Here is a 144179-nt window from a genome sequence, read left to right as displayed (position 1 = left end):
ATTTATCCTATTCTACCCTTTCTCCCAGTGCAATCCTCTATCTCATCCTAATATCTTTTGAATATCATGCCATCATAGTCAATTTATACACCATGCCTCCTACCTATATATATTCCTTTTAATTGTCCTAATAATGAAAAAATTCCTAGGATTTACAAATATCATCTTCATGGAGGAAAATAAAGAGTTAACTTCATTGAATACCTTATGATTTCTTTTTCCTGTTTATTGTTTTATGCTTCTCTTGAGTCATGTATTTGAAAATTACATTTTCCATTCATCTCTGATTTTTCATCAAAACTTCTTGAAAGTCTTCTATTTCATTAAATAGGATCATACTCAATTTTACTGGGTAAATTATTCTTGGTTGTAATACTAGCTCCTTTGCACTGTGGAATATCATACTTCAAGCCCTCCAATCCTTAATCATAGAAGCTGCTAAATCTTGTGTGATCCTGGCTATGGCTCTGTTTGTGGCAAATATTGTGGTAATATTTGAATTCTTTCTGGCAGCTTGTAATATTTTCTTCTTGACTTGAGAGCTTTGAAATTTGACTATAATATTCCAGGAAGTGTTCATTTGGGGATCTCTTTCAGTAGGTAATGGGTGGATTCTTTTAATTTGGATCTTATCTCTGGTTTTAGAATACCAGGGCAATTTTCCTGGATAATTTCTTGAAAAAAAATGATGCCTGGACTATTATTTTAAATTATGACTTTCAGGTCATGCAATCATTATTAAATTATCTCTCCTCTAACTATTTTCAAGGTCAGTTATTTTTTTATGAGATATTTTACATTTTCTTCTATTTTTTTTTCATTCTTTTAATTTTGTTTTATTGTTTCTTGCTGTCTTATGGAGCCATTGGCTTTTGCTTGCCCAATTTTATTTTTAAGTAATCATTTTCTTCAAGGAGTTTTTGTGTCTCTCTTTTCATTTGGCCAATTATAAATTTTATGGAGTTTTTTTTGGCAAAGACACTGAAGTGGTTTGCCCTTTCCTTTTTCAACACATAAAGAACCAAGGCAAACAGGGTCCAGTGGTTTGCTCAAGATTACACATTTAGTAGGTGTTTGAGGCTAGATTTTAACACAGGAAGATGACTTTGCTGATTCCCAGCTTAGCACTCTATTTTTAGTTGTCCCTTACAGGATCTTTACCATTTCATAAATGATTTAACAATGTAGAGAATATAAGATTACATTGGATTTATTGTTTATTGGGGGAAAAAACCATTTTACTTACTCAAATGAATGATCTCCTTCCTTTTATTGCAAAGTGTATCCCATCCAAATACCCAAAACTTTCAGAATTCATTAGAAGACTTTAACAATAGAAATATTTTCATTCAATGAACCCTTTGATCAAAAATATCAGATGAGACATAAAATCAGGAGATATATGGGGTCAAAACTGTCACCACTATAGTGGGGATCCAGTATATAGTTCATGTTGAAGAGGTCTCCCCATTAGACTAGAAGCTTTTTAAGGAACTGTTTTTAGCACAATGTTTGGCACACAAAAGCTTTTTAACTGAACTGCTGATGTGGAGGTCCACCAGATGCTTCTGTTTGCAGATGCTGTAGAATATAAACTGTTCTCTGACTGGCAGATCAATTTGCTAAAAGTTGTTAAACAGGTAGGATATGGTCTCTGTTTTCAGAAGATGTCTCAAAATGGTTCAGAGTAAGAGCAAGTGAGTTTCCATGAGCAGGAACAGAGTGATGTGAAAATATCATTGCACATGGAGAATTGAAACAACTTGTGGTTATTAAGAAAGGGAAGAAAAACAGACTTGTGATTTTGCCTTCAAAACAGTGTATAAAGATGGAGCTGTTTATGATGTTTGTTTCTATAATCTCCCTCTTACCTGTAAAAGACAAAAGATGCTTTGCAGTTATGGCAAAGAAGCCAAACTGATCTTCTCCGAAGAATTTCTGGACCAAGACTATCTTTAAGAATTTCTCCCCTCACTCTAAGGCTTCCCTCCCAAGATGATCCAGTATCATGGGTCCCCAAAAAATAAGCCATCCTTAAAGATTTTATTAAATATGCATGGAGAAACATAATTTTAAAGATCTGATCAATGCTATTCTCTTTTAAAATATTTTGAATTAATTAATTTTTAAAAACATAAATAAAATAGAAAAAACAAACATTGCTATGTGCATCACAGAACATAAGAAAAAAATTCAAAATATAAAACAATAAATTTCCATTTCAGAAAGTCTACATAACAAAGCTACACATTGTGTTCAGAGTTGACCATTTTTGGTTGATTTTTTGTAAGTTTTCTTTTATTCTCTGCTGTGTACTTTTTACTTTGTTCTTCCCTTCCCCCTCTTTATTCTCCCTCATCACTTCCTTTAAGTAGGTCACAATTAAACATGGACATATTTAGATATACATATATACATACACATACATATATGAAGATTTCTATACTCATACTGTTGAGTTCCCTCTACTCACCAAGAGGGTCTCAACTGTTGAACTCCCCTACTCACCAAGGGGAACTATAACTGGGTTCCTTACCATCCTCCAGGTACTTAGACATCTCCAAAGCAGCTCCTTCCAGCTGCTTTCTTTCCCCACAGGGCACCCGACACACCAGATGTTACTAAGTACTGCAAGCATTTATTAAGCACCTACATCTTCTCTAATGGCGTCTGCCGCTTCTCACAGTTACATTCCTTCTTATATACCATCTCATTACATCATCTCATACCCAGCTCTCTTTGTCTTTACCCTGTCACGGTACAGGCTACTCAATAACAAAATCATTAATCTTGGGGTAAACAACCTTTCACTACTGCCTTCCTGTTTTCCTCTTCTGCACACCTTGTTCCCCCTCCTCAGGTTATTTCCTGCTATACAGCTCCTTTTGCCACGTATACCTAAAATCATCTAACACATACACACGCATCTACCAACTCTTCATTTCTTATACCATAGCAGTAATTCAACCTTATACTGTTTTTTAAATATTCTAAAACAATATTGATTAATATGACTTGACATAGTATAGTTTCCCTAATTTTCTTTTTTATTAAACCTATTTTAGCTTTAATTTTTTCTAAAATCAATAATTACTACCCCTGTTTTTTTCCTAGTAAATTCTTGATTATTATTATTATGTTTGTGTGTGTCTCTTATTTCCTATCCCTGCTGACTCCTCTGCTTTACTTCTGTCCACTGCCTTGTCTTGCTATTATCTAACCTTCTCATCAAGAATCCTTCCCTTATTCTCTTCCATCACCCTTTTCCTCCCCTTTTTTCCTATTTCTGTTAATCTACACACTTTTCTGTTTCCCATTATTCTATTCTCTTCCCTTCTTATCTCTTTATAAATTTAAGAGTTTATACCCTTCTAATTAAATATGTATTGTTCCCTCTTTAATCCATTTCCAATGAGAATAGGGTTCCAGAACTACCAATTTTCTTCTCCCATCTAATTCTTCTGTGTCTGTTCTTTCTCTGGCACCTCATTTTTATGTCTTAATTATTCTTTTTACCATTTCCTGTATGCTTTTGCCTTTTAGAATCATGTCATACTGAGCTCTACCCCAATCTTTCTTTTGAACCACCCAATTACTAATGATAATCTAAATCATATGATTTACATCTCCATGTATAAAACATAAACAGTTTGTCCTTAATATAGTCTTTGATGTTTACCATATATAAACATATATCTTATATGACAAATTTTCTATCAAATTCTGGTCTTTTTGCAACAAAATCTAAAAAGATAGGCAATTCATTAAATATTCATTGGTTGTTATTTTTATTCAGGATTATGCCTCACTCTTCATTGATCATTAGATCAATGTTATTCTCAATGAGAACAGGTCAGCTGACACAGGTATTGTCATCAAAAGTATCTGTGACTTCATGACTCTTCCTTGATCTGCTCTGGGTCCTGAAGACTTACCCTCTAGAGCAGTTGAGTCATTTTTTAGGGCTTTGAAGAGGATGAGTTAGAGGAAAGCAATTGGAGGAGGAAATACAGTTGCATGATGGGTAGAACTGGTAAGAAGGAATAGAAAAGACACCTTTTCAGTCACAACATAAATTGGCCCACACCGGCTGTTCTCCAGAAAATAGCAGCTCTTAGAAACACAAGGGCTATTAGATAGGTAGAAGGGTATTTATCCTGTAACTATATGAGCAATGGCCAGTCTCCTCACTACTGGGTATAATAATTCATCCACTAGTTTGTGTACCTAAATGGATCTTGCATCCCCAAGAAGTCCCTCATGTTTTTGTAGATGTCTTCATTCAGTACTACATTACCAGCCTTATTGGAAGAGCCCAAGGGTCACAGTTGTTAACAGGTCAGAATTCAAACCCTGAGTATCAGAAAGTTTTTTAAAGTCAATATGTGACCTGCAGAGACCATTATGTATAATTTAGCGGTCCCCGTTTTGTATTTGAATTTGACCCCCCTGGCCTAGATTACATTACAACCTCACTCATCCACCTTTGCTTGCTTGTTGTCCTTCATTCTTGAAGAAGACCAAAATGACATCACTATGTTACAGTCCAGTTCCAGTGTGTTCAATTCTGACTAATTACACCAATGCAAGTTCAGAATGCCCTACCACAGATCAGGCACAAGTAGCCCATTGGAACGTTTGGGGCGGATTCTCTAAATTTCATTCACTTGGTGACTAATTAAATGCTTCCTTGAGGCAGTGTACATGCCATTGGGGATATAGATTTAGATGAAGTGAAAGGCTGGTGGAGGGATCAGACACAAACACCCATGTCTATACTACACAAATTATATGTTGAATCAATCAGATTCATACAAAAATGTCCTCTGAAACATAAGGGGAAATGTGTTCACTGATAAGAGTTCAAGGAAGGGCCAGGGAAGACTTCTTGGAGATGTTAACATCAAAATTGAGGATGAGATAGCAATTAACAGGCAAAAAAAGGGAGAGAGGACATGGCAATCATAGAGTATAAAGTAAGGAAATATTCAACGGAAGGAGAACTGTCTATTTCAAAGGTTATTTATGTGGCACAGAAAGTATGGGACGAAGAAAGTATAAGATGCTAGAAAGACAAGGTAATGCTAAACTATTAAGGGGCTTGAATGCCAAGATCAGAATTTTTATCTTTCTTGGTAGACAATGGGAACTTAGAACATTTTTGAGTAGAGGAGTGTCGTAGTCAGAATGATGTTTGAGGAAGATGACTTGGCTGGGGTCCTCTTAAAACCCACTGGAACTTAGCCAAAGCACCTAAAGTCAAAATTACTCTGAAGACAGCAGGCTAAAGCTGAAATGAGCTCCAGCCATCAGCAACCTTGAGCCAGATGGCAGCCATGTCTTGTCAGAACAAAAGGGGAGAGAGGACCAGCTAATACAGATGATTGTTCAGCAAGGTAGGACCCAGGACTTTATACTTTACTCTTTAGACCAGGGGTCCTCAAACTACGGCCCGGGCCAGATGCAGCAGCTGAGGACGTTTATTCCCCTCACCCAGGGCTATGAAGTTTCTTCATTTAAAGGCCCACAAAACAAAGTTTTTGTTTTTACTATAGCCCAGCCCTCCAACAGTCTGAGGGACAGTGAACTGGCCACCTATTTAAAAAGTTTGAGGACCCCTGCTAGACAATGGGAATCAGAAAATCTTTGAGTAAAGAAATATCCGTGTCAGAATGATGTGTTAGGAAGATGATTTGATCTATCATAAGAAGGATGCATCAGAGAGCTGAGGGACCAGGAACAATAAGAAAATCAGTTAGAAGGCTAGAAAGTCATAAGACAAGCCAACTCTGTACTTGGGTGGCAGTACAAAGATGTTCCTCCATATATTTCTTTGGTCTAAAGCCACTAATATCCCACTGGGCAATGGTTAGACCACAAAAGAGTATGGGAAAAAATCTGAAGTAGATTGTAGAAGAAAACAGAGCCTGACTGAGGGCAGAAATTTATAGGAGCTAGCCAAGAGATTGCATCAGAAGCCAAGAATGAGAGGCAGAGGATGAGCTATCATTCCAGCTACTCTATTATGATCAGCAACAGGTAAGTCATCCAGTCTACACAGAGGTTAGAACAAAATGAAGACAACTCAACCCATCTAAGAGAGTCAGAAGGAACTAGCCCCAGCGCCAATGTATTCGGGATTTTTTCTCTTCTCTCTCTGTCATCAGCGATGATGAATCCTTCCTCTCTAAAGATTCCATCACTGGCATTGGGAGTGGTAGGGCTGATTGATAATGACCTCATTCATTTCCTCTTCATTAGAAAGATATCCTCTAGCGGCTCTTTTCCCTTTTAGTCAGTCTCCCCAAGTGGGGCAAAGAACGTAGAACTGATCATAACCTACACTCACTCCTGGCCCTGGTTTTACTTCCTTCTCAAACTCTAGTTCTCACCACAAGTTCTGCCTTGGGTTTCCTTTTCCTTTTCATCCCTTTATTTTCTCTTAGAAATTGTTGTCTCACTTCCCCCACTGAATTGAGACAAGACATAGCTGTTTTCCCAGTCATGGAAAGCAAATCAATGAGATAAGGAGCAGGAACAAAAAATAAGTGGGATGAGAAACCAAGAGATAAAGGGAAGAGTGTATCTCTGGGAAATGGAAAGGGAAAGCCAGTCACCTAGGAATGGAAAGTCTAAAAGGGAAGAACAGAGCAGGAAGGCAGGTAAAGAGTGAAGCACTTGGGGAAAGGACACACAGAAATGAAAATAAGAAGGGCTAAAATGGGCTTCCTGAAAAATGTAGCATCTGAGTTTGGGTAGGATGAAGGAAAGAAAAAAGGAAGAAGGAAAGGAAATTGAGATTATAGGGGCATGGATTTAGAGCTTTGAAGATGGGAAAGAAGAAACACAAAGGAGAGATGGAAGACTGGAGGGAAGAAAAAATAAAAGGTGAGATACAGAGCAAAGGAAAATAATCCAGGGAAAAACATAGATGAATGTAAAACTTTCAACAAGTTCAAAAATCAACTTCATGAATACAAGATAAGGAGGGCATAGCTAAGGAGTTCATTTTTTTTAAATGGGAGTAGGTCTCAGTAAAATGCAAGTACAATATAAATCAATATGAACAGATGATAGTCAAAAAAAAGTTCAGAAATCAGAAGCTGCATGAAGGAAGCATGGTGTTGGGAAGAAGAGACTGAATATATTCCTAAACTCTGTATCAAACTGGGTCCAAATAGTGGAATAGAATGTCAATCTCTGGAGTTGGTATTTTAATATATAGACAATAAGATCATACTGAAGAACTCTGAGCAAGGCTAGTAGTATAATCAGATTGGGGCATTAGGAAGCTTACTTTATTGACCATGTGAAGAATAGGCAGGAAAGCAAAGATTAATGTAATGTAAGAGCTTCTTATAATAATCTAAGCAAGAATATTAATGAGGTCCTTAATCAAGATAATGACTATGTTCATCAAAAGGTGGTGTTGAAATAAGAGAGATGGCATGAACATGGAATCAGTGCATGATGGGTGGGTACAAAGAGAAGAGAATATGTCATCTTAGATTTGAAGAACGGTGTTGTCTTCAGCAGAAATAAGGATGTCAAAGACAGGCTTAGTAGAAGAAGATGATGTACTCTGCTTTGAATATGTGGAGTTTAAGGGGCCACTGGGACTTTAATATAGACATTAATGTCCAATGTGAAAAGCTGGACAGTCATCATTCAAGATGGCTGTTATCACTCCCTCTCTGTGGCTCTTGGACTCTGAATGTAAGGTGTTGAGAGACCTTCATTTTACTTGCCCTGAGGTCAGGTGACCCCAAAGGAGACCTATGTCTTTTGTCCTTTTTTAAAATAATATTTTATTCCCCCTCTCCATGACATGCAATAACAATTTAACATTCATTTTTAAAAATTTGGAGACTCCAAATTTTCTCCCCTCCCCCTCCCTGAGATAGTAAGCAATTTGATATAGGTTATAAATGTTCAATAACACAAAACATCACCATATTGGTCATATTGTGGAAAAAGACAGAGCCAAAGGGCAAAAAACTGTGAAAAATAGTATCCTTCAATCTGGATTCAGACTCCATCAATTCTTCCTCTGGACATAGATAGAATTTTTCATCATGAGTCCTTTGGAATCATCTTTCTTCTATCCTTCTTTAAAGTCTCATAAAGGACATTAGAGAGCCAGATTCATTTCAAGAGCACAGTGAGTATGACCATTGGGAAGCAGTCAACAAAGGGAACGTGGACCAGGTATCAAGAAAGCTGGGATCTGGCCTTGGTTCTGTCACCAATTGACTACAAGGCTTTGGGCTGGTCTTTTCCATTCTTTGGAGTTCAGTTTCCCTATCTGGAAAATTGGGTTGTTTGTTTAGTTTCCACCCTAGTATTCTAAGTATTGAGGTATCATGGAGACCAACATTATTAACCACAGCAGAGGGGAAATGTAGAGTGAAGAAACCTTCTTAGGCAAGACAATAACTAAGCCCTGCCCTTTACCCGTGCTTATCTCCTGGCTGGCGTAAGAGAAAAGAAGGAAGAGAGGCTGGCTGAGGGCTCTCCCTGCCTTGACAGCTGCTACTCTTCAAGGTAGCAAATCTAACCGATCCCATGCTTGACTGACATCCCATCCATCTCTCACTTCCCTCACTCTCCTCTTCACTCCAGACCAAGATTTCATGGCAGATCAGGCTACAATGATGGTGTCAGGTTTCCCTTTCCTGGAACCAGCCAAACAGTTCACTCACCTTGTTCAGTGATGATATGGCTACAGTGATGAGGGCAGAAATCCCTTAAATGCAACAAGACATCAAAGACAGCTTTTACATCAGAGGCTGGGGAGCATGTTCCCTGAGTCTCTCCCCATGGCATAGTGTTACCCCAGAGTTTTGACAGTGCCACCTGAGGATTGGTCCTCTTGGAAATAGGAGTCAAGGATTAAGTGAGAATATTTCTGCTCCACACCCCTGGCTGCTCCAGAAAGAGTTTTATCTGTCCATTTCCCAGCATTCCTCAGTTCCTATTGAGCCTGTATTTGAAAGACTCCAAGGCTTTAGGAAAGATGTTGGTTTGCGACTTCTGTGTGTGGCTGTTTCATTGTTTTATTAAGCTTTGGGGTATATTTTTAAATGCTGCTGTGCTTGTCTATTTCTGTCCATAGATTATCTTCACTGATTCTTTATCCTATGGCTCCATGTCTTGAGCTCACTGACAAATGATAAGCTGAAAACAAACTAATAATAATTAACATTTGTACACTATTTTAAGACTTCCCATGTGTTATACATAAACTATCCCATTGTATCCTCACAATGTCCTTGGAAATAGATGCTATTATTATCCACATTTTATAAATGAAGAAATTGAGGTGATTTCTCCCCGGTTATACAGCTAGCAAATGTCTCAGTCAGAATTCAAAGCCAAGTCTTCCTGATTCCAAGTCTAAGACCACTCTCTATAACGCCACCCAACTGACTCAAAAAAAGGTAGACTGAATTTGATACTACCTGGTGGCTAAATTTGTAATTTGCCAGCATCCAAGGTAGAGATTTTGAAAGCAAACTGCTTGAGAACAGAAACAAAGAAAGCAAGAATTAAATCTTACTGGGTGGCTCAGGGAGACCTAAGTTCAAATCCTGCGCCAAGCACCTAGTTAGCTATGTGACCCAAGTTCCTTAACCTGCTTTTGCCTCAGTCTTTTCATCTATAAAAGGGGAATAATAATAATACCCGGGTGGTTGTGAGAATCAAATGAGGTAACATGAAAAATGATTTGCAAACTTTAAAATGCCATGTAAATGTTAGTTATTAGTAGTACCTTTAGGAAGACCCACAGAATGAGAAGTCATTCAGTTTCTCCCTGAGCAAAAGGTTTAATGAGTGACATTTCTAAACTAAGGTCCCAGTCACCAGACTTACCAAAACTGTTAGAACATACCCAGTAGGGGCTCAAACTGATGACAGACAAATGAGACATCCCAAGCCCCTCAAGTATCAGAGAACTTTGAGAGGAAGACATAGCAAACGTGATCCAGAGAAGGTAGAGCCAGAGCAAGCCATGTTACAATATTATGGTGTTAGAATTCTTTGCTCTTTATGGTAGAATAGCATGTTGTAATACATCATTCTATACATGCATGTTATGTTTCTGTATATTTATCTGGTCGGTGTAAACCAAGATTCATCCGATGATTTGTGTTATGTGTGGTGCACACACCAGTGTTGGCTGCATGTGATTTTACTTTGAATGTTATGGATGTGTGTGTGTGCTCTTGTGTATATACCATGTACGTGATGCTTTGCAGTTGGATTGGTTGCTTGTGGCTATAGACTAAATTATGATGTTCATGACATATATTCAGTGATGCTCATGCATAATCATGCATTTGCAGGAGACCAAAAATATTTTACTGGGAGGAGATAGAAAGCATTCTGTTTTGTAATCTGGGTACTATTCCAAACTCCTTACTCTACTTCAAGCCACATCTCTGATCAGTTATCATGTCTTTTTCTACCTTCACAGCATCTTTGATATCATCCTCTTCTCTCTATTCATGTTGTTCCCACCTGAGATCAGCCCTTCATCATTTCTCACCTATCTTATTATAACAGCTTCCTAATTACCCTCTCTGTCTCAAGTTTCTCTCCATTCCAGTCCAACCTACCAACTATTGCCAAAAACTTTTCTCAAGCATAGATCTTAGCATGTGATACCCTTCCCAAACTGCCCTCCATTCAACCAACTCCAATAGTTTCCTATTGCTTCCAGAATAAGATATAAAGAGTTCTCTGCCTAGTTTTTTTAAATAGCTTTTTATCGACAAAACATATGCATGGTAATTTTTCAACATTGATCATTGCAAAAACTTCTGTTCCAATTTTTTGCCTCTTTCCTTCTACCCTCTCTCCTAGATGGCAGGTAGTCCCATACATGTTAAATATGTTAAAACATATGTTAAATCCAATATATGTATACATATTTGTACAGTTGTCTTCCTACACAAGAAAAATCAGATTTAGAAAGAAGATAAAAGTAACTTGGGAAGAAAAACAAAAATGCAAGCAAACAATAACAGAAAGAGTGTAAATTCTCTGCCTAGTTTTTAAAGCTCTATAAAACTTCTTTTCCCTCTTACTTCCTTTTCTCCTCTTGTATACAACCAGATGGAGAAATGATGGATTTGAAGTCAAGAAAAGCCAAGGTCCTATCTTTCTGTAAATCACTTCTCTCAGTCTCACTTTCCCCACTGGTAAAATGAAGATAATAGGACCTACCTCTTATAAAGTGCTTTGCAAACTTTAAAGTGCTATACAAATATTAGTTTTTATTATAGCTCTGAAGTCTAGCCAACCAGCCCTCTCTCCAACCACCCATAAGGCACTCCATCTCCTGCCTCCATGAATTTGCACTGGCCATTCCCCATGCCTGGGAGATACCTTTTTGTCTCTGTTTCATAGAAATCCTCTCTCCTTTTATGATGCAGTCCAGACACTATATTCTGCTAGTCCTCCTACATCTGCTAGTGTTCTCCCTTCTCAGCTACTTTGTATACACATCTACCCTTATATATGTATACAAAATCATTCAATATAAATCATCTATGTACACATTATCAACTTTAGATTTATACTATGTATGTTTTATATATACTTGTTATCCCCTTCTCCATTTAGAATCTCAGGTCCTTGAGGCTGAAATTGTTTTCTTTTTTACTTTTGTATCCCCATTATCTAGGCACTAGTGCCTGGTACACAATAGACATTTTAAGACTTATTGTCTGATTGATTTCCTGAGTGGTGGAGCTAAATAACTAACTTACTAGAGAGGGGAGATGACAAATTAGGAGAGAAATGCATCAATAATAGAAGGGTGTCAAGACAAGAAGGTAAGTAATGGTGGTGATAATATTCTCTTTGCAAAGATGTCCCTACGAAACCACTCAGCCTATTCACTGATTGGCTAGCAGTGAGCTGAGGATTTTTCCAGGTCTTTACCTGGAGGTCTTTACCAGAGACAAAACAGCTAGAATTGAATTTATGTCTCAGTGGAGCTCATTTAGCTGGAGGACCCCATTCCCAATGCTAACATGCTTAGATTCTGAGGTCTCCTAGAGTTTCAGTCTTGTCACTTGATTCTTGCTCCCACTGGAAGTGCAAGTCAAATAGGCTGTGGGAACCAGGCTGTTACAGTCCTTTACTAGCTCAAGGGTAGACTCAAACGATCTTTTCTAAGGATTCATGGGCTTACATGTGTCTAGGGGATTTCCCCTTGGCTAAGAAGAGAAGCAAGCTCAAAATGTTTGACTACTATCCCTTGATGTTGAATGTTGTTCATTAGCTCATGAGCCTTATGGGAATTTTTTAAATTAAAGCTTTTTATTTACAAAATATATGCATGGATAATTTTTCAACAATGACCCTTGCAAAACCTTCTGTTCCAAATTATCCCCTCCTTCCCCCCACCCCCTCCCCAAGATGGCAGATAGTCCTATGCATGTTAAATATGTTCAAATATATGTTAAATCCAATATATGTATACATAGTTATACAGTTATCTTGCTGCACAAGAAAAATCGGATCAAGAAGGGGAAAAAACTGGGAAAGAAAACAAAATGCAAGTAAACAACAACAGAAAGAGTAAGAATGCTATATTGTGGTCCACACTCAGCTCCCACAGTCCTCTCTGTGGGTGAAGATAACTCTCTTTGTCACTGCACAAGTGGAACTGGTTTGAATCCTTTCATTGTTGAAGAGGGCCATGTCCATCAGAACTGATCATCACATAGTCTTGTTGTGGTATATAATGATTTCCTGATTCTGCTCATTTCACTCAGCATCAATTCATGTAAGTCTCTCCAGGCCTTTCTGAAATCATCCTACTAGTCATTTCTTACAGGACTATAATATAATATAATATAATATAATATAATATAATATAATATATTCAGTCATTCTCCACCTGATGGGCATCCATCCAGTTTCCAGTTTCTTGCCACTACAAAAAGGACTGCCACAAATATTTTTGTACATGTGGGTCCCTTTCCCTCCTTTAAGATCTCTTTGGGACTAATACAGTCAAGATTATATGGGAAGCAATAAATTGGGAAAACATTTTTACAGTTAAAGGTTCTGATAAAGGCCTCATTTCCAAAATAAATAGAGAATTGGCTCTAATTTATAAGAAATCAAGCCATTCTCCAATTGATAAATAGTTAAAGGATATGAACAGACAATTCTCAGAAGATGAAATTGAAACTATTTCTAGCCATATGAAAAGATGCTCCAAGTCATTTTTAATCAGAGAAATGCAAATTAAGACAACTCTGAGATACAACTACCCACCTGTCAGACTGGCTAGAATGACAGGGAAAGATATTGCGGAATGTTAGAGGGGATATGGGAAAACTGGGACATTGATACATTGTTGGTGGAATTGTGAATACATCCAGCCATTCTGGAGAATGAACTATGCTCAAAAAGTTAGCAAACTGTGCATACCCTTTCACCCAGCAGTATTACTACTGGGCTTATTCCCCAAAGAGATACTAAAGAAGGGAAAGGGACCTGTATGTGCACGAATGTTTGTGGCAGCCCTCTTTGTAGTGGCTAGAAACTGGAAATTGAGTGGATGCCCATCAACTGGAGAATGGCTGAATAAATTGTGGTATATGAATATTATGGAATATTATTGTTCTGTAAGAAATGACCAGCAGGAGGATTTCAGAGAGGCCTGGAGGGACGTACATGAACTGATGCTGAGTAAAATGAGCAGGACCAGGAGGAGATCATTATATACTTCAACAACAATACTATATATTGATCAATTCTGATGGATATGGCCCTCTCCAGCAATGAGATGAACTAAATCAGTTCCAATAGAGCAGTAATGAATTGAACCAGCTACACCCAGAGAAAGAACTCTGGGAGATGACTATGAACCACTACATAGAATTCCCAATCTCTCTATTTCTGTCTGCCTGAATTTTTGATTTCCTTCACAGGCTAATAGTACACTATTTCAAAGTCCGACTCTTTTTGTACAGCAAAATAACTGTAAGGACACGTATACTCACGTTGTATTTAATTTACACTTTAACATATTTAACATGTATTGGTCTACCTGCCATCTTGGAGAGGAGGTGGGAGGAAGGAGGGGAAAAATTGGAACAAAAGGTTTTGCAATTGTCAATGATGAAAAATTACCCATGCATAAATCTTGTAAATAAAAAGCTATTTAAAAAAAAAAAAGTCAATGGTACCTTAAAAGGAAATGGAAAAGCCAAAAAACAAAAATCTCTTTGGGCTATAAGCCCAGGAGAAACACTGCTGGATCAAAGGATATGCACAGTTTGATAACCTTTTGAGCATAGTTCCAAGTTGCTCTCCAGAATGGTTGGATCCATTCACAGTTCCACCAACAATGTATCAGTGTGCCAGTTTTCCTATATCGTCTCCAACATTATGCTAATTTTAAAAATTTTACAGCATTGAATCGTGTCTACTTAAAAAAAAAGAAACCAACCTGTATTAAGTGAAACAAAGGTGGGGTCTGCAATTCATCCTGTATTCTCTGAGATCCCAAAATACAAAATTCACAATTATTTATAGATCTTTTGATTCATGTACAATGCAACAAAGTCCTCTGGAAACTGATGGATATGTGGCACAAGATTACATTTTGCAGATCTTCATATTCTGACTTTACGATGTCCTAACTTTCCACGGTGTTTAATTTAGCCCTTTATAGGGCTCTCTTTCTTCATCATTTTAATATAAAGATTAATATATAAGGATGATTATTATGGTCACACACTTAAGATCCACACTTTATAAGGATTTGATGACATTGCTTAAGTTAACTAACAGGTATTCACCTGGGATTATATCTTTGCTTCAATTCCCTTGGTTTTTAACCAGAACTATATATTTTTTTTCCTATCAAAATGATTGTAACTGGCAAATGATAGCAAAGCAAGGTGTAGCACTCAATGCATTGATTATTGATCTTTCCCTTTACACTACCTGATTCCATTCAGAGTAGATGCCATTAAAACAAGAACATATGAAACAGAAGTGTTTGCAAGGGTCAGTGTTGAAAATTTACCCATGCATATGTTCCGTATATAAAAGGCTATAATAAAAAAATAAAATTAAAAAAATAAGAACATATCACCAAAAAGATAATGGGGTTTCCCTGTGTCATAAAACAAGAGCATATCACCAGAAAAATAATAGGGTTTCCCTGTGCTTGAGCTAAGGCACAGGCTAAATTTGAATTGAGTAGATCAATAAATAACACACTCTTTGATAATAAGTCTGCTGTTTCCATGGAGAGTAATGTAGAGGACAGATAGGCAGTTGAAGACTCCCTGGAGACCATGGACAATATTGCACTCAGTTTCTCTGTTTAGTGGGGTGTGAACAGGTTTCCAAGGAGCTGGTTAAATCTTAAAGCACTATATAAATACTATTATTGTTATGTTTTGCACTCACTTCCAAATTTAGGATGGATCCCAAGGATGAAACTTATAGGTCAAGCATCCAGAGAAGCCCAAAGGCTTATGGGCATCCCTGTCTATTCTTTTTCCCTGGTGTTTTTCTTCGGGGGCCTTCCCTTTTCACCAGAGCAACCCCTCTTACACTCTAGGAAGGAGAATATACAACATCCCCCCCCCCATTATACATAAAGGCAGCCCTGTGTGGCACTCCGTAATATTCAGACAGTAATTTTAACCCATTTCTCCACCCTACTGGAATCTCAGCCAGACGTCACAGCCAAGTGCCTAAGGGAATGCCACGGTACCAAACATAGCCTGAGAGAGAGAAGGGAGGATCAACAGGCGGTTCCCCTCAGGCTCTGGGCTCCGTCAAGGCTTCAGCCCTTCCCTGTTCTAGAAGGGAAAGAAGTGACTGGAATAGGATTGGGGCAACAGGTATGACCAAAAGTGAGCCCCTGGGGGTAGCAAAACCCCTTCTTCATGCATAGTGGGTAGGATCGGAGCAGAAGAGGACTTCACTGGGGGTAACAGGAAGCCACAGCTACTGGCAGGGGAAGAGAAAGTCAGAGACCTAGTCCCTGCCCTATGCGACCCATGTGATCCCTGCAGAGCAGAGAGCTTCAGCCCCAAAGAGAGAGCAGGCTGAGTCTCTAGGGAAAGAGAGGGAGATAGGCAAAACAAGCAAGAGCAGATAAAGCCTGGAAACCATCAAGGCGTCCTCGGGATCTGTTCTGGGGCTCAGAACTGGGAGGCAGATTCCTGGGAGTGACAAGGGTAATTACCCAGAAGGAGTGACACAGACCTATGGATCATCACTCACAAGCTCCCCACAGGAGAAACAGCCCCTGTAAAGGACTCCTGCTCACAGGTGAGAGACCAGCTCTATGGGGATGGGGGATGGAGATAAGGGAGAGACAGACAGAGGTTGGGAGCCTCTGGCCACACAATCAGCCCAAGCCCCAGACCCTTTGGGGGTCTGTCCCAGAAACATCTCTCCATGAGCCAAAGGCAGAGGCCGAAGTAGCAGGGGGGGCCATGCCCTGAAATGAGGCCTAGGGCATTTACAGAGGCAAGGGAATACATGGAGAGTCTCAGGACATAGGGATTCAAATTCCAGCTCTGGTATATATATGCACAGGGTATTGATTTAGGAGCCAGAAGCTCTGGGTTCAAATGCTGCTGTTATTTGCTGTGGGACATTGGCCAGATCAGCTGATATCTCTGGATCTCAGTTTCCTAATCTGTAAAATGAAAATATTGGACTCTCTGTTATCTCTAGGGGCCAATCAGCTCCAGTTCCTGTGATTTATGAGTCCATTTGGCCGCACTCCTTGCAACGTTGTCTCTAATATTCTGTCTGTCACTTTCTGAATCACATCCCAATATGGCCAATGTGAAAGTTATTGTCACTTAGGTAAAACTTGGGGGTGGCTCACTTTGGGGAGGCTAGGAGGACCTTGCTGACCTCTGCCTCCTTCCTCTCCTCTCAGCCTCCATCTTCAGCTGCTGGATCCAGCCGACACCTGCTCCAGATGCTCCCATCAGTATTGTGACAACGCCACCCTATGGGGTGGTGGGCAGCAACGTCACCTTGTCCATCCAAGGCTTCTCAGGGAAAGTTTACAGATACAACTGGTACCGAAAATCAACAGATTTCTCCAACCAAATCCTTACGTACTACACCCAGACCTCCAAAAAGTCACCGGAAAACATCCGGGAAATAATATTTGACAATGGCTCTCTGCTCATCCCCAACCTTACTCTCAACGACAACGATGACTACATCGTCCAAGTTGTTGACCCAGAATATAAAGTCATAACAGTTCACACACATTTGGAGGTGTATGGTAAGTGCGGTCCTTCCGAGGCTACCACGGCTCTGGAATAGTCACACTCTATCTGGGACAAGAGACATCTTCAGGAACAAGGAAAAGCCAGGATCGAGGGAGAGGGTTTTCAGGGGTGGAGAACCCAAGATCGAGGTGTACCTGGGAAATGAGTCACAGGGGCCAGATAGTGTGGGGTGTCCCTTGGATAAGTTTCTGGAAGTATGAAGCAGACCTAAGGATTCTACTTTGGGACAGTGAGAAGTGACTCAGGAGCTGTCCCCCCACATGCCATCCAAAGTGAAATAAACTTCGACACTAACAAGTCGCTTCTGTTTTAGGGAGATAGGAGCCACCCAAACTGAACACAGGCTTCCCTGACCTTCTTGGTCCTCAGAGAAAACTTGGGACAGGCAGTCTGGGGATGCTTGAGTCCTGGCTGGATTATAGAGTCCAACAGAATCACTAAGTTAGAGGTAGGAGGGACCTTAGAGATAATAATAACTAACATTCATAGAGTGCCTAGGTTGTACCAGGTACTATATGCCATGTACTCTATAATTATTATTTCATTTGAACACTGGAAGGTAGGTACTGGTATGATCCCCTTTTTACAGATAAGGAAACTGAGGCAAGCAAGTGAAATGACTTGTAAAGGGTCACATAGCTAATAAGTGTCTAAGTCTAGATTTGAAATCAGGTCTTCTTGATCTCAGGCCCAGTGCTTTATCTACTTGAGTCACCCAGATAATTCTACAGAAGGGGAAACTGAGGCCCAGGGAGGGTGAGGAAATTGCCCTGAGGGATATAGGCAGTAAGTGACATAGCCAAGGGGCAGTCAGTACTTGGGAAGTAATCAATTGTCTTCCTCTTCCCAGCTCGCCTTGTCCAGGATGGGTCACTGAACTGACCCCTCCCATTCTGTTAGATCTGGGGCTCTATAAGTTGCCCTTTGTGGGCTATGTCATAGACCACAGAGAAGAAAAGTATTTCTTGGGGGATTCTCTCTTGCCATCCTAGCTTAGTGGGGTTTTGTCCCCCAGGGCTGCCTGGAACCTGGGATCAGCCAGATCCAGCCTCATCCCCAGTTTGTGGGGGAAGAGCCAGATCTCAGGACAAGGAGGGATGAAGACGTAGGTGTTTGGGGTGAGGAGGCGAGTTTGGGACCAGAGTTATGGATCGGGCTGACTCCAACTTTCAGGAAAGAAAACAGCCAGGAAGAGCCCAGGCTTATAAAAGAGGGGAGCAGCTGAGTCTCAGCGAGAGGAAGCAACAAATTTATAGCTTATTAAGTTATGCGGTTCCAGAGAAACTTATCTGGGCCTCAAATAAGAACCACAACAATGAACTCCATCTGTCAGGGAGTGGTGAGCTCCCCATTCCTGGAGATATTCAAGAAAATGCTAGCTGGTGATTTGTCAGGGAAAATGAAGAAGGGGAAAAAAAGAAAATGAAGAAGGGGTTACTATTGATGGGATTCAGACTAGATAATTTCTCAGACCCAGAGCCATGGAAACTTAGAAGCAGAAGATCCCACAGAAGCCACCTAAAGATAAGCTTACCGAGATTCTGAAATCTGCAATGTAGGGAGAAGGATTCCCCCAGTAGCTACAGGTGTCCCAACACTTGCTTCCTCATTTTGAGAAGCAGCTGTCGCCACAATTAACTGACTAGAAAGGTTCCAGAGCAAGCCCCAGCTAGGACATGGCATTGCGGGGTGTTCTAGGTTATCATTTACAAGCCCTGACTGGGCACCTCTTGAGCACTTGGCACAGTATGCAACATTGTAAGGAAGAACAGGAAAAAGGGGAGGGAAAGAAGCTTAGACTCCAGATTCCTTCCTGAGGCCCAGGAAAAGGGAGGACAATGAGAAAGCCCAAAAGAGAAGCTGAATTTGAGAAATAGCAATGGGGTTCTCATCAATCAATAAGCATTTGTTGAGTACCTACTGTGTGCCAGGCACCGTGCTAACCACTAGGGATACAAAAAGAGGCAAAAAATTGTCCCTGCCCTAAAAGAACTTACAGTTCTCCTATAATATAGGAGAGATGACATGCAAACAAATATGTACAGACAGCTCTAGTCAATAAATTGTAGATAATTAGCAGAGAAAAGACCAGAAGCAGCCAAATGACTGGGACCATTGCCAAGAAAAAGAGGAATGAGCTCACCCGGGTTCAAAGCCTAACTTCTTGCTAGATTAGCCTATATAATGTAGTGGGAAAGTTCCAGATCTGGAGCCAAATCCCAGCTTTAACATGCAACAAGCTAATGACATCATCCCCCTGCCCTTCACTTCACCCTCGGTAACGTGGGCTATTAGACCTGTCATTCTTCCTTTCACAGGATTGTTAGGAGAAAAGCTCTAGGAAGTCCAAGGGTCTCAGCTGATGAGTGGTTTCTGTTCCTCCAATAGCACCTTCAATTCAATTCAATGGGGGAGGGTTGGAGAGCCAAGAAAGACTTCCTAAAAGAGGTGTCCAGCAGAGTTCAGGCCTTTCAAGAAAGTGGAGGAAAGAGAGAGAACTATTTTAGGCATGGAAATGGATTAATCAGATTAAGCAAAACATAGAGACAAATTATATGATAATGAAATTGTAGAACAATTGAACCGATGGAACATGGAAAGGATCAGACGGATTGGTAGAAGTCAAATTGTGAAGGACCTTAAATGCCAAATTCTGGAGTTTTGTCATTTACTCTGTAGACATGGGAGCCATTGAAGGATTTGGAGACAGAGAAGTCAACTGGTCCCATAAAGGATTTGGGAAGATTATTTAGGAGATGATAGGAAGAAGGAATTGGAGAGAACCAAGAGCCAGAAGCAGGAAATCCTGCTCCTGAAGAAGAGATGAAGACCTATGGTAGAAGCAGAGAAAAGGCAACAGAATCCACACAAGTACTGATGAGACTAGCGGTAACATCCTAGACACTGATTGAATGTGGGAGTGGAGGGACAGGTCAGATACACTCAGAGAAAATTCTATTTCAAGAATTAGGGATAAAAAAAATAGAAGAGGAGGATAAGGAGAGAGACCAATTTGGGGGAAGCCAATGAGTTAGCATCAGGCATGTTTCATCTGATGTGCTGCCCAACACTCGGGTATCCCTGAATGGTCTCTAGATACTAACGATAAAACTCTACCAAGTGAGTCAGTATGTAAGGTGTGTGGATCAAATCTGCTTTGCAGAGGAAGTTTTTTTTTTTTTTTTTTGGGGGGGTGCTCTCCCAATTTCCCACACCCACACCTAAGAAAAGGTTTGAAGGCTCCTTTGTTCTTCTTTCTCAGTTGGAGAAGTAGATAGATCACTGGTCCTGGAGTCAAGTAGACCTGATGCTTACTAGCTATATGAGCCTGGACAAGTCACTTAAGCTTTCTGCCTCAGTTTCTTCACTTGTAAGGGTGATGGCATACCAGGGTTGCTATGATTAAATTTGCTCTTTGCAAAAGTATTTAGCACAATGTTTAATGCATAGTAGGTACTTAACAAATGTTTATTTACTTTCCCCACCCCTCTTCTCAGCAGCTTTTCGTTCCAGAGGAATTATTGAAGCTGGCATCTTTGTTGGAGTTGTGACTGAGGTGGCTCTGGTTGTAACTGCTGTCTATATCCTGTGCTTCAGGAAGGCTGGACGGTAAGATAAAATTTCCTCAGTTTCCCCTCTTTCCAAAATCTCCTCAAATTGGAGGAGATTACCCAGGACTAGCCCTCACCCAGGCTAGAAGTACTACCTCCACTCATGGCCTAATATGGAGAGCTTCAACTGATTCCTATTCCAACCTGGGTCAATCTACACTTCCTTAAGCAGCCTGCAGGCACTTATTCCCCAAGGGTTTTCCATATTGGTGCTGGACAGTGCTAAAAACCAACACAAAAAAAAGAGACAACAACAACAACAACAACAACAAAAAAAAAATTTCAGCCTCCCTAGTAAAAATTGGAGCCTACACCAGCACTTCCAGACCAATATAGCAGCTTCTATGTCCTGGCTTCATTTCTTTCCCAAAATTTTTGCTTCTCCCCTCTTCTATGTCTCTTTCTCCTCCTCTCTAGATTTTTCATTTCCCCTTTCCTCTTCCACACTTGAGCACCTTTTAAAAAGTCTCTAAATTCCTCAAAGGAGGGGACAGGAAAAGGAGACTCCACTATTTTCCCAGCTCCACCCTTTCCCTCAAAACAAAGGAATCAAGATTCACTAACATAGCAATGAGGCATGGGGGTGGAAAGAATGGTGTAAGTGACTGCAGGGGAAGGAAGGAAGGAAGGAAGGAAGGAAGGTAGGAAGGTAGGAAGGTAGGAAAGTAGGAAAAGGGAGAAAGGGAGAGAAGGAGGGAGGAAGGAAGGAAGGAAGGGGAAGGGAGGGAAAGCTAGGGAGGGAGGGAGGGAGGGAGGAAGGAAGGAAGGAAGGAAGGAAGGAGGAAATAATGAGTTTTAGCGTGACCTGTGGAGGCTCAGGGGCCATTGGGACCTTAATCCAAGAAGATATGGCCAGCAGATTGTTGAAGGCACAAATCAGAGTCTCAAGGAATGGCTGCTAACATCCTCTCCCCATAACTATTGGACCCTCCCAATGCCAGGTATCGAGGGACCTCCCTTTTACTTACCCCCAAACCAGGGGACTCCAGGGAAAATGACTAGTTATGACTCTCCTATCTTGCTGTTTCAGGGCCTCTCAAGACATGCTAGGAGATCTAAATCGAGGAGGGAAGATTTGTTCAGTCCAGAAAGAAGGTAAGTATGGCCCCCAACAGACAGCATAGTACCCCAGAACAAATAAGGAAATGGCACACTGCCACAGTGTGACTTTGGGCAAGTCAGCCTTCCTTAGGACTCAATTAGATCAAATGGAAAATTACATGATTAGACTAAACAATCTCTGAGGGTCTTTAGCATATTTTTTGACTGTAGGTCAACACAAGGAAAACTTACGTTCTCAACCTCACGCCACTAAAAATACCTCTCCCCCAAAACAGTTCTCATTTAGTGACTGTGTGACCTTTGACAAAACACTTCAGTTCTCTGGGCTTCAGTCTCATATGTACAATGAGTGCCTATACTGGCTAGAACAAGCAATATGGGTCAGAAACCCCTTCCAGGGAGCACAGTGAATTTAAGTCTCACACTTCCTGCCACCATCTTGAATCAAAAGAATCTGATTACACTAAATACTCTCATGGCCATGGAGGAGTCTTCCTTGGATCTCATCAACTGGTTTCTCTTTTCTTAGTTAGAATCCTTATAATCCATTCCAGGACTTCCTTACTTTTCTCTAACTTATATCTCTCTCAACAGTAAGATGTCCTCTGGGGAATTAAGTCACTGTTTCCAGGGATCACTCCCCTTTTTCTTGGTCTATATCTCTTCACATTCAACTAAATTCATTCAAAATAAAACATGGCAGAGACTGAGCAAGGGCCACAAATTTTACTTCCTCTGATGTCTCTTCCCAGAGAAGTTCCAGACCCAACTTCACTCTCAGGAAATAGGAGCCTAGCTGCCTATGTGTCATGGATGGTCTTCATCCTTTCCATGGATATCACCATGGCCATGCAAACTTACAAGATATGCATACTCAACAGGATGAAGTATTTTCACCTTCCTGGCTGATAGCACATATTGAACTCTTTGTTGATTAACACTACTACTCATCTCTGGCAATCAATATCCATCTGAGTTCTAACTGCAATATTCCCCTTTTCTTTTTTTTCCTTCCATTTTTTCTTTCTCTTGACAAAAGTTGTTTCTCTAACATTTCAGATCATTTTTTCATCGAACCCTACTTTTTTTCTGAGGACTTCATTGTCTTAACTTTCCATCTGGCAAGTGTTTGCTACCAAGGTTTCAAGGTTCCTTTAGCCTCTTCATTGTAGCAATTTCATTGTTTAAATTCCATCAGAAAATGGCAATGTTCTGTTGATATTGATATTAGGGTTATTTTAATCTATTTCCTGTATTTCAGTATTAACAGTTGATTAAAAAGGTAAGACCAGAGTTGCCTCCATTGCATACCGTGTCTTCCAATTTTTACTTTCTATTTTAACTTGCTTTTGATTTTTATCTCTAACATACTTAAAATCTGGCTGTTCACTGACCACACTGGTAACCAATAATTTCCTTTTCTGCTACCTTATAATCACTTTCCAATTTTGTAATATTTGGTGCTTGTCATATCTAGCACCTCACAATTCTCTTCTTGAAATGTAGGTAAAGTTTCTTTATTTCTTATTCCTGAACCATCTTTCCTTCCTCATCCTGCTTTTGGCATTGAAGTCTGAATTGAAAAAGTGGATATTGATTTAATACTAAGGTTTCATTAAGTTCTTAATAGAATTTCTTTATCTTCACATCTTCTGTAACTAACCAACAAAAATGGTCATTATCTCATTATAGTTTCTTTGGAAATGTTTAATGAACAAAAATCAGAAACAAAATTTTTTGGAACTGTATTGAAAAGCCTCTTCTAATAGACACAGCCATGGAGATCTTAGGATTCCTTCCATGCCATGATGAGACATTCGTTGGAATAGAACTTTATGATCAAATTGACCCACTTCTTGCCCTCAGGGAGTATATATATTTTTTTTTCTATATTTTCTCTTGAATGAGGACTTCGAGCTAAGAGGAGGTGCTCAGGAAGGGGCCATTATGGAATCTCAGACCACAGCCTCTAAAACTAGAGATTTCTAGAACTATGGACATAGGAACCTTGCTGGAGGACCACTCTGGAATCTTATAGATATTGTTATAGCTAGCTATGGGGAAGGGAGGGGAAGAAAGAAGAAAGAAAATTAAGTATTTCCTTTTTTTTACTTTTAGCTTTTTATTTTTCCCTAATTACATGTAAACACTTTTTAACATTTGTTTTTAAATTTTTGAGTTAAAATTCTCTCCCTTCTCTTCTGCCTCCCATCTTAATTGAAAAGACAGATGATTTTGTATGTGTTATACATGAAACAAGCATTTCTCAAGCACCAATGATATGCCGAACACCATACTAAGTATATTACAATTGTATCATTTGGTCTTCAGTCTGGGAGAGAGTGCCATTATTATCCCCATTTTACAGTTGAGGAAATTGAGGCAGAGGAAGGTTAAGGGACTTACTCAGGGTTAGACAGTCAGGAAGTGTCCAAGACTAGATTTGAACATAGATTTTCCTGACCCCAAGTCTAGTCCCCTATTCATTGCGCCACTAGTTAGTGCTGTGTAGTCATTCTTTCATAGCATTCTGGCTAAAACAATATACCAACAAGGTCTTCTGTCTGGTTTTCCCTCCCTCCAGGTGAAGATTGCACCCTGTATGTGAATAACATTCACTTCCCACAGGTAGGAACAGACAGTGTCCTTCAAATACTATATTCAGGGATTTCAGGGGTGGGGACAGCTAAATGGTATAATGGGAAGACTGTGAGGCCTTGAATCAGGAAAACCTGAGTTCAGATATAGCCTCAGACACTTCCTAATTGTGTGACCCTGGCCAAGTCACTGTTCCCTGTTTGTCTCAGCTTCCTTATCTGTAAAATGAGCTGGAGAAAGAAATGGCAAACCATTTCAATATGTTGCCAAGAAAACCCCAAAACAGGAGTTAGTTAGAGTCTGGCCTGAATAAAAATGACCAAACAACAACAACAATCAGGGGGTGGGAAGGGGGTCCTTCGTCCGGAACTGGAAGGCATTTTCAGGCTCTGAAAGCTTGAGTGGGATAATCATTGGAGAATGCTGATGAGCTATAAGGCATCCAATGATCATCAGATAGTTCATGGGACCCAAGTTCATGCCATTTGAATAGACCAATGAAAAGAGTTTGTGACAACCAGCCTGAAGAAGAAAAGACTTTGTTTGGGAGGAATAGATATGGGAACCATCTTTGAGTAACTGAAGGCCTAGAATATGGAAATGGAATTCATCTTAACCCATTTGGTCCCAAAGGTAAGAATATATCATGGCACATAAGTGGTAGTCATAGGGGAAGTTATAGAGAGGGAAATTTAGGCTTCATGTGAAGGATAAGTGGGATGAGATGCTTTGGCAAAACGGGAATTCCCACTCCTCCTTGGAGGTAAGTGATTTCTAAGACCCCATCTGGCCGTGACAATCTGTATTCTAAGCCCTTCCCAATTCTGACATTCTATGTCCTAATAATAGTCTGGTATCTTAAGGTCTCTCTCAGCTCTAAGCTTAATTATCATCTCAATGAAGATCTCCAGGGCCATCACCAGTATCTTGACCTTTGTCTTGCCACTGGATTCTGATGGCTCCAGAGGAGAGAATAAGGCTGACTTCTTTGTGTAGCTCTGCTTTTCTCATGCCCAATTCACACACAAATCAAGACATCACCTTCTTTTTGAAAAAGAAGAATGAACAACAAATTCTCCCTCTCTCTTTCTCTGTCTCTGTTTGTGTGTGTATGTGTGTGCGTGTGTGTGTGTGTGTCTTTGTATGTATGTCTATCTCTCTCTGTTTCTCTCTGCCTCTCTGTCTCTGTCTGTCTGTCTGTCTCTCTGTCTGTGTGTGTGTGTGTGTGTCTTTCTCTGTATGTATGTCTATCTCTCTCTGTTTCTCTCTGCCTCTGTGTCTCTCTCTCTCTCTCTCTCTCTCTCTCTCTCTCTCTCTCTCATTAACCCTACTCTTGAACATCTCAAACTGGATGCCCTGTACGAATCTCTACATAACCAAAACAGACTTCATTATCTTTCCTTCCAAACTCTCTGATTTTCCTAACTTTCTTATTACTTTCAAGGGCTCCACCATCCTCCCAGCTCTCACGTTCTCCGCCCCAATGTCTCTATCATCTCATTCTCAATTATCCAACATAATCAGTGACTAAATTTTGTCATTCCTGCCCCCACAAAATCCCTCCTATGTCTCTCCTCCCCAGCGGGCCAGCTACCACACTCATTCAGATTCTCATCCTCTCTGGCTCGGGTAGTTTACAACAGCCTTCTAATCGGCCTCCTTGCCTTGTCTCTTTTGTGTCTAATCAATCTTCCATACAGAGACCAAAACTGATTGTCCTTGACCACATAACCTCCTACTCAAGCAGTTTTGATGACTCACTATTATCTCAAGTAGCTGCAGGGTGCTGGTGGGAAGAGGCCCCAGAACGTCTTTCTGTAAAAGTTGATGCTAAAGCTGAGCTTAGAAGGGAGTCTTCTAAGATACCAAATTAAAACCAGAGATCAGTTTAAATACTGTTTTTCCTCTAAAACCCTTCACACAGACTCCAAGCGACTTTTTCTGCCCTATTCCATATTTCCCTCTTTCATACAACCGCCAGTTCCCCCACATGACTTTATTACTCTCCATTGGATATTCCATCTCCTGCCTCCAGACCTTTGTACTGACTGCCCCATCCTCCAAATGTACTTCCTCTCCTCACCCTTATTTCCCTTTCAGGCTCAGCTTGAATCGCAACATAACAACTTTGTTGATACCTTCTTCTCCTTAACTTCTCAATATCTAGACTGTAACTTTCTTGAGATCAGCGACTGTTAGTTTTTGTTCTTGTATCCATAATGCCTAGGACCGTGATTGGCACATAGAAAGTGATTCATGAATGCCTATGGCCTGGCCTGACTGAGGGATGGATTTAGTAAGACCCATTCCATCTCTGATAATCTGTGTTCTCATGTTCTAAGTTCTGACATTTCCTGTTTCAAATGCCCTCCCAGCTCTGCTATTGCATATTGTAAAGGCCCTCCCAGATATGACACTCTGCCCTAAGAACCTCCCCAGCTCTCATCTTCTGTATTCTAAGGTCCCTCCCAGCTCTGACATTCCCTGTTCTGAGGTCCCCTGGACTCTGACTTCCCTGGTCTAAGGCCTCTCCCAGCTCTGACCTTCCAGGTACTAAGGCCCTCTCTGGTCTGACCTTCTCCATTCTAAGGCCCCTCCCAATCCTGACATTCTCTGTTCTAAGGTCCCTCCTAGCTCTGACATACCCGGTTCTAAATTCCCTTCCAGCTCTGACTTTCCCTATTCTCCCTACTCTAAATTTTCCCTATTCTAAAGCCCTTCCCAGCTCTGACATTCTCTGTTCTAAGTTCCCTCCCAGCTCTTAAAGTTCCAGGTTCTAATATCCTTTCAACCTCTGATGTCCTTTTTGTCTCTGACCAGGCTATTCTTTCCCATCTACAGATCCAGAACTCCTCTTTCTCCTCTGCTGACACATCTGAGAATATCTATCAGGTACATAGACACGTAAGGGGCTAGACCTCCCCTGGGGACTGAAAGAGAAGAGGGAATGTGGTTAATTATGGGGCCCAAGAACAGGAGCAGGATGGAAGGAAGGAAATTCATGGGAAAAGAACCCCTTTCCATTTCCACCTTCCTCCTTGGAAGGAAAGAAATAAGCAATGATTTAGCACTTACTGTGCCAGGCCCTAAGCAGTAAGGATACAAATATGAGCTGCCCACCCTCCACTTTCTTACTCCCCCTTCCCATCATTCCTGCCCTCAAGAAACTTACACTCGGCTGAAAATAAGGAAGGGAGACAGGCAGGGAGAGAAGGATGAGGGGTGGGAAGGAGTGAAGGAGCCCAATAAGAGAACATGGTTTTTAAGTCCTGAAGGTCAGGAATAGAGTCAGGAGGGGAATGAAGGCAAGTTGTCCTGGGTCCTTTCACAAAATATAGGTTCTAGACAGGATTCATGGATGGGAGAAGAGGGATGGATCTTGTGAAGGGATGGTGAACAGACTTTAAGGATGGGAGGATGATCCAAGGCAAGGAGGCAGTAGTCACTGAGGGAATTTCCTCGGAGATACAGTAGGAAAGGCAGAATTTTGAAGTGCAAAAGGTCCAAAACAGGACTGAGAAGCCTTGGACACCCCTGACACCTCCTCTTTCCATCCTCAGGCTCTGGAAGTCACTGACGCAGATGTTTATGACAAGATCGTGCCCCAGAAGAAGCTTTATTCACAACCTTGGAAAGGGAAAATCACCAAGTCCTAGACAGTAGAGCAAAAAGGAACTTAGAGGTCACTGAGTCCTCATGTTACAAATGAGGAACCCAAGACACCCAGCTAGAAAGTCCAATTTGAATCCAGGTCTTCCTCCGGATCCAGTGCCCTATCTTCTGAACCTTGCTGCCTATCACAGGCCCTAAAGATGCTTTCAGTCTAACCAGTTTTAGTCATTAATGTAGGGTTCACAGGCAGCTTTCAAGGGGGAAAGCTGGGAGACCGGTCATTAGAAGAGTGAAAAGAGTAAGGGCTGATGGGAGAAGCATCTAGATCCCTTTGATGGGATGATGAGAAAGGAAAGGGACCAGGCTTTGTGTGCCTGGACTAGATGTAAGCCATATCATTGTGGCTGAATTTTAGACAAGGGATTCTTGCTCTTCGACCCAACAATATCAACACTTCTATATTTTCCTATCTTCTTTCCTTTCAAATGCCCATGCTCTCTGCTGCAAAAACTCCACTATTAGTCGTCTACATTCAGGAAGTCACAGAAAGCAGTTCCCACATACACCAAAATATTTATTTTAGCTCTTTTCTGTGATCATCAGTAACTGGGAACAAATTAGATCCTCCTAAATTGGACAGAGGATGAATAAATTGTGGAGGGTAAATGGAATGAAATATTACTGTCCCAAAGAAAATGATAAATATGAAGCAGAGAAATATGAGAAGAATTATGCAGATAGGAATACTTAAGGTCCGGGGAGGAGAGAACCATGAACAGTGACTGCATAGTGACCAAGCCTGTCCCTGGAGAAAATATGACAGAATGCATTACCCTCTCTTCTGTGTAAAGGTGGGAAATTATGGGTGCTGAACGTTGCATGTATTCTCAGATTCAATCTGACTCAGTTAGTTTCGTTGAATTGCTTGTTTTTTAACTCCTTCCTATTGTACTTTGTTACAAGCAGTGGCTTGTTGTATGGGAAATGGGGTGGGGGGAGGGTTGGAAATGTCAGTGATGTGAAAACAAAAAACAAAATATATAAATAATTTATTCAACTAAATCTATTATATTTCCTCTGCCACCTCCTCCCCCTGCCACCTGCCCTAAAATGGTACTTCCTACATTCTATCCTATTAGGCACCCAGAACCATCACCCAAATCACTACCAAGAGGATTAATTCCTGGGAAAGCTACCTGGAAGAGGTAGCATCGGAATTATTCCCTAAAGGATGGACACAAATTCCTGATAGTATTGATTGGTAATATTGATTCCTGATAGATTGAATGGTAAAAATTATCTCTACCACCCCCCCCAAAAAAAAAATTAGGACAAATCTGGGTATGATTTCCAAAGATCTGGATAATACTGTGTGATGACACAGGAGCCAGGTCTGGAGCTTCAAAATGAAAAGGAAAATTTCTAAGACATTGAAAAATGTCAGAAAAGGAGGAAAGGAGTAATCATCTGGTCTCTCTTTCTACAAAAGACATGAAAAATAGTCCCAAGCTGTGCCCTAATCTGACCATGTACCCCATAAAAATAAAATTGAGTGAAAAGAGTTCCAGTTTAATAAGAAGGGTTCTGGGTAGAAGCCCAAAGAGAGGCCTTTTAGCTCCAGCTCTAAACTTGCTTCCTGGGAATCCTTTCCAGCATCCTTTTTCACAGTCCCCTTTTCTCCTTCCCCCTACTCATCGAGTCAAGCTCTCCTTCCCCACACAACTGAGTATAGAGTTTGTATTTATTTTGACAACAACATACTTAAAAGTACACATATTGGAATGCAAGCTACTTAAAGGCAGTGGCAATTTTATTTTTCCCTTGGATTCTCCCTCCTCTTCAGTGTATTTGTGGGACACAAATGAACCATTCAATAAAATGTTATTTATTGGTTGGTTGATTTATTGTGAGACCTAGCACAAATCCCTCGCTCTTGATGTCTTGACCTAGAAGAATGGAACTAAATGATCCCTAAAAGTCCTTTACATCTACCAGTTCATGATTCAAGGGACTTGCTTAGCTCATGTGCTCTGTCATGGAACCATGAAAATGGGCTGTTCTGAGAAAGTCAGGGAATTGTCCTCCAGAGAGAGAGAGTGGGGCAGTGATTCTGTAGATTCCCTACTGACATAGAACCTGAGAATATGGGAGATGCCTTAGAACAAAGAATGTCAGGGTTGGAGTGGCCTTAGAACACGAAGTGTCAGAATAGGGAATGTCAGAACCAGGAGGGACTTTAGAACATGAAGTATAGAACTAGGAGAGAACCTTAGAATAGATAACCAGGCCTTGGGCCATTTCTCAGATTTTTCTTTCCTGCTTTCACAGCAGATTGATGGGACATCAGTGTGGAAAGGGACCCTAGAATATTTTAAATGGAGAGCAAAGAATGTTAGAATAGAGTCCCACATATGAGAATATAGAACACACAAGACTTCAGACCTAGAAGAAGCCTTAGAATATAAGAGCACAGAATGTGACAATTGAAAGAGAGAATACACAGTCAATAAATCTTTACTAAGTACCAGGAATTGTGCTATGTGGTGGAGGCCTTAAAGGTCATTTCATCTAGTCCTGTGTTTTAAAGATAAAGTAATAACCAGAAGAAGGGACTTGGCTTCAACATCAAGTAACGAATCAGTGACAGTTGTTACCCTAATACCCATGTCTCTGATTTCACATCCCAGTTTTCAGTCAATATGTATTTAAGTACATACTACGTGCTTACTAGTACTACCACAGTGTTAGGCCTTTACAATTCACTTCCAATTTACCCTATCTAGATCTTCTTTGTACACAGTGTTCCCCATCACACTATAAAATCCTTGAGGGGAGGAGCTTAATTTGCCTTTCTTGGTTACTCAAGAGTTTAGCACAGTGCCTAACACATAGTAGGTGTGGAATAAATATTTGTTGACTTGACAACTTGATCTGACTTGATTTGATGATTCAAATCCAAAAGTTGAACAGTTCCTACTATTATGGATAATTTGTAATAATTAAGGAGACCCTCAGAGTTAAATGATTTATTAGACAAAAAAAAAGGTAATAAATAGATCAGTGGATTCCAAGTTAATCCAAAGACCTTGAATACAGAGTGAGATACATTTTTTATGTAATGAAAGGATTCAAATAAAATTAATTAATTAAAAGAAAAGAACCAAAGTACAAAATAAGGTAATTTGATTTCTAATTGAAAGAAAGATTAGTCTCTTTCCAAGTTGGAAAGGGGGAGCAAAAAGGTGCAATTCTCTGAATTCAGGAAACAAGGAATCCCAGATTCTTCAAGTGTCTATAAACAGTCAAAGGAACATGGAAATAATAACTTTGTTGATATAAAATAGAGAAGTAAAATAGGCCTTGAGTAATGGTTTCCTTTAAATGTCTGTTAACATTATGTCATTGACCCAAGCTGATAAGTCCTGTTGTTTCCTTATTCTCCTCATCTAAAATAGATGATTGTTGTTGTTGTTGTTGTTGTTATTTTAAATTTCTTTTTATGGGCCACATTGCACTATTTTACTTTTCTATTTTCTATCAATGAAGATGATTTTTTTAATTAAAGAAGATCAAATAAACATGGGCAAAATGGCAACCTTGAGAGGAGAATTCTTTCTCAGATGTAGGTTGGACTAAATGGATTTAGAGCTCCCTTCCATCTGGGATTAAGTGAACAGAATCTCATTATGAGTAAGGAGGGAGAATTAAAATTATTCCAAGACTTAAGAACCTAAAAATGGAAATAAATGGTCTTGACACTGCCCATATGACTAGTCACCAAAAAGAACCAAGAAGCTGACCATGATCTAGGTGCTAAAAAAAAAAAAAAAAATAGAACTTGAAGGCATTTCAGAAGCCATGAGGCCAGTCTCCTCATATTGCAGAAGGGGAAAGTGAGTCGCAAAGATCAGAAAGTGACTTGCCCACAATAATTAGAGGAAGAAATAGCAGGACTAGACTGCAAACCCAAGTCCATTCATTCCAAATCCTCTGCTTGTGTGAGCTGAATGAAGAATAGAGAACAGTTAAGGAATCAAAAATTGGAGATTGCTGTTGCAATTTCTTTCTTCTTCCATGGTGAGGAAGTTAGATTTAGTTTGTCATCCATTCCCAACAAGATCATGGAGTGAGCCATTAAACAAATCGGGGGGGGGGGGGGGGGGGGGGGGGGGGGGGGGGAAGGTGATACTTGGAGGTGAAATTAGGAAGAACCAATGAGTTGACTGAATTGTTAGGCTTCAATACTAGAGTCAGAAATAAAATGATAATAATGATAATGATAAGGGCCAATATTTATAGAAAACTTCAAGTTTTTCAAAGAGTTTTACAAGTATTATCTCATACAATCTTTACAACAACCTTGGGAGAAGGATGGTACTGTTATCCCCATTTTATAGGTGAGGAAACTGAGGTAGATAAAAGTGAATGACTTATACAGTGTCACAGTATCTGTATCTGTATAGTAGATATCTGAGGCTGTCTTAACTATGGTAATAGGATGGTCTGGAGAACTAAATTCCCAAGATAAACCTTATAGCATTTCCTTTAAAAGTAGAGAGAATAAGCTAATTTCAGATTTCACATCGCTAGGGTCCCTCCAGGTCTGACATTCTCTGTTCTTAGGGTCCTTCCAGCTCTGACATTCCCTGTTTTAAAGGCCCCTCCCAACTCAAACATTTTAAATTCTACAAAACGTTTTTTTATTTTTACAGTGTGTGGAGCAGAAAGACTAACTGCCTGTGAATGACTTTCTCAGCCCTAATATTTTGTAACCATTATTCCTTCAGAAAGAGACCTCAACCTAGTTGGGGAGGGGGAAGAGGGTTCAAGGGGACAGCAGAAAGCCCAGCCCTGCACATTTCCTTGGATGTGTTACACAGCAGGGAACTGAGTTTCTGAGGGTCAAGGTTTCCTTCTAGTCTGTTTTCTTAGCTCTGCAGGATGCCTCACCCTGTCCATTCATCAGCCTCATCCTTATGAAACAAAACTTGTGTCTGTGGTACTAGCTTCCTCTTTACTTCTCCTGCATGTAAAATAAGAAGGATAAAAGAGAAGCAGATTTGCCCTATTTACCATGAAGGATCCAGTAAGAAATCATGGGAGCTAAAGTCTTGTATTAATTGGGTGAATTTGAGGAATTGTTTTCCTATAAAACTGACTTAGATAGGCTGGGTCCCAAGAGGAGAAGGAGAAAAGCAGGAAGGGGAGGAAAAAAGGAAGGAAGGGAAGAAGGCAGGGAGAAATGAAGGGGGGAAGAGGGAGGAAGGGAAGGAGAGAGGAAGATAGGGAAGGCAGGGTAGAGGAGAGGAGAAGAAGGAAAAGGAAGAATAGTGAGTGTTGGAATCCTTACAAAGTGTTAAGTCATTAGAATTGATAGAGACAATAGTTATCTAATTTAGCCTGGTTCAGTATGATTGATCTGATCCTACAAGGAGATGTTATGGGCCAGAACTTAAAACAAGGTACTAAGTGGAATTGATGGAAGCAATGCTTGTGTGCTTGGGTTTGCACCTTTAAGAGTTTACACATTAGAGGTCACACATTAGAGTTCACAAGTACTGGAGATACACAAAGTTAACTTTGTGAATTCACACCTCCCATAATCCCACTCTTGGAGGAGGAGTCAGCCTTTTACACCAAGCATAAAAAGAGCTTCAGTGAGTCAGTCAGAGTCAGTTCAGAAGATTGCCAGGAGTCGTGAGCTGGAGGTGACAAAGGACAAGCTGCAAGAGCTCTTGGAACCAAGCAGAGAGATAGGCCTCTAAGAAAACTACCTGGGCCCAAGGAAAGAGACAAGACTTAGAAAGAGAAAATAAACGTTTGGATTTTATCCAAACTGGATAAAGCTGGCTGTATTTGGAGTGATTATTAATTGGAACTGAAACTAAGGCTGCCTCCAGAAAACCTCCCCAAAAAACCTGCTCCCAGAGAGAACCATTATATTATACAAAAGAAGAGAACACCACAAGTGAGGAGGAAGAACATGGAGAGAAGGAAGGGGAAAGGGAGGAGGAGATCAAGCTGGATGAAACCTGGAAAGTTGTGGTACCCCCAAGGAGTCCAACCTGCTCCACACATTGCACTGTACATGGTTGACTCTGCCCGTATTAGTATAATGGGCTCTATGCCTGTGCCTTTCATAACAAGATCTTAGGCTCTACATTGCAATGGCAGCATTTTTAGGAGAGATAAGAGACCATATGTGATAGATGGTGTGGAAGTAAAACCAGCAGGCTTTGGTAACAGATTTGATTGGGAAGGAGAGAGTGACAGTGAGAAGTCGGAAATGACATCTAGGTTTCAAGATCAGGAAATGGGGGAAGAGCGGTGCCCTAGATGTTAATAAGGAAGTTTGGAAGACAGAGTAGTTTGGGGGCAAAGATAAGAAGTTCAATTTTGAATATGTTAAGTTTAAGATGTCTATTATCTGGTTTGAGATACCCAAGAAGCAGTTGAAGATGTGAGAATAGAAGTCAACAGAGAGGTGAGGGAAGTCTTAGGAAAGAGTTTTGTAGGACATCCACAAACACCTGACATCACATAGATGGAGATTCATCAAAAGAAACTTTTTATTGTTGATTCTCCTACATTCTCAAAAAAGACTAATGACATCAAGATGTGACATTTTGATTTGCTGCTTGGATTTAAGTGAGGCAGAACTGTGCAAAGTCATCAGCCTCACTCTTTTTTGCACTTATCTAAGTCAAGTGGCAAGACATAGATCAGGATGACTGGGGATAGCCCCAAATACAGTGGGAGACCTTGGCTTTTTTGAGTTAAGGCCTTTCCCAGGTTTCAGTTTGAATGAGGCAACACCCATTCAGTGGTTAAAGGCTAGGTAAGAATTGATGTAAAAAATACTTAGTTTGTGTTATAGGAACCACCTGCTAGTGGCTGCTGTTTTATGGAAACACGATTATTTTCCCCCCAACAGCAGTATGTGATAGATCATTAAGTCAATAAGTTTGTGCAGTGGCTGTTATCTGAGTCAGCATGCTAAGAAATGCAAACAGCACTATCAAAGTCTTTTCTGTCCTATTCCTCTGCATGGTTGCATGGTGAGGTGCTATAACAGCAAAATTTCTGACAAACGGAGAAGCAGGATTATAGTCGAAGAAGGCATTTTTAATAAGTCCCTCATCAGTCTCCTGGCTCGGCCCTTTGATGTGTTGGCCCATTTTAATTACCCCAACTGAAAAAGTTTTACTGGGTTTCTTCTCCCTTTCCTTCCTTAAAGGTTACTGAAAGAACTCTCCTGGGAGGATCCTACTCACAAACAGCTCTCAAGTACTGCTGCTTCTTTGTTTCTTGTGTTACTTGTGCCCCACATTGGGCGCCATTTGTTATGGGAGCCACCTGCTAGTGGCTGCTGGGGATCTAATTCTGATCAGCAGAATAGATCCCTTCATATGAGAGGATGATAACTATACAAGAAGACTGAGAGCTGCATTCTCTGACCTCTCTCTTCTTCCCTCTTGCCTTCAATTTATTTCATTCCCAATTAAGCAACATCTTCATCAGTAAAAGCTGATTTGCAATTTCTTCAAGTGTGTTATGGGATTTTTCAGAGAATCAAATGCCCCTTTACCTTAATGGCCCTTTAACCCTTTACAAGCTTTCTAGGTTTCGCACTTAGGCGTGCTTCTCAACAAGTTTGCCTTCACAGAAGAATCAGTCTGAGAGGGGGAAATGTTCAGAGTTTCTGGCCAGAACAAAAACTCTTGGGCTCAGGCTTATTATTGGCCAATCAATGAAAACTAGAATCATTTGGATTCAAAGGCAAAGTCAGGGAGTTCCATTTGAATCCCAGTGGGTTTTACAAAAACCTGATTTTTCAGAGCTATATTTTAAGAAATCATAAATGAAAATTGCATGATTCAAAAAAGTCCCAGTTTAAAAGAAAAATCTAGCCTCCAAACCCCAAAATACCTTAGAAGTATAAGCAACCAAAATTTATATTCCTTTGGACAGAGCATGTACATGTAAGAATATGACACCCCACATGAATGAGGAAGAGGAGTAAGAAATAGCAGCATTGCCCAACTGGAACTAGATATATAGTCCTATCGGAGACAACTACTATTGCTTCTTGTTGTTTATCATTCATTCTCAAATAGGATCAATGATATCAGGAAGATGATGTTTTGACTTGACAGAAGATTAAAAATGAGACTAAAGAGTGGTCAGATAAGAAGAAAGATAATCATCAGAAAGAAGAGGATGAGAAGAGAGTACCAAAGAGGAGAAAGTGATGGACAGTGTCCAAGGCTGTAGAGAGGTCAAGGAGAATGAAGACTGATAAAGGCTGGTGGATTTGACATCCTCAGCTGCGAATTTTGCAAAGCACCTTGCAGATATTCTCTGTTTGAGTCTCATTATAATCTTGTGAGGCAGGTACACAGCTATTGTGAAAAAACTGAAGATCATGCTATCTAAGTGATTTGCTATGGATCACATGTCAAAGGTAAAGTTAAAGGATGAGCAGAAAGGAGTGGACTCTTCTGTTGTTTGGTAACTTGTCCTTTCAATGTATTGGCCCATCTTTGGGTTTTCAACAATGTTGGTACAATCATAATCCTGAAACCAGTTCCCTAACTGTCAGACTCAGGTCCAAAGTCTTTGTCATTCACATATTATCTGCTGGTGTTTTTGTTATTGTTGTTTGTCTTCTCCATTTGACATAAAAGAGAACTTTTGTTGTGTTGGTAAAGGGGACAGTTGTTGGAGGAAGTGGGTAACTAGTGATAGTGATTCAAAGGAAAGGGAAGAAGAAAAGGGAAGAAGCAACCAATGAAACATGGGATAGGTAGGGGTGCAAAAGTCAGAAGGAAGTGGAGAAAGGCCCAAGCAGACAGCGCAGTGTGGGTGTGATCATGTTGTATTTAATATACATTTCAAAAACTGGACCTAAGAAAAGTTGACAATGGTATCCCCATTGCCTCTATTGGTTTTCTTTATATATCAAAATGTTCTTACGTATAGATGGCTATTAAGTCATAATTTAAAAGGAGAAAAAAAAATCAATACATGTTCTGCCTCTGAACCTTTGTCCCTCTCACTCCATTCCTGTCATCATTTCATAAAGGATTTCCCTTTTTTGGTGGAGGAGGAAATTTTGAATCGGTTACAATCTTTATTTTTTGTGTTACTTTCCAATAGCATTTTATTTTTCCAAATACATGTAAAAATATTTTTCATATTCATTTTCATAAATTTTTCTCCCTGTCTCCCTTATCTGCCATCTCCCCAAGATATTAAGTAATCTGAGATAGGTTAAATATGTGCAATTCTTTTAAACATATTTCCATACTTGTTCCCCTAAAGGTGAAAAACATGTGAAAGGAAAAACAAACAAAAAGGTGAAAATACTATGCTTCAATCCATATTCAGTCTCCATAGTTCTCTCTCTGGATGTGGATGGCATCTTCCAAAGGATTTCAGCACATTTGCAAGGAGTCAAAAATTTAATGTTTTTTTTTCCCCCAGCAGGTTTGTGTTGTTTTTTTTAATTTGGTGCCAAACGATGAAATAGTGATTTTTCCCCAAACAGAATTAATACTTAACATCTAATTACAATTAAAATTAACACCAAAATTAATACCTTTTGCAAAAATAGGTTCTTACTTGACTTGTATCTCCCCTTGTGCCAGGGTACTGGGCTTAAAGCCAGGAAGACTCATTTTTTTTAGTTTTGTCCAAATGACCTGCAGCTGGCCCCCACCCTGATTATGAGACTTCATATCTGCCTTCTTTTCAAAATCTTGGTTCTAATTTCTCCAGTCTCGGTAATTCTGGTTATCCAAATTTCATTCCCAATCTACTGCTACAAGAAACCATATATTCCCTGCCCCAAATTCACATTCATGTCCCACCTCAAGTGGTAGAAAAAGAAAAGCAGAAAGAGAACCACAAGAAAATTCATGGTCATCTTTTCCAATGCAAAGATTTCTCTCCACTTGACTGTCTTCCTCCAAGAGGCCCACTCCTATTCAGGTATTCAAACACTAGGTGATGAATGATATCTGCCATCTACTCAGGTCCTTTTTCATCCTGTTGTGGAACTGGCCCTAGGCTCTCTAAGGCTCTTCCAGCAAAGTTCAAACACTGGAAAAACTGAAAAGATTTTGAGATGGATTGTGACTGTCATCTCAGACATCAAGAATTAAAAGGGACTACAGGAGTCATCTAGTTCAACCCTTTCATTTTAGAGAGAAGGAAATAGCTCTAGTATAGTTGTGACTTCCATAAGTTCACATATGTAATAAGTGACAAAAGAGACCATTTTATCCATCTCTTTCATTTCTATCAAAGAATAAACTGAGACAGAATTTAAGTGACTATTTCAAAGTCACTCATACCAGGGGTGGCATTTGAAACTGGGTCTACTGACTCCAAATTCTATGCTCTGTCCACTTGATCACTTTGCCTCTAATCTAAGATTTCCAAAGATTATTTCTAAAGGGCTGGCCACTGGGCCATGACATTGTTTAGCCATGTAATTCATTGAGCAATTCACTAGATAGGGGTGTGGGGATGAAGGTGGGGAGGAGCTACAGCTATCATGAGAGAATAAGGATTCATGTGGATGCAATCAGAGGTCTCGGAAACGTGGAGATTAATACTAATAACAGCAACAACAATAATATAGCAATAGACATTTATTTAGTGGTTTATAGTGATAAAGTCCTTTATATTCTTCCAGAAAGCTTGAGATATAGGGTAATTTTATCTTCATTTTGAGAAGGGAAAAGAAATCCAGAGAGTAGAGATGGCCTGACCAGTATCACAAAGCAAGTAAATGGTGGAATTAGAACTCCAGTCCAAATCTTCTGAATCCAAGTAGGGGAAAGGCTAAGTAACTGGGTCAGTTATACAATAAATATTTTCATATGGTGATGACAGTGTCTGTTAAATGAAAAAAAAAAAAAAGAAGAGGTTTGTCCCTACACCCACCCCTATTAACCACTCTGGTGAAAAGGGCAAGAAACCTTGAAGCATTCACATGACAAGGTAGATCTAAGGTTTGATTCTCCAAATTGTCTCTATTTCCCTTTTACCAAATACCTTGAAATACAAAAAGATGTCTTACAGAAGTCACCCAAAGGCTATATAACCTCAAAGTCATAGATGAATAGAATAATGGAACTGGGAAGGTCCTTGAAACAGAAAATTTCAAAAATGGGAGAACCCTTAGTACAGGGAATGTCAGAGTTAGGAGGATTCTTAAAACAGAAAATATAAGAGATGAAAGGACCCTTAGAAGAGGGAAAGTAGTTGTTGCTGATGACGTTAGAATAGGGAATGTTACAACTAAAAAGGATCTTAGAATATCAGAATAAAGAAGGGCTATAGAGGGAGGACTCTAGAGGAGAGGATATAGAATGGCAAAATTGAAAAGAATCTAAGAACATAGAACATGAAAGGTCAGAGCTCTAGAAGACTTTATGACATAGAATATCAAAATTAGAAGAATTCTTAGAATACAAAATAATGTGGGCATGTAAGAGTCAGAAGGTTCTTTAGAGACCAATCAACACTATCCTTCCTCCCCCAAGATAGGAGTCCCCCTCAACAGAATGCTTGCCTTCCCTGCTTTTAACTCCCTACATGCCAAGGCAGCCCAACCTACTGTCTTTAAAATAATGCTGATGTCCCTGCTAGGTCTCCTCTCCTCCATGCTTAATACTCCCGGTTCCCCCAATCCAATTTTGCATGATCTTATTTTCAGTCCTTTCCCTGTCCAGTTGCCTCCTTTACTCCAGCATGTCAGTATCATTCCCAAAATGGGTCTGATGAACTAGATACAAGCCTTCAAATAGCTTCTGACTGGAATAAAGAATTTTAGCAGTCACACCTCCCGCCTTATGAACATCAGACTTTGGCAAAATGGTCAGTGGAGACCAGGGACAATGTTCCATCATCAGCTTCAAAGACTCCATTTCTACATACCCACGCACACGCACACACACACATACACACGTACCTCATAGACTGACTCCGTTTTGTGCAATTGGTCATTGGCAAGTGGTGAGAGAAATTCCTGATGATGAGATTGGTTATGATAGACAGGTGCTTTATTCTGTATAATAAAGAAGAAAGACTCAAGGGAACAATCTGTCTAAGAGTCCAAGTATCTTGGAATTAGGGAAATTCATATATACAAACTCAGAATGTTAAAATTAACAGCCTCAGGGAATCTCAAATTAATATATTTTAACATTATAAAACCTTAGCATCACAGAATTTTAGAATGAGGAAATGTTTTAGAATCACAAAATCTCAAACTTTTGAAGCAGAAACTCTTATTTAGTCATTGGGTCATAAATCAGCCCAATGCATAAATCATCCTCCTCTAAGCATTAGAGAAAGATGCGCAGACAAAGAATTGCATATAAATCCTAACTGCAGTATGCCAGCTATGTAGACCCTGGACAAATCACCTAATCTCCATTAACTTCAGTTACCTCAACTATAAATTAAGGAACTTGGACTGAAGGTTTTCATTGTTCTTTCTAGTTCTCTCTTCTTTGATTTCTGTAGTTCATTCCAACTTGAGTATCCTGAATTTTCATCTGTCTTCACACTCCTGCCCCAATACTTCTAGACCTTCCTTCTAAGTGGATAAATGGAAGTTGGAATGGAAGCTTGGAAGACCTCTTGTAGACCCCTTCCTTATGAGCCCTCTAAACATACCTCATAGATGAGGTCTTCTGGTGGGTCCTGGGGAAACAAACAAAAAGTATTCACATCAGAGGTTGAGGATGGGTGTACATAAAGTTCTCATCTAGACCAAGTACCAAAACAAGAGCTCTTGGTCCTATGCAGCGGAGAGAGTGAGGTTTGGGGGTTGAAAATAGCAGGGCAGGAGAGGTCTGGGGGCAGAGCCAAGATAGTGGAATGAGCCAGGAAGCTGCTTAAGATTTCCCAGCTTCTCTCAAAAACCACATGAAACCAAGCCTCTGAACAAAATCTGAAGGAATGAGACCACTCTCCTGTTCAAAATAGATTAGAACATCAAAAAGTGCTCATAAAGGATTTAAAAGGCAAATAAGAGAGGTAGAAGAAAAATTGGAGAAACAAACAAGAGGTATTCAAGAAAGAGTCAATAGCTTAGGAAAGGAAACACAAAAATTGACTGAAAAAACAATTCCTTTAAAAATACAATTGGCCAAATGAAAAAAAAAAATCCACCTAAAAAAACACCTTGAAAGTAAAATTAATCAAATGGAAAAAGAGACACAAAAACTAACTGAAAAAAAATCATACAATAAAAACTAGAATTAGCAAATGGAAGCTAATGAATCTATGAGACATCAAAAATCAGTCTAACAAACTTTTAAAAATGGCAGAAAATGTAATATAATTCATTGGAAAACCAGCTGACATAGAAAATAAATCCAGAAAAGACAATTTTAAAATTATTGATCTACCTGAAGGCCATGATGAAAAAAAAAAAAAAAGAGATCATCAAGGAAAACTGTCTTAATATACTAGAACCAGAGGACAAAATGTCATTGAAAGAATCCATCAATCCCCTCTGGAAAGAGATCCCACAAGGAAAACCAAAAGAAAAAAAAAAAAAAAACATTGTTGCAAAATTCAAGAACTATTATCTAAAAAAAAAAAAAAAAAATACTGCAAGCTCTCAAAAAAAAAGCAATTCACAGTATTGTTCTTTAAGAAATGACCAGCAGGACGAATACAGAGAAGATTGGCGAGACTTACATGAACTGATGGTAAATGAAATGAGCAGAACCAGGAGATCATTATATACCTCAACAACGATACTGTATGAGGATGTATTCTGATGGAAGTGGATTTCTTCAACAAAGAGATCTAACTCAGTTTCAATTGATCAAGGATGGAGAGAAGCAGCTACACCCAAAGAAAGAACACTGGGAAATGAATGTAAACTGCTTGCATTTTTGTTTTTCTTCCTGGGTTATTTATATCTTCTGAATCCAATTCTCCCTCTGCAATAAGAGAACTGTTCGGTTCTGCACACATATATTGTATCTAAGATATACTGTAACCTATTTAACATATATAGAACTGCTTGCCATCAGGGAGTGGAGGAAGGGAGGGGAAAAATCAGAACAGAAGTGAGTGCAAGGGATAACATTGTAAAAAATTACCCAGGCATGGGTTCTGTCAATAAAAAGTTATTAAAAAAAAAAAAAAGAAAGAAAAGAAAAAGAAAATGTTACAGAAGCATCTTAAAAGAAGCCACAGATTCTTAGAAGCTGAAGTGAAGAGAGAAAGCATTGCAGAAATGAAACCAAACAGTGAAAAAGCACAAAGGTAAGAAATGAGTCATTATGGGCGAGTCAAATCAAATCAATAAGCATATAAGAAACAATTACTACATGCCAGGGGTATGCCAGGCACTGTGTGAGAACTGTTTCTTTGTCATGTAGGGCTTATTCTAGAGAATTAATTCTGGGATGGGAAGAGCTTTCACTCTACCATCGATGGATATAAAAACAAAAGCTATCAATAAAATTTATTTAATGCACTTAAAAAAAAAAAAAAAAAGCAATTCAAGCATCAAGGAGCCATAGTCAGGATTACCCAGGAGAAGAGATGGATCTTCAATGAAGTGAGGGACTTTCAATCATTTCTATTGAAAAGATCAGAACTAAAAAGAAATTTTGATCTTCAAACACAGGACTCAAGAAAAACATAAAAAAGCAAAGATTAAATTGTTTTACATTCCTAGATGGGAACATGATACTTGTAACTCTTGAGAACTGTATCTTGTATTAGGACAGTTAGAGGGGTCAAACATAGACAGAGGATGCGAGTATAAATTGATTTTGATGTGATGATATTGAAGAAAAAATTATTAAAGGGTGGAGAAGGGATTATGATAGGAGAAAAGGAAAGGAAAGGTAAAATTGGATATTTTAGATCATGAAGAGGCACAAAATGCCTATCTTAATAGAGGGAAAGAAGAGAGGGAGATGAGCGTTATTAGAAGCTTAATCTCATCAATTTTGGCTCAAAGAGGGAATAACATATTCACTCAGTTGGAAATAGACATTTATCTTACTCTATAAGAAAATACGAAGAGAAAGGGGAAAGAAAAGAGAGGGGATGGATAGAAGAGAACAGAGACTTTAGGAAAAAGGGTAAAGGAAAAGAGGAGGAGTGAAAGAGGAGAGGGCAAGTTGAGAGTGGATGGGTCAGAAACAAAACACTATTAAGGGAGGGACATGGTGGTAAGAGAGAACAAAAGTATATACTGGGAAGAGAATAGGATGGAGAGAAATACACAGCTGGTAAACATAATTGTGAATGTGAATGAGATGAATTCTCATATAAAATGGAAGTAAATAGCATAGTGAACTAAAAACCAGAATCCTGCAGTTTGTTGCTTAGAAGAAACACATTTGAAAGAGATATACAGAGTCAAAAGCTGGAACAGAATTTATTATGCTTCAGCTGAAGCAAAAAAGCAGAGGCAGCCATTCTGATCTCAGATAAAGCAAAAGCAAACATAGACCTAATTAAAAGAAATAAGAATATCATAATTGACTATTCAATAACCAAACTAACAGAAATCATATGATATATCAATAGATGCAGAAAAAGCATTTGACAAAATCCAACACCCATTCTTATTTAAAATACTAGAGAACATAGCAATAAATGGAATTTTCCTTAAAATGTTAAGTAGCAGCTATGCAAAACCATCAGCAAGCATAGGTAATGGTAATAAACTAGAAGCATTCCCAATAAGTCAATGGTAAAACAAGGTTGTCCACTATGACCATTACTATTCAGTTCTAAACAACTGGGAAAATATCAATTACTCATGGGTAGGCCAAGTTAATATAATAAAATGACAATTCTACCTAATCTACCTAAATTTGTTTAGTGGCATTCGAATCAAACCACAAAAAAATTATTTTATAGAGCTAAAAAAAAAATAACAAAATTCATCTGAAAAACAAAAGGTCAAGAATAGCAAGGGAATTAATGAACAAAATGCAAAGGATGGTGGTCTAGCACTACCAGACTTAAAACTCTATTATAAAACAGCAATCATCAAAATTATCTGGTACTGGTAACCACTGGAATAGGTTAGATACATATAACACAATAATCAATGACTATTGTAATCTAGTGTTTGATAAACCCAAAAATTCCATCCCCCGGGATAAGAAGTCACTATTTGACAAAAATTGCTGGAAGAACTGGAAGATGATATCAGAAACTCGACATAGATGTACCTCTACACTCCATCCAAAATTAAATTTAAAATGGATACATAATTAGGTGTAAAGGGTGATACAATAAACAAATTAGGAGAACAAGGGATATTTTACGTATCAGATCTTTGGAAAAAGGAGGAATTTATGGCCAAAGAAAACCCAGAGAACATTATGAACATCAAATTAGATGACTTTGATTACATTAAATTTAAAAGATTTTGCACAAACAAAACCAATGCAGCCAAGATTAGAAGGGAAGCAGAAACTGGAGAAAAAATAATAGCCAATGTTTCTGATAAAGGCCTCATTTATAAGAATAAGTAATTTCCCAACTGATTATGGGCAAAGGATATGAAAATTTTCAGATGATGAAATTAAATCCATCTAAGCTTTGATGTTCTAAATCACTATTGATTAGAAAAATACAAATTAAAACAACTCTAAGGTACCACTTTACACCTCTCAGATTGGCTAAGAGAACAGGAAAAAATAATGATAAATCTTGGAGGGGTTGGGGTAAAACTGGAGCACTAATGCATAGTTGGTAGAGTTTGTGAAATGATCCAACTATTCTGGAGAGCAGTTTGGAATTATGCCCAAAGGACTACAAAACTGTGCATATCCTTTGATCCAGTAGTACCACTGCTGTGTCTGCATACCAAAGAAATCATGAAAGAGGGGAAAGGATCCACATGTGCAAAAATGTTTGTAGTAGCTTTTTTTGTGGTGGCAAAGAATTAGAAAAAGGGTAGATAGCCATCAATTGGGGAATAGCTAAATAAGTTATGGCATATGAAAGTAATGTATATTTTTTTATTAAAATGATGAACAGGCTGGTTTTAGAAAGGCCTAGAAAGATTTATGTGAACCGATACTGAATGAAACAAGCAGAAACAGGAAAAAACATTGTAACACAATACCAAGATTGTGTGACGATTGACTATTAATAACTTGATTCTTCTCAGCAGTTAAGTGATCAAGGCAATCCCAATAAGCTTTGGATGGAAAACACCATCCACATCCAGAGGGAGAAGTATGGAGATGGCATATAAATCAACACATGCTATATTCACTTTTTTTTCTTGTTTTTTTCTCATTTTTCCCTTTTGTTCTGATTTTTCTCTTCCAACATGATTCATAAGAAAATATAGAAAGAGAGAAAGAGGGAGAGAGGAAGAAAGGGAAAGAGGGAAGGAGAGAGGGAAGAAAGGAAGGAGGGAGAGAGGAAAGGAGAGAGAGAAAGAGAGAGGAGGGGAAGGGAGAGGGAGATGGGGAGAGAGAAGGAAAGGAAGAGGGAAAGGGAGAAGGAGAGGGGGAGGAGAGAGAGAGACACAAGGAGAGGGTGAGGGAAAGAGGGAAGGAGAGAGAGAGAGAAAAGGGGTGGGAGAGGGGGAGGGAGTATATATATAACCAAAAGATGTTGTGGTTTTTTACATGTAACTGGGGAAAATAATTGTTTTTAAAAAGAGAATAACAGTGTATTTCCCAGAGATATATGGGAGAGATAAACAGACTCCAAGAAAGTGAAGGAGTAAATGTAGAAAGGTTTCAAGTGCCATAGACAGAGAAGAAGCCCAGAGCAGGGGTTGTAAACCATCAGATATTGGCAGATCACTATGACAGAACCTCTGCAGGTGGGAAAGGGGCCCCCAGAGATTTTTCAGAACTTTGCAGATGGGGAGGGAACTACAGAAAGTTTGCCTAACCTGTGCAGATGTGTTTCTTGGTCTCTTGGATCCTAAGGCACCTATTGCCACAGATTCCGACTGCCCTGGAGGGAAAGAAAACTCAATATATGGAGAAGCAAGAAGTGATTCATGTGAGACCAGATCATGGCCTCTATATTTGGAAGAGTCCTTAGAGATTATCTTGTTCAGCCCCTCCCATTCTACAGATGAGGAAAGTGAGATTTGGAGAGGTAAAGGGACTTTAAGTCATACAGAGTAAATTAGTGACGGGAGATAGTACTAGAATGCAGGTGCCTGCAGGGTTTTTGTTGTTTTGTTTTGGGAAGAGAGGCAATAAAGTTATTTAATTAATCCAGGGTCATCTACCTAGTGTCTGAGGTCAAATTTGAACTCAGGTCTTTCCCACTCCAGAGCACTTGCTCTATCTACTACAGCACCACCCCATGCCTGGATAATAGAACTTCATTTGGAGGGGTGGGAGAGGAGTTTCTGGGAGATAGGGTTTTATGCTGCTCCATCAGTGGCTCTGCTTACCAAGATTGGGCTCCAGGTGAGTTTTTCTTGTCTTTCCTCCTTTCATTTGTCCCCCTGACTTCTTTTCTGGGTAGCTAAAATAAATGTTCTTGTTGTTTTCTTATAGTTATTCTGTCACCGCCCCCATGAGAATACTGAATGCTCATTCCCAGCACAAAAAAAGTAAGAAAACAGGGCCCGGATAGTCTGACTCCTCTATCCACAAGACAGTGACACAACAATATTGGGAGCAGATTAATCATCCTCCCTGTGCTCCAAAGCCACCTCTAATGCCATTTCTTTCCTGAAACCCAGACCATGGCTATAAACTCTCAAAGCACATTCCCAACATGCTCCTCCTTCCTTACTTTGCAAACATAGCCCAGAATTTATGTGAGGTCTTTCCCCACCCCTTAACCATATACCACACTATTCCCCCAGTATGCTTCCAGAGGCATCATCTTATGGTAAATAGAAAAGACCAGATTGTGGCTCTGTAATCCTAAAAAGATGATCTCTCCCTTTCTGAACCTCAGTTTCTCCATCTTCCCCAATGGAAGAGCATAAAATCCATATTATGTCACCCAGAGTGCACATTACTGACCCCAGTGAAGAAAAATCTTTATGAGCCTCAAAGAATAAGAACATCATTCACAGCCTCTCCCATAGCTCAGGAGGCTTCAAAGAATGAGAACTGAGTGGTACCATAGAGGTCCTTGGCATTCTGGGATGATACCTTTACAAATGAGGCTATTTCGTCCAGTCTCCTACTTTTACAAACAAAGCAAGTGAGGCACACAGGGAGAGGTTAGGGATCTTACCTAAAGTCACACAGGTAATACATGCAAAGCAAGATTTGAATCCAGGTCTTCAGATGCCACAAGCCGCCCCCATTTCACTGACCCTCCCTGCCTTGGAACAGAGCACAAAAGATTATGCTGAATAGATCCCCCCTATTCTCCCATTCCAAGGGGTACCTTTTCCTGATGACGAGGAAATACGCCAGCCCTGTGCTCAGGACAACAGCAGCCAGAACTCCAACCACAATGCCAGCAATGACCCCAGCAGATAAGGTGGAATCTGGCACACCCAGGAAAATGGGATTCAGGGCCAGAAATGGGGAGTAGGACCTCAGAGACATTCCTATAGCTGTGGAGGATCCAGAACATCCCCAAGAGGGGAAGGAGCCCAAGGCCACTATGGGAAGCCTATGGAGGGGGAGGGGAAGGGGAGGCAGGAGCATCTCCTAAAGGAGAAGCACTAAAGGATATATTTGTGGGGTTAAGGAACCTTGAGCTATTTCTGGGGCAGTGGGAGGGGCCTGAAGATGTTCTGAGGCAGGTAGGGACCCAGTTCTATTGCCAGAGCATGAGCGCCCAGAAGCATTTGTTGAGAGGGGAAGACAGTTACTCCTTCCTTTGGGGAGTGAAGGGAGTGCACTGATTGGTTAAATCACAGACTGTATCCCCCAAGTCATCAGCATCACAGGAACCCCAAAGTTTGGGGGCCAGGGGCAATTGCCCCACTTTGTCATGACTTCTGGCTTGGGGATGCGAGTAGGGACTACTTTTCCTTTGTTCTCAGTTCACGGACTAGAGGGGCTAGAGGCCGGTGAGCTCCCCAGGACCCCAGGAAGATGGAAGGGCTATCTCAGGGAGACAAGCCCGGGGACTCACCGACCACCCTGATGGTGACTGTAGCTGAGCGGATCACTTGGGTCAAGTTGTTCCACGCCAGGCACATGCAAGTTCCCTGATGATCCCAGGTCATACCCTCGATAGTGAGCAGAGATCCATCCTGTTCCAATGGGTTGGTGCTATTGAGGGACCAGTGATAATGGGCAGCCGGCTGAGAAGGAGCGCTGCACAGTAAGGCCAGAGTAGAACCAAGCTTAATCTCAATGCTGTTGACCCTGATGGACCCATATTCTGGAATGATATTGATAGGGTCAGGTCCATCTGTAAAGACAGGAAGAAATCAAGGGGAAGGGGAAATTTTGCTAGATTTGGAGTTATAAAACACAGGATTCATATTCTAGCCAGAAGAACCCTTACTAGAGGTATGATCCTGGGCAAGTCCTTTCCCTTCAGGCCTCATTTTCCTCATCTAAAATTGGATAGTTGGAGAAGATGATTTCCAAAGGTCTTCCCTGCTCTACCATCCTATGATTCTGTGGTTTTTAGTCTGATTTATTAGGTACTGGATACGAGAAATGGGAATGAGACCTATGTGCAATTACTCTGGTCAAGTCACTTAATCTCTTTGATCCTCAATTTCCTCAATTGCAAAATAGGGATTAAAAAGAAGACTTCTATGGTTGCTGAGAGAATCAAATGAAAAAGCATATATAAAGTGTTTTTTGAACCTTAAAATGATTTTATTATTATATTTTAATATATTATATCAGTACATATAATAAGATATTTATACATATATTATATTTTTATTATTAAATGCTTAAATCTTAAACTGCTTTTTATTACAAGGAGGTTGATTTTAGCTGAGCATAAAGAACTTCTTCATTCTGAAAGCACTCCTCCCAATGAACAATCAGTTGTCTCCAAAAGACAGGATGTTCTCCATTGTGAGGGGTCTTTAAAGCAGGGGAATGACTGGTAGTTAAATAATGGTGGGATATAATAGACTATAAGCTCCTTGAGGACAAAATGTTTTCTAACCTGTTGTTCTTATATACCCATCACCTAGATCAATACTTTGCATAATAAAATTTTATTGTCTTGGCTTTAAAAAAAAATTACTTTTGGTTTTTTTTTTTTTTTATCTGCATGATGTTAGACCCTCTGAGCCCCAGTTTCCTCATCTGTAAAATGGAAGAGCTGGTCCAGATGGCCTCTAGATTCCCTTTCAACTCTAGATCTAGGATGTCTCTGATCACCTCCCAGATAAATGTAAGATACTTGAGGATAAGAACAGCTTTGTTTTTCTCTGTTTGTTGGTCAAAATGCTGTTATCTTTTGACTCAAAGATCCCACAATTAGGGATAAACCCCAAGGAAGTCAATGATAAAAAGAAACACCAAATATTCCCAGCAGCATTGTTTATAGTAGGAGAGAACTGGAAACAAAGGAGAATTGATCGAGGCTAAAGAGTGTGGTCCATGAATGAGATGGAATCCCACTGTGCCAGAAATGACAAATGTGATAAAAACATAGAAATCTGAGAAGACTTCTATGAACTGATGCAAAGAGAAGTAAGCAGAGCCAGGGAATCCACGTCTGCATTGACAACCACAAAGTAAAATAGAAAGAATGACACCGCCAACAACACAAAACTGAATGACCACGCTTGACCCCTAGAAAAGAGACATGCAAATGTGTCTCCCTTCTTTCTGCCAAAGGTAGGAGAGTAGAATATTGCATCTAAATTCGGGTTGTCCTGATGTGTTGCTTAGGTTTGTTTTTTTTTTCTAAGCAGCCTTTTCATCCTCTTTCTTTTATATTTCTTGTCATAAAAGATCGAGAAGAGAGGAAAGATATAATGAGAAAGAAAGGAAGAAAAAGTTAGTATAGGATAGAGAATAGACTTCTCTAAATAGATTTCATTGATATAAGGACTTCCTCTATGAAAAAAGATTTCCTTTTCCAATTTAGGTCAGCACTTTTCCTTTCACTGATAATCTGAAAGTATCACCTCAAATACAGAAAGGATAAAAAATTTACCCAGGATCACATAGAAGGTACATACCAAAATGTGTGTGTGATATATATATTTATACATACATTTATATACATTAAAAGATATATTTGTTTAAAAAATATTAGCCATCAAAAGCAATAAATGCTTTCTGGGTCAAAGTACTGAATAGGGTCACTTACAATTTACAGTCAAAGACACTGGGTCACTGATGTTCCTGCTGATCAAGTTCCAGGTGGCACATTGATATTGCCCAGCATCCTCCCTGTGGGCCTGAGCTATGGTCAGTGTCCGGTTCCCCTGGGACAGCACCAGTCGGTCACTCAATGGGATAGTCTGGTTGTCCAAGAGCCACTGAACCTCGATCCCAGCATCTGGAGTATCACAGGTGAAGTTCACTGATCCCTCCTCCACAATGGAGGTGGTATTGGCCAACACACGGGGCTTGGTCACCTGTTCTGAAGGGAAGCAGAAGAGATAATGCCCCCAAGGTTCCAGGATCTTTCCCTGGCACCCAAGCTTGAGGGGCTTCAAGATCATCAGATCCAGGTCTCTCATTATATAAATGAGGAAACAGAGACCCAGAACCATGAAGTGACTTCTCAAAACCACATGAATCACCAAGAGCAGAGCAAGGTTTTAAACGCAGTCCTTGGGTTCCATGGTTAGTACTTTGCACCCAACACATTCCCTTGGTCCAACACTTTCACTCCCCCATTGCTCAAATCAGCCTCAGCTGCTCCCACTCCAATTCATCAAAAAAAAAAAAAAAAAAAAGGAAACCAGGAATTTTCTCCCCAACAAAACTGGGCAAAATGTCTCCAAGTAGGTCAAGATCCAGGGACAAGGCCTGGCTTCTAGTTTTGGTTTCACTAACTAGCAGTATGATCTTGTAAAGTCTCCCTCCCTTGTGGAGACCCACTCTCCTCATCTATAAAATGATATGTTAACAAATGATATGCTGACCTCCAACTGATAATTTGGGTTCTAAGCTATGACATTCTAGGATCTAAGGCTCTTCTCTGTTCTAAGGTCCCTCCCAGTCCCAACATTCTTGGTTCTAAGCTTCTTCCCAGGTCTGGTATCTTCTGTTTTAAAGACCCTTTCAATTCTGACACTCCCTGTTCTAAGGCCTTTCTCAGCTCTGACAATCCCTGTTCTTTCATTCCAGCTCTGACTTGGGTGATACTACGTCTGAGTAGAGAAGAAGGGAGCCGGCTGTGCTCCACGGTCTCCCAGGGACTCACCAGCCACCTTGACAGTGCCAAATGCTGAAGAAGACTTTCTAGTCAGTGGATTCTTCACTGTACATTTGAAATTCCCTTCATTATTCATGGAAGCCCTTGGGATATAGTAATTGCACTCAGAAATCCCCAGGTTAGATTCATTTAAATACCAGGCACAGGTAGGAACAGGGTTTGATTCAAACTGACACTTGAAGGTGAGGCTGGAATTAATTTCCACTCCAATGGTGCTGCCCCAAATGGAGTCAGTATCTGGCATGATCATGACCTTATCTGGTCCATCTACAAAGAAAGGATAGTGTTAAGGCTCTTCATTCTCTTCAATATGGGGATTAATTGTACAAGGTCCTTCCTTGTCTTAACTTTCTTCTGTCCTGTCCATGATTCCTCATGGGGACCTTCTCTCCTTTCAGGGCTCTGTGAAGCTACCAAAATCTAGTTGGCTGGCCCTGAGAATTCCTAGAGCTTCTAGTCCACATTTCCGGTGCTGGACAGCTCCACTTGGGCAGTATAGAAAAGAGCACTGAGTTAGGAAACAAGCAGTAGTCTTCCCTTCTCCTCCCCTAACATAAATGACAGGGTTCTCTTCCAGCTTCCTGTGGCTTAACACAGTTTGTAAAGCCTGCTCTCTTCTCTACTGTAACCCATTCTCCCTTTAAGGGCGTGTGTGTGTGTGTGTGTGTGTGTGTGTGTGTGTGTGTACACATCTCTTTCCCTGTATCTGACTGCAAACTCACCAAGAGCAGAGTTTGTGTCATGGCTATCTTTGTATTCTTGGCTCCAGAGAAGAGTCTGAATATAGTAGGTGATTAATAGATGCTTGTTAAAGTGAACCAAATAGAATAGATTAGAATTTAATGGATTAGAATTGAAGTTATTTAAATTAAAATCAAATGAATGGAAAAGATAAATATGAATTGAACTGAAGTAAAATCAATGGACTGAAATTAACTGAATGAATTTTAACTGAATTCATGATTTAAAAAAAAAAAAGTAAAGGAAAGATTATTATCATTGGATGTGCACCCTAGCTTTTGAGAGTCCAGATTCTAAAGGTTTAGAAGCTATACGGATAACATGTTATGACTTAGCAATGAATTTTCTTTAATTTTGTTATCCTTTATTTTCACATTATCTTTATTTCTAAATATCCCCCTCCCTCTTCTATCCAATGGATTATTCCTTATATCAAAGAATCAAAAATAAAGAGAGAAAATTAGCTTAGCTGAATTTATCTAGATCAATAAAACAAGCCAACACATAAACCAAGTATGACATCTTATGCAATATTCCTCTAGAAGTTGGCCTTTTCTCTCTAAAACACCTATTCTATATGTGTTTTGTATGTTGAACTTCTTTATAGTCATATTGTGTAGAGGGCTGGAATTCTGGAGAAGTATATTTGAAACAAGGTGTTAACTCAGTGGAATCGATGAGATAATGGTTCTCTAGTTCACATATATACTTAGTAAGGTGATGTGATAGTTCTCTAATTCATACATAATCATTTTGCCGTAATGATGTAACTACCGTAATGTATATAAGGGCTAAGAAGGACTGGAAAAGAGACATTCCATCTTTGACCAGCCTTGTGGTGGCCCTCTCCCACACTAAGATCAAGACTGGCCCAGAATAAAGAATCTAGACTCTATTCTTGTCCATTCTCATGGTGTCCATCCTGCTGAGACCAAGGCCCTTCTGGAAGACCTCCAGAAAGCTAGCCCGGACATTACAATACTGTCATAGACCAGTGGATAGAGCATTGGATCCACAATCAGGAAGACCTGAGTTCAAACTTCATATTTGTTTGCCTCAGTGTAAAATGTATCCCAGAATTATTATGAGAATACCTTAAATAAGGTGATCAGCAGGTAGTTTGTTATTGCTGAGTCATTTCAGTTATGTCTAACTCTTTGGGATACCATTTGGGATTTTCTTGCAAAAGATACTAGAACAGGTTACCATTTTCTTCTCCAATTCATTTTCCAGATGAGAAAATTAAAGCCAACAAGGATAGTTTACTTAAGGATCTGAGGTCAGATTTGAACTCACAAAAATGAATCTTCCTGATCCCAGGTCTGATACTCTGTGTACTACACCACCTACTTACCAAAATAAATAAATAAAAAGTTGAGGGACTTGCCCAGAGTCACTTAGCTAATAAGTATCTGAGGTTGGATTAAAACACATAAAGATGAGTTTTGGAGATTCAAGGACTGGCATGCCATCCACTGAGCCACCTAGCTGTCCTAGCACCTTGTAGGCTTTTTTTCTTTTCTACCTTTTCCATTAGTATATAAGTTCCTTGAGAGTTGGGGCTATTAGTTTGTTCCTTATGCTTACAGGTTTTACCACAATTAATTTAATAAGTTAAAGCTTCTTGGTATATTGAATTGAAGAATAATGAATCAAATTGACAAGAATTCAATATTGTTATGAATTGATTTGAAAACAACTTAGATGAATTTAATTAAAATGTATTTAACAGAAATGATCTAATTGAATTGAGATTTTGAAATGAATAAAATTGATATGAATCCAACTGCACTGAGATGAAATTAATTTAATTGAATCTCATTAAAAATCATAAAATGAAATTGAATTTAATCAAACAAATTAAACCGAACTGAAAAAAAGGCAAATAATATCGGTATGAATTGAAATAAAATAAATTGAAATGGCTTGAATTAGAATAAATGTAACTGAATTGAACTATCCGATTAGAAAAAATTAAGTACGACTGATGTGAATTCAATTGAACTATACTGAAATTAATTTAGTCTATTTAGATTTAATAGAAATAAACAGGATTGAATCTTCAAAGTGAGTTTAATTAAATTATTACACCAATCTAAGCCATTGGCCATAATCTGGTATGTCCTTCTTACTCAGCACTGGCCTTAGTCACACATTTTCATCCCCCTTCACTCAAAAGAGTGGAGGACAGTTGGCGTCTCAGCTTGCTTGGCTCAATGGGCTTAATCCTTTCCCATCATTCTGAGCATCCTCAGGTCCAGACACCTGCTCCTTCCCATGTGGATCCTGCCCTGTTGAGTCCCCTGTCTGCTGCTGCTTATGTCAGAGGGGATGGAGGAAAGTGTATAGATAGATGCCTTTCCTATCTCAGACTCACAGCATGTCTGTCACCCCCATCCCAGACAGAGCTCTCAGTTTCCTTTAAGGTCCATCAGCATTTCAGGATCTTCAAGTGGTACAAGCAGAATTCAAATTCACATCTCCTGACTCCAGAATGAGGAGGGTGGAGGCAGACAAGATGCAAACTAGGTAAGATAAATACAGGATAAATGAGAACTTGTCTCTGAAGGAACACCAGATAATTAGGGAGGACCGAGAAAGTCTTGCAGAATTTCTAGGGACACAAGCATTTGGGGAATGGGAGGCCAGAAAGGAAGTCCCAGGTAAAGGGGACATTTGAAGAGATTTAGGGATTGTAAGGTGAAAAAGAAGAGGCAAAGACATAGAGGTGGAAGACTGAAAGCCAGGTTTGGGGGACAGCACGGTGAGGTTGGAATGCAGGAAGGGGATAATAAGCGGGTGCTATGACCCATAAATCTGCAAGCACGTAAAAAGCATCTTATACATCAAACACCGTTGGGAGCTGGGGATAGACTTTTCATTGGTCAGTTGTTTCAGTCAGATCCAACTCCCTGTGACCCCATTTGAGGTCTTCTTCACAGAGACACTGGAGTGGTATGGCGTTTCCTTCCCCAGCTCATTTTACACATGAGGAAACTGAGACAATAGGGCAAAGTGTCTTGCCCAGGATCACACAGTTAGTAGGTGACTGAGACCAGATTTAAACTCAAGACAATAGCTATTCCTGATCCCAGTTTTTATGCACTATGGCGCCACCTAGTGGTCTTTTAGGGATAAATACAAAAACAAAAATCAGTCCCTGACCTCAAGGAGCTTCCTTCTATTCTATCAAGGGAGATATAAGTAGATAGATAGACAGATGGATGGACGGATGGACAGACAGATGGACGGACAGACGGAAGGATGGACGGACAGACGGACGGACAGATAAATAGACAGACAGACAGATAGATAGATGGATGGATGAGTAGATGGATGATAAAGAGGCAGACAGGATAGATAGATAGACAAACATATATAAACCACAGGGAAGGGGAGGCCAGTATATAGAGGGGAGAAGGAAGGAATTATGAAGAATTGTTTCAACCTGGAAGTCGTGTTTGAGTTTAGCTTGAAAGAAATCACACAATCTAATTTATACTTTAATATATTTAACATCTACTGGTCATCCTGCCATCTGGGGGAGGGGGTGGGGGGTAAGAGGTGAAAAATTGGAACAAGAGGTTTGGCAATTGTTAATGCTGTAAAGTTGCCCATGCATATAACCTGTAAATAAAAGGCTATTAAATTAAAAAAAAAAAACAAAAGAAAGAAAGAAAGAAATCACACATTCTAAGAGACCAACGTGAGCAAGGATTGTATTCTAGGTGAGGGGGTGGGGAAGAAAAGGAGTTGGGCTCACACAAAGGCATGAAAATAAGAGATGGAATGTTGCATATGAAGAAATAAAAATGCCCTTTGGCTAATATGTCCATGAACTCATTGACCCTGGATCGGGGATCTACATGACTACCCTGTTCTCTCCTGATTTGCCTCATCTTCTTGGATTCCACTGTACTCAAAATCCAGCGTGAGTCCATTCTCAGGGCACCCAATCTCTTCCTGTGGATCTCTGTGTCCCTAACAATTTGCCATCACTAACAATGTGAGTCATCTCAAAGGAGTGGCCACTCACAATCTTTCAGAATCTCAGAACCAAAAAGAATCTTAGTATCTTCCAGGGGAACTTGGAAAAAATCCCTGAGGGCATCCCTGAAAAGATAAAGGTCAGTAGAAATGTCTCTTGGAGTCAGACGCAAAAGATCTGGGATAAAATTCTGACTTATTACCTTCCAGTATGACCTTAGGAAAGTTACTTCTCCTTGACTTTTTTCTCTGAGGTAAGATCCTCATTTTACTGAATGGATAACTTTTAAACCCCATGTCATGATTCTATGGCCCCTCTGAGATCCTCTCTAGCTCTGAGATCCTGTGATCTGGGCCATCCTAATCCTGAACAAGAATTTCTTCTGTTACCTAATAAGTGATCAACCCTGTAAAAGAAGATCTCGATACCTACTCAGCCTATGCTGCTGAAGAAAGGTATAAGGTCCGGGTTCAGGTCTCTAAGAGATACTCACAGTAGACAATCAGATTAAAGTCATCACTGCTCTGGAAGCCCACCGGATTCCAGGCTTCGCAATGGTAGTATCCACTGTCCCTTCTGGTGATATTGTGAAAGATGACAGTCTTGTTATCTGAAGACAAGGAGAGTCGTGGACTGGATGGAAGTTCTGTATTATTCAGGAACCATCTGATGCTGACATCCACATCATTGGAAATACACATGAGCTTCACCATGCTCTTAAACTCAATGATGGAGTCTAGAGACTCCATGGTGATGTTGGGTTTTGATGGTTTCACTGGGACAAAAGAGAAGAAAGGTTAACCCAAGGTGTCAGAGGAGAGGGCATATCCATAGCCCACACAGTTAATCAATCAATAATTATTTGTTAAATTCATTCAATGTGCCCAGTCTTGGGGATAAAAAGAATAGCAAAAGACATTACCTGCCTTGCAGAGCTTACAATCTAATGGAGAAAGAATATGCAAAGAACTATGGACTTTTGTCCCAGGGGCCTGAAAGTAAAGAGTTTTAAATAGAATCTTTCCACAATGTAGAAATAACTTGGCTAAGCACCTGGTAAACAAGAGTAATTACTTAAAACTGAAGGCTATGATGTAATGAACTTCTCTTTCACCATAACTCTTCCCTAGTCTAACCCCACTTTGTTTTCTTCCCTGACTCCCCAACAGCAATCTTCTAGCATCCTGGGATCTCTGCTGACTCTCGCCTTCCCAAACATTGAATTGAGAGTGTTTTCATGCCACTTATCCCAAGTGCAGGGGCTGCTGATCCAGATTTGGCTAGAAGGAGCAAAGAAAAAGAGCCAACAGAGAAGAGAATAAGAGGGAACATCTAAGAGGGAGTCGCTGCAGCTAAACCAGCAACATGGTTGATCGTAGAGAAAATCCAAGGAAGTGATCTAGACAAAGACTAAAAGCAAAGGGACAAGTATTTATGAGAGAAGGAAAGCCTGCCCTGTGCATTAGAAAGCAAAGAAATCAATTCCACGGGATTCCCAGAAGTAATAAATAGCAAAAAATTCCAGAGTGGATCAGAAGCAGATTTTTAATGTTTAAGAAATAACTATGTTAATTTGCAAAGGGAGAACGCCATTAGCAAAAATTAGGCCAGTTGGAATATCAATATGGACTCAAATTAGAGACTCTTTACCTTTTCTATATCATGAACCCCATAGGAAATCTGATGAGGCTTCTAGATCCATTCTCAGAATCATGTTTTTAAATGCACAAGATGAATTAAATAGAATCACAAATTAAACCAATTCTTTTGAAATTAAGTTTTCAATTTCCTTCACAAGCTAATTGTACCCTATTTCAGAGTCCGAGTCTTTTTGTGCAGCAAAATCACTGTTTCTACATGTATACTTATTTTGTATTTAATCTATACTTTAACATATTTAATATGTATTGGTCAATGTGCCCTCTAGGGGAGGGGATGGGGGGAAGGAGGGGGAAAATTGGAACAAAAGGTTTGGCAATTGTCAATGCTGAAAAATTATCCATGCATATAACTTATAAAAAGCTATAATTAAAAAAAAGAAAGAAATTAAGTTTTCAAGTTATTTTTTAAAAAACAATTTCAAGGACTTCAAATTATGAACCCCAACTAGAGGAAGATGCTTTTCTTAAAATAAAAAGAGAGCATAACATACACAGGTGGTTATGATGAGCAGAAATTTCTTTATCTTGTATCTTTATTTTGTAATAAAGTGTGTATATTTATAAGACAGTTGTTCACTCAAGATGGCTAAGATCACATATGGCATCTATTATTAATTCTCAATTGTATTTCATTTTTTAAATCCTGGAATCATTTAAATAACTTTTTACAAATAATATGGAAATTCCAAAAATGATTGACTATCATTTCAAAAACTGTTGTTGTTCAGTCATTTTCAATCTTTCCTGACTCTCCATGACCCCTTGTGGGGTTTTCTTGACAAAAATACTAGAGTGGTTTGCCATTTCCTTCTCCAGGTCATTTTACAGATGAGGAAACTGAGGTAAACAGAATCTCGCCCAGGATTAGGCGAGTAGCTGAGGATAGGAAGTAGCTGAGAACAGATTTGAACTCAGGAAGATGAGTTTTCCTGGCTCCAGACCCAGCACTCTATGTACTGTGTCACCTAGCTGCCCCCATTTTAAAAATGAATGTTTTTTATTCCTTAATACTTATATTTTGCCATCAGGGTATATATTTTTCTGACTACAATAATCAATTCTTCTACCACTGATTTCATAAATGTGTCACTGACTCTCGAGTATTTTTAAAGAACTATAACTATGTATATATATAATGAATCTCCTGAAAAGGTCCTGTATATTTGAATTTTCACTGTGTGAAATTATAATTATATTTATTGTTTCCAGATCCATAACAATATATCATGCAATTTAAAATAAATCCTGTAGTGTTCACTACAGGAAGAATCTGTTGTTTGTATTCATTAGTGGACACTTAGGAAGTCACCAAAGAAAAGATGATCTCAGCTCTGCTACTTACTATCTATATGACTCTAAGTGAATCACTGAACATCCCGGGCCTCAGTTTCCTCATCTGTAAAAAAGAGGATAACTGATTCAATAACTTCTAAGGTTCCTTTCATATAGGAGCAAAGTCAGGATTTGAACCCTAATCCTCTGACTCCAAATCGAGTAGTCTTTCTACTCTCCCTTGATGAATTGCCATCAGACTTTACCTGGTCATCCTACCAGATTCTTTCTTTTAACCATCTTGTCTGTGAAATTCTGTTCCCTGGTTAAGGTCCTGATTTGGAAAAATTCACTTCCTTTGCAAAGGAGAATTTTAGCCCCTCAATCTGTGGCATCAATTGAGCACCCTACAGCTTTCCTTGAGCCTGCTTCCCCTACCACCCTGCACTTTTCTACATGTCCCCCCTCTCCTTCCTCCATCCATGGTTTGGGGACTGGACTTTTTGGAGGAGAAGGCACATCCCCACTTTTCCTATTCCACCCCTTGTATGACTATCCTCTTTCCTCCAGGGATACTCTTCCTACTACCCTGTGCAACTTTACTGAATCTAATCCCAGTATCAGTGATAACTATGGCAAAAGGGACAACTTGGCTTTTGAACACAAATGTCCTGACTGAGACTTTATCCCTTCTACAAAAGCAGGTCAATTCTCAAGGGACAGAAATAGATGTGAGGAGAGAAGGGTCTCCACCCCCCAAACTAAACACACATGCGTGCGCGTGCACACACACACACACACACAACCACAACCACAACCAAAACCCAAATCTCTTAGCTGTCATGGACTCCAGTTCCAACTATTGAGTGACTTACCATAGACTTGGAAACCTTCTGTTGCCCAAATCAACCCATTGACTCTGGTGTTTACAAGGATGGTGTAGTTTTCCGAGTCAGTCACTTCGACTCCCTTGATGATGAGGGAACCAGTAGACTGTAGGTACTCCCGCTTGGTGAATTCAGAGCCTATGGCCACTTTCTCTGTCTCAGTGTCATAAGACAGAATGCTTCTCAGAAAACCTATCCCTCGAAACCAAGTGATACTGACATAACTTCCCTCCTGGAGGCCGTGGAGGGAGAGAAGGACATCGTCACCCACAATAGCGATGGATGGCTGAGAGATGATGGTAAGCTGGGCAGCACCTAGCAGGCTCCATAATGTAAGAAGAGGGGCTGGGAGAGAGGAGAGAGAACATTGAGAACCACTGAACAAGGGCCACATCATCAACTTACAGTGGGAGCTTCCTTTAAGATAGAAAAGTGTGCCTAAGGAAGCTGAAGAAGGGAAGCAGGGTATGGCTTTTGGGGGAAATTCTATGTGGGAATGCACATGTAAGATTTCCCATGTGTGCTTGGCCAGTGTTGGTCTGGATGATGGGCCTGTCCTTGAATTAGAGTCCCAGTTCTGCCACTTACTCCCTTAAGGACTTCAGACATCTCACATCATCTCTCTGGGTCTTGGTTTCCTTAACTATAAAATAAAGAAGGGGAGGACCCCAAGATATTGTCTAGCTTTAATTGGATTCCCCATGAGCTGCTTCTAGCATCAGAATCTTCAGCAAGTTCCAAGATGCTCTCATTTTGCCATACTATGAAATGATGGAGTGTAGGGAGAGGAGGAAAAATAGATAATTTCCAAGGGCTCTCCCAGCTTTGACATTCCATGTTCTAAGATCCCTCTCACCTCTGATAGTCTCTGTTCTAAAAACCTTCCCAGTTCTCACATTCTATTTTCCAAGGGAGTTCTGACAATCCCCTCTTCTAAGGGTCTTCCCATCTCTGATATTCTATGTTCCATATTCTAAAGGATTTTTTGGCTGTTAGAATTTAAGGTTCTATGACTGTGCACAAACAGAATCAATAAATCCCAGAACATTGGATGTCAACAAGTCTCAGTGAACATCTATTAATCAAATGGCTAGACTGTTCAGGCCAACACATCCTACTGGCTTCCTGTGAGGTCATATCAGGACTCAGAGATGATAATGGATCTCAAAGGTTTTACAGTAGAACTCAAGCCATACCATGTCCAGCTGAGCTAGAGAGACTCTCTGTCTGGTCCCAGCAATTACCAGTGTGCTCAGTCTCCAAAAATGAGTCTGATTAAAGTGAAGGAAAAGTTCTGGATCAGGAGCACCATAGAATGATGGCACTTTAGACCACAATTGATCTCAAAAGCTATCTAAGCAATATAGCATGATGGTTAGGTCACTAGACCTAGAGTTTTATCCCCACTTTGGCCACTCTTTCCCCATAGCCTCAGTTTTCCTATCTATATAAAGAGCATAATAATACTTGAAATATTTATTCCTGTTTGGAGAAGAAATCTGCAGTCAGGCGATCTACCCTTGGACAGGAGGAAAGGAAAGAAACAAGTATTTATTAAAACCCTATTATATCAGGCACTATGTTAAATGTTTTATAAATATTATCTCATTCTATCTTCACAACAACTCTGAAAAGTAGATGATGTTTTTGTCCCTATTTTACAAGCGAGGAAACAAGACAAATGAGTTAAGTGATTTACCTAGAGTCACACATCTATTAAGTATCTGAGGATGGATTTGTATCAGGACTTTCTGACTCCTAGCCTGGCACACTCTGTCTTATGGTACCTCTGAGTTGCCTTTGAATGTGAAGGGTTAGGAGGATTGATCTGGATCTGAAGACAGATGGGCATCTATCAGGGCAATTCAAGAACTCAGAAAAGGAAAGAGGAGTGATGGTGATTTTCTGTGATCTTTGACTTGGCTCACAGATAATTAGCATCTAAATGATCCAATCATCCCTCCACCAAGAATACAGTGTCAGTTTGGGGCTATGGTTACTAGAGAATGACCCACCCCATTTAGAGGAGTGCAGAGCAAGAAGTTCCCAGAGAGTGATTTGCCTTGAGCCCAGACCCATCTCCCAAGTATGGCTCTTGTGACTAGTTCACAAAATAGATTGAAAATGAGAACAGAAATACTCTTCCATCTAGAGACCAGAGCCCACGACCCTACAGAGCATAAGGTGACCATATGTTCCATTCACCCATTTCCCTATCTATATCAGCCTTTTTCCTCCCCTGATCTCCATCTAAGTAGGTTCAGCAAGAGGCACAAATCCCAGCACATGCTCAAAGACAGGCAGAATCATAGAATCTTAGAGAATCAAAAATCACAAGATGTTAGGATCAAAGTCATAGAATTTTAGAGATAGAATCATAGAATCAAAATCATAAACTTAAACTCAAAGAATCTTTGAGCTGGAAAATCTTTAAACAATCATCTCCAATTTTAAATTCATTAAAATTAAAATATAATTTAATTTTATTTGTTAAATTTAAGTAAAATTAAGTTTAAAATTAGATGTATTTTATATTATAATTAAAATGTAATAAATCGAATTCGTATGATACAATATAATGGAAACTGAAGCCCAGAGCAGGGAATTGGTTAGCAATGAGTTGTATTATTATCAGAACCAAGAGTTGAACTCATGTCTCCTGCTTTTCAGATCTGGGCTCCTTCTTTTGACCTATAGTCAATCATTTCATCTTTTCTCCCAACTTAGCTTTCTTATAGCATGACCATTCTACCAAATCTAATTCTTTCTGTCTTCCTCTCCTAGGAGCTTCCTGTCTCAATGAGAATGAATGTCTCCCCATCTCCCACTTTCCCAAGATTTAGTCTCTTTCACCTGTGAGCAAAAATCTCTTCCAGGGCCTGAAACCCCTTTGGGCAATATCCAAGAGTTCTGACATCAAGTTCTGCCCCACTTTGATCTCTTGAAGTATCTGGTTAAAGATGCACAAAGATTGGAAGCTGGTCTTCACACCAATCTCAATGCTTTCTCTGTTCCAATCCACTAGGAAGTGTCTCCCAACTCATTACTTCTCTGTCTTTGGAGAGACTGAGATCAATTTTCCTCTATTTCAGGATCCCTCCCCTTTCACTTCCCATTGGACTTCCATTGGACTCACTTCCAGAGCAAGGAGGGGCACAGAGATGTGGCAAAGACTCTTGGGAAAATAGAGCTAATTGAATTTCTTTCAGAGCTTCCCCTGAGGTTAAAAAAAAAAAAAAGCAGAAGTTTTTGGCCATAGGACAGGTAGACCAAAGTTTATTATTTACTTTCTCTAATAATATATAATGCAATAAGTATTTTATGGATCTGTGATGTAAAGGTCCAATTGTCTATTATAACTTCTTCACGTCATCTCATCCTGAGTGATTCCTGACTACTCGAGAGAAGGGAGACAAGATTCATCATCAGTTTTCCCATATAACATCTCCTCTGGGGCCACTCCACCAATATTCATTAGCACTTAAACTTACTTCTTGGGTTCCTAGAGGGGTGACTATGACCTTGAATTCTAGAGAGAGTCCTATGGGAATATATATTACTAACACTTTAATTCATGAGTCCCCACTAGTGTGCTTACCACTAACAATCAGCTTTTGGCAAATTAGCTAAATTGCAATTATCTTTTAGCAAAGACATTTACTAAGATAGTGTCTAATAAGAGCAATTGTTTAAAAAATTACCCCCAGTGAGTCTAGGGCTCATTCACCCACAAATACACAGTGGCCATAAATTCAACACATTACATGTGAAATACAAACAGGAATGTACTGGTAAAGGTTTAAAAACCAACTCTGAAAAAAAAAGTACACACAATACCCTTTTAAGTTTAATTTGCATACTAACATTTTCTTCATCACTTTTTTTAAGTCTAAACAATAAATAAAACAATAAATCAAGCCTTGATTTGTAGCATTCATTAATTTCTAAGTTATAAATGCTCACATTGAAAATTTTTCAAACCAGTTCAAGATAGCTCCAGTATATCACTGGATACAAATATGATAAAGTATTCACAATTGCTAGAAGGCTAACATCAGTCCTGGACATTTATACCTTAGAAAAGAATACTCATCCACTTATTGACTTTGGGTTTTTTTTTTTGCCAGGCTACTGGGGTTATGTGACTAGCCCAGAATGATACAACTAGTAAGTGTTAAGTATATGAGGCCACATTTGAATTCAGGTTCTCCTGACTTCAGGGTCAGTGTTCTATCCAGTGTGCCATCTAGTTACCCTTTATTACTTATTAAATACTTATGTTACATCTTATATTAGAAAATAAAAGCCAAACAAACATAAAAAGTCAGAGGTAGCTATGATAGATTCACAGTCAAATGGAGACTGGGTGAAAGAAGGGATAGTCCCTCCACTACTTGATTCTTGGGACCAGCACAAAATAATCCAGAAAGAAAGGTAGTGATATGGTCATGTGGTGTAGAAACCAATAAAGGATCTCATAATTTCTCCATACCAGTCTTGGTTCCAGATGCAATGTGAGCAAACTGGTCTTTAGAGGTTATTCCTTAGTACGTGTAAAAATATTCACTCTTGGGTTTCAATCTAAGAGATTACTTTCAAGGTTGGTCCTTGAAGGATGTCTAAAGACCAGTTTGCCCACATTACATCTGGAACCAAGACTGGTCAAGGCAATTAAATTTGATCTGAATTTCCATTTCACAAAATGGTTTCATTTGCATGATTGCCATATTTGCATTGATTTTGCTTTTGTACTGGAGGGATTTTTTTTTTTCAATTAACCATTCCAAGAATCAGGGGGAATAGAAAATAAGGTGCTATTAGATCTGCCTGGTTTGCTCCTCAAGACAATAAATATATAGATGTACTCAGTGCTAGGCATTGACAAAACTGTAGGATACAGGAGAGTTGAGGGGGTGGGGAGGAGAACAACAGAGCCACACAAGGATAGTAGTTAGCAAAACTTTATTACTATTCATAAGGGGAGGGGGAGAACAGATGTCAACAGAGGGAAGTGCCAGTGTGTGGCCCCCATTGCACCAGCTCCCCACTGAGGACAATCCATAGTAAGGGCTTCTAGACACAGAATTGTGCAAGGGCGATTCTAGTTGAAGGTCTAATGTCCTACAGATTTATATAGAGTTTTAGACAAAAAAAAAAAAATCTGCAAGCATCAATAGGATACTTCCCCAAAGGGGAAGATAAAAGTACAGCCAGAACCAATGACATGAGTATTTTCTAAATTGTCTAAAAAGTAGTGAAGAATGAGAAATGTAGGGATGCAGGATGTAGGGAACTTAGGACTAGTTGTGCCAATCCAGTGAGAGACTGAGAAGACACAAGGGAGATAAGGCCCAGTGTCTGGATTTCTTAAACTTGACATATACAACTCTAAGTATATGGAGTCAGATGAATTAAATGGCCATCAAAAGGAAAATAGTTCCTGTCTTCAAGAAGTTTGCATTCTATTGTTGTGGTACCTGCCACTGGCAGGTGTCTGCTGGATGTCTAACACAGACCTGGAATGGATCTCTTCATGTGAGAGGATGATGATGATGACACAAGGAGACTGAGAGATAATTGGTGTTCTCTGACATATCCACTTAGAGGCTGTTGCATTCTCTGAACTCTCTCCTCTTCCCTCTGCCTCCAATTTATTTCATTCCCAATCCACAAGCAACACCTGTATCAGCAAAGGTTACTTTGTAACTCCTTCAAGTTTATGATTCACAGCTGTGGAGGCTCTCGGAGAACTGACCTGCCTCTTCACCTAGGCATGTTCCTTAACATTCTAGTAGGTGAAAATAACTTGTATAGACCAAAATAAAAATGAAACACACCCAAAGTAATTTCAGGAAACATCATTAGCACCTGGGAAAGGAGAAAGGACTTTTATGGGAATTTGGTATGCCATGGCATGCCAAGCAGAAGGAACTGACTACAAAAAGCCAGAGATAAGACATGGATAAGACATATGGAAAAATGAAACTGGTCAGCTTGGTCTAAATTCTATCTTGGCTTGCCTTGATAATAATTTCATCCTTCAAACAAGGAACAAAGAATCAGGGCTGCTATGCTTCAGGGCCTAATTCTTGCCAAGGAGGAACTGGATCCTAATGTAAAAATGTGGACCCATTGGGGACAGATGGGAACTCAATTACAGAGTTTGAGATAAAAGGAAGAAAGCTGTTCATATTCTGACTCATACCTTAGATTTGGGAAGGTTAAGGAGATTTAAAAGAGTTTGTGGAAAGAGTAGACACAGGTGTGAGCTGGTAAATGTTTAACATCCAACTATAGAAGTTGTGAAGGAGATGAGAATGTATTCATGATATACTTTTAAATTCAATTTACATTATTAACATTTTCTCTATCACTTAAAGAGAGCAATTAAGCACACCCTGATTTTTTGCTTTTATCCATTTCTGAGGTATAAATGCTCACACTGAAGATTTATGAATCAACTCATAAGTCAGTTTGAGCTGGCTCCAGCACATCCCAAGGGCAGAATTAGGTACTGGACCAAATTTCTTCAGAAGAAATCAGTTCAACAGAGATGAACTTCCCATAGTGAAACATCTTTTTTTTTCAGTCACCACTCCCTCTTATCTGTAGTATCTCCTATATTAGAAGTTTAATTACTTGAAGAGTCTTGTTTGCATCTCCAGAGCTCAGCAATGTACTTGGTTTCTAGGAAATGCTTGATAATTTATTTATTGATTCTTCATTTATTAATTTATCATAAATTCTCAAAAGCCTAATCATGGAAACACAAGTAGAAATGATTCTAATGAAGAAAAGGTGAACCAGCTTGAAGAGAGTGTTGAGTCTATAAAAGGAACTCACTGACCAACTCGGACTTTTTTAAAAAACAAATGTAGAAATTATCTGCAAAGATGGATCATATAAAAGAAGAAAATCAGATTCTCCACTTCTTAATTTAATGTCCTCTTTTTTGTCCTATGCTACCTCTCATTTGATCCTTATCCCAATCCTATGATTTTTGGAGAGAAGTAATCATCCATATTTTATAGATGGGGGAAATGAGGCAGAAAATGGGAAAGAGGGTACCTATGACACATTTGTTTACATAAGCCCAACCTCTCCTTTCCCAGCTGGACTTTTCCCCCTTCATCATGGAGGCCTTCTTGCCTCCACTTTCTCCTCAACCAATTTCCCACTTCATACTGTCAATTCCTCTTCTTATACCTAAATCTGATCACCCTCTCATCTTTCTCTACTCAAGAAACATTCAATGGCTCCCCATGACTCATAGGTCCAAGTTGGGACTCCATAGCCTGGTACTCAAAGCCTCATGTACATTCCACTCCAACCATGTCAGTCTCTTCCTCACCGTTCCATCTACCAGCCCTCCTAGTTCTAACATGTCATGCTCTTAGGGCCTTCTCAGCCATTATATCCTAAAACTTTCATCTGTTCACCCCAGGTAATCCAGACTTCAGAATGAGATTTTTCCTCCTAGAGAAGGACAAAGGGCTTTATGTCCCTGGAATTCCCCTATACGCCAGCCCTACTGAAAGATATTATTCCCTATTTCTTTTGCTTTGAGGAACTGGTAAGCCCAACCCTGCCTTTACAAAAGCTTACAGGAAGTTCCCAGCAAACTATCTCTTCCCCTCCAAACCACAGAATTGACTTTTTATGATTAGAAACTGCTGTTTAATCTAAGAATCTGGGGCACTGTATCCTATCCCTTTCCATTAAGAAATCTATCTAATATAGCTCTGAGAATGAAATATGGACCAAGTTCAGTCCTAATGGACCCCAGCTTCTACTGAAAGGGGTTAAGAGTTCCTTTTCTCCTACCTAATTTAACTCATCTCATCCCCACCCCACACCTAGGAATATTTTATTTAAAGCTTGTATTTAAACTCCTATCCAGGATTCCTCCAAAGAGGAGAATAGAAAGGTACTCAATACATACGATGAATTAAGTGAGAAATGGGTATTATTTCCTATTTTAAAAAAGGAACATGAACCACAAGTGCAAGCTACATAAAACTTTACAACAGTATTGAATTACTTATCCTGTAACCCTCTTGAGTTCTCATCAAAATATGGAGCACTCCGGGGTGTTGCTGAATTGATATTGTTATATTTCACCTTAGCTCTGCACTGTCTTCTCAAAGCCCATGCCTTGTGGATGGTCAGGCCAGTGTTTGGACTCCTTTTATTTCCTATGGGATCTTCTCTGTCCCCATTTAGCTATGTTGTAACTCATATTACAATCTATAGTCTCTTCTAATTATGTTTCAGAATTCCTCTTTTCTTTCTTTGCCACCACTGGCCTTTCTTTTGGGGAAGCTATTTGGGCCATTATAGTGGGTTTACAGTGGGCCTTGTGAGATTACTTTTATTTGGCTTTCTCCAATTATTGAAGAATTGTCACTTCCTTATAAGATTATAAACAATTTATATTCTCTCCTCTATAAATTGTCATTCCTTCTTCCTTTGAAGGATGTTTATTATTAGTTTTATTGGTATGTATCAGTTTCTTATAGATCCATTGTTTCCTTCATGTATTTCTTCTTGAAAAGTCATGAGATTGTTCTTTATTAATTTTGCCACAGACTAACTTATTATATGTATTGTGAATGTATAATGTATTCTTCGCCAAGAAAACCTTAAATAATGTCACAAAGAATCAGATATGATTGAAACAACTTCCTGAGTCCTGATTCAATGCTATATCTACTGAGCCCCCAGTTCTATAACTATATAGAGTCTTATTCTGACTCCTTGATTGCTGATCCATTTCCTAACTTTTATAAAGAAACAGTGCTTAACAATTAGAGTGATCCAAAAGTAAAAGGAAACACCTCAGGAGATAGTGAGCCTCTCATCACAACCCACAACATGGAGTTAATGATCATTTCTATGGAGTGGCTATGTTGCATGTGATAATGCAGATTCTTTTCATGTGTGGGTTGAGCTAACTGTTCTCTGATGTCTCTTTTCCTACTCTCAACTTAGTTGATGCTGTGACTCCCAAATCAACCCGATTCCTACCCAGAATTCCAGTGCTTTATCTTCATTTGCTCATTGGACATCTCCATATGGATGTCCAATCAGCAACTCAATGTGGCTAAGGGAGAGCTACCAAATGTGTTCCCTAAACTCATCCAGAGGGGATGTTAAGGAAAGAGAATGTCAGAGATGTGAGAAAACTTAAAAACAGGGAAGGTCAGAACTGGGAGGGATCTTAGAACAAAGAAGGTCAGAGCTGGGAAGAGCCTTAGAACAGGGAATGTCCTAGCTGAGAAGGTCCTTAGAACAGGAAATGTCAGGATTAGGAGGGACCTAAAAGTTCTTGCTGATTTTTTTTAGCTTTATCTTACCTATTAGACTAATAATTATATGATCATTAGTCTGAATCTAACCCTCAGTACTAGTACTCTGAACTTTGGTATGCCCTTGGAGTCAGTATGATGTGATGGAAAAAATAATTGACTAGACAAAAAGAAAGTTATGTATTCCAAATCTAACTTTGCCCCCTTCATCATGAAGGCCTCCTTGCCTCCCCTTTCTCCTCAACTAATTCCCCCATCTCAGCTGTCAATTCCTCTTCTTATACCCAAGCTCTGACCATTCTCTCTCATCTTCTTCTATTCAAGGAACATTCAATGGCTCCCCATGACTTAGAGGTCCAAGTTCAGACTTCACAGCCTGGTATTCAAAGCCTCTATGCAACCTTCTTCTTCTGCAACTTCATGTACTTTCCACTCCAACCAGGTTAGTCTCTGAAAGATTACAGGGTTGGATTTTTGAAGATGACAGGGTTGGACATCTAAAAGCCCTTCCACTCTGACATTCTCTGGTTCTTTGTGAATATACAAAGGACCTATGATTTTAGCAGCCTTTTCATAGGCACAAGTCTCAATCCTACTAAACCTTATAGTTCCAAAAAATTGCCGCAGGGTCAGAGAAGTTTGCTTTCCCAGGGTCACACAACATATAAATATCTGAGGTGGTATCTGCACTCAAGTCGGCCTGACTCCAGTCTGATGTTCTCTCCACCATGGTAGGTTGGTTCAAAATCGATCAAAATCTATTTGGTGTACTCGAGTCAATTTCTCTTCAAATTCACCCACAAAGGACGATGAATAGCAATAAAACCTAATTGCTCTCATGATATGCTAAACATCTGGCACATATGAGAGTAAAAGCAATCCCTGTGTGACTCCAGATTCTTTCCAGAAGTCACAGGGCATCTGACACTGATCTAAGAAACTGTAAGGTGCCCACAGAGGACAGGAGAATCTGCTATCTCATGATATGAGCTGGCAATCAACTCCAATCATCCTTACAGCAGACTTCAAGAAAGAATCTTCTCTCAGCCTACCTTCTGGTCAGATTTTCACCCTCTAGTTCTTTTCTATGCTGTCAAATGCCTCTCCTCACAGGCAGCTTCAAATCTCATTCATCTCCCATGGCTTCCTCTTCTGTCAGGATACCATGTCATCCCCATAATTTAACTCAACATTTTGAGAGTTCAGCCCCAGACTCTTCAGGTTGTGCCTGTGACTTTCTCTTCTTCCCTTCCTGTATCCTACTCACAGCCTCTGCTTGGGTGGTCGTTGTGATACAGGAGCCACCTACCAATGGCTGCTGGAGATCTAACTCAGACCTGTAGAATGGATCTCTTCATGTGAGAGGATGATGATGATACAAGGAGACTGAGGCAGTTGTGTTGTCTGACCTCTCTCCTCTTGCCTCCAACTTATTTCATAAGAAACATCTGCGAAGGCTGCTTTGCAATTCCTTCAAGTTTATAATCCACAGCTGTGGAGGATCTTGGAGAATTGACCTGCCCCTTCACCTAGGCATGGTCCTTAACAGGTGATATATAAGATCCCAGATCCAGAGCTAGAAGGGCCTTAGAGGACATCTACCCATTCCTCTCATTTTATAGTGGAGTAAACAGGGGCCCAGAAAAGCTAAGCCACTTGTGCCAAATCACTCAGAAAGTAAGAGGCAAAGTCAGGATTTGATTTTTTCTGATTCTAATCTTTTCATTGCCCTACACTGCCATCACCATCATCATCTCTGCATAGGAACGTCCTTCAAGGCTCAGCACTTATCTCCCCAGCTCTGCCAGGAAGCCATCTCTGATAGCTAACCCAGCCACCAGCCCCTCTCCTTCCTCAGAGAAATCCCTGTCCTGACCAGCTGAGGCTTTCTTTACCAAGGCACAAAAAGCCCCCAGAGCCAAGGTCAAGGAGCAAATGTGAAAGGTACACCTTCCTGTAACTCCCTGTTTTGTTTTTCAAGTAATCTGTTGGCTCCTTGAAGGCTGAGATAAGGTCTTGGGGGATGCCAGGACCTGGGATCCTTCCCCTTTTCTGGATCCTGGACCTCTCGGGCAGCCAGTCCTTCTTTGAATCATGCTATTAGAGCATGAACTAAAATCCATAGGATTGACAGAAAATCAATTCCATTGACATAAGTACCAAAACAAGATTTTTTTAAAAATCTGATTTCCTGGACCCCAGGTTGTTCTAAGAGAAGCTTTTGTGGACTTCAGCAACACTCTTGGTAACCTTTCATCCTCTTCTTGCATTGGAGATGAATGCCAAACCATAACATAATTAGATGAATTCTTTGACAACAGCCCAAGGATCAGTGATGTCATCAGCTGCCTCTTCTACAAGCACAAATCATCATCCCACTAAACTTATAATTTTCAGAGTTATCACAATGCAGGGAGGTTAAATGACTTCCTTAGGATCACCCATCAACTAAACAGTTAAAGAAGTTATTTGAACTTAGGTTGGCTAATTGGACTCAAAAAAAGGTCAAGAGATCTCTGTGTGTGTGTGTGTGTGTGTGTGTGTGTGTGTGTGTGTGTGTTGGGATGAGGGGTAGTTCCTGGATCTGTCCTAGTCCTGACCTCTTTGTTTTATCAGTCAGTTGGACACAGCATACTTATCTAATTTGCAGACAACACAAAACTAGGAGGAACAGTGAACCTTCAGGATGGATGAAGGGGAACAGACCTGAGATTTCATCAGCAAAGAAGGTCCAATGGAAGGAAAGTCACTCTACCAAAGCAAGTCAGTACTCCCTTGGCAATACTAGCCTCTGAGGGTTACTTAGAACCCTGAGACTCAGCCAGAGTCATCCCCAGTTGCCATGCATTTCCCTGACTTCAAAGTCAACTCTGCCTACACCTTGCAGGGTTCTAATCCAATCAGATAAAATTTGGTGATAAATGGAAAGTCAGAGGTATGAGAAGCAAAGTCTTAAAGGATTCCACAGTTCTAGAGTTGGAAGGAGCAGCTAGGGGGCATCATAGTGCACAAATAGCACCAGGCCAGAAGTTAGAAAGTCTCATCTCCCTGAGTTCAAATCTGGCTTCAGACACTTACCAGCTGTATGACTCTAAGCAAATCACTTGATTCTTTTTGCCTCAGTTTCTTCATCTGTTAAAAAAGTCTGAAGAAGGAAATGATAAAAAAAAAACCAATATCTATCAAGAAAACTGCTCAAAAGGGTCACAAAAGGGTCATGACTGAACAACAGCAGAGCTGGAAGGGATCTTCAAGGCCAATGCCATTATTTATAGATGAGAAAACGGAGGCCCAGAGAAGTTCAGGAGTTTCCTCAGGGTCATATAGTGAGGTATCTGAGACTGGACCCTCCAGCTCTAACATTCTTGGTTCTAATGTTCCTTCCAGCTCTAAATTCTTTGATTTTTCTTTGAGTTTGAATTTCTCTATTCCATTGTAATCTCTCTTCTGTTCTTTTTTGCTTTGAAAACCCAACCTCTAATTTGGTTTACTGATTGAAAGAAAATGATGAGTAGGCATGAGTAGAAATGAGAGGGAAGTCCCTTCCTTCCTTCTCTTCCCCTCTCACTTCTACATACCATTCTTTTCTGGCTTCATGTATTGTCTACACCTCCCATTAAGAGCTAGGTTTGTTTTTAATTTTGTCTCCTGGACTCAGTAAATTGACCTAAAGTTCAACCAGACTCTTGTCCTATTATCCTTCATTTTCTTCTCTTGTTTCCTTTCTGACTCATTCACAGGACCAAGCTGAACTTCTTATAAAGTGCACCAAGCATGGCTTTATCCTTTATAATGCTTCTTTAAAGACATTTAAAGAAATTAATACCTCTTTGTTGTTCTTTTTCTGTTATTAGGTCCTGAGCATTCTAGAACCACTTCACATAATGTAATCCTTAGGGGATAAAGAGAAAGAGACAGAGAGAGAGAGAGAGAGAGAGAGAGAGAGAGAGAGAGAGAGAGAGAGAGAGAGAGAGAGAGAGAGAGAGAGAGAGAGAGAGAGAGAGAGAGAGAGAGAGAGAGAGAGAGAGAGAAAGAGAAATGGAATGAGAGATAAAAACAGAGACCCAACTTATTCATCCATTCTCCAACTGAGGGGCATTCACTCAGTTTCCAGTTTCATACCACTACAAAAAGGGCTGCCACAAACATTTTCGCACATATAGTTCCCTTTCCTTCCTTTATGATTTCTTTAGGATACAAGCCCAGTAAAAACACTGTTAGATCAAAGGATATATACAGTTTGATAGCCCTTTGGACAAAGTTCCAAATTGCTCTCCAGAATGGTTGAGTCGGTTCACAACTCCACCAACAAGGTGTTAGTGTTTCAGTTTTCCCACATCCCCTCCAACATTCGACATTATCTTTTCTAGTCATTTTAGCCAATCTGAGAGATATATAGTGGTATCTCAAAATTGTCTTAATTTGCATTTCTCTGATCAATAGTGATTTAGAGCATCTTTTCATATAATTAGAAATGATTTTAATTTCTTCATCTGAAAATTGCCTGTTCATATCTTTTGCTCATTTATCACCTGGAGAATAGCTTGAATCTCATAAATTTGAATCAAGTTTCTATATATTTTAGAAATGAGGCCTTTATCAGAATCCTTGAATGTAAAAAATTTTTTCTTAGTCTATTGCTTCCTTTCTAACCCTATCTACATTGGTTTTGCCTGTACAAAACCCTTTTAATTTAATCAAAATTATTCATTTTGCATTCATTCATTGCATTCATTTGCATTCATTAATGTACTCGAGTTCTTCTTTGGTCACAAATTCCTTCTTTCTCTACAGATCTGAGGGTAAACTATCCTTTGTTCTTCTAATTTCCTTATAATATCACTCTTCATGTCTCAATCCTGAACCTATTTTGATCTTATCTTAGTATAGGGTGTTAGATGTGGGCCAATGCCTAGTTTCTGTCTTAATAGTTTCCCATTTTCTCAACAGTTTTTGTCAAATAGTGAATTCTTATCCCAAAAGTTGGGGTCTTTGGGTTTGTCAAATACTAAATTACTAAAGTCATTGACTATTGTGTTTTATGAATCTAACCTATTCCATTGATTAACCACTCTATTTTTTTAACCAGTACCAAACAGTTATTATTTTTTCTAGCTCTGTGAAGTAATTTCTTGGGAATTTGATTGGCACTGAATAAGTAACTTAATTTAGATAGTATTGTCATTTTTATTATATTTGCTCCCATGAGCACTTGACATTTTCCCAAGAGATTAGATCTGACTTCGTTTGTGTGAAAAGTGTTTTGTAATTGTGTTCATATAGTTCCTGACTTTGTCTTGGCAGGTAGACTCCCAAATATTTTATATTATCTACAGTTATTTTAAATGAAATTTCTCTTTGTATATCTTGCTGCCAGACTTTGTTGGTAATATATAAAAATGCTGATGATTTATGTGGATTTATTTTGCATCTGGCAACTTTGCTAAAGATGTGAATTGTTTCTACAATTCTAGCATTCTCTAAGTATATCATATCATCTGCAAAGAGTAATAATTTGGTTTTCTTATTACCTACTCTAATTCTTTTAATCTCTTTTTCTTCTTTTATTGCCAAAATTAACATTTCTAATACAATATTGAATAGTAATGGTGATAGTGAGCAATCTTGTTTCACTCCAATCTTATTGGGAATAGTTCTAGTTTGTCCCCATTACATATGTTACTTGTTGATGGTTTTAAATAGATGCTACTGATCATTTTAAGGAAAACTCTATTTATTTCTATACTCTCTAGTGTTTTTAGTGGAAATAGCATTTTATCAAATGCTTTTTTGGCATCTATTGAGATAATCATATGATTTTTGTTAATTTGGTAGTTAATTATGCTAATAGTTTTCCCAATATTGAACCAGCCCTGCATTCCTGGTATAAATTGTTATTTGATTTCCTTCTTTCCTTTTTTCTGATCCAATTAACTAAAGGTTTGTCCTTTTTGTTGATTTTTTTCATAAAACCAGCTCTTAGTTTTGTTTATTAGTTCAATAGTTTTATACTTTCAATTTTATTAATCTCTCCTTTTATTTTCAGAATTTCAAATTTTGCATTTACTTGGGGGTTAGATGAGATTTCAATGCAAGTTTTTAGGGAATAAGAGAAAAGTTCTTTCTATTATTTCCCAATTTCCTCTCTTCTACCATTCATCAAGGGATCAATTTTGATCTTATTTTTTCTCTTGCAACATTTTAACTTCTCCAAATTGTAAACTTCCTACCCCTGTAATCACTGTGTATTTAATAATTAGTTTACCTCTGTTCTTGTTCCCCAACACACACCCCAACTAGAATGTATGTTTCTTGAGGGTAGGAACAATTACATTTTTTAAATATCTGCAGCAACTAGCACAATGTCTGATCCAGGGGATAGGAATAAGGATTGAATGTGTGATTTCACTGGTAAAGAAAACTCCTATAGGGGAAATTTCCTCCACCAACAATATCTATGATGACTCAGTAATTCACTTCTGAGAGCAGGGATTAGCACACCATGGCCTTTTGAACAAACAGCCCCTGACGAACATTTGTAGCTTGAGAGCTGAGCAAAAACAGACAGATAACTGTATTGGGCTGTTGGGCCATAGTTTGTCCAGAATGAGATTTAAATGAGTTTCCCAGGATCACAGTCAGTGTGTCAGGGGCAGGATATGGCCCCTAGGTCTTAGCTATCTCCAAGGACAGCTCCTTATCCATGATGTCATATTGTTCCTTGCCTGTTACATAGTAGGCCCTTCATAAATAATGGATGGATGATTGAATGAAAAAGTAAATGAACAGTTGGTTTGATGGAAGAATAGACAGATAATTGATGAATGTGTAGCTTGATGGATGCATAGATGGATGGATGGATGGATGATTGGATGATTGGATTTCAACTGTGATGAAAAGGTCAGAAAAGAAGACATAATTGGATTTGCCAACAACCAATGATTGCAATAAGTAGAGTAGTCTGGGATAAGATTATCTTCTCCCTTCTTTCTAGGTTTTACTGTGCCTGATTCAATTCAGTCACATGCAACTCTTCTAGTAAGTGATTTAAAAGCATTTCTTTTTCAGTCATTTTGTTCAGTAGTTTTTCAGTGGTGTTCAACTCTTCACAACCCCATTAAGGGTTTTCTTGGCAAAGATGCTAAAGTGGTTTTGCCATTTCATTCTCCAGCTCATTTATCAGTTAAAGAAATTGAAGCAATTTGCCCAAGCCCTCATAGCTAGCAAGTTCTAGATTTGAACTCAGGTCCTCCTGATATATAGTAACATATAGATAGTAATATATATCCATTCCCTCTGCCTTCCAGCCAAACTAGCCAATTTGCTGTTCTCTATGCAGAACTCTCCATTCCTCATCTCCATCCCTAGATGAGCCATCATCTTTAATTCCTGGAATCACTAACACTTTTCATAGTTCAGCTCAAACACTAACATCTACATGTGACCTCCCACACACACCTAAATTGCTTTGTGGTTTTTGTGGGTATATTTTGTACTTGCTTTTGGGTATATGTGGTTTCTAACCATTAAAATGTAATCTCCTTGAGAGGAGCAGCTGGGTTTTTTTGTGTGTTTGTATTTCCTAATGCCTTCCACAGTGACTGGCAAATGTGCTTGTTGATTGCTGGATGGGTGGACTACTCTAAGGGAATTGCCCAATTAACCTGACCTTCCCTCCTCATCCCGCTATGACTCACAGGTCACGTTGACTACAATGGGGTTACTGAGGCTGAAGGTGATGTCATTCCAGGCCTCACATTGTGAAGTACCTGAATCATTCCTGATTACCCTGGGGAAGATTAGAATCTCTCTTGGGGACCAATTCATTATCTAAAAACTAGCAAAGGGTCACACCGTTATTCAGAGGGTTAGATTTATTGAGTCCAGGTGTTCCGTTGATCTGTCATCCTGGATCTGTGATGTTGGGTGGGGACAAATACTCTAAAGGGCAAAATGCAGACAGATAAATGACAGATTCATAGAATTTAGCATTGGGAAGTCCTTAAGAGATCATCTGGGACAGTGATTCTCCAAATATGGGCCAGCAACTTCCAAGGATCCTGAAATCCTTTCAGAAGGCCATAAAGTCAAAATTATTTTCATAATAATACTAAGATGTTTTAATATCTAGTATGATAAAAATCAATAGATATCACCAGGGGCATAGTAGAATCAGTGGATTGGAACCAGAGAGCCAATTGTTAAATTTTCAGTATGATTATTTAAATCTCAAAATTTGGCAAATGTGATTAAACAGGGCATGTTTTATTATTTTGATTTCCTGACTTAAGAAAGTGATGGAAATTACTAATATCAAAAATGAAAAAGATGAACTTTCCACCAATGAATTGGAAATTACAGCAATAATGAGGAGCTATTTTGCCAATAATGCCATTAAGTGAAATGAATGAATACTTACAAAAATATAGATGGTCTAGATTAACACAGGAGGAAATAAATAAGAAAATGTCAATAATTCAGATTATACTTAAAAGAACATCTTGTGTACATGTTTCTCCCAACCCAAAGCCAGTTGTTAAACATTTACTAGCACATCCTGATACTAAGCTACATAAACAAAAGCCCTGTAGAATTCTCAGTGCTTAATAGTATCATGGAGTCCTGAGACCAACAAGTTTGAGAACCACTAATTCAGACTAAAGATTCTTAGCCTTTTTTCCATGTAAGGTGGGCTTTGTCAGTTTGGGGGCACCTAAGGATCCTTCTCCGACTTTATTCATCTTTGAAGAAAATGCTAGATTTTACTTATAGACTAATAAAAATAGGTAATAGCTAGCATTTGTTGTTCAGTCCCACCTGATTCTTCATGACCCTGTGTACCATGGGTTGTTATTTGGTTTTGTTTTGTTTTGTTTTGTTTTGTTTTTGCAGAGATATTGGGGTAGTTTTCCATTTCTTTCTCCAGTGGATTTAGGCAAACAAAAATGAAATGACTGTCAAGGATCACAGTTAGTCACAAGATTTGAACTAAGGTTTTCCTGACTCCAGGTCCAGTGCTCTATCACAGAGTCACCCAACCGCCTCCACTTAACCCTCATCAAACCTCACCTCAAAACTCACCAATTCAGTTCAACCAAAAGTCAGCCAGTCAGTAAGCATTTATTAAGTGCCTCATGTGAAGGTGGAGTGCTAGGCACTGGGTTTATAAAAACCAAAATAAAAGAAACCCTGCTACATTCTATTAAAGGGAAGGGGTAATACCATTTGTAAACTGATAAGTATGGTGTAGGATAAGTGACAAGGGACAGCTAATATTTGAGTGCAGAGAAGGCTTCCTGCATAGGGCCTGTCTCCCTCTATGACTGTCTCTGTCTTTCTGTCTCTCTGTCTCTTTCTCTATTCCTGTCTCTATGTTTCTGTTTCTGTGTCTGTTCTGTTTTGGTTTCTGCCTCCATCTTTCTATGTGTCTCTATGTCTCTGCCTCTCCCTGAACTCCAATTCACTTGCATGTCATGGTATCACCTCCCTGAGGTCATGGTTCTCCTTGAGAGCTAAGGACAAATAACAACAACCCTGAACAAGTCACTTTGTGGCATCTGAGGCTCATACATCCAGGGTCACACAGCTAAGGTATATCCTGTACAATTCCATCACTCCAGGTTCCAAATCATCCACCTGATCTCTCCACAAGAGGGCGCCAAGCTTTAATCAGTCTCCTGCTGTGGCCTTGTAACTTTCTGGACCAAAGGAAGAAGGGACTCATTTAGGGACATTCTCATCCACAAAGGAATGGGAGGGAATAGAATGATGGTTATCTCAGAAGACATTCCATGCTGGCTGCAAATGCTCAGTGTGAGGGAGAACAAGAAGAGCAGGCAGTTAAAGAGCCTTGAGTACTTACCTTGTAGCAAACGATAAATCAGTCAATCAACAAACTCTGAGCAAAAGCCTGCTGTATCCTAGGGTCACTAATACAAAGACAAAAGCTAAACAGACTTTGTCCTCTAGGAATTTCCACTCTACTGGGGGTGGGGATATAATATGTTTGCAGAGGAGGATATGCCAGACCTCTGATTTCACTGATACAGGGAATTTCCAGAAGAAAAAACAAGTCAGCACATCTTCTCTGAGTATCATAGCCTTAGAATTGCCCAGAGTGTGGAGAAGTTAAAAGGCTCATCCAGGATCATCCAGCCAAGATATATCAAAGAGGTGAGATTTGAAGTCTTCTTGGTTCCCAAGTCTGCCCTCTCTCCACTAACCAGGCAGCCTCTTGCACAAATAAGCATTAATTAAGAACCTATGATGTGCCAGACATGTTAAGCACTTCACAAATATTATATTATTTGGAAGGAACCTCAGGAACTGTCCAATGTTGCTCCTACTCAAAAAAGAACCCTTGAGATAACCTCAGCAAGTGGTCATCTAGTGTGAAGCTTCCAAGGAAGGGGAAGTTGCCCACTCCCATTCTGACCATCTGTCAGTTAAGAAGTCTGCCCCTCAAAAACTGGGACACTAAAACTGAATGGATCCAGCCATTCCAGAGAGCAATTTGGAACTATGTTCTAAAAGTTATCAAACTGTGCATACCCTTTGATCCAGCAGTGTTTCTACTGGGCTTATAGCCCAAAGAGATCTTAAAGGAGAGAAAGAGACCCACATTGCAAAAGTATTTGTGGCAGCCCTTTCTGTAGTGGCAAGAGACTGGAAACTGAGTGGATGCCCAATAGTTGGAGAATGGCTGAATACATTATGGTATATGGATGTTATGGAATATTATTGTTCTGTAAGAAACCATTAGCAGGATGATTCCAGAGAGGCTTGGAGAGACTTACATGAACTGATGCTAATGAGTTCAGGAGATCATTGTACACAGCAACAACAAAATTATACGATGCTCAATTCTGATGGACATGGCTCTCTGCAACAATGAGATGAGTCAAACCAGTTCCAATGGGCTTGAGATGGAAAGAGCCATCTGCACCCAGAGAGAGGACGGTGGGAACTGAATGTTGTTCACAATATAGCATTCTCACTCTTTTTATTGTTGTTTGTTCTGCAGTTTATTTTGCTTCTCTTTTTTTACTTTGATTTGCTTTTTTGATGCAGCACAATAATTGTATAAATCTGTATGCATATATTGGATTTAGCATATTTCTACCATATTTAACATATATTGGACTACTAACCATCTAGAGGAGGGCGTGGGGGAGGAGGGAAATTGAAACACAAAGTTTTCCAAGGGCTAATGTTGAAGAATTGTCCATGCATATGTTTTGAAAAATAAAAAGTTTTAATTAAAAAAAAGAAAGAAAGAAATCTGCCCTTCCCTCAATCAAGTCTAAATGGACTTCTTTGCATCTTTCATGCATTGCTTCTAGGTTTGCCTTCTAGGGCCAATATAACAATCCTAATCTCACTTCCACAATTAGCACTCAAAATATTCAAACATCCTGTCTGATCCCATACTGCCCTGAGTCTTCTCCATTCTACATAGAAAATGATACTCATGACTTTGCTCTATTTTGCCTCATTTAAGTCCAATTCACTTTCAAGTTAAGACATCAATTGTCTTCCAAAAGGAAGGATGAACAACTTGACAAACAGCCTCAGTCACTTCATTGGATCCTTACATGCCATGGACCTTTACTTTGCAAGTTGTTCAGAAAAGAATGAATGGATATTTAATAGGCAGAGAAGGGGAAGGGAGAACATTTCAAGCACTGGAAGCAAAATGAGAAAAGGCCAGAGAGCACAGGGTGTGCTAATGGGGGAACAAAGGGATAGGGAAAGTGGCAAATTTGCCTAAATACAGAGAGGAGTAATAAAAGATGAGAGAGAAGGCTAGAAGGGGAGAGTTTACCACATTATCTCCAGTCTTAAAACCAGGCAAAAGAGCTTGACCTTTATTAAAAGGGCAAAGGGAAAGCAACAGGGGACCCCTGGAGATTTCTGATCAGCAGAATGACATGTCCTAATCAGTAACAAAGAAGAATAATCCTGGGGGAGGGGGGAGGGTGAAAGCTAGATTGGGGATAGGATTAAATCATATATGGGGGGAAATCTCCTTTCCCTGATATTCTTTTTTCCTAGATGATAAATAAATATCAAAATTTCATTTTGTTGTTCTTCTTCACTCATTTCGGTTGTGTATGACTCTTCATAAGAGAGTTTTCTTGATTTTCTTGGGAGAGATACTGGAGTGGCTTGCCATTCCCTTCTCCAGTTTATTTTACAGACAAAGGAACCAAAGGAAACAAGATTCAGTGGCTTGCAATTTATTAATAAATGAAAGCAATAATAAATATACATATATCTTTATGCTTATTATTGCCTTAATATTTTTATTAAATTAAACATTATCATTTATAATATTTTATCTTTTACGAATATTATGTCGAATATATCCTGTCTATATCCTGTTTTTACATGGTGATTTGTGTATTCTTTCCCACATTAAACTGTAAGCTCATTTAGATCAAAGGCTCTTTTTGTCTTTCTTTGTACCCCCAAATTGTGCATGGTGCCTAACACACCATATCATGTCATATATACACACATATACACATACATATATATACATATGTACATGCATATAAATATGTGTGTGTATATATATATATATATGTATATATATATATATATATATAATGTTTGTAGACCAAATACCTTAATAAATGACTTACATCAGCCCTTCAATTTTAGCATAGATGACTTCCCTCCACTTTTCTGGAAACTCAGTGTCATGCCATTCAGCTCATTCTAGCTTCTAATTAAAATGTCTTTAAAAACTTCACATTTCCCCCTCAAGAGTTAAATGCAGTTTCTTTGGAAATAAACTAGATTAGTCCTTTCTCTTTGTCCTCTCTTCAGTAACTACAGGAAACAGTCTTTCCAGAAGACACTATACCTGCTGCTCACAAAAAGCCCCCCCCAGATCACTCTACATCACAGCATTTTCTCCTGCCTTGAAATTGTCATAGTTGATTGCCCGAGTTCCCTAGCCGATGGACATGCTGGTCAGCAACTACAGGGAGATACTTTGGGGCTAATATATATTGAGGAACCCCTATGTGCCTAGTTCAGGATTGGACAAACAGTAGATGTTCAATAAAGCCTATGAATGAATGAGTAAAAAAAGCATGGATAATTCAAGTTTCAAATATTTGTAGAATGGAACAAAATAGAATTATAAGCTTATAGTGGATGTCTTAGTGACAGAGAGCTTTGGAGTTTTAGAATTAGAACCATAGATCATTCAAGTTAAGTAGCTTTGATGGCTCCCTATCACCTTCATTATCAAGAAGCTTTGATAGCTCCCTATCACTTTCCTTATCAAACACAAACTCCTGGATGTGATGACCGAATTAGCACCCTGGATACCTTAGAATCAGCAGGGGTCAGGATAAGCAAAAGTCCTTGATCTTTATTCTTTGTTTTTAGAGACAGGACTGAATTGGATGGAAGTGAACTTCCTTCTTGGTCTCCTGCCCAGAAGTGACCCTGACTAGTCTTACTCCACCCCCTAGTCCCTCCTACAATTCTGTGTATACACCAATTATCGAGCCAACACAGGATAGTGGGAAGGGAAGCATATGCTTATAGAGTATTGTCCAATCTGTAATTAGCTTTAAGTGCTCGGTTGTCTGACCTGTTTCATCCCTAGGTGGCCATTAAATCCATTCAAACCTGATGTCCTGCATGCTCAGTATCATTGCAACATATGAACTGCCTGGATCTGAAAGATAAAATAAAAGATTAGAGGCAGTCATTCCAGAAGCGATAGTGATGGGCTTAAAAAAAAAAAAAAAAAAAGCTGGGATCCTGGCCACTGATTTGGGAAGGTGGCTCAGAGGGAGCAGCCAAAGGCAGCCTAGCAGGGATGGTGAAGGGTCAGCAGGGTAAGAGTGCCAAGAAAGGCACCAAGGCTTGGGTTCTGGCTCCATACAACTTCTGGGCAAGTCCCTTACCTTCTGTGGAACTACTACCCACCTTCTTCTCTAAAATGGGTTGAGGAGATGTGATGTAGAGTGGTCTGGGAGGGCTTTTTGTGATGATCGCGGGTGCCAGTTGAATGTGGGAAATCAGAATAAATAGTGAGGAATTAGGAAGAAGTGTGGGAGGGAGGAGATGGTTAGAGTTGGGACACGGGATAAACACTATCTGCATCCTCTCTGTCCTCTGCTCAAGAATCTTCCATGGCTTCTGCCACCAGATTAACACCACTCCACCTCTGTCAGACATTGGAGATCCTTAATTTGGAAAAATAAAATTGAAAAGGTTCCTGTTTGGAGAACCTTTCCAATTTTATTTTTCCAAATTTATTACTCATTTATTCTTTTATATTCAGGCAGGCTTCCCTCATTTCCCCTTCTTACCTCCAAGCTTTTGCTGACATCATGTGCCATTTCCGCTACTCCCATATTCCCTCCCTGTTCCTATAGCAGTCATTCATATGGATACAATGTGCAAATATTTAGAAAGTTATTTCCTTCCTAAGGTCCCTTGAAGTCAGTAGTACAAAGGCAAGTAGTTTCAATTTACAAATAAAGGAAATTGAGGTTCAAAATAAAGTCAGGGACTTTCTAATTAGTAGATTGTCATGATTCCAAATTCTGTGAATTCATGGTACAGTGGAAAGGGCTCTCTGGCTTTGGATTTAGGGAACTGGCCTGCTGCTCTACATACATAATTCTGCACAAGTCACTTCACCACTGCAGCTCCAACTTCCCCCTCTGCAACATGAAATCCCTTTCAGTTCTGTTATCTGTGATCCTTCATGCTTCCCCCATTGGGTCCCTCCCGAAGGCCTCATCTCCCCAGGCTGCTTTCTTCCCTTTGAGCCTCCAGCACACTCAACATCAACCACACACACTCTCCTTTGTCCTTGACCTTTGAAGGATCCCCTTGAAGGAAGCTTCAGGGAATCCAGGCTGTTTCCAGGCACCCCCACCTTTAGAGAGGGCTGCCCCTTCTCTCTTATTCAATCCTGATTCCTAGAGTGAAACTAAAGGATTGTGGGAAATGAAAGATGGAAAAGAGCTCTAGAATCACTGAGTCCTCTTTTTCACAGGTGGAAACTGAGGCCCAGAAAAAGTGAGTCATCACAGATCCCGAAACAATTGCATGGAAAAGTGGGGATTTGCACTGTCTTCTGGCTCCAAACCAGTCCCCACTCCACTCTCAGTTATCCAACATGAAGGGAATAGGAATCCATGATATGAGGGAGAATTTGGGCAGCTATGGGGCTCCTAGACTCATTGACTTAGAGCTACAAGGGACCTCGGAGACCATCTAATCCAATCTCTTTATTTTATAGATGTAAAAACTGAGGCACAGTGACTTATTTAAGGTCATACAGCTAAAACACATAAAAGGTGACATCAAATCTAGTTCTTGACTTCAAGCTTAGTGCTCTATATGCTAGCTCTCCAGACTACACAGGATCTCGGCAGCTGTTAATCCTGAATGGATCCCTCTGTCGCATCACCCACCCACCTCAAGCCCTGATCTCCAGTGTTCCAGGGCTGTGAGCTCTCTCACCTGTGAGCAGAAGCCCGTTCATCTGGGGGTCTCCCAAAGAAAGGTCCATTTATGCATTCATGCTGGTTCTACTGGCTCCTGAGATCCATCTTTCTTTCCTGCTCAAAGCCTCATCTGAAGAAAGAAATAGGATCATAAAGGATGCTGCTGGCTCTGAGCCCAGAGCCCTCTCTCTCTCAAGGCCCCAGAGCCTCAGAAAGAGGGGCTGAGCTGTGTCTCTGACAGGCACCCCCTCCCTGGGTGCCCTCATCAGACCCCCAAGGGATGGTTAATCCTAGCATCAGAACAGGGTAAAGAAAAGGTGACTGACTGTCACTCAGCTGCAACTCAGCTCATCAGCTGCTCTTGTCCTTATCATCTCAGTTCCAGACAAGTGCCCTTTGGTCTTCCAAGCTCATCCTATATTCTCTATATCCCTTCTGCCTAGGAGGATGCTCACCCACCATTCTCAGGACTAGAAAGTCAGACTTAGCTTATTCTCCCATTTTATAAATGGGAAACTTAAGGTTTGGGAGAGCTCTACTGCAGAAAATGCAGATAGCATTCTCCATACCAAGTCTGACTTTGTTTCCAAGAATTAAAAGCAAGATGGACAAGTTTTAAGGAAAGAGAAAAGCTGATATTTAAAAGTTACTGGGGAAAAAATTAATATTTCGACATGAGCTGTCTTAATTGAGGAGAAAATTAGTAAGGATATAAAAGAAACTGTTTTCCGCTCCTGAGGCATTGTTCTTGCACACATGCTACTTAACAAAAATAGAAAATACTATGTAACGCTTCTGCCTAAGTCCCCCACAAATTTATATTACACAACCTTAGCGGGATCCTCACTGCTACAAGGCAATCCTTCTACACTTTTCATATCAAGTCTCTTTCCTGCCCTTCAGAGTGACTCTTCTAAACTTTCTCATTCCCTCCTCAAATTTCCCCATGGCTCCCACTTGCCTCAGTCTCTCAGCTGCTAACTTTGTCTCATATTTTACAGAAAAAATTAAGGCCATTAACCAACAGTTCCCTCTTCTTCATCTCTTAACACTTATATTCTTTCCCCTCTCTCCTCTCTCACCCCCCTCTCACAGGATGAAGTGGTCGTCTTACTCCTTACCAAGTGATCCCATTGGATCCTATCTCTTCCAACACATTGCCCCCTCTATCATTCCCACTCTCACTTTTTTCAATCTCTCCCTCTCTACTGGCTCATTTCCACCAGCCAAAAACATGTCCACATTCTCCATCCTGGAAAAAAATCCTCCCCATGATTCTTCCACTCCTGTTAACTATCATATATCTCTTCTGATTTTGGTAAATAAACTCCTCCAAAATAAACTATCTCCAATAGCTGCCTCCACTTCCTTTCTTGTCATTCTCTTCTTATCTCCCTGTGATGCAGTTTCTCACCTCATCATCCCACTGAAACTTCTCTCTTCAAAGTGAATAATGCTCTTCTAATTGCCAGATGCAATGGCCTTTTCTCAGTTCTCATTTTCCTTCACTACTCTATAGCCTTTGACACTGTTGATCATGCTTTGTTTTTTTTGTTTGTTTGTTTGTTTGTTTAAATGATAGCTTTTCAACATTCACCCTTGAAAAACCTTGTGTTCCAAATTTTTTCTCCCTCCCTTCCTCCCACCTTCTGTCCTAGACAGCAAGTAATCATCTATGTTAAACGTGCAATTCTTTTAGACATACTTCCACAATTATCATCATGCTTCTTGCTTGATACTGTCTTCTCTCCACATTTTCAGAGCATCCTCTTTCCCTCACGGTCCTCTTCCTATCTCTGTGACCACTTCTTTGTCTCTTTGCTGGATCCTCCTCCATAGCATTTCCCTCTAACCATAGGTGTCCCTCTAGGTTCCATCCTGGGCCACCACCTCTTCTTCCTCTATAACACTTCATTTGTGGATCTCATTAGCTCCCTGGGCTTTAATCATCATCTCTATGATTTTCAAATCTACCTGTCCTGCCCCAGCCTTTCTCTTGACTTCTAGTCTCACAGTAGACATTTTATTTTGCTTATCTGGTAATGTTTGATGATGGGAGGTAGAGTGTGTCCAGGGAAGACTAATACCTCAGGTATAAGAGCTTCCAAGCTTCTTACAGGACTGTTTTCCACTTCTGGTGTCCGCCTGATCCATCTCTCATCTGTGGCTCCAAGAAGCTGCAGCATACACAGCAGCCCCACCTTAGAAAACCATTTTGGCACATGGGCTAAACGAGGTTCAAGAGAACTGAAGAGTCTCGAAGCTTTGATGAGTTAGGAGGACATCAGCCTTAAGCATGAGAAGACTTCCCCTGGTGGAATGGGTAGATAAGAGTAATTTGGTCCAAAGGCCATGAAGGCAGTTGGAGCAGGTACTGGGAAGCACTTAGAGCTTGGTAAGACATGGAAGACACCAAGGTCATCCACTGCATCCCATGGGGATGTTCTGCCACTGGACAGTAATGGCTCTGAGAAAGAGAGTGAAACTGAGGACTCAGTGCAACTCTGCTTGTCTTAAAGCCACTTTACACATGAATCAAAAGCCATCACCCATGAAATTTTACCATCTTTGCCACAAAGCAAAAAGACTATTAGAAGAATTAATGTCAACAGATTAGAGCACAAACACTCACAAGGGGGTCAGAGAAAACAATACAAGGACACTCTCAAGAGCTCTCTAAAGAACTTTAGAATGGATTTATTACATGGGAGACACCGACTGGCACAGGACCATCCAGTACGGCACACCCTCATCAGAGAAGGTGCTGGGCTCTATGAGCAAAGCAAAATGGAAGGAGCTCAAAAGAAATGCCAGATGTGCAAAGACAGAGAATGTACCCCAAGGGTTTAAATACCAAGATTGATTTGACATATTGGTCAAATTGATTGGTATTATGTCTTCCAATGAGGAAGAATCTGTGGGGCTTTGCACAGATGCTTGCACAGAATGTGAGGACTGAGGGCTTGTGGAGGAAACTCAAAATCTGTTCTCTTTAGCAGTTTCTCAACCATATATTTCTCCAACTTCTTCCACACCCCTGTCTTGGCCCCTTCCTGTCTATTTTCTTCCTCCTCCTCTCTCTCTTTTCAGCTATTTCTCCCTCCCTCCCATCTTCCTTCCCTCTCTCCTTCTCTCTCTCTCTCTTTCTCTCTCTCTCTCTTTCTTTCTCTCTCTTTCCCCCTCCATCTCTGTTTTTTCTCCTCTTTCTCCTTCTTTCTCTCTCCACTCTTTCCCTCCTCTCTGCTTTCTCTAAAGTTACTTTAAACGGATTTCTCTTTATCAGTAATATACAGAAATGCCGGTGATTTGAGTGGGTTTATTTTATATCCTGCAATATTACTAAATCTATTAATTATTTCAAGTAGGTTTTGGATGGTTTTTCTAGGATTCTCCAAGTATATCATCATATCATCTGCAAAGAGGGATAGTTTTATTTCCTCTTTTTCTTTGTGTCAGTCTCTCTGTCTCTGTCACTATTTGTCTCTCTTTTCATTTCCCTTTTATTCTCCCTCCTTTTCTCTTTCCCCTTCTATCTTCAACTCTTTTTCTTTTCTTTTCTATCTACTCTTCTTTCCCTCCTTTTTCTGTCCTTTTCCTCTCCTTTTTTACCTCTCTCTCTTCTCCCATCTTTCTCTCCCCTCTCTTTAACTTTCTTGTCTTCCTTTTCTCCTCCCTCTTTCCCTCCCTCTCTCTGCTTGTCCCCATGCAGAATCCTGCACCAAACCCACAATGACCTGTTGTCAACACTGCCAACAGGACTCACAGGAACCAATGCCCCCCACATGCCCAGAGTTGTCATGGCAGCTGTCAGAGAAGTAACTGAGGCTCAGAGATTTGAAATAGTTGCCCAAGTCACACAAGAGATAAGTAAACTATAATTTGAACTCATTTGGAGTTTTGAGACACAAATAATTTTCCTCCTTCCTTCCCAGCTAGGGGAGGTGGTGGAGGGGAAGGAGGGGAAAATTTGGAACAAAAGGTTTTGCAAGCGTCAATGTCGAAAAAATTACCCATGCATATGTTTTGTAAATAAAAAGCTTTAATAAAAAATAATAATTTTCCTCAAATCCCACTAATACCCCCTTTCAGACAAGGGACATCTTGTCTGAAGGTCCTTTTCCTGCCCCGGACTTCCTCCCCTAAAGAAGGGCCATTGGATGGATGGAGTAAAGATCTGAGAGAATTGCCAGCAGGAAATAGAGACAGATATTACCACAATGCCCAGAGACCTTGCTATACACACACACACACACACACACACACACACACACACACACCAGAACAGGCACTCTCCAAAGGACGCAGGCATATGAAACTCCCCAGGAAGAAGAGACCCAGAAACATAGCCCATGCTAGATGGCATTTCTTCTGAGCTGGCAGCTCCTTCCACGTGGCTCCTGGAAGGTGGCTTTTTTCACAGGTGAAAGGGAAGGGCTCCCTCTGGACCTAAAGCATCGGTGGGGAAGAGGGGAGAGGAGGGGAGGAGAGAAGGACAGGAAGAAGCCCAATATAATCTTGACTCTCAGACCCTGGTGACATGACTAGTAGCCCTAATTCTGGGGCACACACCAGAATACAAAGCCAGGCAAACACAATAAAAGGTATCTTCATTACCAGATTGCTAAAGGAAATTAATTGGATGGAGGGAGAAGAATCTTGGGGAAAGCTTTCAGATTTATAGTGGAAGAAAGAAGAGAATACCCTGAGCTAGGGAACCTTTTGTGAGAAGCTCCATCTGGTAGCTGCTTATCTGAACTAACCCTGCTACCTGAGCTGCAAATTACCAGTGCTTTCAGCTCTTCTAAAATTCTACTCCCTGGAAAATGTTCCACGTGGTTGCCCCAGCCTAACTATGACTTAGACTGGGCTTCAGGTTTGCCCATCTGGAAAAAGGAGAAGTTTGGAGTAAAGTTTCCTTCTCATATTAAATTTTTTTCTTTGTTCTAAGGTCCATCTAAACTCTGACATCCTGTATTCTTTGATTTAAGGCCCTCTCCCAACTCTAACATTTTCTGTTCTAAGATACCTTTCATCTCTGACAATATTCTATAATCTAAGACTCTGAATAGCTCTGACATTCCCTGTTCTGAGGTCCCTTCCACTTCTGACTTTCTTTGTTCTAAGGGCCCTCCCAGCTCTGAGATTTTCTGTTTTAAGGTACCTCTCATCTCTGATATTCCATGTTCTATATTCTAAGAGTCTTCCTGGTTCTGACATTCCCTGTTCTTAGGTCTCTCCCTGTTTTGACATTTTCTGTTCTAAGATCACTTCCAGATTTGCCATTCTACGTGCTAATGTCTTCTCAGTTTTTCATTTTAATGACCTTCAGTGTACTGGTATTCCAGGAAACTTCAAAAGAAACCGAGGTTGCACAAAGAGGAGTTAGCTAATAATCCAACTCTAAGGAGGATTGAAGAGCAGGATCTTAGATCTTAACAGGTAGGGTGTCTGCCCCTAATCCACCTCTGCTCTCTTCCCAGCCTCCATTCTGAGCTCCTGGAATGCCACGGGGTGGGCCCAAGTGACCATCATTTCGATCCCTGACAAAGCAACAGTCGGCAGCTGCATCACACTCTCTGTGCAGAGTGTCCAGAAAAATGTCCTTTCTTTCACATGGTACCGGGAGAACACCTCAAAAAAGTTCTGTGTCATCAGACCTACAGATGAATATATGAATTGTGAAATTCCAGACACTAGCCGAGTGATTACACATCTCAATGGCTCCTTGACCCTGACAAACCTTTCATCCCAAGATTCTGGACTCTACCTTGTCAAAGTCAGCACCTTTGAAAAAAACCCGTTTTGGAGTAAGAAACGCATCCTAGTCATTGGTGAGTTACATTTCCTTTTGCTATGGTGAAAAAGACAGTGGAAGAAGCTCTGGAAACCAGGGAACACCCAGGTTCTTGTGCCATAAGTAGATCCTGGGGCCTGATCTTTTCCACTCTCAGTCTCAATTTTCACATTTGCAAAGGAAGGTGATTAGCCTTTCAGAGATCATCCAGCTCTGAAATTTCAACATTTCTTCCAGTGCCTATTCTAAAATCCCTCCCAGAAATAATATTCCACATCAGATCTGGGAGGGCTCTCTGACATTCCCAGTTCTAAGGGCTTTCCCAACTCTGACATTTCACATTCAAAGTTCATAGGATTACAGAAAGATCTGGAATTGATAGAGACCTTAAAAGTTAAGTTCCCTGGGAAGACAATTTCCCTTCTAGTTCTAAAATCTCCTAACTTTAGACCATTGTTCCTAAACAAGATGACTACAAAATTTAGAAACTGGATGGTACTTATTGAGGAGTGCAATGGTCTATCTGAGAAAAATCCTCCAATCAAGAAAGACACTGGAAAAAATGGGACTTGAATCCCATTAAATGATGGGGAAACTAGGAAGAAGACTGAGACAATAAAAGAGATTTTCAAGCAAGGGCACTGCTTGATCTGGGAAAGAATCAGGTCAGGTCAAATCAATATACACTTGTTAAATGCCTATTTTAAGTCAGGCACTAAGCTAAACACTGAGATTATCAAGAAAAGCAAGAAACAAAATCCAGTATCTTCTCTCAAAGAGCCTTTAATCTAATGGGGGATTAGATTGCAATCTAATGCAAACAACCATGTACAAACACTATATAGACAGGCTGGATTTGGAGATAATCCCAGAAGGAAGGAGAACTGGGACAGGTTTCTAGAAGAAGGTGGGAGTTTAGCTGAGATTTGAAGGTGGCCAAGAGCCAGAATGAGGAAGATGTTCCAGACATGGAGGATAGTTTGGGGATGTGCAATGGAAAAGATGAATGAGGAGAGGAGAGAATAGAGAGGGAGGGATATGGCTTGAACAGAGGAGAATATGTGTTCAATTATGATGCGGAGGAAGATATTAAGGCACAAATGTAGTGAATTCACTATCCTTGATGAAGTAAACAAATTATCGACTAGGAGTTTTCTGAATTCTTTTGGTCTCCTTGTTGTAGTGATTGATTTCCATTGGTCTACCTTCTGAATGAAATGATTATAGTCTGTGAGCATATTATTTCTATTCTCCATTTTTCATCTTTGAGCTTCCAAATTCTATATAGCTGCCTAAAATGAAGATCCCTCCCTTATCTTCTTCAAAAATTTCAGTGATATTATTGCCTCAGGATAAAAAATAAACACTTCAGTTTGGAATTTTAAGCTCTTCACAAGCTATCCAAATTTGCTTCATATTAAGACAGGTGTAGGAGTCCAGAAAATAACACTATTTAACTAAAGGTTAAAGGCATCAGACAATGCTTCCATGAATCATCAAGCTCACATTTTAGAATCTCATGCACCCAAGGGCATATCAAGCCACCAATGATGAAAGGCAGAAAGACAAAAAAGAAAGGTCGTGGAATGGGGAAGGAGGGACAAAAACCCCAAGTCTCCTTTTCTGTTTCCTGCCGGGGCCCCACTGGTTCCCCTTCAGTCTCTCAGCACACATTTATCCAAATTAAATCCCATACAGGACTAGTTTACCAATTCAGAGAATTTCAGATGGGGAGGGGACCTTGCGATATAGAGAATGTCAGAGTTAAGAAAAACCACAGAGTTTCAAAATTGGAAAAGATCATAGACCATTGGATGTCAGGACTGAAAGGACCTTAGAATACAAAATATTAGAATTAGAGAAAACCTCAGAATGTACCTTAGAACCTTAGAAATGAGAGCAGAGAACTCCCTCCTCATACTCCCAATTTTCTGTGGCTACCATTTTCCAAGGACTCAAGAGAGAGCTTGATGTGTGGGTGGAAAGGGAGACATCTTCTTGTAGAAGGATTTTGAAGGCAATATTTTCCTCCTGCAAAGTCAACTAATATTTTGCAATCCGCAAATATGAAATACAGTGAGTTCTTATTACTTTCTAGTTGCTATGTGACAACAGTAGATAAAGAATTGGAGATCAATCTCAGATGTTTTGAAGCTGTGTGACAATGATAACATCCATGTCCAGGGTTGTTGTGAGGATCAGATGACTTCAGTCCAGAGCCCAGCCCATAAGAAGTGCTATGTTAGTGTTAGCTCACATTACCTCTTTGAATCAATTATAAGATTACAAGGTTCATTTGTATATATCATTCATAAAATCCTCCTTGAGGATTGGCATTCTTCAAGATTCAACTCAAACCCCACCTTCTCTAGGAAGCCTTTCTGGCCTCCTCAACTCCCTCCCACTGCTAGTATTTTCCCTCTGAGATTGCCATCTACTTTGAATGTATGTGTCTAGTATGTAGAATTTTTTTTTACCTGTTAGCACGGTAACACCTGAGTGTGCAGACTGGGATGTTTTTTTCTTTCTTTGTATCCCTGTGCTTAACATAGTGATTGGCCCATAATAAATGCTTAGAAATTGTTGTTATTGGTCCTTCTTTCACAGAGAAGACTGAAGGGGATGTTTTAACTTGCTAGTGAATTAGTTGAACTGAAACAGTGTTGTGCAGAGTCATCAATCTCCCAGAGTCGCCAGTGGCAAGACAAGAGTCAAGATGACTGGTGATAGCCCAGGATGCAGTGGGTGACCCCTGGCCTTTTTGAATTAAGTTCTTTCCCAGGAAGTGATTGTTGACTGACTTAGCACATCATATTGTTGGTTTGTATTAAGCTTACAATGTATTATAACTTTAACATAAAAACTGCTGTCCAGTCACACCTTTCTCCATCTTGTATTTGGGAAGTTGATTTTTTGAATTCAAGTGTAATACTTTACATTTAAGTCCATTTTATTAGGTTCAGTCATCATTCTAGGCTATTGGTGTCCTCTGGGATTTTGACTCTTCCATCTAATACATTAGCTATCTCTCCCAGTTTTTTGTTCTCTTCAATTTCATGAGCCTCTAAGTGATTATTTAAAATGCCTTTTATAATTGTTATTTAAAATAGTGACGAGCACAGGACCAAAGACCAATCCCTGGAACACTGCTAAAGATATAACTCCATATTGAATTCTATCTATTAATAACTACTCCTTGGGTCCATTTATTCAACTAGTTCCAGCTCCACCTAACGACACTATGGAAGAATTGAGAATCAAAAAGGAAAATGAGTCCCTCAGCACAGTCAATCAGCAGCAGAACTAGTTCTGATATCTCTTCCCAGTGCTTAAGGTGGGGACCCCTTTCCCTCTCTAGTGAACTGCTCTGGAATTGTTCCAGGAAGTCATGTTCTATGGCCCTCAAGCCATGTGGACATTCATGTAGTCCCCGGAGGAGACCATGAAGGGACCAGAACTTCCAAATAAACAGAGAGGAGGGGCAAGAGAGGAAGAAGACAGGAAACCTCAGCTGACCCATGTGATTAAATAGAAGGGAGAAGTCTTCCTAGGAAGAATAAATAGAGAAAAACCTCAAACTCATCAGAGAGGGTCATGGTCAGGCCTAGTATAAGAAGCACAAACTTGAGAAACTGCATCAATACGAGATGGACCTTTTTTCCCACCCTTCTGGATCCTGGAAGGCCCTCCTACTCACAGGTAAGAGAAAAGAGCTGCACACACTCACATATCCATCCAGCAGGATTATTCAATTAGACCACCCCAAATTCCAAACAAGGCAGAGAAGGAGAAGAGGTACCAGGCAAGAAAGATGGTAAGGGCTGCTTTCTGGGGCTGAACTCCGTCAAGGCTACCCGACGAGCAAGAGAGAGATACGAGAGATTCATGGGATGGAGAGATGATAAGGACTCAGTTCTCATCCATAGGAGTCAAGCTTATCTCTATATTGAAGGATGCAGTCGGGCAGAGTGGAGAAAATACTGGATTTGTACGAGGGAAATCTTGGTTCAAATCCCACCTCTGACACTTACTAGCTGGATGGTTGTGGGCATGTCACTTAATCTCTTCTTACCTTAGTTTCTTGTGTAAAAGGGAAGGTAAAAACAGCACCTCCTGCATTATTGTGAGATACAAATGAGGTGATTCATGAAAGCCCTTTACAATCTTTAAACCACTATCAAAATGTCAGTTACTCATTAGGAAGGTCCCTTAGGTCTTCAATTTGATCTGGCAAGTAGAAAAATGAAAGGGACATGAGGAGCTTTCACTTCAAAGATGAGGAAGCTGAAACTAAGAAAGAAGGAGACCAGATCAAAATTACACACCGAGTCACAGAACCATAGAACGCCAGCAGCGTGGGGAAACTTGGAAAGAATCTAGTCTCCTCTCCTCTCACAAACAAAGAAAGTGGTACCAATAAGCCCGGGAAAGTCTGGGTCTACAGGATGCCAAGGGTTGGGGTTCTTCAGTGGCTTCTGTGTGTCTAGCTTAATTTATTGCAAAGAATATCTGGCTTCCGATCTGAGTGCTGAAATTTACTTGGTCTGCGGCCCATGCCAAGGCACTCGGACATTTTTGGTCTCAGTTTCTTGATTTGTAAGATGTTAGGGATTAAACACCTAGGTCTAGGAATAGCTCGCCTTTGTGCTTTGTTTATGAAGAATGTTCCTGAGATGGTGCTTGGAGATAGGGAGGCTTCTCCACTTTACAGGAGAGAAAACTGAGGCAGTGAGAGGAAGTGACTCAACCAAAGTCCTCAAACAAGTCAGAGCTGGGAAGGACCTTTCAATAGGGAATGAAAAAGCTGGGAGGGGCCTTAGAACAAGGAATAGCAGAGCTGGGAGGGGCCTGAGAACAGGAGATGCAGAGCTGGGAGGGGCCTTAGAATAGGGAATGTCAGAGATAGGAAGGGCTTTAGAACAGGTGATGTCAGAGTGGGAGGAACCTCAGACCAGGATGTCAGAGCTGGGAGGGACCTCAGAGCAAAAACTGTCAAAGCTGGGAGAACATCACCTATTCTAAAGCCCTTCCTACCTCTGATATTCCCTATTCTAAGGCTATAAACTCTCTCTCTCTCCGCTAAACCAAAGTTCCTCCCTGAGGGAAGATACCAGTTTGATTCCTAAGAATTAAGACTAAGAACTTTTCTTTCCTCCTCTTAGAGTAATGGAATCGGAGTTGTTTCAATCCCAGTTCTGACACATGTCCCTGAGCAAATCTCTTCCCCTCACTGTACCTCAGTTTCCTCATTTGTCAAACAAATAGAGAATGGCTCTAAGACCCTTACAGCTCTATTTCCATGATCCCATGATCCCAAAAGCATTGCTGTGCTTGCTAACCATCTCCTCCTCTCTCCTCTCTTTTCTCTCCCCCTGCCTCAACCTCTCCTCTCCTTTTCCCATTTCTTCCCTTCTCTTTCCCCCTCTTCTCTTTCCTTCCTTTCCCTTTTCCCTTTTTTATATTTACTCTCATTGTGTCTCCTTCCCAGCCTCATTTCTCACCATTTGGAGCCAGCTAGGTGACACTCGCCTCACCATCTACTCCAGCACACCCATCGCCACCGTGGGACAAGATGTTCTTCTCTCTGTCCACGGAATTCGGAATAAAAGTCAACTCTTCTCCTGGTTCGAAGGCCTTAAACAACAAAATCTCATTCTATCCTACAACGTTTCCTCTAAATCTAAAAAAACTGGGCCTGGCTACACTAAGCGGGAGGAAATTTATCCAAATGCTTCTCTGCTGATCAGAAAGGTCAAGGTGACAGATACAAGGAACTACACTTTCCAAGAGCTCCGGTCAAATCTCTTGATAGCGACCGCGTCCAAGCAGATCCAAGTCTACAGTGAGTATTGGGCTTTCCTTCACACCAGGGAGGAAAACTTAAGTTCAGTTTGTCAATCAGTTAGCATTTTTCATATATTTATATATTATATTTAATATATAATTTATTAAATATAAACCTATTTAATATATATACTTTTATACTATGTACTAAGAGCTGGGGTCACAAAGAAAGGTAAAGTATCATCCAGGCCTCCAGGAGCTTTGACTCTAATGGATTTTCTTTCCAAAACCCATGGGCCCTGACTCTTCGTGGGAAGGATGCCCATCTTGCTTCTGCCCACATGATAATACTGGGGGAGGAGGATATAAAACAAACATAGTCGATTGTGGAACCAGCGGTTCTTGAATTTGAAACCCTACCACTCACTGCCCTCCGGAGCAAACCACCGAACCTCTCTCGGTCACAATTTTTTCATCTCTAAGAATTAAGGAGTTGGATTAAATCCTAAACAGAGCTGATGTATCTAGCAAGTTCAGATTGGCAAAGGGGGCCTAATTGCCATCAATGCCGATATGCTCCCTGCCATTGTGGGCTAAGTCGGCCTTCTCTCTGTCCCCAGAATTCAGAGGGAAACTTGGCTCTTCTCCTGGATCCCATGCTTTCTTCATCAGAATTTCCTTCTGTCCGACAATATCATAGATGCCATTTCCTTTTTCTCCTCACGACAATCCAGTAAAGTATGGACCGAAGGTTCTTTTAGCTCCATTTTACAGATAAGGAAATTGAGTTTGAGAAATGTTAAGTTACATGCTCAGGATCACACAGCTAGTAGTGTCCAACATAGGATTTGAATCCACATATTCTTCCATTAACCAAACAAACAATTATTAAGCACCGGTTACTGTGTGCCAAGCGATGTGCTAAATGAAGAAAATAATGAAACAATCCTTGGTCTCATGAAGCTATCCCTCTCCTGGGGGGATGCACATATACCCATGTAAACAAGCGTGAGGGCTAGGAATAGAGATTTGATTGATAATAGGAAACACATACACATGCATACACATACACACATGCACATACATACATATATACATACACATGCACACATACACGTGTACATACATACACACATGCACATGCACACACATATGCATGCACACATACACGTGTTCATACATACACACCATATATGCACATGCAGACATGCACATGCATGCACATACATATACATACATATATGCACGTGTACATGCATGCACACCATACATACACACATTCACATGCATGCACATATACATGCATACACATACACACATGCACATGCACACGCACCTGCTCATACTATCTCCTTTAATACAATGTAGCCTCAAAGACAAAGGTGGTTTCATTTTGTATATATATGTGCATATACATAATATACATATATGTATCTGTGCCATATAGAGAAAATATACACAATAAGTACCAGATAATTGGGAAGGGAGAAGCACTCGTAGCTGAAATCAAGGAAGGCTGCATGTAGGAGAAGGCACATGAGGTGGATCTTCAAGGAAACCAGAAATTCTAAATAGCAAAGAGAGGCAAGAATGTATCCCAAGTCATGGAGGACAATCAGTGCAAAGGGAGCGAAATGAAACTAAGAATAATACGCATTTGTATGTGTTTTAAGATTTGTAAAGCACTTTACAAATACTATCTTGTTTGATCCTTGTGGCGTTTGTGGAGGGTTATTGTTGAGTCATTTTTCAATCATGTCTGATTCCCTGTGAGTCCATTTGAATCTTCTTAGCCCAGATTCTATAACAGTTTGCCATTTCCTTCTCCAGCTCATTTTACATATGAGGAAATTGAGCCAAACAGTATTAAGTGACTTGCCCAGGGTCACACATCTAGCAATTGTCCAAAGCCAGATTTGAATTCAGGAAGATGATTCTTCCTGATTCCAGTCAATTCCATTGAGCCACCTAATTCCTCATCATTCTGGAACATAGGCACCATTAATTGCCCCATAATACAGATGAGGAAACTGAGGCAGGCACAGCCTTAGTGAGTTTCCCAGATCTTTAATTTTAATCTTGACTCCAATTCCAGCATTCTGCTTCCTAGGACAGTTAGTTAAGTTGTCTATGAGGAACAGCATGAAGCCAGTTCTGTTGACCCATAGAGGGCCAAATAATGTCATTTTTGCTTTCTGTCCAGGGCACCATCCTCCTAGCCATCCAGATGTATCAGTGTCCTATCATCCTCAATTCCTCATTCTCCCTCACCTCACCTAGTTCTCAGCTAAATCGGGCTTCCTTTGGCACATGGGTTGTGCCAGATGGCTGCTGGGATCCCTGTAGCTCTCATACTCCATGACATACATTGAGCATGCTGACATTTGCAAAGTACATTAGGATCAGGTTATAAAGAGCTCAAAAAGCCAGATTTTTCCCTAGGGATAATAGGGAGCCACTGGAGTTGTTAGAGTGAGAAACTGGCATGGTCATGATCAGGAAAATTATTTTGACGGCTGTGTGAAAGATGCCTTAAAAGGGGAAGAGACAAAGTAGAAGGCTTTCCCTGTTCTAAGGCCTCTCCCAGCCCTGACACCCCCTGTTCTAAGGCCCCTTCCAACCCTGACATTCCCTGTTCTAAGCCCCCTCCTAGCCCTGACATTTACTGTTCTAAAGCTCAATCTAGCTCTGATGTTCTAGGTTTCTATGACAGTAACATACTACCCACAGCCACCAGCATGTTGTCAGGGACAAACAAGGTCCCACTAGTGACGACTGACAAATTTCTGAACCAAAAAAGTGATCAGTTAAGCAGAAAGCATGGGTCAGATTCTCTATATGATGTAAAGGTAGAACAGAAGCTGAGAACCGGAAGAACCTAAGCAGAAATCTGGTACGACCCATATGCCAAAGGAAGACTTGCCCCGATGTGGCAAAGCAATAGGATAAGCAGTTACTAAGCACCTACAAAGTACAAAAAAAATGCTTTATTAAATCCTGAGAATACAAATTATAATAATAATCCCGCATCCCAGAAAGTTTCCATGGTACTGAGGAGGTACAGAGATTTGTTTGTTCAAAAGAACTAACTAAGCACCTACTATGTGCCAAGTACTGGGCAAGAATCTGAGAAGATAAACAAAAAAGTGAGATGGCTTAACAGTCATGTCCCCATTTGGGATTTTCTTGGCAAAGACACTGAGTGACTTGCCATTTCCTTCTCCGGCTCATTTTACAGATGAGGAAACTGAGGCAAACAGAGGGAAATGACTTTTGGCAGGGTTACATGGTTAGTAAAATGAGTCTTCCTGATGTCAGGCCTGGCATTTGTTGAGGCATTTTGGTGCCATCCAGCTACCCTCACATACCTGGTAAATATTTCTTCCTGGATTAGAAGCCAGGGCTCTGGACCCCAAATGCTACATTCTAATTATTACATCAAACAGTCTCTTACATTGGGGGTCAGAGAGAGACTTCCAGTCCAGGTCCTCATAACTCCGCCTCCAACTTCTACATGGAGCTCTGCATCCTGAGGAAAGAAGGGGGCTAAATTAGGGGGGAAGAGGAGCAGGAACCTCCTGAAGAGCATTTGTAGTCGAGAGGAGGAGGAAGGTATGGGATTCTCACACAGGGAGACCACACCGACCACTATCTCAATCCTCAGACACGTGTTCCCAGCCTGGCCCAAAGGGACCCCGGGGAACAGCGGTGAGAACACAGCAGGATACCTTCCTCCTTTCGCTCACTTCCTCCCAGGGACGTGAACTCTCTTGAGTCACTTCCCCAGATACTTCCCCCCTGTCCTCTTGTAACATGAGCACCTTGTTTGTCCCTGACAACTTGCTGGTGACTGTGGGCAGTATGTTACTGTCATAGAAACCTAGAACATCAGAGCTAGATTGAGCTTTAGAATAGGGAATGTCAAGGCTGGGAGGGGCCTTAGAACAGGGGATGTGTCAGAGCTGGGAGGGGGCCTAGAACAGGGGATGTCAGGGCTGGGAGGGGCCTTAGAACAGGAAATGTTAGGGCTGGGAGGGGCCTTAGAACAGGGGATGTCAGAAGTAGAAGAAACTTTTCACTATAGGGCATGTCATATCAGAACTAAAAGGAAACTTCAGGGATGTTTCATTCCCCCATCCCATTATACAAATGAGAAAATTTACAGGGAAAGGATCTGGCCAATCAAGGCAGAAGCAACACTAGATTCACCCCTCAGCCCCAGCCCAGCCCCCTGACTTCCAGCCAAGACAGCTTTCTTTGTCTCTGCTGTGTCTTGTGGAGGTTGGGGGCGGGCAGGGGCAGGGGCACAGGCTCTCCAGGCCGAGGCCTGAATCCTCTCCCCTTCCCCTGAGCCTTCTCTTGTTGGCATCTCTGAACGAGCCCCAGATGGCAGCCCTGCCTGGGGAAGATGGAGCTCGGGATCCTGGGTTCTTGTCTGTTCTATTTCCTCACGGGGGGACCGAAGGACATTCCATCTCTGCCCCCTGGGAGAAAAGAGGAAGCTGCCATACAAGGATGTGGGTGTCCCGAGGCCACTTCCTCTGCTGTTCCCACACCTCTTACCATCAACATCCCGTGTCCCTCAGCCCCCGCAGAACCCTGCTCGGTCCCCACCCAGCCCCTTGCCCCAGCCTCCCCGATCTGGCTCTGGGGTTTTCAGATTATAGAAAAGGCAGCTTGGTTTGTGGAGAAGAACAAATCCACCGGATTTGTAAACTGAGGGGATGGCACCAGATGGCATCCGAGGCCTCCCCAGCTCCGTGAGTCTGTGTCTGAGTACGGAGTTAGAGCTGATTGGGTCTGAGGGTCCTAGCCCCATTGGGGGGGCGGCAAATGAGAAAGCCAAATCCCCCTTCTCTGGGGAGCTCACCATGGTGGGGGTACAGAGCAGGCCAGGCCACAAATGCATGCAGTCACATACTGGGGGGAGGGGAGGTAATTCATTGAATGAGTGGGAATTAGGACCTCAGCTTCCACATGATGTCTGGCTTCCATTTTCTGAGTCCAAGCCTCCACCTATTTGAAGGAGGGGGGATATAAAGAACTGGCCCCCAGACAAGGAAAAAAAATCTGGGGCTGAAACCTACCTCGAGCACAAATCAACTGTGTGACCCTGACTAACTGGCTTAGTTTCTGTGGGACTCGGTCTCCTCATCTGTAAAATTTGGGGTTGGGAGGAAGGAAAAGAGTAGAAGTAGACTCAGTGACCTCAAAGATCCTTCCAACTCTAAGTCTGTGACTCCATGAAACTCAATTAAATTCAATTAATATATACATGCAGGGAGGGCAGGGAGGTGCTGTTAGGATCCCCAAAAAGTGAGTGATCTGCCTGGAGTCTAGAACTTAGCAGGCATCAGAGGCAAGAGCAAACCCACATCTTCCGGGCTGCAAATTCTGGAACCTTTCCACCCTGTCCCTTTCACAATCCCCATTCCCTCCCTCCCCCTCTTTTATTTAACTATGTTGAGTTTGTTTTGTAGTTATTCAATAAATATATGCATAATATACACACAAATAAACATGCTGTATTGCTATGAGCTACACATAGATGGGAGGACAGAGAGAGACAAATAACAGAGGGGGAGGAAGGGAGAGAGAGACAGAGAGACAGAGAGAGACAGAGACAGAGAGACAGAGAGAGAAACAAAGAGAGAGAGACAGAGAAAGAGAGAGACAGAGACAGAGAGACAGAGACAGAGAGAGACAGAGACAGAGGGAGACAGAGAGAGAGAGAGAGAGAGAGAGAGAGAGAGAGAGAGAGAGAGAGAGAGAATAGCACCTTGAAATTAGAGATGATTTCTTTTCTCCTTTTTTTTTCTCTTCTGTAACGTTCTGGTAGCTCTCTGGAGGTCCTCAAATGGGCCTTGGTTTCAGCAGAGTAATCACCACAAGAATAGTCAGGAACAAAGTCCAAAGTCTTTATTGTCTCCTTCACAGTCTGTCTCCTTCGGCTGGGGCCAGGCTAGTTTTCTGGAGGCCTTCAGACGGGCCTTAGTCTCAGTGGAGAAGTGAAGGAGGCAGGCCAGCCACCACGAGGGTCTTTATCTTCCAATCTGTCTTCCAGCCTCCAGTCCTCTGTCTTTTCTGTCTGTCTCCGAGTCTGTCTCCCTCCCAGATCTCTTAGCTCTTATATACTCTATTATAAGTACATCATCCCTTATAGAACTATACTAAGTACTTACATGTAAACTAGAGAATCGTTATCTCAATTCCAGTGAGTTAACACCTTGTTTCAGGTATACTTCTCCAAAGTTCCGCCCTCTACACTCTTCCCAGTATCTGACACATGTAGGTGCATAATAAATGTTTGATGATGGATGGATCGGTGCCCGTTCCCTCTCTTTAATACCTACCAGGCTAGTTGTAAGAATCAGGCATTGGGTACAATGGTTCTATCAGTGCTATTATAATACCCTCCTGTCCTGGACCAAAGGCACAATGACCTTCTCACAATTACAGAGAAAATCTCCAATGACAAGGCTCTCGGGATTGGCCAACCCCACTGCAGGTTCTTCCTGTCAGAGATTTTCCTGCTAGAAGCAGCCTAAGAAGCCATCTATTCCAAACCTTCCATTTTCCAGATGGACACATTTAGGGTCGGGGTGAGCGATGCGTCTTGTGAAGCCCCACGGCATCAGGACCTGGGCTAGTGATTTCCAGCGGGCGAGGTCCCTCCCACGATGCGTACATGGCGGCCCTGACTGTGCTTCTCTCCCTGTGTCTGTCCAGAGATGGTGTCCAAACCCGTGATCACAGCCAACACCACCAGTGTCACGGAAGCCAGAGACTCAGTGGTCTTTGAGTGCTTTACCAAGGATGTGGACATCACCATCCTGTGGTACTTAAACAACCAGCCGCTTCCACTGAGCAAGAGGCTGTCTCTGTCCATGAATAATAAGACTCTGACTCTGCGGCAGACCAGGAGGAAGGATTCTGGCTTATACCAGTGTGAAGTCTGGAACCAGATCAGCGCCCAGAGCAGCGACCACATTACTCTGACTGTCAACTGTAAGTTCCTCCCCTGATTTCCCCTCTCTAATGGGGTCTCCAGTCCCAGCTAATCAATTCTCACCTGGACTATCAGAATAGCTTTCTAATTAGTGTCCAAGCTTCCAGGTTTGTCTCCATAGTTCATGCAGTGTCTGAAGTTAAAAAGACCTGAGTTCAAATCTGATCTCAGAAACTAGCTGTGTGACTCTGGGCAAGCCAGTTAGCCTCTGCCTGCCTCAGTTTCACCGTGTCTAAAATGGGAATCACACTTACATTGCAAGGTTGTTGTAAGGATCAAAGGAGAGGGTCATTGTTAAGGCCTTAGCACAGTTTCTGACACACAATAAGTACTATATAAATGCTAGTCATGATTAGTATCTATAATCTATAATCCAACAAGCCGCCAAATTAATATTCCTAAAGTGCAAATCTGCCCACCGCATTCCCCTACTCAAGAAGCTTCACTTCATCCCTATTCCCTGGAGGATAAATTAAAAATCCCTTAGTCTGTGAAAGGCTTACCCATCCTTACACCATCAGACTCTCCCTGACTTTCATATTCTTCTTCTTCACTCAATCCTTCAGCCAAACTAGTCTCAACTCCGCCTTCCATCACTCACCTCCATGTCTTTGCTCAGACCGTCCTCCAGGCTGAGAATGCCCTCCTGCTTTGTCTTCCTTTCCCCACAGCCCCTCATCCCTTCAAGCACTGACTGGAGGTCTTTCTTCAGCCTCCTCACAATATCACTCTGTCTTGACTTATTTGGAGACTTGTCCCATAGAAGAGATGGTTTGGGTTTTTCCACCTCTGCCCCAGCCCTCTTCTAGGGCCTCCCCCACAATGGGCCCTCAAGGGATGCTCATTGAGTAGGATCCAGTCCTTCCTTTTTGTTTTCACAGATGGGCCAGAGCAAGTGAAGATCACCCAGGACCCGGGATCTGACGAGGTCCACTCCATCCAGGTCAGTGCCAACTCCACCCTGACCTTAAGCTGCAAGGCCAACTCTTACCCACCTGCCCAATATGACTGGCTGTTCAACAACTCCGTGCTGCTGAGAAACAAGGATAAACTCACTCTCCAGGGGAGCTCCCTGGTGCCAGGGCACTACACCTGCACAGCGTGGAACAGCTTGCTGAAGCAGGGGCTCTCTAGCGTTGTTTACATCGAGACCCTCATGAAGCCATCTGGTGAGTCCTCCTAGGTGAGGAGCCACTGAAAATCCCCTCACTGCCTCAGCTGGCATCCCTCACAGGCAACGTCCCAGAATGGTGGGCTCGGGGAGGAGTCTTAGGTTAGAAATTGTTCCACAAGCTCTCTCTGCCTTCAGGAGAAGGTCATAGGGGAGAGAGGGATCTCAATCCAGAGCAACATTGAGGATCATCTGGCCTAACCCCTTTATTTTACAAATGAGGAAACTGAGGTACAGAAAGAGAAGAGATTTGGCAAAGGTCATAAGGCAGCAAGAATTTGAACCCAATCCATGGCCTTTCCAACTATACAATGCTGCCTCTCAAGATAAAAATACTGGGTGCCTCTATTTTTTTCTCCACTCTCTCCAGTCCCTCCCCCCAAAAACCAACAACAAATTCAGAGGTTCAAAGTCTGAGGCTAGAGAAGTGATCAGTTCCTCCCACTCACTTCCCATGATTTAGCTAATGGGCAGTCCTCTGATAAGCATTTCCACAACGTCATGAAGGAGGAGGTACATCGGGCTGGGTCCCAACTTATTGAAGGAGGGGGTACATCGGGCTGGGTCCCAAAGTCCTAGAGAAGTGTGCTGAAATGGGGCAGCCCCTTACACAGAGCTAAATAAATGCAGAGACATTTCAGAAGGGAGAGAGCTGACAGCTAGAAGAGGTGGTGATGGACTGGATCAGAAGAAGCTCCGGGAAGAGATGGTATCTGAGCTGAACTTTGAAGGATGCTGGGAATTCTGAGAGGCAGCAATGAGGAGGGAGGGAGCTCCAGGCCTGGGAGATTACCTGAGGAAACACAGAGATCGAAGCTGACATGTTGAGTTTGGGAAGAGACAGAAGATAAGCTTTCTTGGAACATAGAGTCACCTTTGGAAGAATCAACCTTGAAAATAAGATCTGACACTTGATTGGCTGGCTATCAAGTATCCCCCCCTGGAGTTGCCTTTTCTAATGAAGACACTCTGTATCTGTTGCTTGCAAAAGTAGAGAAAACATAGTTACACAGATTATAATACTAATAACAATGTAACAACAACAATAGTTATTTATGCAAGACTTGCAAAGAATTGGTTCATAGTCGTAACAGCCCTATGTCAAAGATACTAATATTAGCCCCATTTGACAGATGAGGAAACTGAATCTGAGACTAAGGGACTTGGAGAAGGTCCCAAAGCCAGTAAGTGTTTGAGGTAGGATTTGAACTCAAGTTTCTCCAGTCACAGATTGCAGTCTGACTCCCTTGTTCTCTCTCCCTCTAGTCACCCTTCTCTCCGGTTTGTCTTTCTCCTTACTCATCGTTATCATCCTAGTGGGAATCTTCGTTGGGATGGCTCTGCTCTGTGTCGTGGCCTATTTCCTACGCAAAAAGGCACAACGGTAATGACATCCCAGCATGGAGACCCTCCCCCGGCCAAAACGCTCTCACCGCCACTCAGGACAGCCAGGCTTCCCACTGGGAAGGGTTTTATTCCTTTATGGATGGGCATGGTGAGGAAACGTTTAGAGAATATAAAACTGGAAGGGATCGGTTACATGGCAGACAAGAGGCTCCAGGGCCCAAATGAGAGGGTTGCCAGGAGAGAGGGCGGAAGGGAAAGAACCCCCAGCCCAAGGGATGCTTAAGCTGAGAGAAGTGACACCTGAGAACACCTTAGCCCCAGAAACAGCTACTATGTCCCCAGTGGGGAAGGAGTGTGTATTAAGGTTGACCCCCAGGGTCAGAACAAGCATTTTTTATCTCACCTGAAGGGGATTTAGCCTGAAAGGGAGGATTTTTCTCCACAGAGGAAGGCGTGGAAGTATTCTGATTGGCCCTAAAAGTCAGGATCGGGACCAATGAGGGAAGGGGTGAGCTCGAGAAGGTAGATCCCCAACAGATAGAGAATTCTAATTATAGGCTCTGCCCAGCAATGGGATGGATTTCCTGCAGAGGTGCCCAGGAGCAGGAGGACCAGGATGTAGAGAGAATTTCTGTTTGGTTATACCTTGAATAAGATGCCTGCTAGCTTTGAGGTTCTGTGACCCCCCAATTCAAGGGACTGGGAAGAAGAGGGGGACAAGGTGGAGACAGCTTCAAGGGGCTGGGATGAGACGTTTTCCAGCCATAAGAGCCCATAGTTCTCCTGGACATCTCCTGGATGGACAAATCAGTAGCTAAGGTCTAGACAGGCAAGACTCATTCTCATAAAAACATCAGAAGCTGGAGGGGATCTCATTTAGTCCAGAGTACAGAGGGGGAATCCTCTCTACCCTGCATCCTGGATAGAAGCCATCTAGGGGTTGGGGGCAAATTATTAGTCTTTTCCTTTGCAAATAAGCTCCTCAAAGAGTCACATTTGACTGTGGGAAAGAACCTTCAATGGCTTCAAATCCTGTTTCCTTACTGACTGTGTGACTCTAGCCACCTTTAGTCACCCTCCATCTCTCTCTGTGACCCAGAAAACTTTCTAAGTTGCAGGGAGGATGGCAATTTTCCGTGCCAGAAGGAGTGTCTTCTGTTCACCAGACTAATGAACTGATGGGTCTGTTTCCTGACCCTATAAGAGCCCACCATTTGACATCTTTAAGAGGAGAAGTGGCGCCCTCCTCTGAAAGGTGGGGGAGGAATGAGAGGTTATTTGTAAATCGCTCTGACTCCTGGCCAGACAGAATGCCCAGCCCTGCGCCCCCTAAAACCCAGGGAACTTCTCAATCTTAGCCCCAGCCTTCATCTAACCCTCTTGCCCATCTGGCCAGGTACTCACAGGAAGCAGGAGGAGGGCCAAGTCAAAAAGAGAAGAAGCTGCCATCTGTAAGATATTGTGAGTATAACCAACAGCTGGGTCACCATCCCTCTGCTTTCTATCCTGAGAGCAGATTCTGAAATCTCCCCTTTCTCCCAAACTGTGAGACCCCATCCTAGGGTTCCATATCCTCACCAATACTTCCTTTTTTAGGACTGGGCTGGGAAAGGGGGAGGGGTCTCTTGCTTCCTCTCACCATGTCCATCTCTAGAAAGTCTTGGATCACTGCTCTCCCCCCTCCTCATTTCCCCACGTTGGGAAGTCTCAGGCAGGACACTAAGACCTGGAGTCCCCATCGCTGTTTTTCACTTTTTCAGGTGACTTTGCCACGTATGAAAATGGTCAGCAGCTTCAACATCAGGCCTCCTATGAACAAGTAAGAGCTCCCCTGTGGGGGCTAATCATGTTTGCACTACCTCCCTCCCAGAGCTTGGTCTGGCTAAGGAGGGGTTGAATAGAGGGAAGAACAAGGGCATGAAGATTCTGAGGCAATTAGTGTATACAGAGTAATGGACAGTGAACTCAGAAGACCTGACCTCAAATCTAACATCAGACACCAGATGTGTGACCTTGGGCAAATCCTTAAAAATCTGTTTGCCTCAGTTTCCCCAACTGTTAAGTGGGAGCTAATAACAACCCTGCTTTTCCCAGGTTTTTGTAAAAATCAAATGGGATAATAAAGGACCTAGCACAGCACTTGGCACACAAAGGGGCATTATACAAATGCTAATTCATTTCCCTCATTTGGGGATTCAGAATAATTTAGTACACTGGACCTCAAGCTAGAGAGCCTGTCTCTTACTTTCTGTGCGACCTTAAGTGTGCTCAGTTTCTCGTCTGTAAAATGAAAGGGTTGCATTCAATGGCCTCCAAGGTCTCCTCTAGCTCTTTTGATGAATTAAAACATCAGCACCCACCTTTGAGAGGGAGGGTGTTGACTGTCCTCCACTTTTATAGGCATCCACAAAGCGCTCTCCTCAAAGCATTTCTGCAAGATAAGGGGGTGTCCCTCTTTCTGTTATTGTTGGCTCGCATTTTTGTTTTTCTTCCCAGGTTATTTTTACCTTCTTTCTAAATCTAATTTTTCTTGTATAACAAAACAACTGTATAAATATGTGCACATATATTTTATTTAACATATTTAACATGTATGGGACTGCCTGCCATCTAGGGGAGGGGCTGGAGAGAAGGAGAGGAAAAGGTAGAACAAAAGTTTTGCAAGGATCAGTGTTGAAAAATTCCCCATGCATATGTTTTGTCAATAAAAAGCTCTAATAAAAAAGATAAGAGGGTGTCCTGTAGAGATGGGGAGACTGAGGTTCAAAGCAGTAAAGTGCCTTTGTCCAGGGGAAATTAAGCTCATGACTGGAGACTCCATCCCCAGGGTGAATACTGCTTCCCTGCAGCTAGGTGATTGGCCAGGGCCCTTTCCTGCCAATGGGCATTAAAGAGAGGGGACATGGGTTTTCTGAGCAGATATTCAGTGCCTGGGAGGACTCGACTCTTCCTATTTCATTAAAGAAAAAAGTGGCTGGGCAGAATTCTAACTATGTGGGTTCACACAGAGGTGAACATACAGATTGAGGAACTCAGGAGGAATTATCCCCACACTGACCATGAGAATCCCTATGCGGGACCCAGACGCTCCTAGAGGAAGTGGAGGGAAGCCAGGGCATGGTCTAGGTTCCCTGCCGTCCCCTAGAGGGACAGAACACTAGACCTCAAACCTGGAGTCAGCTAGCCAGGTTGGAGAGAGAGGACACCAGAAAACCCTCAAGTTCTAGGATGTTGGGACCCTAGCTGGCCATTCAGATAAGTGGATCCCTCCATTAACCTCTCTACAAAACCTCATTGACAGATGGTGATCCCTACCCAGGATGTGGACCCCTATTACACCTTTCCAAATCTGATCGAGGATCCCTACCAGGTCTGCAGCGTTAATAACTCACGGTCAAATTACCGAATGTCTGGGTTTAGTACACAGAGCAAGGAATGTCAGTCAGATCTTGGGATGAGGAGCAAGGCAGGGAGGGCAGCAGAAAGGAGGGGGAACCTTAGAACAGGGAATGTGAGAGCTGGGAGGACCTTTAGAACCGGGAAGGTCGGGGCTGAGAAGGATCTTAGAACAGGAAATTTCAGGTTGAAAGGGACTTAAAACAGGGAATGGTGGAACTAGGAAGGGTCTTAGAACAGGGGACGTAGGGAGGAAGGCCCTTAGAATAAGGAATGTCAGAGCTAGGAACACCTTTAGAGCTCATTTAGTAAAAATGCTCATTCTACACATAGGAAAACTAAGCCTAGAATGAACATACTGGTCTAAATCTCACAGGAAGTCGAGAATTGAGGCAGCACTAGAATTTAGGGATCCTGCCTTTCTCCAAGATTGTAGTCTTTAATGTTAGCAGACCCCTGACCCTGCTGCCATCTGACCTTTGACGTCCAGGGATGTCTGGCTCCCAGACTGCCCTAAACATCTACTCTCCCTCCTGCCAAAGGCAAGCCCAGGACAGAGGATGAGTTTAGCTCTATGCTGCCCTCTCCTGGGTCAGATTTTTATGGCCTGCTCCATTGGTACCCAATGGCCCATAAGGAATCAATCTGATTTCCTCCAGTCTGGGACAGGGTAGTAATTTATTCTTCATACTTATTATCATTCTAGTTCCTACCCATTCGTTTCTAAGATAAGGGGGATTTCTTAGGTATATGGATTGGATTAAGGTGCCACTGAGCCTCCCTTCCAATTACGATTCTGAGAACCAGGAAAACGTTATCTCAGAGTCATTCTACAACTGTCCCATTGACATATTCTCCAGGAACAGTACAAATAGGTCAGTTTCTTTCTCAGCCTTGAGCAAAGGGATGTCATACTTGGGACAACATGATAATGGAAAGTCCAATTCTCTAGTCTTTCAGTACTTAGGATAGCACCTGACACATAGTAGATGCTTTATTTAAAAAAAAAAAATTAAGGCACCTACTATGTTTCAGGCACTTTGTTGTCACCTTCCATTCAAACCAATCAGCCACCAGTGTTGGTTTTCCCCATAGTCCAGGCCCTGGTAATACAAAAACAAAAGGGAATCTGCCCCTGACCTCTAGGGGTTTACTTGTCTCAAGGAACACAAGAGCTATACTTATTGGTATATATGGAGAGACAAGGCACAAGCAGTCAGGAGGCTCAGAAAGGCTTTATGGTGATGCTTGGGATGAGCTTTGGAGTCACAAGTAGCACCTAGTAGGCACTTAGTAATTGCTCCTCCGTTTGCTTTGAATTCATGTGTGTTCAGCTCAGAACTAGGGAAGATGAAGAGTTTAAATAAAACCAAGTCTCTTCCTTCAGGGAACTTATTATCTAGATGGAGAATAAGATTCACAGGGGAAATTGCAAAAAAGAATATTATATGGTTTCCTTGGAGAACTACAGACAAGGTAATAGGTGAATCTAGAGCTAGATCATTGCCAACAGGGGAAGCAGGGAAGACTCCCTAGACAGAATGCCATTTGAGTGACTCCTTAAGGAATTCAAAGGTAAAGAAGAGAAAGGTGGACTTTCCAGACATGAGGGTGTGGATTCTCTGAACAAAAGCATGGAAGGGAGAAGAGTATAGAACATGCTCAGAAAAAGTGATCTAACATTTGGGCTGGAGGGTCAGCTACAAGGCTTTTTTGTGTCACCAGGGCTTAGCAGAGTATTTTAGAAGTGCTTATCCATTAACTGACTAGAGAAATGTCCTAAGAGACAAGTCTGGAAGGCCAGTGGGAATCAGATTGTAGAGAACTTTGAATGTCAAGTAAAAGAATGTCCACTCAGCAGGAAGCTTAGAGCTGTTGAAAATCTTTGAGCAGAGGAGGGCCAAGATCATGTGCTCAAGAGTGGTGGGGATGGGAGAGGGGTGGAAAACCTGCTGGGAGAGCCTACAGGATCCCATACAGATGCTAAGGAAGCCAGGAGAGGAGCCAGATATCAAACAGAGTCTGGGAGCTCATCAATAATAGGAAACTAATAGGGAAGAAGAGGGAAGGGAAAAAAGAAAAGAATCAGAAATTACCCTAATCTGGCTAATTACTGGATGAAACTGAGTCTGAAGGAGGACACTCTTAGCAAATGTCTAGATTAAATTGGAGACTTAAGTATAGAAGAAACAAACAAGGACTAGAGTGAATTCAGGAATTAATTAGGCTTGATTAAGGATATTTGTTACCAGAGTGATTTTTCCTCCCTGATTAAAGGAAGAAGGTAGGAAGGGAAGAAAATAGATTTTTATTCTATAAAAAGATTTAATTAACTTTTTAAAAAATTAAATTTAAAAAAATGAATGGTTAGGAACTAGAATGATAATAAGTATGAAAAAAAATGGGAGAAAGCTAAATCATTGGCAGACTCAGACTTTTAGACACCAAAGAATGAAATACTTCCTCTCCTCCAGACAGGGAGTTGGAGGGTCCTTTTTATGTAAGGGTTGGACTAGGGAACAGAGGTCCTTAGCTTTACTTGACCCACAGACCATTTGGGCAGTGAGACTGGAGAAGACTTTGGACCCTTTATCTGAGTTATATGTTTAAATCATTGAGGAAAATCATGAATTTCAGATTACAAAGTTGTGTTTTCCCCCTTGCAAGTTCATGGACTGCCTGCGATCTATCTCTGGAGGGTTGGGGGCTTCAAATTAGGAACCTTGGATTAGATAGTTGACTAGGTCTCTTTCATCTCTCCTCTCTCAGCTCTTCAACACAGTCTTAATTGTATGCCTTTCCATCCCCCAGAAACTCACTTTTACAACGATGGACATTTATGAACAGATTGGCCCTAAGGAAGCAACCTAGGACTAATGACCCCCTTGTCATCTCCCTTCTCTGGACTCTTTCCAGTTTATTCATGTCCTTAATCTGGGATGTCCAAAACTGAACACAGTACTCCCAAGGAGGTCTGATGAGAGCAGCACATAGTAGGACTATGCCTTCCTACTCCTGGAAGCTCAGCCTCTCCGAATGCAGTCCCTGAGCCCTGCCCTCATCACTTTGCTGTCTCAAATCGACTTTGCAGACCACAAAAAATAAATAAATAAATAAAAATAAAAACTTCTTAAACAAATTGCTCTCTGTGACTCTTCCTCACTGTCCATGTGAAAATAAATTTGTTAACATAAGAACAAGCCTGAGTTTTCCTCATTTATGAAATAGAGACGATGATATTTGCACCATGTTTGCCCCGAGGGTGTTCTGAGAAAAGTGCTTTGAAAATATTAATGCACTAGAGAAATGTATGTCCTTGCTATCATTAAGAAAAGGTGTGCCCATTTCATGGGGCTCCAGTCTCTCCCTGCCTGGGCCAAAGTCCCAGTCCACTCACGTGATCTGGGAGACCAAACAGCATTCAGGGTGGGAGAGAAGTCAGGCTTTTGGAAGGGGTGGGGGAAGAGACAGATACAGACAGACAAGGGGAAAAAAGCAGAGAGAAATAAGTTGACAGAGAACACAGAGACAGACCCAATAAAAGAGAGAGAAGCAGAGGGAGACAGAGACAGAGACAGAAGGAAGGAGACAGTCAGGGCACAGAGGAGTGAGGGCAGAGTTGGGTAAGACGAGCCTTGTGGAGCTGACTCAAGATCAAGAGCAGAGCAGCTGAGTCTTCTCAGGAGACAGAGCACAGCCTCCCACCGCAGGAGCGCCCAAACATGGAGCTTCCCTCAGAGGCTCTCCTTGGGACCTGCAGCCACTGTCAGAGGCTCCTGCTCACAGGTGAGAGGATTAGATGGAGTTGGGGGAGGTGAGACAGAGAAGGAATGGGAGGAATATCCATGCTCACACCGGGTCCGAGCTTGACTTGGGGAACATCTCCAGTGGGGCCCACTCGTGAAGGTCCCCAAGTTATGTCCATATATCCCTATGAACACACGGGGACTTTCATTTGGTTGGGGGAGAGGGGGTTCACACCTGTGACTTCACAGAGATGGGCTACTCCTAGGGAGGAAACTGTCCTACCAATGTAGACCAGCAACTCTTTCCTTGAGTCTCACAAAGTTTCCCGAGATGCTAAAATGTTAAAGCCATTTGCCCAGAGTCATCCAACCATGATATGTGTCCCAGGAGACACTTGAACCTCAGTTTGCTCTCTCTGCCCTTCGTCTCCTTCCCCCACTGTGGCTCAGACCCACATATAAATACGAAAGAAATTTTTGAAACGCTCAAGGAGAATTTCAGAGCTTGAGGCCATCCTAGAACATAGAAATAGAACCAGAAGATACCTCTTAACATGGGACACATAATATAAACCGTATCGGAGCTAGAAAAGCGTGCACATGTTTAACATATATTGGATCACTTGCCAACCGAGGGAGGGGATGAGGGGAAGGAGGGAAAAAATTAGAACACAGGCTTTTGTAAAGGTGAATGTTGAAAATTACCCATGTGTATATTTTGAAAATAAAAGGCTTTAATTTAAAAAAGAAATAGCTTTTTCTAGATTGAAAATAAAAATAAAAATTAAAAAAGACATGCAGTTGACATCTGTTTGTCACGTGAGGAAACTGTGGCCAGAAGGATGTAAAGGGCTTAAGGACACACAAGGTAGCACCAGGTCCAGGTTCCTCTCATTGACTATACCGGGGCAGCCCACCCACGCACAGCCATCTGCTTGCCCCCAAAGTAGCTGCTCGAGTCTCTTGTCCAGTCCCTCTGGGTCAGGGGGCTGGAAGTTACTGACCAGTAGTTCCCTTCCCTTCTCTCCTAGCCATCCTGCTTGCCTCCATGGCAACTGCTCAACTGGATCTCTCCCCTAAGAACCCAGACTGGGTGGAGGGATATCGATTCATCTGGAGAGTCAGCGGGGCCCCCACCGGTGATGTCAACTATACATGGTACCGGGGGGACAGAACCATGGAAACAAACATGCTGGTCTCATATATCTCCTCCCCTCCAAGCTGGATCACTGGCCCTGCAAACACCGGACGGGAGAACGTGACTGCTCGGGGCTTCCTGAATATCACAAAAGTAGAGATGAGGGACGCTGGGAATTACACAGTAGTGGTGACCAGCCCTGAGGGATCGCAGGAGGCCACTGGACAGAGCAGGGTCTGGGGTAAGCCAAGTTCTCCTCGGTCTCCCTAGCAAGGGACAATCACAGGTTTAGAAGTGATGTTACACCTCTGAGATTCCCTACCTGGAAAGGTGTGTAAAGCCTCAGTGTGGATGACTCCAGGAATGGGGAACTCACTACCTTTCTGAGAAGTCCATCTCACTGTTAGATGGGAAGGAAGTTGTTTAAAGGCCCTGTCCCTAGGCCTTAATGTCTCACAGATTTTTGTGGGCCACATTACAAAAATAAGGCCGAGGGGGAGAAGACAAGGGGGTTGGGGTAACCAGGTTTCCTGGTTACAAATTATCACTGGTGTCAGTGGGAGTCAAACAGAGAGGGCCCATTCCCTCTCCACCTCCCAAAGGTCTCTAGAAGAGAGAGAGCGACGAACAGGATAGAAAGGCCTATGGAGACTGAGCCATGCTGGATGAGCTCTGAACCAGGAAAGGGGGGGGGGACCTCTCCTGCTCCCCAGATGGGAGCTCCCTTGCATCTTTCTGAAACTACCTGAGGTTTTCTCAGCAGCTCAAATGTTAGATTTCCTGCAAGAAGCTACTTAAGGGCAGGGACCCGGGGGGTGGGGGTTTGTCTTTTATTCCCAGATCCTTTGATGGAGGTTCATAAGATCTGGCTTTGAGTCCCCTTCCCTGGCCTCCCGGACATCTGAGGGGAGGAGAGGAAGGCATTTGGCCTGGGTTTGGAGAGGGCTGGACCCCATTTCTTCACCCCCTCTTCCCTGTTTCCCCAGAGAACCTGCTCCAACCCAACATCACAGTAAACACCACCTCGGCAGTAGAGTTTATGGACATTGTGAACTTCACGTGCTATCCCAGAAACAGCGGCAACATCCAGATTCAGTGGTACCAGAACTACTGGCCAGTGTCACAGGGAGATCAATGGACTCTGTCCCCAGACAACAGGACCCTCACGGGCTGGGTCACTCGCTTCCAGAGAGGGCCCTTTTACTGCCAAGTGTCAAACCCGATCATCTCAGAGAGGAGCCTCTCAAAGTCTCTGGATATATACTGTGAGTAACTGGGGTGCCCATCATCTCCCTCAGCAATGGAAGAGGTAGAAAACATGGGCTCAGTCATTGAGAGATTACCAGATGGATCCCGGTCACAGACTCAGAAATGGAGACCTTTAGAACAAGGAAGGTCAGAGCTAGAGGATCTTAGACAGGGAAGGTCAGAGCTAGAGGATCTTAGACAGGGAAGGTCAGAGCTGGAGGGTCTTAAACTGGAAGGTCAGAACTGGAGAGCCTTAAGACAGGGAAAGTCAGAACTGGAGGGTCTTAGAACAGGGAAGGTCAGAGCTGAGGAAGAACTTCAAGTTTGAGCCGATCCAGACTCTAGTCTTGATTTCCTAATGAGTTGTGTGACCTTGGAAGATACAGCACTTTCTAGCCCTCAGCTTCCCCACCTGCACTCTTCAGACTTTGTACTAAATCATCTCTAAGGTCCTCTCCAAGTCTGTCCCGTGATTCTGGCCAAGAACCTCCTCTGTAACACTGGGAGGTAGGGGCTATTATCATTCCCATTTAAGAGTCAAAGAAACTGAAAGTCAGAAAGTCTTGCCGGAGGGCACACATCTAGCAAGCGTCTGAGGCTGGCTTTGCCCTGGGGTCTCCTGACTCTAAGGCTAGAGACCCATCTACTGCCGTGTTAGTAGATTTAACCCATATTAACAAAAGTATTTTAGGGAGAGTCCTCAATAATTGTTCAAAGTGAAAAGGAATCCTAAGATCCAAAGGTCTGAGAACTGCTGCCTGCTGCGCTGAGAGGATCGGGGATCCCAGGGTACCCCAGGCAGGGTGGAAAGGGGCCAACCCTTCAACAGAACCAGCCCTTCCCAGACACAATCCATCCCCAAGTCTCATCCAATGTCCTCCTGCACCTTCCCTTTCTCTCCTTATGCAGGACTACCTCACCCCCTCACACCCTCATAACTTCTCACAAAGACCACATTCAATGGTCTTCTAATTATGCAGACAACAAATTGAGGTTCCTGAAAACAGTCAACGAACATCAATTAAACACCTACTGGATGCCTGTCTCTGTGCTAATTGTCAAGCACAGATCTACCTATGTCACCCTCTCGATCAAGGAGTTTCAATGGCTCCCTATTTCCTCTGTTTGGTCTTTCAAACCCTTCACATTCCAGCTCCAGTCCTCACCAATTGTATACCTTACTTTCCTAGCAAATTTGCACAATTTTCTACCTGCTGCCTCTACACTACTTCTCCATGCCTCCATGTCTCTGCACACCTCTACCTCGGCAAGTCTCAACTTAAGGTCCCCTTCCTGCAAAAATCCTTAGCTGTCCCCTCCAAAAAAAATTACGTTGTGTCAGCTTTTACTTGACATGTTTTGCAGATTTTGCATTTGCTGGGTAGCATGGTCTAGGAAAAAGTGAATCTGCTTTGGAGTAAGAAGATCTGTGGGCAAGAAATGCTTCCACCCGCCCATATGATCCTGGGCAAGCCCTTCACCTCCCAGGGCCTTGGGGTACTGCTCAAAAGCTCAGAAGCTGAAGAGCAGGTGGCCAGCTGCATTGGTGAAGGGAGCTACCTCACTGGAAGTTCTCTGCCGGGAAAATGACAGAGCCAAGCCAAAATCATATTCCTCTCATTAGCCAATCTGTAGGTGTGCTGGCTGCATCCAGACAAATCCCTGGAAGGCAGGAACTGCTGCCTTTTAACCCGTGTGGTTAGTGCCAGCAGGGCGTGCATGCAGAACGTGTTTCATGAAGTTTAGCAATTAGACAAGTTGGATCAGAATGCAGAATAGGGAGTAAAATGAATGAGGGCATCAATGAATGAATGCACCAGGGTGTCAATGAATGAATGAATGAGGGCATCAATGAACAAATGCATGAGGGCATGAATGAAGGAATGCATGAGAGCATTAATGCATGAATAAATGAGGGCACCAATGAATGAATGCATGAGGCTGTCAATGAATTAATGAATGAGGGCACCAATAAATGGATACATCAAGGCATGAATGAATGAATGAATGAGGGCGTCAATGAACAAATGCATGAGGGCATGAATGAAGGAATGCATGAGAGCATTAATGCATGAATAAATGAGGGCACCAATGAATGAATGCATGAGGCTGTCAATGAATTAATGGATGAGGACACCAATAAATGGATACATAAAAGCATGAATGAATGAATGAATGCATGAGGCCGGCAATGAATTAATGAATGAGGGCACCAATAAATGGATACATCAAGGCATGAATGAATGAATGAATGAGGGCGTCAATGGATGAATGTATGAGGGCATGAATGAATCAGTGAATGCAGCAGTGTGTGCACGAATTATGGAGGAAACAGTTGAACCAGACCTGGAGGGGAAGGAAAGGGGAAGCAGGGATCAGCATCCTTCCTCTCTGTCCTTGCAGATGGGCCAGATTCCATATCCCTGAAATCCTCCCCTCCGACCTACGGCGGCAGAATCGAATCTCGACTGGGCTACGGCGTGGAAATGGTGTGCAGCACGAGTTCAAAGCCCGCAAGCCGCTATCGATGGCTTCACAATGGCATTGCTCTGGAGAGCACCACCAGCATTTACAACATCAGTGCCATGTCCTGGGCAGATGTGGGCACTTATAGGTGCATTGCAGAGAACCCCAAGACCCAGATAGTTCTCTATTCAACTGTCAGCCTCAGAGTTTATGGTAAGCTTTTCTGGCAAGTGTCATCATCTGCTGCCCTGGGGAAGGGAGGAGTGGGGGGGAGAGGGAGGGGATCTCAACAATCGAGCTCTATAATGAAATCCTAAAAGTAGGAACATTGCCCTCAATCAGCTGGAGAGGGTTAGGGTTAAATTCGCCTCTTCACTTGGGCTCCTGAATCTACCTAAGCTAGAAAGAGAAAGAAAAAAGTGGAGAAGGACACAAGAAGCCCACGGGATAGAAAAGGAAACGTGGGGGAGAGAAACCCACAAAATTAAAGATATTCCTAATGGAACCCAAGAGAATAGGACTCACCTAATAGGAAGAAAATCCTTGTCTCCCTTGGTGAATAACATTCCCTGTTCTAAGGTTCTTCCCACCTCTGACATCCTCTGTTCTAAGGGTCTTCCTCATGTTGATATCCCCTCCTTGAAGGCCCCTCCCAGCTCTGACATTCCCTGTTCCAAAGCTTTTCTCCTCCCAGCTCTGATATCCCATGACTTTTATACCTTGGCAGTCACTCCTGAGATTATCTCTACCTCTCCTACGTGCCCAATGCCACAAGCACACCTCTTTGCATGTCATGTCAATGGAGATACACACCCCAATTACCCACGCTCCCATCCTCCTGGGAGATACAGCAGGCATACAGAGAAATCTTGAGGAAGAAAGCACTGGGATGCAGGACCACTAGATCCCTCCCCCCTGTTAGAGCAAGCTCCCTGGAAGCCATAAGGACAGGTGACCCAGGGCACTCCCTCACAAAGTCCCCTGCTGCTACCCCAATGGCGTGGCCCTCTAGCATCCACACCGGAACGGTCCCAAGGAAGGAGAGGTCCCTCTGATGGGAAGGTCAGGGAAGATTCCCAGAAGATGCACCTAACTCTCTCCTTCCTCTCTTGATATCTAGAGGACTCTCATTTCCCAAGTGGGATTCCCTATGTCCTCACCCAAAGACTTGTCATATTCTTCAGCATTGGTGTCAGCCTGGGCCTGTTAAGTCTCATAGGAGCCTTGACCTTCTACCTGGTCTCCAGACGGTACTGTGTCATGTTGGGTTACTGGGGGCAGCGGGATTGGAAGGGGAGGACGGGCAGGGACAAGGGGAAAGCGATCCTGAAGAGAAATCCATCACCCCGTGTTTCATCTACCATGCGATAGGTCCTCTCAGATGGCCCCCTGCCACCCCACAGAGGGCATCTTCCTCATTGCTGCAGCCTTCCCAGCTGCATCTCACACTTTTCCCCTCTAATGTGTGCCCTCCTCTCTAGTCTGGTCATACAATGGCCTAGCCATCCCCTTCTAGTCTGTCCTGCCTTCTTCATCCCCCGTGCCATCACTCTCTGGGCTGGAAATTTGATCAATTCAATTCAATAACTGTTACAAAGTCGATCCCCCTACAGCTGTAGACTTTAGACCCATTCTGGGTGCCAAGTATACAAACCAAAATCAGACTCTTATCTCAAGCAGCTTCCGTTCTATCAGGAGAAACAACTTGAATTCATATATTAGATTAGACAATATACAAGATAATTGTAGGAGCCACCCAACAAAGGCTTCCTGTGGAAGCTGAATCTTAAAGATCCAAGCTAAGGATTACAGATAGCCAAACAGAAGAAGGTGGGCATTAAAGCAAGGGAGCAGCCTACGCCCAAAGACGAGATAGAGAATATTATGTGGGACAAATGGCAAGCAGCCAGTTCGCCCAGAACACAGAACACAAATTTGGCAGTTGACTGGAGGATGCTCTAAAGATGGAATGGAACACCCAAGCCCAAGCCCAGGCCAATGAGGGTCAGTGTATGGGAGGCAAAAGTGTGGGAGAGATGGGTTTGCATTCTGCTATGGGGCTAGGATCAGCCACAATCAGTCTCAGTGTCCCCCAAGAAGCTCCCTCCCCCAGGTCAGAAACTAACTTCCTCTATTCTTCCTCCTTAGGTGACTGAAGTTGAGGGAAATGCTTATCCATTTCCAGAAAGGGAAAAAACAGATGGAGTGTGAATGCAGATCAAAGCACACTATTTTTCACTCTGGTTTTCTTGGACTTTTGTTGGTCAGCGTTCATGCATAACATGACAAAAAGACAATGTATTTTACATGATTGTAACTAAATTGCTTGCTTTTTTCAATAAGGGACAGGGAGAGAGGGAGGATGAGAATTTGAAACTCAAAAACTTTTAAAAAATGAATGTTCAAATTGTTTTACATGTAATTGGGGAAAATTAGATATTAATTGTTTAAATATTCTGCAAGCAATAAAATATTCTTCAAAAATATGTCAGCCAAAAATTATCAGAAGCATAGCCTGGTTTTTGATGGGGCAAAAGAACTAGAGTTAAAATTGCCAACATTTGCTGGATTATGGAGAGGGCAAGGGAGTTCCAGAAAACATCTCCTTCTGCCTCACTGACTTGACTGCACTAAAACCTTTGATTGTGTGGATCACCACAAATGTGGCAAGTCTTCTTATCATCTTATTTGTCCCCTGAAGAACCTGGATGGGAGCCAAGAAGCAACAATTAGAATTAGACTCAGAACTACTGTTTGTTTAAGATTAGAAAAAGAGTTACATGCTGACAGCAAAAAAAAAAGTAAAGAGGAATTAAGAAGCCTCTTGAAGACAGTAGGGGGAAAAAAAAGCATGTAAAAGCTGTCTTAAAACTTAACATCAAAAAAAAAAAAAAAGCCTAAGGTTAGGTACACAAGACACAATAGTAATCTACAATTTGATAAAGCCAAAGACTCTGGCTTCTGGAATAAGAACTTACTATTTGACAAAAATTGCTGAAAACACTGGGAAATGATATGGCAGAAATGAGGCACTGATCAACATCTCTCTCCCAAGATAAGGTCAAAATGGGGAGATGACTTAGACATAAAGTGTGATCCTACAAGCTAGGGAAATCAAGGAATAGTTTACCTGTCAGATCTATAGAGAAGGGCATAATGTAAAACCAAACAGGAGTTAGAGAACATTATGAAGTGAAAGATGGATCATTCTGATTATGTTAAATTAGAAAGTTTTTGCACAAATAAAGCCCAAGCAACCAAATTCGAAAGGAAGCAGAAAGCTGGAGAAAAAATCCCTTTAGGCAATCTTTCTGATAAAGGACTCATTTCTAAAATATGTAGAGAACTGAGTCAAATTTATAAACATACAAATCGTTCTTCAATAGTCAAAGGATATGAACAGTTTTCAGATGAAGACATTAAAGTCCTCTATAATCATATGAAAAAAAGTGTTCTAAATCACTATTGATTAGAGAAATTCAAATTAAAATAACTGTGAGGTACCTCCCTCATATATAGTAGATTGGCTAATATGACAGAAAAGGAAAATGATAACTGTTGGAAAAGATGTGAGAAAACTGGGACACTAATGCATTGTTGATGGAGTTGTAAACTGATCCATCTATAAGGAGAGTAATTTGAAACTATGCCCAACAAACAAAACTAATGCAAACAAGATTAGAAGGGAAGCAACAAACTGGGAAAACATCTTCACAGTTAGAGGTTCTGATAAGGCCTCATTTCCAAAATATATAGAGAATTGACTCTAATTTATAAGAAACCAAGCCATTCTCCAATTGATAAATGGTCAAAGGATATGAACAGACAATTTTCAGATGATGAAATTGAAACTATTACCACTTATCATATAAAAGAGTGTTCCAAATCACTATTAATCAGAGAAATGCAAATTAAGACAAATCTGAGACACCACTACACACCTGTCAGATTGACTAAGATGACAGGAAAAAATAACAACGAATGGTGGAGGGGATGTGGAAAAACTGGGACACTAATGCATTGTTGGTGGAGTTGTGAACGAATCCAACCATTCTGGAGAGCAATCTGGAATTATGCCCAAAAAGTTATCAAACTGTGCATACCCTTTGATCCAGCAGTGTCTCTACTGGGCTTATACCCCAAACAGATACTAAAAAAGGGAAAGGGACCTGTATGTGCCAAAATGTTTGTGGCAGCCCTGTTTGTAGTGGCTAGAAACTGGAAAATGAATGGATGCCCTTCAATTGGAGAATGGTTGGGTAAATTGTGGTATATGAATGTTATGGAATGTTATTGTTCTGTAAGAAATGACCAGCAGGAGGAAAACAGAGAGGCTTGGAGAGACTTACATGAACTGATGCTAAGTGAAATGAGCAGAACCAAGAGATCATTATATACGTCAACAACGATACTGTATGAGGATGTATTCTGATGGAATCGGATTTCTTTGACAAAGAGACCTAATTCAGTTTCAATTGATCAAGGATGGACAGAAGCAGCCACACCCAAAGAAAGAACACTGGGAAATGAATGTAAACTGTTTGCATTTTTGTTTTTCTTCCAGGGTTGTTTTTACCTTCTGAATCCAATTCTCCCTGAGCAACAATCATTTTCCAATTGTCTATTTTTTTTAATGATCTCTTTGAGATACAGACCTAGTGGTATTTCTATATCAAAGGGTATGCACAGTTTGATAGCCCTTTGGGCATAGTTTCATTTTCTTTTTTTTTTAATATAATTTTATTTTTTATTATAATAACTTTTTATTGACAGAACCCATGCCAGGCTAATTTTTTACAACATTATCCCTCGCACTCACTTCTGTTCCGATTTTTCCCTCCCACCCTCCACCCTCCCCTAGATGGCAAGCAGTCCTATATATGTTGAATATGTCGCAGTATGTCCTAGATACAATATATATGTGCAGAACCAAACAGTTTTCTTGTTGCACAGGGAGAATTGGATTCAGAAGGTAAAAACAACCCTGGAAGTGATGATCAGGAAGATTTCAGTAAATCCTGAAAAGACTAACATGAACTGATGCTTAGTAAAATGAACCCAGCCAGGAGAACATTACACACATTACATCAACATTGTATGAGTGATCAGCTTTAATAAACTTTGCTCTTCTTAGTATTACTACAATCCAAGACAATTCCAAAAGATTCAGGAGGACAAATGCTATCTACATCCAGAGAAAAGCATATGGAGTCTAAATGTAGATTGAAACATAGTATTTTCACTTTTTGGTTATTTTTTCTTCATGGTAGTTTATCTCTTTTGTTTTGATTTTCCTTTTTCACAACATGAAAGGAGACATCTTGGGGAGAGGGGAGGGAATTGGAGGGAGGGAAGGAGAAAATTGGAAATAAAAATATTATAAAAGTAAATATTGAAAACCAATAAATAATTTTCAAAACGACCAAAAAGAAAAAGTTTTGTAACAAATAAAAAAATTCCTATCAAAACAAACAAACAAAAAAACAAAAAAAAAAATAACCCTAAGATCATGGCAATTGATCTCAACATGTTTTGACAACTAGAAGGAGAAGAAATGGAAGCAGTGTCAGATTTTATATTCTTGGGCTCAAAGATAACTGCAGTTGGTGCTTGCTGCTTGGAAGGAAAGCTACAGCAAATCTAGACCGCCTACTAAAAAGCTGAGATATCGTCTTGCCAGTAAAGGTCCACACTGAATTTTCCAGTAGCAAAGTATGACTGTGAGATTTGGACTATAAGGAAAGCTGAGTGCCACGGAATTGACACTTTTGACAAGCTTTTGAGAGTCCCTGGGACAGAAAGGACATCAAAACAGTCAATATTTAATTTAATTCAGACTATTTATTGGAAGGACAAAGAGTGAAGCTGAAATTTATATACTTTAGCCACATAACAAGAAGACAGGACTCATTGGAAAAGACCTTGATTATGGGAAAGATTAAAGGCAAAAAGGAAAGGGGATGGTAAGAAAATGGGATGGATGGATATTGTAATGGAAGGAATGAACATGAGCTTGGGTAGACTTCAGAAGATAGGAGAGAAGATCCTCACGTGCTATAGTCCGTGTAGTCGTGAAGAGTTGGACACAACTAGATAACTGAACAACAAGATGTTCCAGTGCTGAGCACCGAGGATATAAATAGAAAAGCAAATCCATCCCTCTTCTCAAGAAACTTATATTCTAACAGGGAGAGCTGAGCCACAAGGAAGTGGCGGCTAAGGAGAGGCACTTTTGTCCAGAGAATTTCAGAGCTGGTGAGTAGGACCATGAGGATGAATACATCCTTTCCAGGAAGAGTAGCAACGCTGAAGTGATCATAGTACCAGAACCAGAGGAGAGGAGAGGAAAGCACATATTTTACTTTTTTTTATTATTATTATTTAATAGCCTTTTATTTACAGGATATATGCATGGGTAACTTTACAGCATTAACAATTGCCAAACCTCTTGTTCCAATTTTTTCACCTCTTACCCCCCCACCCCCTCCCCTAGATGGCAGGATGACCAGTAGATGTTAAATATATTAAAATATAAATTAGATACACAATAAGTATACATGACCAAAACGTTATTTTGCTGTACAAAAGGAATCAGACTCTGAAATATTGTACAATTAGCTTGTGAAGGAAATCAAAAATGCATGTGGCATAAATATAGGGATTGGGAATTCAATGTAATGGTTTTAGTCATCTCCCAGAGTTCTTTTTCTGGGCATAGCTGGTTCAGTTCATTACTGCTCCATTGAAATGATTTGGTTGATCTCGTTGCTGAGGATGGCCTAGGTCCATCAGAACTGGTCATCATATAGTATTGTTGTTGAAGTATATAATGATCTCCTGGTCCTGCTCATTTCACTCAGCATCAGTTCGTGTAAGTCTCTCCAGGCCTTTCTGAAATCATCCTGTTGGTCATTTCTTACAGAACAGTAATATTCCATAATTTCATATACCACAATTTATTCAGCCATTCTCCAACTGATGGACATCCATTCAGTTTCCAGTTTCTAGCCACTACAAAGAGGGCTGCCACAAACATTCGTGCACATACAGGTCCCTTTCCTTCTTTATAATCTCTTTGGGATATAATCCCAGTAGTAACACTGCTGGATCAAAGGGTATGCACAGTTCTGATAACTTTTGAGCATAATTCCAAACTACTCTCCAAAATGGTTGGATTCGTTCACAACTCCACCAACAATGCATCAATGTCCCAGTTTTCCGCATCCCCTCCAACAATCATCATTATTTTTTTCCTGCCATCTTAGCCAATCTGACAGGTGTGTAGTGGTATCTTAGAGTTGTCTTAATTTGCATTTCTCTGATTAGTAATGACTTGGAGCATCTTTTCATATGACTAGAAATAGTTTCAATTTCTTCATCTGAGAATTGTCTGTTCATATCCTTTGACCATTTTTCAATTGGAGAATGGCTTGATTTTTTATAAATTAGAGTTAATTCTCTATATATTTTGGAAATGAGGCCTTTATCAGAACCTTTGACTGTAAAAATATTTTCCCAGTTTATTGCTTCCCTTCTAATCTGTCTGCATTAGTTTTGTTTGTACAAAAACTTTTCAGTTTGGTATAATCGAAATTTTCTATTTTGTGATGAGTAATGTTCTCTAGTTCTTCTTTGGTCATAAAGACCTTCCCTTCCACAGGTCTGAGAGGTAAACTATCCTGTGTTCCTCTAATTTATTAATAATTTCATTCTTTATGCCTAGGTCATGAACCCATTTTGACCTTATCTTGGTGTACGGTGTTAGGTATGGATCAATGCCTAGTTTCTGCCATATTAGTTTCCAATTTTCCCAGCAATTTTTATCAAACAGTAAGTTCTTATCCCAAAAGCTGGGATCTTTGGGTTTGTCAAAGACTAGGTTGCTATATTTGTTGACTGTTTTATCCCTTGAACCTAATCTATTCCACTGATCAACTAATCTATTCCTTAGCCAATACCAAATAGTTTTGGTAACTGCTGCTCTATAATATAATTTTAGATCTGGTACAGCTAAGCCACCTTCATTTGATTTTTTTTCATTAATTCCTTGAAATTTTGACCTTTTATTTTTCCATATGAATTTTGTTGTTATTTTTCTAGGTCATTAAAATAGTTTTTTGGGACTCTGATTGGTATAGCGCTAAATAAATAGATTAGTTTAGGTAATATTGTCATCTTTATTATATTTGCTCGCCCTATCCAAGAGCATTTAATATTTTTCCAATTGGTTAGATCAGACTTAATTTGTGTGAAAAGTGGTCTGTAATTTTGCTCATAAAGTTTCTGATTTTCCCTTGGCAGATAGATTCCTAAATATTTTATATTATCAATAGTTACTTTAAATGGAATTCTCTTTGTAACTCTGACTGTTGGATTTTGTTAGTGATATATAAGAATGCTGATGACTTATGTGGGTTTATTTTATAACCAGCAACTTTGCTAAAGTTGTGGATTATTTCTAATAACTTTTTAGTAGAAACTCTGGGGTTCTCTAAGTATACCATCATGTCATCGGCAAAGAGTGATAATTTGGTTTCCTCATTGCCTATTCTTATTCCTTTAATCTCTTTCTCAGCTCTTATTGCTAAAGCTAACGTTTCTAATACAATATTAAATAGTAACGGTGATAGTGGGCAACCTTGTTTCACTCCAGATCTTATTGGGAATGGTTGCAGTTTGTCTCCATTACATATGATGCTTACTGATGGTTTTAAATAGATGCTGCTGATTATTTTAAGGAAAAGCCCATTTATTCCTATACTCTCAAGTGTTTTTAATAGGAATGGATGTTGGATTTTATCAAATGCTTTTTCTGCATCTATTGAGATGATCATATGGTTTTTGTTAATTTGGTTATTAACATGGCCAATTATATTGATAGTTTTCCTAATATTGAACCAGCCCTGCATTCCTGGTATAAATCCTACTTGATCATAGTGTATTATCTTGGAGATGATTTTCTGTAGTCTTTTTGCTAATATCTTATTTAAGATTTTAGCATCCATATTCATTAGGGAGATTGGTCTATAATTTTCTTTCTCTGTTTTCAGCCTACCTGGTTTAGGTATCAGTACCATGTCTGTGTCATAGAAGGAATTTGGTAGGACTCCTTCATTCCCTATTTTATCAAATAATTTATATAGCATTGGGGCCAATTGTTCTTTAAATGTTTAAATTCACATGTAAATTCACATGTAAATCCATCCGGTCCTGGGGATTTTTTCTTAGGGAGTTGTTTAATTGCCTGTTCTATTTCTTTTTCTGAAATGGGACTATTCAAGCAATTTACTTCTTCCTCTGTTAGTCTGGGAAGTCTGTATTTTTGGAGGTAGTCATCCATTTCACTTAGGTTATCAAATTTATTGGCATAAAGTTGAGCAAAATAACTCCTTATTATTTCTCTAATTTCCTCTTCATTGGTGGAAAGTTCTCCCTTTTCATTTTTAAGACTACTAATTTCATTTTCCTCCCTCCTTTTTCTAATCAGATTTATCAAAGGCTTATCTATTTTATTGGCTTTTTCATAGAACCAACTCTTAGTTTTATTAATTAGTTCAATAGATTTTTTACTTTCAATATTTTTAATTTCTCCTTTTAATTTTAGAATTTCCAATTTAGTATTTGATTGGGGGGTTTTCAATTTGGTCTTTTTTTAGTTTTTTTAGTTGCAAGCCCAATTCATTAATCTTTTCTTTCTCTGTTTTATTCAAGTAAGCCTCTAAGGATATAAAATTCCCTCTTATTATCGCTTTGGCTGCATCCCACAGAGGACTCAACAAGGGTCATCACCATCATCACCATTCAGCTCCCCTCCTAATATGAGCCAGAAACTCCTTCCACCCCATTCTTCTCTAATCACAAAAGCTTCTCATGGGTTCTAGAATCTACATTGAACATGGGCAGGGGAAAGGAGATAAACCTAGCTGGGGCCCCTCTTCTCTTCTTTACCTGGAGATGAGAGAGCAGAAGACTCAGGCATCTTAGAGGAGAAATGGGAGCAGAGAAGATCTATTTGTCTATGACTGTGTGAATGTGGGGGGGGGTGGATATATCTGTATGTATGTGTATGTGGGAGTGTGTGTGTATATATGTTAGTGTGTGTGTGTGTGTTTATGAGTATGACTGTATGGTGTATGAGATAGATAGTGTGTGTGAGTGTGTACGTTTACATAAATATATCCATGCTTAAATTGTCTGCTTGTGGGGGAGGGAAATTAAAGAGGGAAAAAAAAAGAATAAAGTAAAAAATGCATGAAGAGAACAAAAAAAAACCTTCAAGGAAGCAAAAATGGATAGTTCTGAATACAATGTCTTCTATTATTACATGTGCTTTCTTGAATTAGAAATTTATTGTTATATATTTTGAATCCTCTTATGTTTTGATATGCACATGACATTGTTTATTAGCTGTCATTTTTCTTTTTCTATTTTGTATTATTTTAAATAAATAAATCCTTTTTTTTTTTTTTAAAGAAAGAGCTCAGAGACAGGTGACCCAAGAAATAATCTTACCTAAGGCATTATTTTATAACCATGGGGTTATTATGATCTTGAAGTATTATATAGATATAACTGGTTATTATTCCACTTCAAGTCACATACACACACAATAACAACAACAACAGCAACACACACACACACACACACAGAGCCTTTCTCTCATAAGTAGAGAAGTGTTTTGAAATGTAGAGAAAGCTGATAAGTCCCTAGAGGTTCCTGGAGAGTCATTGTTAAGAAGGGTTTAAGTCCAGGAAGGACTCACCTGGAAAGGCAAAAGAACTTGGGTATTGCTCAGGAAAGGGAGGATCAAGGGCAAAGTCCACTCAAACAGGCAGACCATGTGATCCTGAGCAAGACAAGCCTAGTTGGTGAAGTGAAAGACACGAACAGACACAGGTTTGTTGTGGGGTCAGGATTGGACAAGCGCAACATCGGCTGCTGGTCAAGAAAACAATTCCACTCAGGAAGGGAAGGCAAGAACTAATAATCAAGGTGCAAGTCCCCTGAAAGCACAGTCATGTTACTGTCCAGTGATCCTCCCCATAACAGCAGCCCCTGGAAGAGGTTCCTGCTCACAGGTAAGGGGGAAATCATCCCCACATCCCACTGTGTGATTAGGGTGATCAATAAGGGCAGGAAGATGGGAAATCCAAGGATGAGCTCAAACCAATCCAAGCCCACACTTGGAATAATAAGACAGATGCAACTACTCTGGGCAAGACACAAAAACCCATAGAGGGATTCTCGGGCACCCATACATGGACTCACGGGCACCCATACAGGGACTCTGGGGCACCCATACAGGAACTCTCGGGCACCCATACAGGGACTCTTGGGAACCCATACAGGAACTCTCGGGCCCCCATACAGGGACACTCGGGCACCCATACAGGGACTCTTGGGAACCCATACAGGAACTCTCGGGCACCCATACAGAGACTCTCAGGCACCCATACAGAAACTCTTGGGCACCCATACAGGGACTCTCGGGCACTCATATGCATAGATATAGAATGACAGTCACAATGTCCAGTCTGGCAGGACTATCAGAACATGGAATTTAGAGGAGCCATTAGAAAACATGATATAGAAGGTCAGAGCTGAAAGGGGCAGTAGAATCCAGAATGATCAAGCAAGAAATGCTCTGCAGAATGACAAAGATCTCGGAGGGGAGCACATCAAAGTCCTTAGAACAGAGCATTGAATTTCAGAGCCATAGAGGAGTGTTTTTTTTTTTAAATCACCTAGTATAATCATCTAATGTCAGATATGGGGAAACTTCCCCATAAGGGCCAACTAAATTACCCCAAGTTTCAAGATTACTTTGTTACAGCATGGGGAACAGAATCTAGTATCTCCAGTGCTCTTTCCATGCAGCCCTGCCCCCATCCTTAGCTACAGAGACACAGGTTTACAGAATCCCCAAGTTGGGAAGAGACCTCCGAAACCATCTAAATAACCTGGAGGAGAGACCACCCAGTTGCCTTGGAGCACATTCCACATAGAGACAGCTCCCATCTTTAGGAAATCTGTTCATCCTTATGCTGAGACCAAAGAAGTCTCTTTTCAATTTGCCCTTTTGCCCCCTTACTTTGTCCTCATAAGCTAAGCAGACCAAATGGAACCCTCTTCTATGTAACGGCACTTCGGCTCACTGGAAATAGCTGCCCACTACTCTCCCAAGTCTCGTACCATCATTTCCATCCTGGCTGCCTCCCTTTAGAAACCCCACCAACCAATGGCCTATCAAATTTCCCAAAATAGGACACCATACTTTAATCTAAGTAGCAATCTAGATTAAAGCTAAGATTTAATCTCAGTAGTAAAGAGTACAGAGGGACCATCATCTCTCTTCTCCCAGAAATCCTTTCTATCATACTGCAGTTAACTGGGACCTTCATCTTCGTGTCTGCTATCTTGTCCTATGAACACTAGGAATAACTTGCAGTCTACTCAAGTTTGGGGGTCTTTTTCAGACAATTATCTATTCATCCTAGTTTTTCTTATCTTATATTTGAGATTTTATTTCTTCGATCCAAGGGACTGACTTTACAATTATGTCTAGTCAGTTTCATCTTATTAGAATTTCTTCTGTGATCTAGCCTGTCGTGATCTCTGGGGGACCTAAATGTCATTCATCGTATTGGCCATCCTTCTTAGTTTGGTGCCATTTGTAAATTTTATGAACATGACATCTAGCTATGTTTTCATCCAGGCTTTATGGGAAATATCTGTGACAGACCCTTAGGGGTCATCACCAAAGACTAAGATGGCGGGACCTTGGAGAGATCCCAAGGTGGCCCAACGGGTGAATCCAGAAAGCATGAAATACTTCGTCAGACATACAAGAGTCTCACACAAACATTTTCCAGTAGGAGAACAAAGGTGACATAGCCATTGCTTCACCCCAGGTTAATCTAAAGGTGGTGACTACACTAAGCACCTAGTTAGCAGGAATGATTCCTTAAAATGGCAGGTGAGGGTGAGTGCAATAATATTGCCCAAGATTCTACATGATTCCTCCAAACATAGCATTGCCCTGGGATCCCAAGTCCTCTATCTCTTTATTCAATAAATGGACCATACTTTATGACACCATCCCTGGAAGAAAAGAAGGTATACTTTCTTCTTTGTGTGTTTTGGTTTTGGTTTTTATTTTTTGTTTGTTTGTTTGTTTGTTTTTGCTGAGGCAATTTGGGGTTAAGTGACTTTCCCAGGGTCACACAGCTAGGAAGTATTAAGTGTCTGAGACCAGATTTGAACTCAGGTTCTCCTGACTTCAGGGCTGGTGCTCTATCCACTGCGCCCCCTAGCTGCCCCAAAGAGGGGGCCATTTAACCATGCATATGGGAAAGTTACAGCCCAGCTCTCACTCACTACACAGGAAAGGAACATCCCGGGAAGGGAACACCAACTTGTCCCTAGGGTGGCACTGAATCCCTCCCAGAGCTATCTTCCCACCCTGCCTTCAATCTCATTTCTAATCCTTCTCCAAGCTACCCTGCTCAGCTTGTGGGCCCACCCGGGATCTGCTCGGGTCTCCATCGTCACCATCCCAGACCAGCCTGTAGAAGGAGACAACGTGAGGCTGACTGCCCTGAACCTCCCAGCCCGTGTGTACAATGCCACATGGTACACGGGGCTCCAGGCCCAGTATCCTGACATGATCACCCACTGCATTTCCACCAGCCAGGCGGGCCCTTGTGTCCAGCACGTTGGTCCTGCCCACACCAGCAGGGAGACTTTGACAAGCTGGAACACGTTGGAAATTGGCAAGATCACTCCTTCTGACTCTGGCTTTTATTCCCTGGTGCTGAACACTGACTCGGGCCCGCAGAAGGTATCCACCTACGTCCACGTGCAGCGCACACACACTGGTAAGCCGGGTCAGCAGTGGGCCATTAACACCTTCCCCGAGTTCTTGTAGGAGCTTCTGCTGCCTTGTAGAAGGAAAGCCCCTTAAGGGCAAGGACCCTTTCATTTTTTCCATAGTGCCTAGCACAACTCCAGCAGATAGTAGGGCCTCAAGGATTCTTGCTGAATGGGACTCATAGGAAGCACAATTTTAATCCTTCCTCTGGTGCTTACAGTCCAGTGACAATAGGTGAGTCACTTCCTTTCTCTCAGCCTCACTTTCCTCCTTTAGAAAACAAGGAGGACTTACAACTATCTAAAGTCTGCACATCTCCAATAATCTCACAGGATCCCTCCTCCTCCTCCCAGGAGACGAAGGTGAAAGCGAAAGAAGGGACAGCCCTCTTTGAAGCGGGCTACTATGGGATGGGCACTGTGGGTTTAGCACCACTCCCTCCTGGGGCAAGGGAAATATTTCCCAAAAGATCAAAGACCAAGGAGAATTTGTGGGATGTTAGGTGTGATCGAGCCTCAAAGGAAACAGAGGAGATGCTGAAGATGAGACATTCCCAAGGGCATCTAAAATGGAGGCGGGAATCTAGGCTCTAGGGAAAACTTCAGGAACCACTTAGACCAACCTCCCTCCCCATTTTATAGATAAGAAAACTGAGGTTCTGAGTGACTGGCCCATGGGCACACAGGGAGGGACCGAGCTGAGACAGGTAAACTAGAAGCCGTCTTCCATGACTTCCACTCAATGTTTCACTTCTCCACTCCCTTGTCCCAACTAGAGTTTGTTTTAAAACCGGACATCTCAGCCAACGTGACTGTGGCTTTGGAGTTAAAGGACTCGGTGGTCTTCACCTGTCACACCGTCGAAGACAGCTTAAGGGTCCTCTGGTATAACGGGGGCCTGCTGCTGCAGGGGGGAGAGCGGCTGGAGCTGTCCAACAACAACAGGACGCTGACCATTCACTCAGTGAAGCGATATGACCAAGGGACGTACTTCTGTAGGGTATGGAACGAGTCTGACTACAAGACCAGTGATACCATCGTTCTGACCGTGATCTGTGAGTAATGGCCGCCTCTGGCAGCCGCCCATCCTGCTCCCCACCCCTACCCCCATGGGCTGGCAAAGAGACCAAGCTCATCAAGCTGGCTCCAGCCTCTCCCCCTGGGCAGAAAGCCTGTGCCAGGGGCATACCCCTCCCTGAGGAGCATAGGGCCCTAGACCCAGAGCTCAGAAGAAGTCACTTGGTACGATGACCCTCTCATTTTATGGTGGGGAAACTGAGGCCAGAGTAGTGGTGACTTACCCAAAGTGACTCAGTAAGTGTTAGGAATCCAAGCCCCCTTACCGGCACTGACTGCTCTGTACCACTCTGCCCTTGTGAGGGGCTCTAGCTCAATGACCTCATTTTGCAAATGGTGACTTTTGGGCTCTGAAATCCAGCAGTGGGACACCTGGTGGGATGCGCTATTTAACAGCACAGGAAGAACCGGCTTCAGACCCAGCCTCAGACACGGACTCGGTCACAAGTCGTTCCACCGGTTTGCCTCAGTTTCTTCACCTGTAAAACTGAGATGATGATAGTGTTTACCCTCCAGGGTGGGGGTGAGGATCAAATCAGACAATAATTGTAAAGTGCTTTAGAAGCTTAAAAGTGCTATATAAACACCAGTTATTAGGACGATTAAGGAGATGGGAAACCTGCTTTCCCATGACATTCAAACTTTGGTCTAGAACAGCTGCCCAAAGAAGGAAGAGGCAGGCTACTTTGGTAGGAAGAACACTGCACTCAGACTCAAGAAACCAGGAATATAATGGTCGTTCTTGGCTTACTGGGCCAGGTTCTCCTGTTCCTTCAGGGCCCTCCTGGCTCTGACCTCCCCTTTCCAATATTGCTCCCCAACCACTGGAAGGGAATTATGGGGACCCTTCTGTCTCTTTGACGTTGTCTCTCCCAGAATGCACCCTGAGAGTCTCCCCTTCACCGGGACCCTCTCTTCCCCTCACAGATGGACCGGGAAGTATAGTGACGCTATCGTATCCACAATCACCTCAGGGGATTCTTGAGAGTGACCTCAACTACTCAGTGCTTCTGGAGTGTGTGACTTCGGCAAACCCCGATCCCCGGTACATCTGGTCCCTTAATGGCAAGGTGTGTGGGACCGGAGAGAGGCACATTATCAGGAGGCTGGCCCCGAAGGACCTGGGCAACTACACGTGCACGGCTCAGAACAGCGTGGGCCAACTGACCTCCCCCCCCATCCAGGTGCAACTGCCCAGTGAGTTCATCATTGATGGCCCCCCTCCCACCCCAAAGCAATCAATGGGCACTTAGCAAGATCTTCTTGTGCTCCATTGTGGGAGGGTGGGGGAGGGGGGAATAGCACAAGATGAGATCTCTATCCTTTACCCAAAAAGATGAAACGCATTTAAGGTGGGAGGTGACCCTTGGAGAATATGCTGGCTCTGGCTCCAACACCAATCTGCCTCTTGTTGCTTTTTGGCACAGTGACTGTGGACAAGTCAATTCACTTCTCTGAGCCTCAATTTCCTCATTTGCAAAAGTGATCTAATACTTGTCCTGACCAGTATCATTAACAATGCCTAAGGTGCAGCTTTAATCAGGGCTAAGAGGTCAGTGGAAGGCTTCCTGAGCTCAGGGGCCTTGAGGAAGCAGAAGGCTTCAGACTCGTACCCAGTGGGAGTTACATCCCATTACCCGGTGAGGGCCCTCACTCCATCGATCTCCCCATTTTCTAAAAACCCCTCCAGAGGACATTGAGCCCGTCGAGCCCATCGAGCCCGAGCCCGTCTATTCCCTCTCTGGAGTTCCCGCCATCTGCCTGACCGTCGCAGGAGGGGCAGGGCTGATCACCTTCTTTGGGTGCATGTTGTATGCTGGGATCAACAAGAAAGCACTGAAGTAAGGAAGCCCCCCCATAGGGTAACTGGGTGGCCATTCTGGGGGCAAGCCCAAGTAGCCTTTCTCCTGGAGCGGTGTTGGGTGGGTCGTGAAAAATTCCATAACCCATCCTTCCTGGGGGGGACATCGGCAATGACATCGTCATAGAATAACTCATTTTTTTCATAGCATGTACCCCTTTGAATTTTGCTACCTGGAGGCCATGCTCCATTGCTGCATCCTAGTTCTATCTCTGAGATAACCTAGGTAGCAACACATACTGCCTACCGAGTCCATTGGCCCAGCCCCCGTCCAGCTCTTCCACTAAGGGAACAGTCCTCTGCCCCACCATGAAAAAAACAAAGTTTTCCTACCTCGTCCTAGGCTCAAAACACCTCTTCTCCTTGTTCAGGCCCACTAAGGGGCTATTTCTCCATCTCTTTAACTTCCCTCTCCCCTCTCCTTTGCAGAAATGGAAGAAACAGTCGGTGTGGATGTTTCTGAGCCTGGAACACCAGCCCTTCAGCCCAGAAGGTAAAATTCAGACAAGGAAGGGGAAGGAAACTTGAACCGAGACTTAAAATGTGGAACGTAGAATGTCAGGACTAGGAGGGATGTTAGACAACATCAGAGGGAGGAGGAGCCTTAGAACTCGAGATGTCAGGGCTGGGAGAAGCCTTAGAACAGGGAATGCTAAGGCTGGGAGGGGGCTTAGAATAGGGGATGTCAGAGCTGGGAGGGGGCTTAGAATAGGGGATATCAGGGCTGGGAGGGGGCTTAGAACAGAGAGTGCTAGGGCTCAGAAGGACCTTTACAATGGAGAAGAAAGAACGGCAGGCTGAAAGAAATCTGGACACACTCTTATTGCATCCCCTCATATTAAAGAAGGAGCCCGATGAGCATCCATCTTCGTTCTAACCAGAAATCGCAGTCTTATTGCCTGTAAACATGTGGACTTGGCCATCTCCATGTCTAACCCCAAGGCCACATGGGAAGGAAAGACCAGGAAGGAACAGGGCAAATTACAGAAAGAAGAGTGAAGGATAAACTGAGATTCAGCTTGGGTGAAGCTAAGAGGCAGCTCAAGAAAGTGGGACCAGGGACCAGGTCAGGATTCCAGGCCTGGAATGAACAACTTGCTGTGCTCCCTTGGATAACTTGCTTTCCCTCTCTGAACAAGTTGGACTAGGTGAGCTCTCAAATCCCTCCTTGCTTTGAAATCCAATTCAGTTCAATTTGATAAAAAAAAAAAACTTTCCAGAGCCTACTGTATGCAGAACACGGAGAGTTAATTTACAGCCGTTCTTTGTCCCAATATAGCTCATAGTCTAATTAGGAATAAAAAAATGCAGAGAGAACTGGAACATACAGAATGACACGTTTCCTTGGTCAGCCACATCCAACTCTCTGTGACTCCAATTGGGGTTTTTTAAGTAAAGACCCTACAGTGGTTTGCCATTTCCTTCTCCAACTCATTGACAGATGAGGAAACTGAGGCAGACAGGGTGAAGTGACTTGTCCAGAGTCATTCAACTAGGAAGTGTCTGAGGCTGGATTTGAACTGAGGAAAATGAGTTCTCCTGACTTCAGACCCAGCACTCTACTGGGATTATTACAGAAGTACAAGCTGCTGGATGAGATCAGGGACTGCTTCCTAGAGGAGGTGGAAAGGAAGGTCACTCCTGGCAACTGTGTGAACAAAGGTTCGGTGCTAGGAGAGCACAGGTCCTGCTAAAGTTTCAAAAAGTCACCCAGAGTATTGAGCGTAGGCAAAAAGGACAGAAGACAGGAGGGCTTTGAATGCCAGGGTAGGAGCGTGAATGTTGTACATTTCTAGACTTCTCCGAAAGCCTGGGGCAGCAGGGATAGACTGGGGCTGTGGGCAGGACATCTCTGCTTCCCTGCTCTGGCCTAATAAAATAGTAACACTGGCCCACTTCTGTCCCAAGTGAGCTCAAGGAAGCAAAGGAATAGAAGGACCAGCCTGATAAAAGCAGTAAATCAATCAGTGTGATATCACAGGGATAACCCTGACTGGGGTCAAAAGATGTGGGTTCAAGTTAAAACTTTTCTACTTGGCTTTGTGATCTTGGGCAAATCATCCTATTTCTCTGAACCTCAGTTTTTTCATCTGCAAAATGTAAGGATTATACTCAATGATTCCTAGGAGCCCTACAGACTCAGTCTAGTCACTCTGAAGGCCCAACCCAGCCCTGCAGAAACTGGTTCTACCTCCTACAGAGAGAGACAGAGAGGGAGACAGGAAAAGAGATAGACAGAGACAGAGAGAGAAGAGAAGGAGGAGGAGAAAGAAGAGAGAGAGAGAGAGAGAGAGAGAGAGAGAGAGAGAGAGAGAGAGAGAGAGAGAGAATCCCCTTTCTCTTCTTGTCTCTGACCATCCATCCACAATCACATACCCTTCGACTGGCTCCCCTGAGTGTGGCCCAAAGGCCAACACTTCAGGTACCAGAACACATTGGATATCATATCATAAGTGTGAGTCCCTCTAGGCACGCAACACAGAGTTCAGCTCAAGAAATGTCTTACCTGCCAGCAAACTGCTAGTTCTAGATACTCAGTTCCCCAAACCCAGCCTTTTCCCTGCCTCGCTGGAAGACAAAAGGGAGAGTGAATGGGGCTCTGAGCAGGCTGGGCATGATTTGCCTTGGCCCACCATTTTCAGGAAGCACAGCATAGCATTGTGGAAAGAACCAGGAGGTCCAGCTCTGTCTCAGACTCTATGTGACTACAGAATTAAGTTTCCCTGATGTACAATTTGGAGAACCTAGTTTGAATCCCGGCTTTCTTGCTTACTACTGGAGTGACACTGTAAGTCAGTCTCCCTTACATAAAGTGAGGACTTTGTATCACAAAGGTCTTTTATTATGAGCTGAAAAAACAAGAATAAGACTAAATGCTCTAGAAATGACCACACCCAATAGTAAATACAAGGTCCAAATGATGGAGACTCATGGGTTGATGTCAGTCAGTAGGGACTTCTCCAGTGTCCTTAATTCTGTAATGTTCAACATTTTTATCAGTGATCATAAACATACAATTATCAAATGGTATGGAGTCAGGAGAGAGTGTTAGTGTATGTATGACAGAGACAAATTCAAAAACACCAGAATCTTGGGGCAGATGGAATGTAATGAGCATAAATGCAAAGTCCCTACTGTTGGGTTCAAAAAGTCAATTCAAAACAATAAGATGGCAAATAGGCTAGCCAATAGTTTCTGAAAAGAAAAAAGAAGTTATAATGGGGGAATGGGAAAATATTTTTGCATGAGAAAACTTTGCCTTTTTACCTACCTCTGGGCTCAAGGATTGACGCATTAAAAAAAAAAAAAAGAAAGAAAACTCTGAGATATCTCCCATCATGGGGATAGGAGCCCCAATAAAGCATGAAAAATGGAGGTACTGTCTGTGGTCAACCTCTTCCCTTCCCATTCAAACTTCTGGTAGCAGGCCCAGGAGAATGAGAGACAAACCATGAGGTTTCCTTTAAGCAGACAGGAACAAATGCTGTGCCATGACTACGTAGTGTCTACAAGAATTAATTAAGAACTACAGCTACAAGGACTCTTGTTCACTATCGGGCTGGTGAACTAAGTCAAAGTCACATCTTCTCTGATATGCTTGAAACCATGAATCTGAGAAGGGAAATTAAATGTCCTTCTCCTGGCTATGGGTATTATGACTTCTCTTTACCAAAGATCTAGGAGTGAAGTGGGCATCATGTCTCTATTGGGGCCAAGGAGTGCTTTGCATGTCTTCCATTTTAGTTTATACTGTATAATAAATTATATGATCATATACTGAGTCTCAAGAAAAGAAATAATACCTTTAAAGGGAGGTAGAACCAAAGCATAATAAATTGGATTCCATATTTTAATGCTTTATCAATATTTCCTCTCTTAGGCTAAACTTGGAACAATCAGGATTTATGAGACACTTTATGCCAACTAAATGTTTCTAGTGCCCTCTGGTATCCAGTAGAGATACTGCAGCCTCTTAAAAGAGCTTACTCAAGTAGAACACTGTTGTTGAGTTATTTCAGTTACATCTGACTCCCTTTGATCCCAATCAGAGTTTTTTTTTTTAACAAAGATAATAGAATAGAGGGTAATTTCCCTCTCCAATCCATTTTACACATGAGTAAAACAGGGTAACTGACTTATACAGGTTTACAAGCTAGTAAGTATCTGAGACCACTTTTGAACTCGGGTCTTCCTGACTCCAGTATCATGATCTAGTCACTGCACTATCTTGTGGTCCAGGTAGGACATTTTTGGTTCAGTGTGTCCAACTCTTTGTGAACCTGTGGACATGCCAAACCCTTTTATCCTCCCCTAGCTTCTCAAAGTCTAAGTTCAGGCATATTGTTTCCATGATACTCTATCCATCTCATCCTCTGCCATCCTTTTTTCCTTTTGCCTTCAATCTTTCCCAATGTCAGAATATTTTCTCATTAGTTCCATTTTCTCATCATGTGTGATTTCAGCTTCAGTATTTGACCTTCCAGTGAATAGCCCAAATTAGTTTCTTTAAGTATTAGCTGCTCTGATGTCCCTGCTGTTGAAGAGACTCTCAAAAGTCTTGTATGAGTGCAACAATTCAAAGCATCAAGTCTGTGGCACTCAGATTTCTTTACAATCCAACTCCCATAGCCATGCATTGCTACTAGAAAAACCATGGCTTTGATAATAGAACTTTACAACAAGGTAATTTCTCTGCTTTTTAGTATGCCAGATTTATTTATTTAGTAGTCCAGTAATTGTCCAGTATATCCAGTATGTCCAGATTTGTCACAGATTTCCTTACAAGAAACAAAAACCTTTTAGTTTCATAGCTTCAGTCTCAATCTGCAAAGATCTTTGAATGGAAAATCCGACGCTGATTCCATTTCTCCTCCCTCCGTTTGCCTAAAGTGATAGGATCATTTGCCAAGATCTAAGTATTTTTGATGTTAAGCTTCAAGCTAGCTTTTATACTCTCCTCTTTCACCCTAATAAAGGACCTTTAATTGCTCTTCACTTTCTACTTTCAAAGTGGTATCATCTATATACCACTATATATCATCTGTATAGCTGAGATTGTTGGTATTTATTCCTTCCAAAAACCTTAATTCTTGTTTTTTATTTATCTAATCTAGCATTTCACATTATATGCTCTGCACATAGGTTAAATAAATAAAGTGATAGGGTATCACCTTATTGTACTCTTTTACTTTAATCTTAATCCTTCATCCTTTCCTTAATCTTAAACCAATCAGCTGTTCCATGTTCAGTATTAACTGTTGCCTCTTGACCTTCACGCAGGTTCTGCAGGAGACAAGATGACCTGGTACTCCCATGAGGATGTAGAACATTTTGTTGTGATACACACAATCAAAGGTTTTAGTATAGTCAATGAAGCAAAAGTAGATGTTTTTCTAGGACTCTCTTGTTTTCTCCATAATCTGAATACTGGCAATTTGGTCACTAGTTCCTCTGACTCTTTGAAAACTAGTTTGCTCAAAAATTAGGAAAACACTTTTATATCCAAAGGATCTGATAAAGGCCTCATCTCTAAAATATATAGAGAATTGACTCAAATTTGTAATAGTCCAAACCATTCTCCAATTGATAAATGGTCAATGGATATGAACCGACAATTCTCAGATGAAGAAATTAACACTATATGTAGTCACATGAAAAGGTGCTCCAAATCACTACTGATCAGGGAAATGCAAATTAAGGCAACTCTGAGATACCACTACATACCTGTCGGATCACCTTAGCTGATAGGAAAAGATAACGACAAATGTTGGAGGGGATGTGGAAAATTGAGATACTGATACATTGTTGGTGAAATTGAACAAATCAACCATTCTGGAGAAATGTTTGGAACTATTCTCAAAAGTTATCAAACTGAATATCCTTTGATCCAGCAGTGTTTCTACTGGGATTATATCCCAAAAGGATCTTAAAGGGACCCCCAAGTGCTAAAATGTTTGTGGCAGCCCTCTTTTTAGTGGCAGGAAACTGGAAACTGAGTGGATACCCATCAGTTGGGGAATGGTTGGGTAAATTGTGGTATATGAATGCTATGGAATACTATTGTTCTATAAGAAACAGCCAGCAGGATGATTTCAGAAAGGCTTGGAGAACTGTTCGGTTCTACACACATATATTGTATCCAAGATCTACTGTAATCTATTTAACATGTATAGGACTGCTTGCCATCTTTGGGGAGAGAGTGGAGGGAGGGAGGGGAAAAATCAGAACAGAAGTGAGTGCAAGGGATAATGTTGTAAAAAATTACTCTGTCCTGGGTTCTGTCAATAAAAAGTTATTTAATTAAAAAATAAATAAATAAAAACAATCACACTGTAAAAAAAAAAAAAAAAAAGAAAGAATAAAAAAGAAAGGCTTGGAGAGACTTACATGAACTGATGCTAAGTGAAATGAGCAGAACCAGGAGATCATTATACACAACAACAACAAGACTATACAATGACCAATTCTGAAGGACGTGGCTCCTTCAACAGTGAGAATATAGAAACCAGTTCCACTTGTGCAGTGATGAAGAGAGCCATCTACATCCAGGGAAGAACCCTAAGAACAGAGTGTGAAATACAACATAGCATTCTCACTCCCTCTGTTGTCATTTGCTTACATTTTGTTTTCTTTCTCAGTTTTTCTTTTCCTTCCTTCTTGATCTGATTTTTCTTGTGCAGCAAGATAACTGTATAAATATATAAACATATATTGGATCTAACATGCATTTCAACATATGTAACATGCTGAATCTTACATTCAACCAACTAAGTTGGTTGGTACACTCAAAACAATAAGGATAGTGGGGGGGGGGAGGAAGGTGGAGAAAATTTGGAACAAAAGATTTTACAAGGGTGAATGAGACATACCTATGCTTTATAAGTAAATAAATAAATTTTTAAAAGAAAATAATCTGATAATTCTTGATTTACATATTGCTGAAGTCTAGTTTACAGAATCTTGAGCACAACGTCTTTGGAGTTCAAAAAGAGTGAAATTGTTCCAGAATCTGAAGAAATTAAGACAAGATAGCAAAAAAATAATAATAATAATACATAAAAGAACTACAGAGGAAAGATCTTAACATCATCGATAACTATAATGGCATGATTACAGCCTAAAGCCAGACATCCTGGAGACTGAAGTCAAATAAGTCTTGCTAACAATAAAGCTAGTAGAGGTGACAGAATTCCATATGAACTATTTAAAACATAAAAAGATAATGCTGTTGAAGTGCTGCTCTCAATATGCCAACATATTTGGAAAACTCAACAATGGCTACTGGATTGGAAAAGATTGGTTTATGTCCCAATCCTATTTGGTGGCTAATTAAAATATTTCATTCAGAAGTTGGGGATATAGAACCCCAATATATATGTTGAACAGAATAATTAAGTTTCAAGCAGTTGTAGAGATTACGGCTGAGGCACCAGATCTTTTGGCTGACCAAGCTCCTCAAACCAGAGAGGCTGTTTTACGACACAGACTTGTGCTGGATTATTTGTTGGCTGAGTAAGGGAGAGTTTGTGTGAAACTAAATTAGTATATTTGTTGTATAAAGATTGATGACAATGGAAATCTAGTAAAAGAAATCATTAAGAACATTAGGAAACTTGCTCATGTTCCTGTACAGACCTGGACCTCACCGTTCAATACTTCCTGGTGGTCCTGGCTTGGTGGGAGCAGCTCCTTTGGTTTGGCCTTATAGCTCTTAGTGTTATTACTCCCTATCTGCATACCTTGTTTGATCTGATTGATAACCAGAATAGTCCAAAACTCATTTTCTAGAATGATTAGATTGGAAGAGAAAGCTGAAGGGTCTGTTAGATTGATGGTGTTAAAAGGATGGGAACCAATGGTCCAAGAGGACCAAACAGGAGCCAGAAGAGGATGAGGAATTCGATAGGGAATGTGAAATTAGGCTACCAGAATTTGAAGAGATCTCAGTGTACAAATAAGAGGGGGAACTGAACGAGATGAGGTGAGATCTTTCAAGACAGTTGGGAAAATTGAATAAGGCTTCATCTATTTCAGAGTTGGAGTAGGCCTGAAGGACTTTAAGCATCAAGTCAAGGGCATACTTAAGTCGCCTCCCTGCTATCCCCTAAGGGCATACTTAAGTCCCCTTGTTATGGGCAACTTTGTACTTATTGGTCAAGTTCAATTTCTTGGGTAGTTCCCAAGTTTAGAATGTAAGATCCTCAGCCAATAAGGATGAGGGTCAGTGGTGGGAGGGGGTATTTGCATTAGGGATAAAAAGTGTTGACCCTGCCCCCTACGGTGCCTCCTCCCTTCGAAATAAAATAAAATATTTCATTCAAACTCCTAGACTGGATTTTTACCCTTGGCCTAGCAGGTATGAGCTGACTTTCCAAATGACCACCTCACAAATTGATCTTTGATACTTCACAACATATCACACATGGATTACCACATAAATTCTATATGAGGCAACAGTGTGATATGATAACCAAAAGGGTAACAGAATCTGAGTCTGAACAAGGAAGTACATTTGGAGTTCTAAACACTAAATTTTAAAAAACTGTATTCAGTCCTGGTTATTGTTGTTGCTATTGATATTGTTTATGTAAAAGTCAGGAGTGATCTTTATTAAGCAAGTCAAATATGATCATGTGGAGAAATGAGCAATGGGCTGGTCTGAGGTGGGGGGGTAAGGTTATGGGTGTAAATTAAGGCACAAGGAGGTGAAGTGTTGAGGGCCACAGATAGTGGGGAACCCTGATCAAGGCATAAAACCCTTTGGTCCAGTAAGGATCCCTGCTGACTGGTCTGGTTTGGCTCCCCATACTCCCAAGGACATCTTGGTCTTCCTGAGAAGTCAGAGGTGTGAAAACCTGTGTTGTACTCGAAGCAAAGTTATTTTGACCTGGCAAGGAAATAACTGCACACAAGAGCAAGTTGTTTATGCAGTTGTGCACGCACGGTATCCTTCAGTTGGCATATGTGCAGTATCCTATAGTTATGTAAATGTATTATGTAAGCATATGGTATATAAGACTGAGGATTTCTTTGACTGAACAGACTCCTGCTTCCTGAGTTCCACCTCTTCACTCCTCACCCAAGATCAGGGCTCAGGTTGGTACCAAAGTCCTCCCATGAGCAGATGTGGACAATTAGCGCCCAACGTGGAGCACCCAGCAGCTCGGCTGATGTGAACAGTGTGAGTTTGGGTGGGGAATTCCCACTACCCTAGAAACAGGGTAACTATAATTGGGCAGTAGGAAGATTTGGTAAGGGCTAATCTAGTCACTTTTCTTTTCCGGCCAAAATGGGGCAAGCACTAAGAAAGAAGCCTCCCTCTCAAGGGAAGTATAAAAAAGGCTAGGTTAGGTTAATAAAAGAGCAAGGTTTGTTAGTAACTCAGAAGCAGATCACTGAGTTCTTAGA

General features: G+C 41.2%; 5 protein-coding genes across 5 annotated transcripts; 4 read left to right on the top strand and 1 right to left on the bottom strand.

Moving 5' to 3' along the window:
* The first annotated feature begins 16023 nt into the window (after positions 1 to 16023).
* On the top strand, positions 16024 to 30050 carry LOC100930875 (carcinoembryonic antigen-related cell adhesion molecule 3). Its single transcript, XM_031963239.1, has 7 exons — positions 16024 to 16320; positions 16943 to 17299; positions 20807 to 20915; positions 21948 to 22012; positions 24564 to 24607; positions 27419 to 27469; positions 28138 to 30050. The coding sequence occupies exons 1-7, from the start codon at positions 16257 to 16259 to the stop codon at positions 28231 to 28233; spliced, it is 786 nt and encodes a 261-aa protein (XP_031819099.1). The 5' UTR covers positions 16024 to 16256; the 3' UTR covers positions 28234 to 30050.
* A 16057-nt stretch (positions 30051 to 46107) lies between these two features.
* On the bottom strand, positions 46108 to 84930 carry LOC105750124 (carcinoembryonic antigen-related cell adhesion molecule 5-like). The gene is made up of 8 exons (XM_012546941.2): positions 84882 to 84930; positions 60058 to 60414; positions 56743 to 57024; positions 51509 to 51787; positions 50444 to 50719; positions 48284 to 48565; positions 47585 to 47687; positions 46108 to 46177 (listed from the first exon to the last, which is right to left on the bottom strand). Exons 1-8 carry the CDS (start codon positions 84928 to 84930, stop codon positions 46108 to 46110), a joined length of 1698 nt encoding a protein of 565 aa, XP_012402395.2.
* A 9300-nt stretch (positions 84931 to 94230) lies between these two features.
* On the top strand, positions 94231 to 112505 carry LOC100930612 (carcinoembryonic antigen-related cell adhesion molecule 6). Its single transcript, XM_012546942.3, has 9 exons — positions 94231 to 94358; positions 96148 to 96501; positions 103173 to 103451; positions 104334 to 104621; positions 105890 to 106007; positions 107367 to 107431; positions 107731 to 107789; positions 109272 to 109340; positions 112178 to 112505. The coding sequence occupies exons 1-9, from the start codon at positions 94307 to 94309 to the stop codon at positions 112235 to 112237; spliced, it is 1344 nt and encodes a 447-aa protein (XP_012402396.1). The 5' UTR covers positions 94231 to 94306; the 3' UTR covers positions 112238 to 112505.
* Positions 112506 to 113088: 583 nt separating this feature from the next.
* On the top strand, positions 113089 to 119335 carry LOC105750123 (carcinoembryonic antigen-related cell adhesion molecule 18). Its single transcript, XM_012546940.2, has 5 exons — positions 113089 to 113152; positions 114144 to 114491; positions 115237 to 115515; positions 117902 to 118177; positions 119085 to 119335. The coding sequence occupies exons 1-5, from the start codon at positions 113089 to 113091 to the stop codon at positions 119333 to 119335; spliced, it is 1218 nt and encodes a 405-aa protein (XP_012402394.2).
* A 9579-nt stretch (positions 119336 to 128914) lies between these two features.
* LOC100915860 (carcinoembryonic antigen-related cell adhesion molecule 5-like) lies at positions 128915 to 140300 on the top strand. Its single transcript, XM_023501364.2, has 7 exons — positions 128915 to 129042; positions 131461 to 131841; positions 132610 to 132888; positions 133838 to 134107; positions 134601 to 134751; positions 135201 to 135264; positions 140052 to 140300. The coding sequence occupies exons 1-6, from the start codon at positions 128982 to 128984 to the stop codon at positions 135232 to 135234; spliced, it is 1176 nt and encodes a 391-aa protein (XP_023357132.1). The 5' UTR covers positions 128915 to 128981; the 3' UTR covers positions 135235 to 135264; positions 140052 to 140300.
* The last annotated feature ends 3879 nt before the right edge of the window (positions 140301 to 144179 follow it).

This window comes from Sarcophilus harrisii, chromosome 3 (genome assembly GCF_902635505.1).
Source record: "Sarcophilus harrisii chromosome 3, mSarHar1.11, whole genome shotgun sequence".
In the NCBI taxonomy this organism is placed as follows: Eukaryota; Metazoa; Chordata; class Mammalia; order Dasyuromorphia; family Dasyuridae; genus Sarcophilus; species Sarcophilus harrisii.
Note: the sequence above shows the minus strand (reverse complement) of the source record. Positions and strands in the feature narration are given on the sequence as shown.

Coding starts and splice junctions, on each gene's coding strand:
- LOC100930875 (XM_031963239.1), top strand. CDS start 16,257: ATGGATCATCACTCACAAGCTCCCCACAGGAGAAACAGCCCCTGTAAA. Junction 16,321..16,942: donor TAAAGGACTCCTGCTCACAG/GTGAGAGACCAG, acceptor CTCTCCTCTCAG/CCTCCATCTTCAGCTGCTGG. Junction 17,300..20,806: donor CACACATTTGGAGGTGTATG/GTAAGTGCGGTC, acceptor TCTTCTCAGCAG/CTTTTCGTTCCAGAGGAATT.
- LOC105750123 (XM_012546940.2), top strand. CDS start 113,089: ATGGAGCTTCCCTCAGAGGCTCTCCTTGGGACCTGCAGCCACTGTCAG. Junction 113,153..114,143: donor TCAGAGGCTCCTGCTCACAG/GTGAGAGGATTA, acceptor CTTCTCTCCTAG/CCATCCTGCTTGCCTCCATG. Junction 114,492..115,236: donor TGGACAGAGCAGGGTCTGGG/GTAAGCCAAGTT, acceptor CTGTTTCCCCAG/AGAACCTGCTCCAACCCAAC.
- LOC100930612 (XM_012546942.3), top strand. CDS start 94,307: ATGGACCTTTTTTCCCACCCTTCTGGATCCTGGAAGGCCCTCCTACTC. Junction 96,502..103,172: donor CAAGCAGATCCAAGTCTACA/GTGAGTATTGGG, acceptor GTGTCTGTCCAG/AGATGGTGTCCAAACCCGTG. Junction 104,622..105,889: donor GACCCTCATGAAGCCATCTG/GTGAGTCCTCCT, acceptor CTCTCCCTCTAG/TCACCCTTCTCTCCGGTTTG.
- LOC100915860 (XM_023501364.2), top strand. CDS start 128,982: ATGTTACTGTCCAGTGATCCTCCCCATAACAGCAGCCCCTGGAAGAGG. Junction 134,108..134,600: donor CATCCAGGTGCAACTGCCCA/GTGAGTTCATCA, acceptor AAACCCCTCCAG/AGGACATTGAGCCCGTCGAG. Junction 134,752..135,200: donor ATCAACAAGAAAGCACTGAA/GTAAGGAAGCCC, acceptor TCTCCTTTGCAG/AAATGGAAGAAACAGTCGGT.
- LOC105750124 (XM_012546941.2), bottom strand. CDS start 84,930: ATGGACCTTTCTTTGGGAGACCCCCAGATGAACGGGCTTCTGCTCACA. Junction 47,688..48,283: donor AGTCACCATCAGGGTGGTCG/GTGAGTCCCCGG, acceptor TGGGTGTGCCAG/ATTCCACCTTATCTGCTGGG. Junction 46,178..47,584: donor TTCCTCGTCATCAGGAAAAG/GTACCCCTTGGA, acceptor CTTTCCCTCCAG/GGCAGTCGGAATCTGTGGCA.